This window comes from Telmatherina bonti, assembly GCF_933228915.1.
Source record: "Telmatherina bonti genome assembly, chromosome: 18".
Lineage (NCBI taxonomy): Eukaryota > Metazoa > Chordata > Actinopteri > Atheriniformes > Telmatherinidae > Telmatherina > Telmatherina bonti.
The window spans coordinates 14,751,238-14,895,416 of NC_136616.1; the positions used below are offsets into that span (position 1 = coordinate 14,751,238).

At 39.4% G+C, this 144,179-nt stretch overlaps 1 protein-coding gene across 1 annotated transcript; it reads right to left on the reverse strand.

Moving 5' to 3' along the window:
* Positions 1-51,489: 51,489 nt before the first annotated feature.
* On the reverse strand, positions 51,490-116,391 carry pea15 (proliferation and apoptosis adaptor protein 15). Its single transcript, XM_079257309.1, has 4 exons — positions 116,057-116,391; positions 59,703-59,877; positions 59,432-59,587; positions 51,490-58,159 (listed from the first exon to the last, which is right to left on the reverse strand). Exons 2-4 carry the CDS (start codon positions 59,872-59,874, stop codon positions 58,095-58,097), a joined length of 393 nt encoding a protein of 130 aa, XP_079113435.1. The 5' UTR covers positions 59,875-59,877; positions 116,057-116,391; the 3' UTR covers positions 51,490-58,094.
* Between the last annotated feature and the right edge of the window lie 27,788 nt (positions 116,392-144,179).

The window sequence follows — 144,179 nt, forward strand, 5'->3', positions numbered from 1 at the left end:
ATGTCTTTGACAAAGCCAACACACTCAGGAAACTCGTCAATCGTCTCATATTTGCAAAAGTAGTTCAGGAAGTTTCTTGCTGTGTCACTTCTGGTCACTCCCTCTTTAGCCATGAGTTCGGTACAATGCTTTGCTATCAGTGGATGAGCCATGCGGACTTTTCTGTCAGATATTTCATCTTGTTGGAAGGTGATGATGAGATCACCATAAGGCTGCATCAGCTCCTCAACTGGCTTGTCTCCATGGAAAAAATCATCATGTTTGAGGAAGTCCAGGCATTGAGACTCCAGCAGATACGAACCTGGTACGTAGGCATTGAGCAGGGACAGATAGGCAGCCAGCTGGGTCTTCAGTGGTCTGTGTGCCTTTTTGACTGGGCTGAAAATTTTGCATTCTTGCTCGATGTAAGCTTGAGAGAAATTACTTTGCATTATGTTAAAGCCATGGAATTTTTGGGTTTTCCCGCGATACTTTGCAGTAAGCTCCTTCTTTTTCTCATTGAATTTCTTCTTTTCTTCATCTGACAGAACTCTCCGCAGGATAACGTGATCACTCTGCAGGAGGACATCCTTTCTCACACAGCTTAGTAAGATTGCCACAGGCATACGGGTAACCATGTTTTGTTCAGCAATAGCCATCATAATGCTGTCCTGCAGTTTGTCAAGAATCTGCTCATCATTTACTAACAGCAACACAGTGTTCTGGTGGCTTCGATCACCTGCTGTGTAAAGGTGAATCACTTCTTTTGCAACTTTTGTGATGTCTGAGATTGGGTCTGACAAAACAGCACATCGAAAAGTTTTCCTCATTTCCCACAAAACCTCCATTGCCATTGTTGTTCCTCCACTTCCTGGTTCATGAAACAGCTTAACAGCTGATATTGCAGGGAGTTTCCTTTTGTCCTGAATTTGTTTCTTGAGATTTTCAAATCCATCTCGTTGGATGAAACCAGTTCCGTCACCATTTAATTTAGCCTGCTCATTGATGTAGAAGTTTAACCAGTTAGGAGGGGCCCCTTTATAAAAGTTTTCTTCAATCTTCTCAGGGGGTTCTGAATATAAAAAGTCTTCTTCATACTGATCTGCATGGAGAACATCCAGGAGAGAGAGGGAATGTCTGATTTCACTCCCAACATAGATTTGTTGACCTTGAGCAGTGGACAGAGTTGATCCGCTTGACATGTCAGATGATCAGTTCTTCAAACCTTAATAAATGCTAAAAATCAAAACGGAAACATTGGTTACTTTTGATTACTTTGTTGGGTTAATAGACAATTACACAAAGTTCTTAAATTACACTCTTAACTTTAGTGAAGGAAATCTGCTGCTAAAAAATGAAAGACGTGTTGGTTTATTAGTTTTATACTATTGGTTGTATGGCATGGAATGGTATGGTATGGTATTGTATGATATGGTATGGTATGGTATGGTATGGAATGGTATGGTATGGTATGGTATTGTATGGTATGGTATGGTATTGTAATATTTGTGACTCTCAAGTTTCTTTGTCATTATTAAGTTCCTAAGCAGTTCTGACTTTTTTGGTTGAAACAATACTGTGTAACTTTTGCCCACTAGGGGTGGAAACTAATTTCCCACAGGCCACACAACACTGTAGCATAACCATAAACCTAAACCAGGCTAGCTGCTAATCATCCTGTTACTTTGATATTTACATGAGTTAAAGGGGAAATGCATTTATTGGCTGAAAACCAGACCAACTTGCATGAAAGGTGTGTAGCTGATTATCTTCAACTAGTTGAATTTAGCTGCATTAGGCAAGGCAAGGCAAGTTTATTTGTATAGCACCTTTCATGTACAAGTGCTTTACATGAAACATTAAAAGCATTACAGATGGTGTTAAAAACAAATAAAAAGAAGCATAAAAGAAAACACAAAATCACAATAAAAACACCCGTCCCTGTGCCGTCACCTTATCACGGTGGAGCGGTGTGTGTCCCGAAGATCCGAGCAGCTATGTTCTCTGGGGCTTTATGCACCCATGGCAAACAGGTGACAAGGGGAGGAACCATACCAAGCACGGCTCATGGACCTCTATAAGGATGACAAGCCTGGGCATAATGTTCCCTTGCCCGGACGCGGGTACTCTGGAGCCAGGCCTCAGGGTGAGGTATGAGAGGGAGCGTCTGGTGATTGGGAGGCATGGTCCCCCCACCTCCTGAACCCAAATGGTGTTTTGTTATTGGACTTCTGTGCTCCTCATGGATTGTCCATAACGAACACCATGTTACCAACATAAGAGTGTCCATATGTACACCTAGCATCAGGATTCCCTGGGCCACAGTTCGACGATCGATTTTGTAGTTGTATCGTCAGACCTGTGGCCACATGCCTTGGACACTCGGTTGAAAAGGGGGGCGGAGCTGTCGACTGATCACCACCTGGTGGTGAGTTGGCTCAGATGGTGGGGGAGGAAGCCGGTCAGATCTGGCAGGCCCAAACGTGTTGTGAGGGTCTGCTGAGAAACGTCTGGCAGAGTCCCCCGTCAGAGCAGGCTTCAACTCCCACCTTCAGCAGAGCTTCAAACATGTCCCGAGTGAGGCGGGGCACTTTGAGTCTGAATGGGCTATGTTCTGTGCCTCTATTTTTGAGGCGGCCTGTCAGAGCTGTGACTGTAAGGTCGTTGGTGCCTGTCGTGGCGGTAATCCCATGACTCGTTGGTGAACACCAGCAGTGAGGGATGCCATCAAGCTGAAGAAGGAGTCCTATCAGGCCTTCTTGGCCTGTGGGACTCTGGAGGCAGCTGATGGGTACCGACAGTCTAAACAGCATGCGGCTTTAGCTGTTCTCCAAGGCAAAAACTCGGGCATGGGAGCAGTACGGTGAGGCCATGGAAAAAGACTTCCGGATGGCTTCGAGGCAATTCTGGTCCACCATCTGGCGGCTCAGGAGGGGTCCCTGTACAACAGGTGTCAGAGCTTGGTCCGCATTGCCGGTAGTAAGTCGGATACGTTTCCAGTGAGGGTTGGACTCCGCCAAGGCTGCCCTTAATCATAGATTCTGTTCATAACTTATATGGACAGAATTTCTAGGCGCAGCCGAGGTGTTGAGGGGATCCAGCTTGGTGGCCTCAGGATTGGGTCCCTGCTTTTTGCAGATGACGTGGTCTGTTGGCTTCATCTGGTCGTGATCTCCAGCTCTCAGTTGAGCGGGCCGAGTGTGATGGGATGTAAAGCGGCTGGGATGAGAATCAGCACGTCCAAATATGAGACCACCTCAGGGTGGATTGCCCTCTCTGGGTCGGGAGTGAGGTCCTGCCTCAAGTGGAGGAGTTTAAATATCTCGGGGTCATGTTCACAAGTAAGGGAAGGATGGAGCGTGGGATCGACAGACGGATCGGTCTGCAGTAATGTAGACTCTGCGCCAGTCTGTCGTGGTGAAGAAGGAGCTGAGCCAGAAAGCGAAGCTCCCAATTTACCAGTTGATCTACGTTGCTACACTCACCTGTGGTCATAAGCTGTGGGTCGTGACTGAAAGAACGAGATCTCGTATACAGGTGGCTGAAATGAGTTTCCTCCACAGGGGTGGCCGGGCTCTCCCTTTGAGATAGGGTGAGGAGCTTGATCATCCGGGAGGGGCTCAGAGTAGAGTCGCTGTTCCTCCGCATCGAGAGGAACCGTTGAGGTGGCTAGGGCATCTGGTCAGGATACCTCCTGGACGCCTCCCTGGTGAGGTGTTCCGGGCACATCCCTCTGGGAGAAGACCTAGGACACGCTGGAGGGATTATATCCCTCAGCTGGCCTGGGAATGCCTCGGGATCCACCCTGCAGAGTTGGCAAATGTGGCTGGGGAGAGGGAGGCCTGTGCTTCCCTACTTAGGATGCTGCCCCCATGACCCGTGACCCGTGACCACTGGCAGTTTATTCCACTTGTTTGCAGCGTAACAGCTAAATGCTGTTTCTTCATGTTTAGTCTGGACTCTGGTCTGGACTAGTTGACCCGAGTCTTTGGATCAAAGAGTTCTGCTTGGTTTATGTTCTCTGCATTACAGGTAAAGTAGTGGGGAGACCAAGTAGCAAATTGGGAAACCCAGATGGAAAGAATAGGACTGATTTTCAGAGCAGGAACCATGGCAGGAAGCAGAATGGCAATCAGACAATCCTAGGGGAAATTAATCCACTAATTAACTCAGGCAAAGCGCAGAACATGACTTGGGTTTTAATTAACATAGGGGCATTTGCTTTACTTTTTTTATTTTACTTTAGTTTTTTATTGTTTAACTGTTTTCTTTGGCCAACAGTGCTGGTTTTAAAGTACTAAAATGAAGTGGGATTTTGTCATATTATTTCAATAAATAGAATAAATAAATGAATTACTTACAGAATAATGAATGTATTAAAAAATTAACACATTTAATTTCAGAATATTTGTCAGTACACAAATTTGTGGTATGCAGATTACACTGATGCACACAGAGCACCCTGGTACTAACAACTTTGCAACTTTGGTGCTGCATGCAGTGATTTTTCAGACCGCTCTAGTGAGTCTATTTAAACAGAAGTTGACTTTCAACAAGTCTAACATGTTTTTCTGATGATATTGGAGTGTTTTGGTGAGTAACATGAAAGAAAGTTTAGTTTCCTCTTGTCTAGTATCACCGGTTGTTGTGTAAGCCCCTCCCCTTCTCCAGAAGAACACACTCAGCTTTGTTCCCATGCAGCATTCAACTTTAAGCTTCAGTCAGAACAGGAGGTGATCACTTCTGTTGCACAGCCAGACTGAAGTTGCTACTGACTGATTCCATCTTGGTTTATTGTCAAATTTTAATGGCTATTAATAAAGAGTGTGGATGAAAACATGTACAAAGTTAAAAGTACTGTAACATTTTGTAGACCGGTAATCATGGAGCAGCTGGAGCTGATAGTTAATAACATTACACATTGGTCTGTTCTGTTTTGGCCAGGGATCTATTCCATTTCTGTTTTACTGTTTAAAATTAATTTCTCCAGAAATTAATAGAGTTTGAGTTTACATTATCATTTCCTGTGTATATTATTTTATTTATTTAACCATCCTTCTCCAATTAAATAAAGGAATAAACTTGCTTTTTTTGGGTGATGGCAAATTAACAGCTGCTGGGAAGATTTATTTTTAATTCACGAATTCAGTTTGAACTTACCTGAGTATAACAAGCGCGTCTTCTTATCACAGATGCCTTTCCAGGATTGGTGGACAGGAAACAGAGATTATTTCAGAGTGAGCTGAAATGAAAAGAGTGCTCACATGTGAGGAAGGGTACTTCATAAGAAACTCTTCAGCTTTTTGCTCCTGTTTTTTATTTTGTTTCTCATGAGACATCAGCTGATCGGGACTCTGCATTTGCACTTTCACTTTCATCTTCCGGTAAGTGTTGGTTCACCAGCTGGGAGGGACTCAAATGCACCAGCAGCTTTAATGGATACTAAAACACTGATACTCAAGTTACAGACACTTGATTTTCTGTCATAACTGACATGTGCTGATGTTTGCATCTGTAATTTTTGTAACATCCTAAAATGGGTACAATAAGAAGAAAAGCCGAGCCTACATGCATTCATTCATTCATTCATTCATTTTCCGAACCGCTTATTCCAATTCAGGGTCGCGGGGAAGCTGGAGCCTATCCCAGCCGGCTTTGGGCGACAGGCAGGGTACACCCTGGACAGCTCGCCAGTCCATCGCAGGGCTACATGCATTCAATACAAATATTAATAATATAATAATGAAATAAATACTGAAATAAAACGAGTAGAAGAGTTGCATTTGTAGTAATTTTCATCTCTTTGGCTGTCACTTTGAAATTTGATTTTAGAAATAAAATGTGTTATAAATAAAATGTATTTTGGTTTGGAGAGGGAGCCAAAGGACATATAAAAAAGGGTCCAGTTATCTTTCTGAAGTGGTCCCAACCAGATGCAAAATTGAGCTTACAAACACACCAGTATTTACAGAAAATGGATTATTAAATACACCAAATTATTTGCTTGTTTTTTCATACCTTCACCTTAAATTCAGCATCTTAACACATTGGAACATGGTGAAGAGCTGATCAGGATCTTTCTGATCAGGATCAGGCAGTTTCACAGACTGGGTTTAACACAACAGGATCCAGGTTGCCACGCTTTGTCATAGCCTTCACCGTGTTATAACGGACCATGGTTCAACTCTGACATTTTGTAGTTTTAGACGATTTAATGACTAAATAAGTGTTTGATGCAGAAGTTGTTAAAAATCCAAAAGACTAATTTCATCAAGAAGCTTTGAAATTTTTTAAATGATCTGTGTAAATTTAGATGGTGAAAAATTCACAGTAATCTGATTTCAAACTGCAGTTCGGACCCTGCAGCTTGTAAATGCCTTGCTAATTAGTAATACAAATGGAAATTTTGTTTTGATTTTTAGCTTGTTAGCTATTTGATGAAGATACTGTTTGGATTTTGGGTCAAGTAATAGGTTCTCGATTAGGCAAATGAAAATATTTTACCAGATTGCATTTTCTGCTAAATGACGGTAGAATAGAATAGAATAGAATAGAATAGAAAATGAGGGAAGCCCAGGAGAGGTTGGCAAAGGGATGACTGCATCAAAACAATGATCAGGCAGAGAGAGAGAGAGAGAGAGAGAGAGAGAGAGAGAGAGAGAGAGAAGAATGCATTGAAGAAGCACTGATGAAACAAGGTGCAGAGAGCAGGAAGTTTGGAAAGGTAATATCATTGTTTTTGGGAATGAGAACCACACTGTGAAAACCGAGACGAGATACTTTTGCCATGTTCACTTTGACATGAACATGTAAAACCATTAATCCAAACAGTTCATTCACATTAAGAGACGGTTCCAGTGATAATTCATCATTTTGATTTTAGATATGTTTGAATGATTCATCACAAAGTTTATGACTGATTAACTGAAACAATATGCATTTAATATTGTATTAAAAATGTCTAAACTTACTAAAACCACATATTGTTTTTCACAAAATAGTTCAAATAAGCCAAATATTACAACTTAAGTTAAACTTTTCTGGCTTTGCTGACGACTCCAATCACCCTCACCCATAAAGAACAAATTATATATCAAAACACATCCCACATACTTACAGTGATGCTCGTAGATGTTCTCTTTCAGCTCCAGCAGGTGTGTGTGTGTGTTGCTGAAGAGCCAAACAGGCTTATTTATGAAGCGCTTAAACCACACCTGTTTCATACTATAAATTCTTTCCACTTTGTGTCACTGCTTCACCTGCATGACAAAACATTTACTGTTGTGTCTAAAATACCTTTCATAGATCAGGATTGCAGCATAAGATACCGCCTATATAAGTTTTGTTTCTTCCAAAATGATTTTTTAAGTTTCTTTCCTGTAAACCAGAGTTTTCCAGTAAAGGTTCTTTTAAGTCGGCCTTGTTTGTTTTAGATGTAGTGTATGATTAAATTCATTACACTACGAGCTGACGCTGATTTAAGAGAATAATATGATACCTGTTCATTCATTTTCTATCATTTTAATTAATTCTTCTAATTTCAATGTCTTTTTTATTTATTTATTGCAGGGATGCAGGAGCCTAATGGTACATAAATTACCAGTTGATGTAACCATATGTGCACATTTTAACTGAAAGAATTTGTTTCTAAATATAGATTTTACTCAACTCTAAAATTTTTTCAGTTTGCAATTTGCAATCATTCTTGATTGGGTTTAATGGTCGACAACTTTTGGGAAGGTGTTTATTTACCTAATTTTCATCTGCAGGAGGAAAATATCATAGCAGATCCAAAGACTCGGGTCAACTAGTCCAGACCAGAGTCCAGACTAAACATGGAGAAGCAGCATTTAGCTGTTTTACAGCAAACAAGTGGAACAAACTGCCTGTGGAGATGAAACTCTCACCAAATGTAGAAACTTTTAAATCCAGGTTAAAAACATTTCTTTTTTCATGCACCTATGCATGACATCTGCACAGCAACTTTTAATTAATTCTGCTTTTAATTATTTTGATATAATTTAGGATTTTATTGTGATTTTTGCTATTTTTATTTTCTTTTATGCTTTTTTGTAATGTTTTTAATGTTTATGTGAAGCACTTTGAATTGTCTTGTACATGAAAGATGCTGTACAAATCAACTTGCCTTGCCGAGCAGAAGATAAAAACGGTGCATACCTTACCCTATGACAAACACTGCAGGTCGCTAATGTATATTTGTTTAGATTAAAATGATAAAGTCTTGTTTTTCTCCATTTTAAACAAGCAAAAATCCCAGAATCTGGGTTAGTCTTTAGATATAGTTCATTTCCAGTAAATTCCAGCATATGGTGAGGGTAAAATATTGTTTTGCTCTGAAAAATGCTTTTTAACAAAAACCACCAACACCATTATGTTGTGAAGTTTATTGTGAAGTAACTCCTACACTGCAAAAACTCAGCCTTAAAAAACAAGAAGAAATATACAAAAAATAGGTAAATGTTGCTTAAAATAAGATAAATTATCTGCCAACAGAACAAGAAAATTTGGCTTGTCAAGACTTCCCAAAACAAATAAATAAAATACTCTTTAAACAAGAGGAATTCTCTGGCATAAAAACTAAGAACAATCTTACCTTTAAAAAAAAAAAAAAAAGCATATGTGTACTCAACATAAGATTTTTAATCTTACTTAGATTTCAGTTTTTGCAGTGTATTTCAAACATTTCCAGCAAACAGTCCAGCTTTTTGTTACTTGATCTTCCTTCTACAAGCTTATAGAACGATAAACAGCCTCTGATGTACGAGGAATGATGCAGGTCAACATGACAGTGACTGCGACACACATTTATTACAACAAGCCACAAACCCACAGTTAATCCTGAAAGTTTTCCCAAATCAGCTCACTTCTATGAAGCCATTCGGCATCTTTCAGCTCATGGATGCAGTTTTACAACCTACAGAGCAGCTCTGCAAAGTCCCAACCATGATAAAGGGAAAACAATAAAAATGAATACAAAACGAAACCATTTCCATTAAAAGTTCATCCTCATTGCAACAAAAACAGTTTTTAAGGAGATTTAGGTTTCAGAACAAGCCTGTATGTGAAGCCAGAGCACATATTGACCTTTTTTCTACTTCTGCTCATGTAACCTAACAAAGAGCCGGAGAGGGTTAATAAAATAAACTACAGCAGAAGTTATTGGCTGAGTACTCACTCTGACTAAAGGAGAACAAACGGGATTTTATTTTGGTTTATTGGTTTTCATTACATTTTGTACATTTTTTAGGAGGAAGAAGGAGATTTTGGTGTTGCTATCAGCCTGGCTTCTACCTCTCCCATGCACGTGTTATTTGCATTCTATTATACAACCATTTAAAGGCTAGTTATGATTTGATTCTTTATTATATATTTGATTTGACCTTAATTGATATTTTATGGTGCAAATAAAGGAAAAGAAGAACACCATGGTGTTTATACACACAGGTGACTAAACAGGAAGCAGGAGAAACCAATGAGCGAGTCAAACCAGGCGTGCTAATGAACTGGAAGCAGAAAGTAAAACAGGATAAACAAGGGTAAAAAATATCAAATCAAACAGGAAACCAGACGGGACTATAAACCAAAACTGCAGATCATGACAATAAGTTCGTCCATGTTAGAATTTAACTAAACCTAATAAACTATATGCTTCACACATAAACACCACAAACCAACGTGTCTCAGTCTATACAGATGACAGTGTGTGATGGTGTTTCAGCTGCTTCTCCACAACCTCCCCGAGCATCCTCAGATGGCTCCTCCTCCAGCCAACACCCCGCTCTGAAAGGAAAACTCAAGAAGAAACCGTACATTCCTACATGAACACTGTAAAACTGGTAAAAGATGATTGGATTTCCAGTAAAACAAAGGCACCTCATAAAGAAACCAGCGCAACTGGTTTATTGTGTCGTTGAACAAGATTTAAACCCTACACACCTGCGTGTAACTTTCGTTATTATTATTCTAAGTTGTGGTGGAAGACCTGGTTGTCAGGTCAGCGGATTTTGACGTCAGTCAAACCTTTATTCTCCAGATGGACCTGCAACTGCAAGAAAACATGAACACGTGAGAAGCGGTTCGGTTTTCTATGTCAGTGTGTTTGTTTGTTTTTTTCCCACCAGCTGTAGGAGTGAGCGAAATCAAATTCCTCCAACTTGGAGCCACTTAGTGCTTCACAGCTCCTGTCCATGGCTTTGACCTGGACGTAACATGAGGAGCTGGTACACAGAATAACCTCGAGATGGCATGCATTGCATTTGTCTTTATTGAGGTGGAGCTGGACATAGTTTGCTCAATAAATGGATTCCATACTGGTCCCATAAAGCCTCCCAGCTCAGTTATAACAGTCACTGCACTTTGTAGAAACATGTTTGCTTTGCAGGTTGGATCTCCTTTGTCTGTAAAGTTCATCCACAATGAATGTGAGGTGCAGGACCGTTTCTGTCCCCCACAATTTTTCATGTCAGTTTTTACAGTAAAAAGAAAAACAGACTGGGATCCAAACAGAGTTAAAACAAGTATCTTTATTTGTCTTTTATCACATCATCTGTATCAGTAATGCAAAACTGAAGTAGTCAAAGAACGATAAAAACAGTTTGACAGTTGGAAATAAATCACATGTTAAGATTAAATAAGGAAAATATTTTTTCAAAAGTATTTCAATGTAAGTATTTGTATTAAAATCTATTTTTTCCTTGTCAGCACACAGAGGCAGAGTTCCTGTCCCGCTTCAAGGCACGTCCAGAGATGGAGGGACTCATCGCTCAGATCAACCAATAGGACCTTCTGCAGCTTCACCTTCCTCGTTTCCAAATCAGCTTTTTAACAATGTTGCACAGGATGTGTCTGGATGTATTTATACCAGACGAATGCAGTTCAACACTGCTCACACTTATATCAAACATTTTCTCTGTGATGCAGAAAATAAATACCTGCCTTCACAATTCATTACTTTGTTTTATTTACAGTTTTAGATTTTCAGGTGAGCATTAGTCAAAGAGGCTTTAATTAAAAACAATTTCTGCTCAAAGATGATTTTTTCCCCCCGATTTGTTAGGATCTCATACAGCCCCCTGATTACATGCTCAGGTTTTGAAATAGAAACTCAAAAACTACAACATGATAATTGATTCTAATCCTTGATGTTAAATCAGCAGAAATCTTGAATGAGCATTGGTTGCATCAAAACAAAAACAAACAAAAGAAAAAGCACAATCTTCACTTTTACACACATAGCAGGAGTACAGCGGGTTTATTCTATTTACAATTATTTTTACAAATGCATCCCAATATTTGCTGCATATTACAATATTCCCTTTGCTCCACCAGAGGTCACAAGAGTTTCATCTTCTACTGATGCGCATCAAGATCATACGCATAAGAAACCTCAAACACGTTGTCCCTCTGAAAATCTTGAGGAAATCATCTTCATCGCCTGCTTCTGTCACAACTTGGAGAAATTTCCTCATCTGTTCATGTCTGGGTTGTAATCCTCTTATCCTACTATAGCACTCTGGTGAGATCCACTGGAATCCTGTTTCAGGGTGAAAACTTTTTCATCAGTACTGTAGTCAGAATCTGCTAAATCAGCTACAGAAAAAACATCATCTAAAGAAACCTTACCTTTTCCATGGCAGAAGCCTCAAGAGATCCTGCAGAAGGCCCTGGTTAAAGAAAATATTAAAGGTTAAAAATCTATTGCACCAAATTAATGAGTAGGTCATTATAAAAAAAGTTGATAAGTAGTGTTTTCTTACCTTTGTCTTCAGTTTTTGTCTGGATACCAAAGGCCACAGGACCTTTGATGGTGAATCCGAGGTAAAAGGAAACTTGCCGTGATTTCCACAGGCTTCTTTGCAGATTTGCTGCCACTTCAATCTCTTTGCCACAGACAGATGCGTACACTCTGTACTTTCGTACCACCCCTTCAAGTTTGTGAAGACGATCTTGGACGGCAGAATTTTTGAAAATGTTCTCGTTCCTCCAATCAATGCTCCAGTCTGGCTTAGTTTCCTGACTTGTCTCATAAAACAACATCTCGAGAACTTTTCTGTGAACAATCCTGTTCAGAGCTTGTCCTTTTCCAAGGAAAAACAGGGGGCGAAGGTACCTTGACCGAAAGTGCTTCTTGTATACATTTTCATAAGAACAGCACATTAGCTGGATTAATTGACTGAGATCGAAAATACATTTATCTTCATTCCCTGAAGGCCAGGACAAGAGAAGGGCTAGCATGTGCTGCTCAGGTGGATCATTTAGGGTCAGGGGTATTTTCTCTCTGAATGTTGTGAATGGTTTGCTTTTTGGGCGAGAGTTCACTCCTTTGTTTATTAACATGATGTGAGCAAATATGTAGTTGACAACAGCTGTTTCTGGAGCTTTACTGGAGCAAATTTCCTCCCACCATGTAGTTATTTCTTTAAGATCTGCTTCAGTATGCTCAAGGTCAAGACATGCCAGTACTCCTACCGAGGTATCAGCAAGCTTTTGTTTCAGCTTCTGCTTGCGCTCTGCTATCTTTTGTTTGATATGTTTCGGGGGGGACTCTCCAACATACTTTCTGCGGCAGTCTAAGGTGCCCCTAGATATGTATTCAGGATCATCTTTTTCTATGCTAAGCTTTGAGTATGTCAGATATTTGTCAAAAAAAATCACATTTTCTCTCAACTTCAGCTCTGAGTGTGTTTAGGAGATTCATGAATCTAAAGATTTTGTTGTCTCCAAGTTTTTCCCGGACAGAACTCAAGGTCACAGTTTGTGTTAGAACATCTCTCCAGATTTTGTTTTGACAGACCAGTATGTCATATAAAATATTGCAGACCTGCAAGAAACCAAAGAGCCCCCTGGAATTAAAGACATTTGACACTTTAGTCTGGCCATCATCTTTCATGTCTTTCTCTTGTTCAGCTTCAGCAAGTTCTTCTTCATGCTTGAAAGCATCAATGGCCTTTTTGGCCAGCTGCAAAATTTCTCTTGGTTCAGCACAAATACCTTTGCTCTTCAGGTGGTTCTTATGGACTTGACCCAAAGTATCAGCAACAAACGAATTTTGGGGATCTCTCTGCTTTGCTGTCTTTGCCCAGATTTCTGCCTGATTGTAGTCTTTTAGTTCGATGTAATAAAAACGAGCAAGGGCTTGAGGAAAAAATGGATTTTGATCAAATTTCTTTGATGCCACTTTTAAAACTGAGGCACTTTGTTTGAGGCCCTCCACATTTTGAATATCTAGAATGAGTCTTGAAAACTTTTCTTGCTCCTCTTTACTACCTGAACCATTGTTTGGGTTCTCCTCTGTTCTTGCTTCTCTTTTGGTTAGCATGTCTTTGACAAACCCAAGTACACACTGAGGAAACTCGTCAATCGTCTCATATTTGCAAAAGTAGTTCAGGAAGTTTCTTGCTGTATCACTTCTGGTCACTCCCTCTTTAGCCATGAGTTCGGTACAATGCTTTGCTATCAGTGGATGAGCCATGCGGACTTTTCTGTCAGATATTTCATCTTGTTGGAAGGTGATGATGAGATCACCATAAGGCTGCATCAGCTCCTCAACTGGCTTGTCTCCATGGAAAAAATCATCATGTTTGAGGAAGTCCAGGCATTGAGACTCCAGCAGATATGAACCTGGTACGTAGGCATTGAGCAGGGACAGGTAGGCAGCCAGCTGGGTCTTCAGTGGTCTGTGTGCCTTTTTGACTGGGCTGAAAATGGTGCATGCTTGCTTGATGTAAACTTGAGAGAAATTACTTTGCATTATATTAAAACCATAGAATTTTTGGGTTTTCCCGCGATACTTTGCAATAAGCTCCTTCTTTTTCTCATTGAATTTCTTCTTTTCTTCATCTGACAGAACTCTCCGCAGGATAACGTGATCACTCTGCAGGAGGACATCCTTTCTCAAACAGCTTAGTAAGATTGCCACAGGCATACTGGTAACCATGTTTTGTTCAGCAATAGCCATCATAATGCTGTCCTGCAGTTTGTCAAGAATCTGCTCATCATTTACTAACAGCAACACAGTGTTCTGGCGGCTTTGATCACCTGCTGTGTAAAGGTGAATCACTTCTTTTGCAACTTTTGTGATGTCTGAGATTGGGTCTGACAAAACAGCACATCGAAAAGTTTTCCTCATTTCCCACAAAACCTGCATTGCCATTGTTGTTCCTCCACTTCCTGGTTCATGAAACAGCTTAACAGCTGATATTGCAGGGAGTTTCCTTTTGTCCTGAATTTGTTTCTTGAGATTTTCAAATCCATCTCGTTGGATGAAACCAGTTCCGTCACCATTTAATTTAGCCTGCTCATTGATGTAGAAGTTTAACCAGTTAGGAGGGGCCCCTTTATAAAAGTTTTCTTCAATCTTCTCAGGGGGTTCTGAATATAAAAAGTCTTCATACTGATCTGCATGGAGAACATCCAGGAGAGAGAGGGAATCTCTGATTTCACTCCCAACATGTATCTGTTTACCTCTGGAAATGGACAGGGCTGATCCGCTTGACATGTCAGATGATCAGTTCTTCAAACCTTAATAAATGCTAAAAATCAAAACAGAAACATTGGTTACTTTTGATTACTTTGTTGGGTTAATAGACAATTACACAAAGTTCTTAAATTACACTCTTAACTTTAGTGAAGGAAATCTGCTGCTAAAAAATGAAAGACATGTTGGTTTATTAGTTTTATACTATTGGTTGTATGGCATGGAATGGTATGGTATGGTATGGTATGGTATGGTATGGTATGGTATGGTATGGTATGGTATGGTATTGTATGGTATGGTATGGTATTGTAATATTTGTGACTCTCAAGTTTCTTTGTCATTATTAAGTTCCTAAGCAGTTCTGACTTTTTTGGTTGAAACAATACTGTGTAACTTTTGCCCACTAGGGGTGGAAACTAATTTCCCACAGGCCACACAACACTGTAGCATAACCATAAACCTAAACCAGGCTAGCTGCTAATCATCCTGTTACTTTGATATTTACATGAGTTAAAGGGGAAATGCATTTATTGGCTGAAAACCAGACCAACTTGCATGAAAGGTGTGTAGCTGATTATCTTCAACTAGTTGAATTTAGCTGCATTAGGCAAGGCAAGGCAAGTTTATTTGTATAGCACCTTTCATGTACAAGTGCTTTACATGAAACATTAAAAGCATTACAGATGGTGTTAAAAACAAATAAAAAGAAGCATAAAAGAAAACACAAAATCACAATAAAAACACCCGTCCCTGTGCCGTCACCTTATCACGGTGGAGCGGTGTGTGTCCCGAAGATCCGAGCAGCTATGTTCTCTGGGGCTTTATGCACCCATGGCAAACAGGTGACAAGGGGAGGAACCATACCAAGCACGGCTCATGGACCTCTATAAGGATGACAAGCCTGGGCATAATGTTCCCTTGCCCGGACGCGGGTACTCTGGAGCCAGGCCTCAGGGTGAGGTATGAGAGGGAGCGTCTGGTGATTGGGAGGCATGGTCCCCCCACCTCCTGAACCCAAATGGTGTTTTGTTATTGGACTTCTGTGCTCGTCATGGATTGTCTATAACGAACACCATGTTCCAACACAAGAGTGTCCATATGTACACCTGGCATCAGGATTCCCTGGGCCACAGTTCGACGATCGATTTTGTAGTTGTATCGTCAGACCTGTGGCCACATGCCTTGGACACTCGGTTGAAAAGGGGGGCGGAGCTGTCGACTGATCACCACCTGGTGGTGAGTTGGCTCAGATGGTGGGGGAGGAAGCCGGTCAGATCTGGCAGGCCCAAACGTGTTGTGAGGGTCTGCTGAGAAACGTCTGGCAGAGTCCCCCGTCAGAGCAGGCTTCAACTCCCACCTTCAGCAGAGCTTCAAACATGTCCCGAGTGAGGCGGGGCACTTTGAGTCTGAATGGGCTATGTTCTGTGCCTCTATTTTTGAGGCGGCCTGTCAGAGCTGTGACTGTAAGGTCGTTGGTGCCTGTCGTGGCGGTAATCCCATGACTCGTTGGTGAACACCAGCAGTGAGGGATGCCATCAAGCTGAAGAAGGAGTCCTATCAGGCCTTCTTGGCCTGTGGGACTCTGGAGGCAGCTGATGGGTACCGACAGGCTAAGCAGCATGCAGCTTTAGCTGTTTGCCAAGGCAAAAACTCGGGCATGGGAGCAGTACGGTGAGGCCATGGAAAAAGACTTCCGGACGGCTTCGAGGCAATTCTGGTCCACCATCTGGCGGCTCAGGAGGGGTCCCTGTACGACAGGTGTCAGAGCTTGGTCCGCATTGCCGGTAGTAAGTCGGATACGTTTCCAGTGAGGGTTGGACTCCGCCAAGGCTGCCCTTAATCATAGATTCTGTTCATAACTTATATGGACAGAATTTCTAGGCGCAGCCGAGGTGTTGAGGGGATCCAGCTTGGTGGCCTCAGGATTGGGTCCCTGCTTTTTGCAGATGACGTGGTCTGTTGGCTTCATCTGGTCGTGATCTCCAGCTCTCAGTTGAGCGGGCCGAGTGTGATGGGATGTAAAGCGGCTGGGATGAGAATCAGCACGTCCAAATATGAGACCACCTCAGGGTGGATTGCCCTCTCTGGGTCGGGAGTGAGGTCCTGCCTCAAGTGGAGGAGTTTAAATATCTCGGGGTCATGTTCACAAGTAAGGGAAGGATGGAGCGTGGGATCGACAGACGGATCGGTCTGCAGTAATGTAGACTCTGTGCCAGTCTGTCGTGGTGAAGAAGGAGCTGAGCCAGAAAGCGAAGCTCCCAATTTACCAGTTGATCTACGTTGCTACACTCACCTGTGGTCATAAGCTGTGGGTCGTGACTGAAAGAACGAGATCTCGTATACAGGTGGCTGAAATGAGTTTCCTCCACAGGGTGGCCGGGCTCTCCCTTTGAGATAGGGTGAGGAGCTTGATCATCCGGGAGGGGCTCAGAGTAGAGTCGCTGTTCCTCCGCATCGAGAGGAACCGTTGAGGTGGCTAGGGCATCTGGTCAGGATACCTCCTGGACGCCTCCCTGGTGAGGTGTTCCGGGCACATCCCTCTGGGAGGAGACCCTGAGTACTCACTCTGACTAAAGGAGAACAAACGGGATTTTATTTTGGTTTATTGGTTTTCATTACATTTTGTACATTTTTTAGGAGGAAGAAGGAGATTTTGGTGTTGCTATCAGCCTGGCTTCCACCTCTCCCATGCACGTGTTATTTGCATTCTATTATACAACCATTTAAAGGCTAGTTATGATTTGATTCTTTATTATATATTTGATTTGACCTTAATTGATATTTTATGGTGCAAATAAAGGAAAAGAAGAACACCATGGTGTTTATACACACAGGTGACTAAACAGGAAGCAGGAGAAACCAATGAGCGAGTCAAACCAGGCGTGCTAATGAACTGGAAGCAGAAAGTAAAACAGGATAAACAAGGGTAAAAAATATCAAATCAAACAGGAAACCTGGAAACGGGACTATAAACCAAAACTGCAGATCATGACAATAAGTTCGTCCATGTTAGAATTTAACTAAACCTAATAAACTATATGCTTCACACATAAACACCACAAACCAACGTGTCTCAGTCTATACAGATGACAGTGTGTGATGGTGTTTCAGCTGCTTCTCCACAACCTCCCCGAGCATCCTCAGATGGCTCCTCCTCCAGCCAACACCCCGCTCTGAAAGGAAAACTCAAGAAGAAACCGTACATTCCTACATGAACACTGTAAAACTGGTAAAAGATGATTGGATTTCCAGTAAAACAAAGGCACCTCATAAAGAAACCAGCGCAACTGGTTTATTGTGTCGTTGAACAAGATTTAAACCCTACACACCTGCGTGTAACTTTCGTTATTATTATTCTAAGTTGTGGTGGAAGACCTGGTCCTGGTTGTCAGGTCGCCAGCGGATTTTGACGTCAGTCAAACCTTTATTCTCCAGCTGGACGTGCAACTGCAAGAAAACATGAACATGTGAGAAGCGGATCGGTTTTCTTTGTCACTGTGTGTTTGTTTTTCTCACCTGCTGCAGGAGTGAGTTTTTCTCAGTAGGAAGATTCAGATTCTCACCAGAGCTGACTTTCACTTTCACCACAAAGATCTTTTTTTTCAGTTTCGGATCTAAAGTCCAAAAGAAAAACAAAACTTCATTTCAAATGCATATTAAATATTGCTAAAAAGATTTTTTTTTTCTCATGAGGTGTTTTTTTTTCATACGTTTTGATGAAGAAATTAGTCGCAAAAAATGTCATGGAAAAACATTTTTTGAATTTACATGTCCCAGACGTGACGTCGGGGGTCATGTGACCACTTTATTCCCAGGAAAGATGGAACAAACAGCAGCGAGTTTAACTATAAATTGAAAAAGACAATGAGGGAAAAAGACTTTGAAAAGCAAAGTCTCCGCCAAAAGAAAAAAAAAAAAAACGCTCTATGGCTAGCTTGAAAAGCCATAATTCTCAGGCCTATCTGCTAAACACTGTTTAAATCGCAGTTGTAGTTTGTCTACATAACTAATATTGCTTTCACTTTTCAAAAAACTGTAATAGAAACGCAGCTACTGACTTTTTTAGAAGGATTAAGAGCAATAAAATCTCTGGCAAATTGTGCCAGATGAACTTACTTACCAAAGTTACAAACGAAGGGACGTTTGATTTCACAGTCATCATCATCCCACTGGTGCTGGAAGGCCTTACTGGTCATAACACAGTTCTGATGGCCTCCATAATTATCAGGTTTAGTTTGATACCAGTTCCTGAAAGAGCCAGTGCCTCCGTCAGACCACTTCCAGGAGTCCCTGAACAGCCCGAACCAGGCTGTGTTTTGGTTGTATGCCTGTGCAATCTGATAGATTCAGGTATGCTGCTCTCCGGTTTTCAGCGTGGCCAGGTCAACGTAATGGGTCCTGCAGAAACTTTGAGCATCTCGCCATGTCTTGTCATTGTCGTATAAAATGTACATTGCTTTCCCAGCGCTGCTATCTGGAGGATAAAAACACAAGTTAATATGGATGATCAGGTTTCTGTTTGTGTTGATATTAATGTCTCTTGTTATGGATCCTTTAAAGCAATCAACCCTTCGGTCTTTAAAATTTGACCGATAATTATCCGCATCCTCTCTGTTCACCTCTGAAGATCACTGCCAGATCTTTATTTTATGTCTCTGACAAAGCGTGTTGTTGTGATGTCCTCTGCTGTTGCCATGTTTGCTGTTGTCTGAACTCTGCACTGCAACCTAGTGGATATATTTCCCAGAAACCATGCCAACATAAAGCGGACATTGTCGTATGTGTTCAATGATATCTGACAGTGTTTGGGACGCATGTACTTTTTTATGTACAAAACGGCAGCATGAAGTTTTAAAATTGTCTAAATGGGGCTATTAATTATATGATTGGGCCCGATTAAAAGTGAACAGGCCCCTGAGCCCAGAGTGTTCCAGGGACCCCCTTTTCCACCTCAACATCGTGAAAATTGTGAGTGTTACATTGTGAAACAACATTTCTAACATTTCCCAGCCAATGGTACCAATAGCAGTACACTAGACACTGTGGTGTAACTATCTGGTTTTTATGTACATTTTATTTCATGTCTAAACCACTGGTGTTTGCCCTACATGGGTCCCACATGGGCCTCAAGTGGGTCCAAAGTGGGCATGGGCCCCTGGGTTTCTGCCAATAATGCCCATTGGTCAATCCGGCCTTATTTAAAATGTTAAATGCAGGTATTTGCCTCTGATTGTCTCTGATCTACATTTATACACCAAGTTCTTTGGTGTTTAAATGTTGGTTTGTGGAATCCAGCACACTGAAGAATATTATTTCAAGATGAAGAAAAACAGGCCTTTCGAGAGTTCGAAAGGCCTGTTGTACGAGGAATGATGCAGGTCAACATGACAGTGACTGCGACACACATTTATTACAACAAGCCACAAACCCACAGTTAATCCTGAAAGTTTTCCCAAATCAGCTCACTTCTATGAAGCCATTCGGCATCTTTCAGCTCATGGATGCAGTTTTACAACCTACAGAGCAGCTCTGCAAAGTCCCAACCATGATAAAGGGAAAACAATAAAAATGAATACAAAACGAAACCATTTCCATTAAAAGTTCATCCTCATTGCAACAAAAACAGTTTTTAAGGAGATTTAGGTTTCAGAACAAGCCTGTATGTGAAGCCAGAGCACATATTGACCTTTTTTCTACTTCTGCTCATGTAACCTAACAAAGAGCCGGAGAGGGTTAATAAAATAAACTACAACAGAAGTTATTGGCTGAGTACTCACTCTGACTAAAGGAGAACAAACGGGATTTTATTTTGGTTTATTGGTTTTCATTACATTTTGTACATTTTTTAGGAGGAAGAAGGAGATTTTGGTGTTGCTATCAGCCTGGCTTCTACCTCTCCCATGCACGTGTTATTTGCATTCTATTATACAACCATTTAAAGGCTAGTTATGATTTGATTCTTTATTATATATTTGATTTGACCTTAATTGATATTTTATGGTGCAAATAAAGGAAAAGAAGAACACCATGGTGTTTATACACACAGGTGACTAAACAGGAAGCAGGAGAAACCAATGAGCGAGTCAAACCAGGCGTGCTAATGAACTGGAAGCAGAAAGTAAAACAGGATAAACAAGGGTAAAAAATATCAAATCAAACAGGAAACCTGGAAACGGGACTATAAACCAAAACTGCAGATCATGACAATAAGTTCGTCCATGTTAGAATTTAACTAAACCTAATAAACTATATGCTTCACACATAAACACCACAAACCAACGTGTCTCAGTCTATACAGATGACAGTGTGTGATGGTGTTTCAGCTGCTTCTCCACAACCTCCCCGAGCATCCTCAGATGGCTCCTCCTCCAGCCAACACCCCGCTCTGAAAGGAAAACTCAAGAAGAAACCGTACATTCCTACATGAACACTGTAAAACTGGTAAAAGATGATTGGATTTCCAGTAAAACAAAGGCACCTCATAAAGAAACCAGCGCAACTGGTTTATTGTGTCGTTGAACAAGATTTAAACCCTACACACCTGCGTGTAACTTTCGTTATTATTATTCTAAGTTGTGGTGGAAGACCTGGTTGTCAGGTCAGCGGATTTTGACGTCAGTCAAACCTTTATTCTCCAGATGGACCTGCAACTGCAAGAAAACATGAACACGTGAGAAGCGGTTCGGTTTTCTTTGTCACTGTGTGTTTGTTTGTTTTTTTCCCACCAGCTGTAGGAGTGAGCGAAATCAAATTCCTCCAACTTGGAGCCACTTAGTGCTTCACAGCTCCTGTCCATGGCTTTGACCTGGACGTAACATGAGGAGCTGGTACACAGAATAACCTCGAGATGGCATGCATCGCATTTGTCTTTATTGAGGTGGAGCTGGACATAGTTTGCTCAATAAATGGATTCCATACTGGTCCCATAAAGCCTCCCAGCTCAGTTATAACAGTCACTGCACTTTGTAGAAACATGTTTGCTTTGCAGGTTGGATCTCCTTTGTCTGTAAAGTTCATCCACAATGAATGTGAGGTGCAGGACCGTTTCTGTCCCCCACAATTTTTCATGTCAGTTTTTACAGTAAAAAGAAAAACAGACTGGGATCCAAACAGAGTTAAAACAAGTATCTTTATTTGTCTTTTATCACATCATCTGTATCAGTAATGCAAAACTGAAGTAGTCAAAGAACGATAAAAACAGTTTGACAGTTGGAAATAAATCACATGTTAAGATTAAATAAGGAAAATATTTTTTCAAAAGTATTTCAATGTAAGTATTTGTATTAAAATCTATTTTTTCCTTGTCAGCACACAAGAGGCAGAGTTCCTGTCCCGCTTCAAGGCACGTCCAGAGATGGAGGGACTCATCGCTCAGATCAACCAATAGGACCTTCTGCAGCTTCACCTTCCTCGTTTCCAAATCAGCTTTTTAACAATGTTGCACAGGATGTGTCTGGATGTATTTATACCAGACGAATGCAGTTCAACACTGCTCACACTTATATCAAACATTTTCTCTGTGATGCAGAAAATAAATACCTGCTTTCACAATTCATTACTTTGTTTTATTTACAGTTTTAGATTTTCAGGTGAGCATTAGTCAAAGAGGCTTTAATTAAAAACAATTTCTGCTCAAAGATGATTTTTTCCCCCCGATTTGTTAGGATCTCATACAGCCCCCTGATTACATGCTCAGGTTTTGAAATAGAAACTCAAAAACTACAACATGACATTTAATTGATTCTAATCCTTGATGTTAAATCAGCAGAAATCTTGAATGAGCATTGGTTGCATCAAAACAAAAACAAACAAAAGAAAAAGCACAATCTTCACTTTTACACACATAGCAGGAGTACAGCGGGTTTATTCTATTTACAATTATTTTTACAAATGCATCCCAATATTTGCTGCATATTACAATATTCCCTTTGCTCCACCAGAGGTCACAAGAGTTTCATCTTCTACTGATGCGCATCAAGATCATACGCATAAGAAACCTCAAACACGTTGTCCCTCTGAAAATCTTGAGGAAATCATCTTCATCGCCTGCTTCTGTCACAACTTGGAGAAATTTCCTCATCTGTTCATGTCTGGGTTGTAATAGCACTCTGGTGAGATCCACTGGAATCCTGTTTCAGGGTGAAAACTTTTTCATCAGTACTGAAGTCAGATGCTGCTAAATCAGCTACAGAAAAAACATCATCTAAAGAAACCTTACCCTTTCCATGGCAGAAGCCTCAAGAGATCCTGCAGAAGGCCCTGGTTAAAGAAAATATTAAAGGTTAAAAATCTATTGCACCAAATTAATGAGCAGGTCATTATAAAGAAGTTGATAACTAATGTTTTCTTACCTTTGTCTTCAGTTTTTGTCTGGATACCAAAGGCCACAGGACCTTTGATGGTGAATCCGAGGTAAAAGGAAACTTGCCGTGATTTCCACAGGCTTCTTTGCAGATTTGCTGCCACTTCAATCTCTGTGCCACAGACAGATGCGTACACTCTGTACTTTCGTACCACCCCTTCAAGTTTGTGAAGACGATCTTGGACGGCAGAATTTTTGAAAATGTTCTCGTTCCTCCAATCAATGCTCCAGTCTGGCTTAGTTTCCTGACTTGTCTCTTTAAACAACGTCTCGAGAACTTTTCTGTGAACAATCCTGTTCAGAGCTTGTCCTTTTCCAAGGAAAAACAGGGGGCGAAGGTACCTTGACCGAAAGTGCTTCTTGTATACATTTTCATAAGAACAGCACATTAGCTGGATTAATTGACTGAGATCGAAAATACATTCATCTTCATTCCCTGAAGGCCAGAACAAGAGAAGGGCTAGCATGTGCTGCTCAGGTGGATCGTTTAGGGTCAGGGGTATTTTCTCTCTGAATGTTGTGAATGGTTTGCATTTTGGGCGAGAGTTCACTCCTTTGTTTATTAACATGATGTGAGCAAATATGTAGTTGACCACAGCTGTTTCTGGAGCTTTACTGGAGCAAATTTCCTCCCACCATGTAGTTATTTCTTTAAGATCTGCTTCAGTATGCTCACGGTCAAGACATGCCAGTACTCCTACCGAGGTATCAGCAAGCTTTTGTTTCAGCTTCTCCATGTGTTCTGCTATCTTTTGTTTGATATGTTTCGGGGGGGACTCTCCAACATACTTTCTGCGGCAGTCTAAGGTGTCCCTAGATATGTATTCAGGATCATCTGTCTCTATGCTAAGCTTTGAGTACGTCAGATATTTGTCAAAAAAAATCACATTTCCTCTCAACTTCGGCTCTGAGGCTGTTTAGAAGATCCATGAATCTTAGGATTTTGTTGTCTCCAAGTTTTTCCCAGACAGAACTCAAGGTCACAGTTTGTGTTAGAACATCTCTCCAGATTTTGTTTTGACAGACCAGTGGCTTATATAAAATATTGCAGACCTGCAGGAAACCAAAGAGCCCTCTGGAATTAAAGACAGTTGACACTTTAGTCTTGCCATCATCTTTCATGTCTTTCTCTTGTTCAGCTTCAGCAAGTTCTTCTTCATGCTTGAAAGCCTCGATGGCCTTTTTGGCCAGCTGCAAAATTTTTCTTGGTTCAGCATCAGTCAGGCTCTTCAGGTGGTTCTTATGGACTTGACCCAGTGTATCAGCAACAAACGAATTTTGGGGATCTCTCTGCTTTGCTCTCTTTGCCCAGATTTCTGCCTGATTGTAGTCTTTTAGTTCGATGTAATAAAAACGAGCAAGGGCTTGAGGAAAAAATGGATTTTGATCAAATTTCTTTGATGCCACTTTTAAAACTGAGGCACTTTGCTGCTCTCCGTCTTTTTAATATCTAGAATCAGTCTTGAAAACTTTTCTTGCTCCTCTTTACTACCTGAACCATTGTTTGGGTTCTTCTCTGTTTTTGCTTCTCTTTTGGTTAGCATGTCTTTGACAAACCCAAGTACACACTCAGGAAACTCGTCAATCGTCTCATATTTGCAAAAGTAGTTCAGGAAGTTTCTTGCTGTGTCACTTCTGGTCACTCCCTCTTTAGCCATGAGTTCGGTACAATGCTTTGCTATCAGTGGATGAGCCATGCGGACTTTTCTGTCAGATATTTCATCTTGTTGGAAGGTGATGATGAGATCACCATAAGGCTGCATCAGCTCCTCAACTGGCTTGTCTCCATGGAAAAAATCATCATGTTTGAGGAAGTCCAGGCATTGAGACTCCAGCAGATATGAACCTGGTACGTAGGCATTGAGCAGGGACAGATAGGCAGCCAGCTGGGTCTTCAGTGGTCTGTGTGCCTTTTTGACTGGGCTGAAAATGGTGCATGCTTGCTTGATGTAAACTTGAGAGAAATTACTTTGCATTATATTAAAACCATAGAATTTTTGGGTTTTCCCGCGATACTTTGCAATAAGCTCCTTCTTTTTCTCATTGAATTTCTTCTTTTCTTCATCTGACAGAACTCTCCGCAGGATAACGTGATCACTCTGCAGGAGGACATCCTTTCTCACACAGCTTAGTAAGATTGCCACAGGCATACGGGTAACCATGTTTTGTTCAGCAATAGCCATCATAATGCTGTCCTGCAGTTTGTCAAGAATCTGCTCATCATTTACTAACAGCAACACAGTGTTCTGGTGGCTTCGATCACCTGCTGTGTAAAGGTAAATCACTTCTTTTGCAACTTTTGTGATGTCTGAGGTTGGGTCTGACAAAACAGCACATCGAAAAGTTTTCCTCATTTCCCACAAAACCTGCATTGCCATTGTTGTTCCTCCACTTCCTGGTTCATGAAACAGCTTAACAGCTGATATTGCAGGGAGTTTCCTTTTGTCCTGAATTTGTTTCTTGAGATTTTCAAATCCATCTCGTTGGATGAAACCAGTTCCGTCACCATTTAATTTAGCCTGCTCATTGATGTAGAAGTTTAACCAGTTAGGAGGGGCCCCTTTATAAAAGTTTTCTTCAATCTTCTCAGGGGGTTCTGAATATAAAAAGTCTTCTTCATACTGATCTGCATGGAGAACATCCAGGAGAGAGAGGGAATCTCTGATTTCACTCCCAACATAGATTTGTTGACCTTGAGCAGTGGACAGAGTTGATCCGCTTGACATATCAGATGTTCAGTTCTATAAACCTTAATCACTGCCAAAAATAAAAACAGAAACATTGGTTACTTTTGATAGCTTTATTTGGCTAAAAGACAAGGTCTATGTCTGACTAGCAATTGACAAAACAGCATATTTACCGCGAGAGAAATCCGTTTTTCGATCTCAGCGTGTAATAGAGTGTGCATTTGTGAAGAAGAAGAAGAAGAAGAAATTTTATTTATATAGCACCTTTCACAGAAATAAAATCACAAAGTGCTTCACAGAGTGCAAAGGGGAACAGCAACAACACAAAAATAAACAAATGTACATTTGAAAAATCTGTATCTGTAGAAGACAGTCAACTAAAAGCTTGTCTAAATAAATACGTCTTCAGCTGCTTTTTGAAAGAATCAACAGTTTCAATCTCACGGAGGGAAAAAGGCAGGGCATTCCACAGTTTTGGAGCAACTGCCTGAAAGGACAAATCACCTCTGGTTTTAAAGCGGGTCTTTGGGACCATGAGGAGGTTTTGGCCCGAGGACCGAAGGGACCGACTGGAGCTGTAGGGTTGCAGCAACTCAGAGATGTACGAGGGGGCCTGGCCATGCAAAGCTCTGAACGTCAAGACCAAAATTTTAAAATCAATTCGGAATTTAATGGGGAGCCAGTGCAGAGAGTATAAAATTGGAGTAATGTGTGCGCGCCTACAAGATCCTGTTAAAAGCCTCGCAGCAGCATTTAGAACCAACTGAAGACGATTTAAAGCAGATTTGTTAAAACAAGTAAAAAGGGAATTACAATAGTCCAAGCGTGACGAAATAAAAGCATGAATCACCAATTCAACAACAGACCTTGATAAAATTGGCCTCAGCTTTGCGATGTTTCTCAAATGATAAAAACAGTTTTTTACCAAGAGTCTAGAATGGCTGTCAAGGGACAATGATTGATCAAACCAAACTCCAAGATTTCTTATGCTTGGCTGAACTGATGAAGCAAGAGAACCAAGATGGCCAGCAATAAAACAGATTGCGTGCATTTCTAAATTTATAATAAAGTGTGCATCAAAATTATATTTGTGAGTCAGAGCATGTTAATTTGTGAAGCAAAAAGTGTGCGTTTCCGAGTCTGATCTGGCCCCATACGGATTGGACATTGAAAAAATTCAGCTCGGCGATTGGTCGTTTTTTACATAATGAGCTGAAAATAGCTTCAACGGAGGTTCAGAGCTCCAGATCAGTTTGCAGTATCCGGTTCGTCTCGGTTCTGGTCTCCATTGTCTTTCCTGCAAACTGTTTAAAACACTACTTGTCCTACACCTTTTGTCTTACTTAAACCATTCAAGTATCAAACTATTTAGCCTGTTCAGGAGATATGTACTATGACTTTTGGTCTTTGTAACATTTAAACTTTTGAAGTTATACAAGTTTTTGTCAATGTTTTTCAAATCTGTTCCTGTGATTGGACAAAACAGAATTCAGCTCAGCAATTGGTCCATTTTCTGCACTGTACCAGGTACTCCTTGGTATACAAGGCAAGGGTTCAAATCCAGTGTTGGACATTGCTCGCCATGATTATATATCAACTGTTGCATACAAAAGGCTGCATACCATTCCGTTGGGAGGGCTCAGCTTCAGCTGCAAGCTGTGCAGTTATTGTGTGGAATATCTGCACAAAAAGTTAACATCTATGCAATATTTGTCTTCAGAAATTGTACAATGACTACAGAGTATGTATTTCAAGTTAAAATACAAACTGTGGAGATACGACAGTAAAAGTAAAATTTTTGTTGTCACAGTGCTTCAAATGAAACCAAGTTGTCTTTCCTGCAAAATGTTTGAAACGCCACTCCAACACCTTTTGCCTCACTTCAACTATTCAAATGTCAAACTGTTCAGCTCATTCAGGAGATATGTACTATGACTTTTGGTCTCAGTAACATGTAAACTTTTCAAGTTCAGGTTTTTGTCAAATGGGGGAGGAGTACCAGGCTGAGGCTGTTCTGCAGTATGGAAGAATGTCTAAAGAAGACAAAGTTGATGACAATGAAAAGGAATCAATCCTGGATCCCTTCAAGTTTGAATTTTACAGCACTGAGGACATGTGGAAGTTCTGTGAGGAAATTATGGACTAAACAAATTGTTTGGCCTGTTGTGAATGTCTCACAGATGAGTGAGTTTGTGTTCAGAAATAAAGGGCTACAGAACATTTGAGCTTGTTGTAACTTGTTTTTTTTTAAATGTTTTTCTCATTGATGGATTAATAATTCAATTAGATTGTACTGTGGACATAAAAAAATAGGGTTGTATGTAGTGGTACATAAGTGTTTGAGTAGCACAAGAACATAATTAAAATTAGCTTTTACATGGAACCAAGAATAAAATTTATAGTGGTAAAGAAGAAAAATATAACTGAAAAAACTAATTTGAAAAAATGTAGCAAAGGACCAGTGCAATAAAGTCTAAGTAAATCTTTTATGGAAAGACAGTAAATTACTGTATATATTGTATACAAATAAATATTAGATTGATTATATAAATGGGAATAAAAAAAAAAAAACTAAAAAAAAAACTTGCTGCCTTTAGCACTACAGGAGAACACCTGTGTCCAACCAGACTTGCAGCAGTCTGTCACTTATCTATGCTGCCCCCTGTTTGATTTCTTGCTTGTGTTCTTACTCTGATGTATGTCCCTTTGGAGAAAAGCGTCTGCTAAATGACAGTAGAATAGAAAAGAAGAGATGATAGGCAGGCAGAGAAAAGAGCAGAAGACAAAACACCGCCCTGTGGCACTCCTGTGTTTAAAACTGATGCTTGAGATTCAAAAGCATCATAACTTTGAGGCCTGTCCTTTGAAAAGTTCCCAATCCATGAAATCAGTTTGGGGTGGACTTGCAAGTCTAAATGGCAACGAAGCAAGGTGTATGTCACAATGTTGAAAGCAGAGGTCCATGAATAAAATCCTGATGTGTGGATGTGCAGAATCCAGATGTTTGGTGTATCTAATAGTGTGAGGCAAACTGAAATGTTTCAGTTTTGTCCGACAGGATATTTGAAAGTTGATATTTCAAAGCTTTCAAAAACAGTTTCTGCACAAACCAATGTCTTTCTTTACTGTTCATTTTTTTCATTGATTATTGACCCCTTTTCAAGATCCTAAGCTTCATGGTAGGCTATAAAGATAACTGAGCTCTGAGTCATATCAACTACAGTTTGATTTTCAAGTTCTAAAGTTAACCAGTGCAGTAGATATTACTCAATGGCAATCATTAATGAAAAATGTTTTTTTTTAAAAAGTAAGGCTAATGCTTCAGTTGGAGAAATCTAAAGCTTTATTTTATTTCTTAGAATGAACACAGGATATAAGTGGCTTTTTGATCGAGATTTGGACAGAAAAAATCAAAATAGCCATGTTGTGTGCAACATAGAGGGAAAACAGAAAAAAAGGAAAATAGAAAAGCACTCACAGAGCGCAGACCTTGGCCAAGCCACACAGTCCCCCCAGCTTATTGGGACTTACAACCCAAAATACTATTCGAATCACCACCAAATTTAATAATCTGTTCCTGGTCTCAGAACGGAGATATCCTAAAAATTTAATGGAAATCTGTCCATATCCTTTTGAGTTATGTTGCAAACAAACAAACCCACACCAGCAAAAACAACCTCCTATTGGAGGTAATAAACATTTACAATATAAATAAATAAATCAAAACGATATATTCAATAGAAAAGGAATAACTTGATTTACACAAAATTGTGTACTTACCAATCCATTTGAGAGGCAAGTGATTAAACTAAAGTGCATTTGCGATTAGATTTTATCAACCAGAAGTACTGGAAATTTATTTGCGATTTTATTTTGAATTGTTTCCTGTTCTGACCATCCTGACAGTGGCGCCTGCACCGGAAGCGACCTCACAGAAGATGTCTGCAGGCAGGACCCCTTGGAGGGTTGTACTTCTTCTCCTAAAGGTTAGGCTTATGCGGACAAAAGCAAGCTAATAAATCTTGTGTGCTACTTCACCCATTCAAATCTTAAGCTCTTCTGCAGATTACACGCTTCAGGAAGTTTCAAAAAAAGCATTCCCATCCCAATGGCAAAAAATCTTTAACGATTCTGCCAGGGTGCACCTGAGAGCTGTGTTGGTGTAGTGGTTAAATGAACGGGCTCTTGTTCAGATGTTTGTGGGTTCAAATTGTAGCCCTATTAATACTGAAAACTTCCTTTTTGTCTCACTTTGGCAGTGTTTCATAACAGGCATGTACTTACAGAGATGCTGCTATATGTAATTCTGACCTGTGCTGTTTGAAAATTATTGAGTTTTACATACATTTATGGTGGAAATTGACTTTTTTATTGAAGCTGCTTCCATTCATACTGTCAAGTTACTTGATTTCACACATTGCTCCCAGCTGTGTTCTTCAACCAGCGTCTGTTTTTTACTAACTAAATCAGCATAGTATCAGCTAAGACTATCTGTAATTTATTTTTTTTAAAAAGAAAAGGAGGGCCTTGGTATATCAAGTCAGCTCAGTACTTCTTAATAGTACCTAAGAATAGCACCCAAAAATAAAAGTGTTCCTTTTATGGCCACTAGATGGCACTCTAAGACCAGAAATTAAAAGAAACTCCATGCTTTTCAGTCTAAGGTGCTTTTCAGTTGACCAACAGGTCAATGGCAAAAAAACAAAACAAAACGCTATTGCAAAGATGCTGCTGAGTCTTCTGGTCTTGTAGTGGTTTAATGAAAGGGTTGTGGCTCGGAAGTTCACAGATTCAAATCCTAATACAGCATCATGTAAAATAACTGCTGCTTCTCCTAATGGCTACACTTATGCTAAGAAAACCATGGTTTCAACCTTTTACATCTGTTGAGCTACTTCAAGAAACTGTGTGCTTTTCGGTGTGTGGTGCTTTTTAGTTGACCAATAGGTCAATGGTACAAAAAAAAGTGCTGCTAAGCCTTCTGGTGGTGAAGTGGTTTAATGATGGGGGCTATGGTTCGGAGGGTCACAAGTTTAAATTCTGGTACTGCATCATGGAAAATACCAGTTTTTCTTCTCTTAATGGTTACACTTATGCTCAGAAAACCATGGTTTCAACCTTCTACATCTGTTGTGCTACTTCACCCATTAAAATATTAAAATCTGCAGCTCATTCTGAAATATGTTCACAGCAGTTTAGTTCAACCTTTCCCTTTTAGCAATCCTTCTGATTACACGCTGATGGAAGTTCTAAAAAGGCATTTCCATGCCAATAGCAAAACGCTTCAATAGCTCTGCTAGTACCTTGAATTTCCTCTTTTCACACATGTATATGGGCCTTCATGCTGGATGTTGTAGGTTCAAATCCAACAGATAACATTTCACTGAATGCTTCTGCACAATACAACTTTTCACCTCCGTTCACATTTTATTCCTCAAGGACTTATTCCCCTCTCACTCTCTCTCTCTCTCTCTCTCTGTAGTTTTCATGATTTACAAAAATTTCTTTGGGTTTCTTTTATACTTAATTGGATTGGGAAAATTACTGCACACCTGCTAGCTGCTGAAATGTAAAATTTTTGTGACGTCTTTAGCTTTTTTGCATTATATATCAGTAATTACACATTATTGTCATTGTTTAAAAGGTTTGTGTTTTGAAACTATACATGAAACATTATGTGGACACACCTAGATAAATTGGATATCCAATCTATGTAAATAAATTTAAATATAGTAGGCTAAAAGGATGCTTTTGAAGAATGTGTTTTTATACTTTATTCATATAATAGTTTGCCTTAATTTATAATATATACAAAAGATTAAATAGGCAATGAGGTTATGTCCCTGTATAAAATTATGTTTGTGTGTCTGACTTCATGATGACATCAGTCTGTTAATTTCTTTAATAGTTGATAGGTGAAATATTAAAATAAATTAAGAAACTAATATATTATTTACATAAGAATGTAAATAATAAAATATTTTACAAATGTAATATATCTTTTTAAATATTTTTTAAAACACATTATTTAACCGTGGGCATGTTTTAGCTCTGTATATGCAGGTTTCTGTAGGTTTACTCTTTAGCTGGGAGAGGCTTCATGCCATTTTCTTTGACACAGCAGTACAGTGATTAGCTGAACTACATCATCACCTGGGGGGGGGGGGGGGGGGGGGGGGGTACTGTCTCCTATGGCTTTTGTTGGGCCAGGCCATGCCCATCTGCCCTTGGGTTGTTGCCCGGGTGAGGCAACCCAAGGCGATGATGGCTAGGACCCCAGTGTGGTGATTCCTGTTCCCTGGTGGGCGTGGTCAGCTGGGAACTGGAGGCACAGCTGATCCACATTTCAGCAATCAACGCACCACCTATTTAAGACCAGCTCTGCCTGCTATCCAGCGCCAGATTGTTGATTGCCCTGCGGTAAAACAGCTCTCGGCCTCAGCTTACGTTGCTTGTGCTTGACCTTGATTTGTAACCTGTCCTGTCTTCCTCCTGCCAGTGAAAGCCTGCCTGCCTGCTCGTTCGCTTGCTCCCCTGCCTGCCTGCCTCCTGATGCTCGCCAGTCTGCCAGTCTCTGAAAGTTCCGCTGGAAGAATTCACAGGAATCTGTGGGAAATCAATAAACCTCTCTCTGTACTCAGACAGTGTCTGCTCTTTGGATCCTACTAGCCCCTCACCCACAACAGAACAATCTGGCCACTGAATGGATCTGACGGACGCGAACCCGGAAGCCACCGCTGACAGCCTTCAGCACACCATTTCAGGTCAGAATGCACGTCTCGCTCGACATGAGCAAATGATGCTAACTCTGGATCAGAACTATCATGTGATCCTCTCTCAGCTAACCCAGCTTACAACACAAGTCGCCGGCTTGGGCCGTCCCGCACCGTCTCAGCTGCCTGCTCCCGATCCACCCGTTTCCCAACCTGACTCAGCACACCCCGTAAGAGAGACGCATATTCCAGATCCCAAGCCGTATACTGGCGATTTAGGCAAATGTAGAGGATTCTTGCTTCAATGTTCACTGGTATTCGATCAGAAACCATTCACCTACGCCACGGATCGCTCAAAGATTTCTTTTGTGATCGGACTCCTTGAAGGGAGAGCTCTGGATTGGGCTGAAGCAGCCTACGAACAACAGGGTTTCAGGCAGCAGTCATTTTCATCTTTTGTCCAAGAGATGAAAAAGGTTTTTGACCATCCTGTAAGAGGCAGAGAGTCTGCTACACGTCTCCTCAGCCTCCGTCAAGGAAGTATGAGTGTGGCTAACTTTGCTGTTTTCAGGACAGCCGCCGCAGATTCTGGGTGGAATGATGACGCTCTCTGTGACGTTTTTGCTAATGGTCTGAGCAGCCGGTTGAAGGATGAACTAGCAACCCGTGACACGCCTGAGTCCCTGGAGGGACTAATTTCCCTCGCCATCCAGGTGGACAACCGACTGCGGGAGAGGGACCGGGAACGGAGATCCCAATCTAGTGACAAGCAGGAGTATTCCTCTGGAGCAGTACCATCCTTCCCTCACACAGCCACTCCCACAGAGGAGCCTATGCAGCTGGGAAGAGCGCACGTTTCCCCGGAGGAGCGGCAGAGAAGGACCTCGGGTGACTGTTACTACTGTGGACTACCTGGACATCGTATTTCTTTCTGTCCCAACCGATCAAAAGACCAGGGTCGTCAGCAGCAGTGGGGGTACTGACGACCACATCCTCTGAGGTACTTCCCCACACTAAAACTCTCATCCCAGCAGTCCTGTTCAGCGATAATGTCCCCCATTCTGTTGATGCCTTGGTTGACTCTGGTGCAGAGGCCAATTTTTTGGATAGATCCTTAGCTAGCTCGCTACATATTGGCTTGAAGACCCTCTCATCCCCCATATCTGCGCAGGCCCTGGATGGCAGTCTTCTTTACACCATCACACTGCAATCCCTTCCTATAAAGATGATTGTTTCGGGTAATCATCAAGAACTTATCTCTTTTTACATTGTTGACTCACCTAAATCCCCTCTGGTTTTAGGCCACCCTTGGCTGGCTCAGCACAACCCCCACCTGGACTGGCAGAGTGGGAGGATTATTAACTGGAGTTCCTTCTGTCATGCCACCTGCCTTCATTCAGCTGTTCCTGCTACCCTTGTTTCCAGCCGCCAACCTGTTCCCCTTGACCTGTCCACCGTTCCCCCAGTCTATCATGACTTAAGGGAGGTCTTTAGCAAGGACAACGCCTCAGCTCTTCCCCCACATAGACCTTATGACTGTTCCATTGATCTGCTCCCGGGAGCGCCATTACCCACCAGCCGTCTATATAACATCTCCCGACCAGAGACTGAGGCTATGGAGAAATATATCTCAGATTCTCTCGCTGCAGGACTAATCAGGCCCTCTTCGTCACCCGTAGGGGCTGGATTTTTCTTCGTCTCGAAGAAGGATGGTTCACTCAGGCCTTGTATAGATTATCGTGGCTTAAACGCTATCACTGTGAAGAATAAGTACCCTTTACCTCTGCTTGACTCTGTATTCAACTCCCTTCATGGCGCCACAATCTTCACTAAATTGGACCTCCGCAATGCATATCATTTGGTGAGAATAAAGGAAGGTGATGAATGGAAGACTGCTTTCAGAACCCCTCTCGGCCACTTCGAATATCTGGTCATGCCTTTTGGGTTGTGTAACGCTCCTGCAGTATTTCAGACCATGGTTAACGATGTGCTGAGAGACCTCATTAACCGTTTTGTGTTTGTTTATTTGGATGAGATCCTCATTTTCTCCCGGACTCACTCGGAACATGAGCAACATGTCAAATAGGTACTTCAGAGACTGTTGGAAAACCGCTTATTTGTAAAGGCAGAAAAGTGTGACTTTCATAGAGATACCATCTCATTTCTGGGCTATATCTTTGAGCGTGGACAGGTCAGAGCTGACCCTGATAAGATCAAGGCTGTTGTGGAGTGGCCGACTCCTACCTCTGTAAAACAACTGCAGCGCTTTCTGGGTTTTGCAAACTTTTATCGACGCTTTATCCGCAACTTCAGCCGTACAGCTCTCCCCCTAACACGTCTCACTTCCCCATCAGTTCCCTTTTTCTGGTCAGACGCAGCAGCCCAAGCTTTCAACAAGCTTAAGGAACTGTTCACCTCAGCTCCAGTTCTTCTCCATCCGGACCTGAACCGCCAATTTGTAGTGGAGGTGGATGCCTCGGACACCGGGGTAGGAGCCGTGTTGTCCCAGAGATCTCCTGAGACCCAGAAATTACACCCCTGTGCCTACTTTTCCCGACGTCTTACCCCTGCGGAACGCAATTATCATGTTGGGGACCGAGAACTCCTTGCCATCAAACTGGCTCTAGAGCACTGGCGGCACTGGCTGGAAGGATCCAGAGTTCCATTCCTCATTTGGACAGATCACAGAAACCTGGAGTATTTGCAGTCGGCTAAACAATTGAATCCCCGTCAAGCCCGTTGGTCTCTATTTTTCAACCGGTTCCATTTCACACTGTCGCACAGACCAGGCTCCAAGAACCAGAAACCTGACTCACTGTCCCGTCAGTTTGCCCCTGAAGCCACCACCTCCGTGGTGGAAACCATCCTGCCAGCCTCCTGCATCGTGGCTGCGGTCTCATGGGAGGTCGAAAACCAAGTCATAGCAGATCAGCAACATCAGCCTGACCCGGGTACTGGTCCCCCGGATCGACTGTTTGTCCCCGACACCGCCCGATCCCTGGTCCTCCAGTGGGGTCACTCCTCCCGTTTGGCTTGTCATCCTGGTTCCTCACGCACTCTCTCCCTTATCAGACGCAGGTTTTGGTGGCCTACCTGTTTCCAAAGGTAAAGACACCATCCTGACTATTGTGGACTGTTTTTCCAAGGCTGTGCATTTCGTCGCTCTCCCCAAACTTCCCTCGGCCAAGGAGACTGCCGACCTGTTGGTGCACCATGTCTTCCGACTCCATGGATTGCCCACTGACATAGTATCTGACCGAGGACCCCAGTTCACTTCACAGGTGTGGAAAGCCTTTTGTCTATCCATCTGTGCCACGGTCAGTTTGTCCTCCGGTTTCCACCCCCAGACTAACGGTCAAGCCGAGAGAGCAAACCAGGACCTGGAGACCGTCCTTTGTTGTGTGGCTGAATCCAACCCGTCATCATGGAGCGACCATCTGGACTGGGTTGAGTACTCACACAACTCCCTCACATCCTCAGCTTTTGGTTTATCTCCTTTTGAATGCTCTCTTGGGTACCAGCCACCCCTGTTCCCTGTCCAAGAGGTTGAAGTAGCTGTTCCATCGGTTCAGCACCACATCCGCCGTTGTCGTCGGGCCTGGAGGACGGCTCAGACTGCTCTGCTTCGGGCTGGGGAACGGAGTCGACACCAGGCCGATCGCCATCGCACAACTGGGCCCAGATACGCTCCTGGTCAGAAGGTCTGGTTGTCTTCGAAGAACATTCCCTTGCGAACTGACGCCAAGAAGTTGGCTCCCCGCTACCTGGGACCTTTTGAAGTCCAGCGGGTCATCAATCCCACGGTGGTTCGCCTGCAGCTCCCCCGATCTATGCGGATTCATCCCTCCCATGTCTCCCAGTTGAAGCCTGTGTCTTCCAGTCCTCTGGTCCCTCCTTCCAGGCCCCCTCCTCCCGCCCGGCTTGTGGCTGGTCGCCCGGCGTACACCGTCCGACGTCTTCTGGATGTGCGCCGTCGCGGCCGGGGCTTCCAGTTTCTGGTTGACTGGGAGGGTTATGGCCCTGAGGAGCGGGCCTGGGTCCCCCGCTCTTTCATCCTTGATCCTTCCCTGGTCAGGGATTTCCGTCGGGCCCATCCCGAGAAGTTCCGGTCGCCAGGTGGCTCCCGTTGAGGGGGGGGGGGGGTACTGTGGTGATTCCTGTTCCCTGGTGGGCGTGGTCAGCTGGGAACTGGAGGCACAGCTGATCCACATTTCAGCAATCAACGCACCACCTATTTAAGACCAGCTCTGCCTGCTATCCAGCGCCAGATTGTTGATTGCCCTGCGGTAAAACAGCTCTCGGCCTCAGCTTACGTTGCTTGTGCTTGTGCTTGACCTTGATTTGTAACCTGTCCTGTCTTCCTCCTGCCAGTGAAAGCCTGCCTGCCTGCTCGTTCGCTTGCTCCCCTGCCTGCCTGCCTCCTGATGCTCGCCAGTCTGCCAGTCTCTGAAAGTTCCGCTGGAAGAATTCACAGGAATCTGTGGGAAATCAATAAACCTCTCTCTGTACTCAGACAGTGTCTGCTCTTTGGATCCTACTAGCCCCTCACCCACAACACCCAGAGGGGAGATCTCCTGTTGAGTCCCGTGACTGCCTGCCCCACTAAATTTTTTTTAAATTGCAACATTGACACCAATATACACTTAGGGTTTTGTGGGGACAGGCACACTGGCCGTGGGTGGTTGGATACCGCATTCCCTCCCATTGAGGCCTTTCTTTCCCTGATTTTACTCACAACTTAGACTCTACTACATTTACACTAACAGCACACACACTTAGCACAAGCACACACACTCACATAACCATAGGAGCTCTGAGGAAGGCCCAGCTGTCTGGCAATAGTTGGTCGCACTGCCTCATGGCAGCCCTCTTTTATTTTTACTTACACTACAATCATGACTCACTTATACACACACTACACAGGCAGGCGGGTAGGACCTAAGCTCCTGTTTCTTTGGGGGGCTAGGGTTGGGGTAGCGCGGTTGGTATCTGGCCGGGAGTTGGAGACGGGGTGCAATCGGGAGCTTTTTTTTTTTTTTTTTTGCGTATTGTTATCACTCTATTAAATATGTTGTTGAACTGTAGTAGTTTTTATTGTTTTTGCAAATACTGTGTTTACTGTTTTTAAGAATCCTGTGTTTTTAACAGCTTAGACGTGCTCATTTCTGTTCTTCTTTTTTTCTTTCCACTCATTTTCTTTTTCTTTTCTCTTTTCCCCTGCCAGGTCCAGTGCTGCCATATTAAGTCCGATGATGATTTAAATAACAATAATAAAAATGTTCAGAATATCAAGGGTAGCCAAATACATGACATGTCTCCCTTGACAGAGCAAATCTGTTTGGCAAAAATATGGGACACAGATTGCCGTATTGTATGCTGTGATACTGCACAGGACAGATTAAAAAAAAAAAGAGAAATTATATTGTTTTTTCTCTATCCTGGTTTGGCTGTTTAAAACATGACTTGCCATTCTTTTACTCCTCCTGTGGGAGTAAGCTCACACTCATTGGCCTCACTGTGCTTAAAGACACAGGCTCCAATTTAACTTTTGTTAAAAAAAAAAAAAGAAAAAAAAAAAAGTACTAGTTGTTTTTAAATGCTGGTATAGGAGCGTTTTTAAAGCTCTGGTGTTGCGGTGCTATACCGGTACCGGTATACCATGCAACCCTACTCACTTTCCTTTAAAGACACATTTTGTAACTTCCTGACCTAAAACACTGGCTCCTGGACTTGATTGACAACTGTCATGGGCAAATAGAGCCATTTCTACCCAGCAGCATCCTGAGGCGGAGATACCGCACTAAATCAAATTAACTCAAATCAAACTTTATTTCTTGAGCACTTTTCATGCCTCAGGCAACACAAAGTGCTTTACAGGATAAAATGAAGTCATAAGGATTAAAACAAACAGTGGATAAAAAGGCATTTAAAAATAATCACACAAGCTCTTTCCACACACTCACACACACACACAAGGACAAAGAGCAAAGAACCCTCCCCCCACACCCACCCACACACACCCACCCACATTCCCCGAAAAACATCATTCCCTGAATACTGTCTCTTTAACTGAATTCTGGTTAATAAAACAACTAAAAACATTCAGTGATAAAAATTCTGACTTGGTGCTGATGTGAGGAGACAATACCTCGGGATCCATCCACACCAGGAGCCAGTCCCCCGCATGCTCACAGGGGCCGCTGCCACAGCAACCGCACAACTCCCAGGCAGCAACGGGGCCACCCCACAGCTGTGAAGCTGCAGTGCTGGACCCCGCGCCACCCAAACAGCAGCGGTCGCCATGACAACAGCCCCCAGAACAAACAGGCAGGGCCCCCAGCGTGCAGGATCCCCATAAGGAAAACACTGGAGTTAAAACCAGAAGTTAAATAACCTTAAGAAGCAGTAAAAAATAAGAGCAACAATAAAAGAAAATATACATATATATATATATATATATATATATATATATATATATATATATATATATATATATATATATAAGGACTTTACAATAATGTATTAAAAATAAGAAATCTAATAAAACAATTTAAAAATAAATAAATTAATAAATGAAATAAATTAAGATAAGTAAATAAAATAAAATAAAATTCAGTTAAATGCTAAGCTAAAAAGGTGTGTCTTGAGCCTCTTCTTAAAAACATCAACAGTCTCCGCGGCCCTGAGGCTCTCTGGCAGGCTGTTCCACAGTCGAGGACCAAGACAATGGAAAGAGGTCTCACCGTATGTCTTAGTTCTGACTTTAGGAACCACTAAAAGACCAGTACCAGAGGACCTCAGGGTCCGCGAAGGCTCATAATTAAAAAGAAGGTCGGATAAATAAGAAGGCCCAGGACCATTAAGACATTTATAGTAAAAGAATCTTAAAATCAATCCTGAAGCGCACAGGAAGCCAATGCAGCGATTTTAAAACTGGTGTAACGTGTTCTCGCCCTCTGGTCCTCGTCAGAACTCGTGCCGCTGAATTCTGTAGTAATTGTAGGCTGGAAAGAGACTTTTTAGGAAGACCAGAGAGCAGGGCGTTACAGTATTCTAATCTACTGGATATAAAAGCATGCATCAGCACCTCTGTGCTGGCAAGAGAGAGAAATGGGTGGACTCTGGCAATATTTTTTAGACGATAAAAACCTGTTTTTGTTACATTTTTTATGTGTGGAATAAAATCCAGCTCAGAGTCAAGAAGAACACCCAAATTTGTCACACACTGGGAGGGGTTAAAATGTTGCAATTTTGACAAAAGGATCTCTCTCTTGCCTTCAGGACCGATAATTAAAACTTCAGTTTTGTCCTGGTTGAGCTGTAAAAAGTTTGCTGCCATCCATGACTTTATATCTGAAATACAGTTTAAAAGAATATTAAGTGGCTCTAAGTCATCAGGGGACACGGCGATGTAAAGCTGTGTATATATACAATATATATATATATATATACAACTATACAACTTTTACATCAGGGACACAATGCGATGTTGTGGTGGACTTTTACTTAATGGTATAAGTAACTGGCTGCTTTGAACACACAACGTCACTGATTCAGCAAAAAAAGACAAGAAGATTAAAAGGGAGATAACAAAATCATGGTAAAATTGTCCTGTGCTGGTTAGAGAGAGGTAGCAGGTCAGGTAGAATGCAAGACGGATGCTGAATTAGCCATTGATAGGGTGTGCATGATGGGAAAAATGGCAAAAGTTCTGTGGTGTGTCTTTAAAAGCCTACAGCAGTGCAGAAGAACAGGAAGTCATCTTGCCTCTGATTGGGCAGTTTGATTGAGTTTAGTCACAGTCCAATTAGAAATGTTGAGACAGGGACAAAACTCTCAACTGTAACTATGGAGTTTTTTTGCATGCAGTTTAGATCTTTGCTGTTTGCAGCCTGCAACTAAATGCAGATTTTTTTTTTACAGCCATGCAAATCTTTTTCTGCACATTTACAAACTTGAATGTTTTAGGCAGATTTTTTTTCAGGATAACAAAATTTGATTTACAAATAGAAACTCTCCAATTATTTGCAAACATCCATTTACAACTGCAAAGTGTTTTGAACTGTATATAGAGCCCATAGTTCCTGCTCTTCTTCAGTGAAAATATACTCTGTCAGTTTGGCGACCTTTCTAAACTGAATCTCTATTTCTAGATCTGTTAAGACCTGTTCTCCAGCTCACCCTGTACACACCCTGCTAGCTCAATTCATTGTCTTATTAAAACATTTTCCTTCAGTCTATTGTTGCTGGCCCTTTTGTGAGCCAAAGACACAAAACACAACAACTTTTCTAATTTCTATATCCAGTCACTTCAACGTGTTTGCATTCAAACATTTTGTCTGTCCTTGTTCTGTATAATGCTGATGTAAACAGAATGTTTGAAGTATGTAAACACTCCTGCTCAGTATTTGTGGCTTGTTAATCTGTAATTTTCCCTTTTACATGCCACACCCAGATTTCTGCAGTGATGGAAACTATCATGTTAAAAGTGTTTAAAAGTCTTTTAAAACCATATTTACTTACCTGTGAGGAGAGTGTGATCACTGTCGTCCCACAAACGGACTGGGCAGATTTATTCTGAGGACAAATTGTTCAACATACAATTTAATCAGTGCAGCAACTTCATGTGATTACACAAACACCTTCAGCAAGACGGGACAAAAAAAAACCCAAAAAACAAAAAGCAATTCTAAAACTAAAGCTCATGGTATAACCACACAGTAGAAGACATGAGACTGAAGTGAAAAAAACAAACAAACAAACACATGTCCAGACTAGAAATGCTTCCCAGACTCGCCTGTTCTCTGCAGAGCTACAGGCAAAAGGAATGTATGCCAATTCACAGGAAGTGACATCATAAAAGCAACAGCTCATTTTTAGAAAATAAATGTCTTTTGACAAAATACGTACATTCTATACTATGAAAGATGCTTCCGAAGAGTTAAATGTTTGGGCAAAATGATTCCTACTGCTGAATGATCTGAAACACACCTGGAAATCTATAAAAAATACCAAGAGGATGTCATGTACTTTGATCGATGTACAAAAGCAGCCATGCTCTAACATACTTTGAAATAATAATTTTCCCCAGATTAATAGGGTGTTGATTTATAATAAAATATTACCAGAAGTAAAGGGAGGACTGCAAGAAAAGTCAAGAGGTCCTGCCTATAGGCCTCCACTGTCAGTAAGCCCATAGACATCATAAATATGTAGATGCCCCATTGAGCGCTGGAGAATGAAACAGTGTCGCCGCCATATTGGATGGGTATCCACTGTCGAGTCTTGTTGCAGAGTCAACGTAGTTTCCAGACATGACTGTTTTCTGTGGAACAACACGTTTATATTACACACAAACAAAACACTTTTTTTTTTACACAATTAGTTAATAAATAATGTTAATACAATGAATAATCTAAAAAATGCAAATGATAAATTTTACTCCTATGAGGTGTTTATGGAAAAATATATTAATGCCTAACAAAGAGAGTTTTACATGGTAGCATATTAACCTCCGCCAAGGAGGTTATGTGTTTACCGGCTTTATCTGTCTGTCTGTTTGTTTTCAAGACAACTTAAAAAGTTATGGACGCATTTTCATGAAATTTTCAGGACTTGTTGGAAACGTGAAAAGGAAAAACTAATTTAATTTTGGTGGTGATCCAGATCACTGTTTGGATCCAGGAAGGTTTTAGTTTTTTTCTGGATAATTTTTGAATTGATGCGTTGCAGGTGCGTGGGAAACCCATGTATATATGTATATATATGATCTCTATGATCATGTATACATCAACGCTGCATTATATCACACTGCCTATATGAGCTGACGTCTCATTGCGCCGCCATCTTGCATGGGTCTCCCATGCGCCTCCAATGCATTTATTTGTAAGGTGCAGGCCCAACTAAAATAACTTCACCAATTTTCACCTGATTTTTCTGACAGTTTGGTTTGTTATAAATGGCAGAGATATTGTTATGATACAGTTTAATATAAAACATTAAAAACAATGTACTTTTATGTAAAATATTTTATGCTAAAATATTTTCTTTTTATAATGCTATTTCACTATGACATAAGATAGCTACAATATAAATAAATGTATAAATGAATTTGATACTAACATGTTTGATTGTTTATTGATGCATATGAATTTATCTATTTTTATCTGGTCAAATTAATTATTAATCAACATTGTGAAATGTAACTCCATACGATCTGCTCTCAATATTTCGCCGGTTATTGCAACTGTATGCTGAACAAATTACAGGAATAGCTGCTGGCTTTGTCTTAACTACGGTTGACTCTTTCTTTTTATTTACATTTACTAATTTATCAATATAGAGATACAGTTGTATCATTCATACAAGTTAATACAATTCAATGTGTACTATGTACACGAAATACACATGTCTGTGAGTGTGTGCAGTCACTCAATCCGTGTGTATGTCTGTGTGTGTGTGTGTGTTCCAATGTCCAATCTGTGTGTGTTTTTTCCTGTAAGCAGTTTTGATAAAAATCAGATGTTGGCAGCCCACGATGTCCTCTTACAGGGACATTGTACTCTCCTGTTATTTGAATATCTTTCAAGCACACACTAATACTCACTCACTTACAGAGGAAAACTTTTTAACTTGTACATAAAGATTAATAAAGATTATAATAATATGAAATTAATAAAAGATGATCATAATATGAGCTGAAAATTATACAAACATAAACTTAAAAACCCCAACAATTATTTATCAACCAGTTATTTAGAAAAGTGTTTCGTTTGTGTGTAATATATACGCGTTGTTCCACAGAGAACAGTTATGTGGGGAAACTACGTTGACTCTGCAGCAAGACTCGAAAGCAGAGACCCATCCAATATGGTGGCAAAGCTGGTTCACTCTCCAGTGCACAACAAAGCATGTATGTATATATAATGGCTGTGTCTCAATCAGCGCACTAACACTACTTCGTGCACTATGTTTCAGTGCGTAGTGCGTTTACACTGACTTTTGTGCAAAAAACTCAGTGCACTGAAAGTACCCGGATGCTGCCCTAAACCCGCCCATAAATGCAGTGTGGAACGATGGACACTTCGTGCACTAAATCGACGCCATTTTGCTGACGTAGCGGAAGAGGATGGACTTTCCATCAGTTTACCAGGTAAATAATGGCGGAGTTTAACGCCGGTCCAGGCGGGGATTCATTTGTATAAATGTAAGTATTAAATTATTCCGTTATGATTGTGATGTATACTGCAACCTGCTAATCTATCCCTGACGACAGTTATGGATAGATTAGCACACTGTTAGCAGTTTATATCCGCTGTAGTGGACGTATACAGGTTATATGTGTTATAAATGATGAATGTTATAGGTTCTTTATGTTCATTTATCCCTGTTGAATGTCCAGATGAAGCATTGTGGTGTTTATAACGCAAACTATTAATACCGATATAGCGCCAGTTTTTAGAGCGCGGTCCGTTACTATGGTTACCACTGATGCCATAAATCTGCAGTGTATCGTCAGATCTGAACTGCTGAGACTGAACGAGAAAATATAGATATAAAATAAATGTAGTAGTGAATTTAGTTGGTATGATTATTAGAGTGCAAAGTGTGAGGTTTGTAACTTTCTTCTACATGGCTCCACCTCGTCTGTCCCTGACTGAAAATCGATCGAGTGTGTGTGTGTGTGTGTGTGTGTTTAGTTTACGTTGTAGTTGTTGTCATGTAATATTTACTGAATGTTTCGTGTGGTTTGTGTATGGTAATAAATTAATCATTACAAAACAAATAATTATATTAGAAGAATGTAAAGAGAAGTTCATTGTAGATCTTCATTATATAGAGACACACAATTTGTTTCCCATTCGCCAAATTATTTATTGTTTAGATCTAAATGCAATCATGATCTGGGGAGTAACACGTCATTGCCATCATGTGCCTCTCATCAGCCTCACAGACAGTTCCTGGAGATGCTGCTGGTTCTCCTTCTGGTTGTTCACCAGCTGCCCACCTGACATCTTCATCATCATCTGGCTCCAGAAGGTCACCGCTGCTCATGCAGATGTTGTTGGGGACGGTGGACGTACTGCACCTCCTTCCAGAGCCTTTAGGAAGACGGACCTCCACCTGGTCTCTAGGATCCTGACAGACGGACCTCCACCTGGTCTCTAGGATCCTGAAAGACGGACCTCCACCTGGTCTCTAGGGTCCTGAAAGACAGACCTCCACCTGGTCTCTAGGATCCTGAAAGACGGACCTCCACCTGGTCTCTAGGATCCTGAAAGACGGACCTCCACCTGGTCTCTAGGGTCCTGAAAGACGGACCTCCACCTGGTCTCTAGGGTCCTGAAAGACGGACCTCCACCTGGTCTCTAGGGTCCTGAAAGACGGACCTCCACCTGGTCTCTAGGATCCTGAAAGACGGACCTCCACCTGGTCTCTAGGATCCTGAAAGACGGACCTCCACCTGGTCACTAGGATCCTGAAAGACCTCTCCACACACACCTGGCTTCTGACAGGCAGCATATGAAGCGAGCTTGCAGGTGGATTCAGACAGGCTGCCTGAGCAGCATCATGAGGAAGATGGACTGCTACAAGCAGGGGGAGATTCAATAAAGGATTCAATAAAATGTTTCTATAACAACTTTGCTGTGTCCCTGTGTCTGAGCATCTTCTTTACAGCATTACATTCCCTACATTATCATTTATAATCCGTTTCCTGTTGCCAAATGTGCACAGCATCAGAGTAAACACCAGTTAAAATAGATGTGCTTAATGTAAAGGACATTTTTTCCACTGACAATATCTTTGCATATTTAAAAGCTGTTTTATTAAGGTTTTGATTTGCACTTTATTATATTAATAAGCCTGTGGGAGACATGCAAAGACACATGACAGTCTGATGTTGCTTTGTATTAACAACTGATATAGATCACTCTAGTGTAGGCCATAATATATGATGATATGATACATAAAGTTATGTTTGCTGGATTTGTTCATTTCTTTATTACAACTTCCTATAAAGAATTTAGTGGGACGAACTGTCCCTGAAACGATAAGCCAACAATGATGCGAGACTGGCAACAGGTACGCACTCTGGGTACGTATGCAGGCGGGTCATACACGTTAGAAATAAATAAATATACGTACCAACTCATGTTCAGCCAATCGGAGGAGGATCCTTTGTCATCTTTAATGCGATGTAGTTTCATGAGAGAAGCAAATTCATTCTCCTAATTTAGCGCTTTGTTTTACTTTTGGTGGCAGAAGAATTGTGGACAAATGTGAGTTTGTCACTACCGGTTAGTGCTCTACGTCCAGTGTTCCATTTGTGACAGCACTTACCCACCGTAGTGCGCACTACAGAGAAAAGTGCGTAGTGCACACTATGCACTAACGAATTGAGACACAGCCAATGTCTATGTACTGAAAGTGGAGCCTGCACCGGAAGCAACCTCACAGTGGAGGTCTGCAGGCAGGTATGTCTTGGAAAAGTTAGAAAACAGCTCCAGCAGAACAATTTCAGAGATGTGCGTGTGGTCAAAAATGAAAAATATCACAGTTAAAGGGGGATCAGAGCTAATAAATCGAACACCATTAGGTTAAGTCAGACCTGGTTGCTGAAACAAATTAGAGGGAGGCGTACACAGTGGCTCTGTGGTAAGGTGAGCAGATTTAAGTTTCTGAAAAAAAGGACACTGACAATATCAAAATGCTACAGATTTTAAAAATATATAGCTATAAATAAAGTTGTGGCCTAAATACTTGATAAATACAACAAAAAACAAAAAAAACCCCAAAACATTGGTATTAAGTCTACTTTCAGAAAAGTGAACATTTTTGTTGCTTTATGAAGCAATGACCAGTAACTATACACACAAGAAAGAAGGCTGTCTTTACACTGGGCTGAGGTGAGCTTCCAGCTCCTTGGTTTGAGTGTCCTTGCACTAACCTCAAGATGTTAATTGCATCAAATATGGGCCTACATCACAACAGGCAAACGCATCATAGATTTCTTAGTCTATTTTTTTCTGCACACTTCCGCAGAAGCGTTATCTGATCACTATGAGGCGTTGCTGATAAAGCTGCTTTTCATTGCAGGCAAGGTAAACCAGCTTTATGCTAAAGCCACTGAAGAAGAGACAGACATACACAAAAGGTGACTCAAGAGAGAGTCAGGGTAGAAATCAGAAAGCATGACAAGAACACCACTAACAGGGATGAAAAGGTTTTTATTCTCTCACGTAGAGACCCCCCAAGCTGGGGGCTGATGAGAATGCCCACACCTGCTCGGCGCCTCTCACCATGAGCAACTCCAGAGTGGAAGAAAGTCCAGCCCCTTTCGAGGGTACTGGTTCCAGAGCCCAAGCCATGCGTTGAGGTGAGTCCAACTATATCTAGCTGGAACCGCTCAACCTTGCGCACAAGCTCAGGCTCCTTCCCCACCAGAGAGTTGACGTTCCACGTCCCTAGAGCCAGCTTCTGCAGCCGGGGATCGGACCGCCAGGGTCCCCGCCCCTTGCTGCCGCCCAGCTCACACTGCACCCGACCCCTACGGCTCCTCCCGCAGATGGTGAGCCCACGGGAGGTGGGGCCCATTTAACCCTTTCAGGCTGAGCCCGACCGGGCCCCATGGGCGAAGGCCCGGCCACCAGACGCTCGCTCTCGTACCCCGCCTCCAGGCCTGGCTCCAGAGGGGGGTCCCGGTAACCCGCGTCCGGGCAAGGGAACATTCATGCCCAGGTTGGTCGTCATCATAGAGGTCGATGAGCCGTGCTTGGTCTGGTCCCTCCCCTAGACATCTGTTTGCCATGGGTGACCCTACCAGGGGCATAAAGCCCCCGACAACATAGCTGCTAGGATCTTTGGGACACACAAACCCCTCCACCACGATAAGGTGACGGCTCAGGGATGGATGGATGGATGAATGGATGGATGGATGGACGTAGAGACCATCAGGTGGCGAGGCCAACCTGACAAATATATTAGGTCATATGAATGACACATCAGAGCAGTCAGATTATGCTCCTGATGAAGAGTCCAGCGATCGTGTGAGATAAGCAATCTCTCAATTCTCCATGATAAAATGCACATGATCAGAAGCATAACATGTTGTATGGAGTGTAAATTACAGTGTATTATTACTACTAATAAACATGAATATACCGAGTTATTTCCACAAATATACAAGAAAGGCAAGTAAAGGAGCAGACTGGAGAGAGCAGGAACAAGCCATGCAGTTCCACTTCTTCATGAAATGTAAGCACCGAAGTCAACATTCGTACTGAAGTTAATCATGCTAACAGGCTTAGCTAACAGCTACGGCAGCTAGAGGACACGTAGAGCCGCACCAAGCAGCAATACATACGCCAAGTCAAATAAACGTTGTTTCACTTGCAGCAGAAGGGCCACACTGCCTTGTTGTGCTCCTTGTTCTCCCTCACTGCAAAAGTTACCCGTCCTAGCACGAGTGTTTCCTCCAGTGGTCCGTTTAACAACTATAAAGCCCCGAGGCGACACGGGGGATTTTTTTCCTTTTGTGTTACCTCGCAAAACTTTTTTTGTGTCCTGGCAATACTTTTGTGTTACCATGCAAAAGGTTTTGCATTACCACGATATTCACAATAAAACATTACCAACAAGGATGAGGAACATTTTATTCTCTCACACAGAGACCATCAGGTTTTGCAAGGTAATACAAAAAGGCAAAAAAAATCCACCGTGTCTGTTGTGAGTTCCGTACATCCACACTCTTCATTAATTGGCATTAACAACTGGCAGTGCAACGAGGCAGGATAGAAACCACACACTTGATGATAACAAAAGACAACTACAAGATCTCACACTTCTAATCTTATACTGTGTGATGTGCACTACAGAACACACCACACACTAACAGATATCCTTCATCAGAGAATCAACTTCCACAATATTCTAAGTCTGGTGGTGTTATTGGTAATTATGTGACTTATGAAAATATATGAAATGGGTCATCCTCTAAATGTAAGGTGAGAAATTTGTCCATATCTCGCTAAAGAAGGAGTAATGTTCCTTTTGATGGTGGTAGTGGCTCAAGCGGTAGAGCAGCCTGTCACCTGACAACACATCCTCTGTGGGCTGTTACCAAGCTTGGATTAATGAAGAGGGTTGCCTCAGGAAGGGCATCTGGTGTAAAACATGGCAAAAGTTCTCCTGTGCCACTATTAGCTGTGGTGACCCCTTCAGCTGGACAAGCTGAAAGGTTAACAACAAAATTATTTTTGATGGATAAATTTCATAGCTTTGAAAAGCACCAACATGCTGAATACCTGATGAGTAAAAAAAAAAAAAAGAAAAACAAAAAAAACCGGTGGTGCTCCGAGGAATCTACTTAATTAGGTTGTAATGTGTTGATGATACAGTAGTAACTAAGTCATCGTCATACTGGTGGAACCATGAAAAATTGTCTTTATCTCACATAGAGTGCATTTGACTTTGTTGTCCAATGCTTTCCATGCTTCCCTTTGTTTTGCTGCCATTGCTTGTGACTGCTCTGGTCTTTGTATCCATGGGTGCAAACTCCAATAGAAACTGTGCTGTAAACATTGGTTCCAAATCTCTGAGGGGAAACTAACTCTCCTTTTTCCATAATAAAAAAAAAAAAAATCCTAACTTTTAAAACTGTCAACTATATGCACTGCTCCAACTAAAGGACTTATCAGTTAGTTGTGTGCATACCTGGAGAGATCTACGTTTTCTTCTTCTTTTCTTTTTCTTCCACAGTCGTTGTGATGGGCCGAGCAGTGAAGCAGTCAGGCACAGGTTTAAAGTAAAAAAAAAAAGGTTTTTTTATTTTGACCCAAAACAAAGAAAAAGCTGTTTTAACACAAATGAATAAATCAGGCCAATGAATAAAAGAGGTCAACTTAACAAAACTATAATCAAAGAATTTGTAACAGAAGTAGCTCAAACAAAATGTAACAAACTGACCTAACAAACAAAACAAGGGTAAACTTAAATAGTGGCTGATCAGCACAAACAAAACAGACAAAGGGGATGACACACAAAAACCTAACTAAATGAAAAGAAGAAAACCCTAAACTCCCCCTCCTATTTCTGCCACTGGTTCGGTCCAATTAGCTGGCTCCACCCCGAGGCCACCTGCTGGTTCACAGCCAAGGGACTGGAGCTACTGAAACTCAAGGAAAAAACAAATGAAAACCATACCATCACAACAAACTAAAATGCGCGCTTTTTCAGAATATTTGTGATGCTGTATGAAATGGATGTCTGATAAAAATATTGGTCTGCAAATTAAATCTAGGTTAAACAAAAATAAATCTAAGTGTATGTGTAATGCATTTGATCACCCATGTGTGGCTGTAGACGCAGCCATCACAGTCATACTGTATGTAAAATAAAGCACAGTCGAAGTCACAATGTTGCTCACTCACTTCAGGTGATCAAGTTGAAAACAGTGTGTGGGAAGGAGCACCACAAACCTCTTTAAACGTCCCAAAAATCAATAATAATCCCGCATGAAATGAGTTTATGTTTAGATAATCTGACGAAGAGGAGAAAATAACAGATGCTACTTGCACGAAAGAGACATAACTTTTATAATCATCAGGTACTATCCAGGCACAGATGGAGAAAATGCGGAGCTGGTAACATGTAGTACCATTATGACGCTATAATCTGATATACACTACTTTTTCAATATGTTTGGCTTTATAATAATAAAAACAGTGATTCTCTTCAAAGTTCATGTTGTGCATGGATCATTATTTCAGTATGTACATATCAGGCAGGCTGACAGATTTCTGTTTAATACAAAAACAGAAATCTGTTTTTGTATTAAACAGATTTCTGTTTTTGCTTTATTTTTTATTGTCCTTATTTTTTTGTTTTAATTTGCATTTTACTTTTGTCTTTGGCCAACAGTGTTGGTTTTAAAGTGTTCAATTAAAGTGGGATCATATATTATTTTAACACATAATAAATAAACATTTAATTAACTTTATTTGCATTTACAAGTCAAAACAAAAACTTTGTACAATCGCTGCAGCAAAATCAGACATTTTGGGTTGCAACAATTCTGAAAAAAAAAAAAAGTAAATCATAGAGAGACTGGATCTTAGTTTTGAACTAACTATTGCAGTTTTCTGTTATGTGTATGTGCTTTTATGTCTGACTCACATCATAATGTTACAATATGCCAGCTGTAATATCCAGGGGCAGCTATGAGGATTGCAATGTATAATTCCACTTATGCTGAATGTCCTTGATTAAAACCTTTACATTACTTGTTCATGGATTTAAAAAAAAAAAGACACTTTTTAAAAATCCATCTTGAAATAATGCTGAAGAGTTTGCCTGCTTGTGGTCCTGCTATTTAAATAGAAAACAGGCCATCAGTGGCACAGTTCAACTAGAGTGGGTGTATCTGCAATTCAATATGCTAACAACTGGGACAGTATGTAATCATCCCATGGGTCGCACCAGGATTTTTTTCAGCCATAACTTAGTAGTTGCTTGGTGACTACCACAATGAAGATCCAGCTATCCATCTATCTATCTGGGCTTGCTGAAGGAAGGAGATTATGGTGCCATCAACCCCAAATCCAAGAAGGTCAGACAACTGCAAAAATTCTGAGATGAAAATAAATTTAATCATTGCAGGTTTTTGCTGATTTCTTACTGTCGTTTTCTATGTTAGCCATTATGTGATTATTGGTAACTCGAGGCTGTGCTAATGAATTCCAATGTAGACAAATCAAGAGTTAAAATGGCTCATAACATCTTGAATTTTAATAAACCATTTTCATTCTCATAAGTATGTACTAGTTAACTACCCATTAGTTCCTGATTAATTTCTTTTTGTTTCCTTGGTAACTAACCAGTAGTCCCTCTATAAGATTGGACTGTATGTTCACCTGTAAGTACTGGCTAATTAACTATCACTGGTTCATTCCTGAACTGTTCCCGTGTAACTAAGCAAATTTTGTGTCCCTTGTGCCCAAAAAAAAAGAAAAAAAGAAAACAGGACCATATGGTTCCTACCAGGTCTTGAAATGAGGTAAATTTGACCTCAGATGAACAAGAATACTATGTCCTTTAAATCTCAGGATAATACCTTCAGACCCTGTAATTGCTCATCCATCTTCCAAAAAATAAACAAACACAAAAGTGTTGGTTAGCAAATATATTTTAATATATAATATTTATATTCATTTTAGCACAATGACAAAATGGCATAATTTCAGTTCAGTCTCTTAAATCATGACAAAAAACACATTTATGCTTCTGCCTTATATTCTGTTGCAGTCACTGCAAAACCATTCAGAAGTATGTCTTGCTCAGTGAGAGGGAAACCTCAGGAAAAGTCTCTAACAGCATTGAGCCTGTGGCAACCAGCAGGGTTATCATGGGAGCTGAATGTGAAAATACAGTAGATGTAATAACACTCATCACTCCATCATTAGGCTTAATGTCACACTTTCCAAAACTACACCTTTTTTATTGTCACAAGGACAGAACTGTATCACTTTATTGTCTCAAACCAAACTCAAATGTGTGGATGATACCAAACGTGCACATCTACATGAACACATCACACATCACTTTAAGACTGTTAAATATCAACGATTATGACCAACTGGATTGCCTCTACCTGCCACTCGTGACACCATATGAGAACTTTGTACTTTTTAACATAAAGGGAGAAGCAGATTAAGCGGAAAAAAAACAACCAAAAAAAAAACCACCCAATTGATTGACTCAAATCGGTGACGCACAGTGCAACTCAGATTCAACTGTTAGTAGATCAGTAAGCAAAATACAGAATATCAATCTAAAACCACACTGTGTTTTGGAACAGTCTGATGGAGTATCATTTCTTTATTTCTTTACTTTTCAAGTTCCATCTCTGCAAAAACTCTTCTAACCCACATGTCCTTCAATCCTACCTGAAAATAATAGATAGCTAGACACTTTAAATCATGCCAGAGTAATGTTTACAGCTTTAAAAGAACTCCAGTGCAGGTCACACCACTAGTCTCTTCAGAACAACTTCTGCACCTCAGAAAATCTCAGATCTAGCCACAAACATTACTCACAAATAAAATGTTCACATCACAGTTTACAACCATGCAAAGGCTTTTCACCCCACCTGTCTGCAGCTGACTCCAGTTGGCACTTTTACCTATGATGAAGATCTTGCTTTTCTTGTGCATGAAATGTAAACTTCACTCCTTACAATGAAAAAGAAACTTTAAACTTCTGCTGTGCACCTCAATAAAAATGTAAGCAACTTGGCTAAAAGGCTTGAGCACAAACAGGTTAGCCCAAACGTCACACTTTATCACTACTATTGAAAAGAAAAGTTAATGTTGCTGCACATCATCATTTCAAGTGATTGACCGGACATTCAGCATTCCAAACAACATATTTACCGTCCCACTACAGCATTCTTGTGCAAAGCCTGCCACATTCAAAGCAATACTCTGAAACTGGATGCAATCAAATTTAGTTTACGTATGTACAGCGGCAGCTGCAGACTTCACATCAGTATACACGACACGTGTCCCTCCCTAAAGCATAAACCTAGAAATTTTGCTCTGTTCACACTTTTTATTTCCTTTTAGGAGCTCCAAACCCCCAAACTATTCTTCACTACGTATGCTATCCAGCACTCATTTACTTTCTATTACTTCGTCCATGGATCCTTTAAGTGCTCATTAACACTTGTCCCAAAACATAAGCACAACAAATGGCAGAAACCCATCACAGCTCTTTGAGAAACTAAAAGATGCACAGAACTATCTGTAAATATATTCAAAAGATTATTACAATGGCCACGTCATTTGTACATGTAATGTTTGAGCAAAGAAATTTTTTAAAATGCCTGGCCAGCTAGCTAGTGAGCTAGTGTTAGCTCACTGGCTAGCTTGGTAGCTAGCTAGTGAGCTAACAAAAAAGGGGTAAATGTAGCTTCGTGCTCAATTACATGAAAAATCATTATCCTCATTTCAAGTTTACCGTTTTAGTTCTGACATTTCATTAGAATAGCTCTGCATTATTTATGGTGTTAAAGAAAATTGTACGACATATTGATCTAGTTTGGGTCCTTTATGCTTTTACAAGCTAACAAGAGCTAGCTAAATTTACTAGCATCTTGTTTACAGTTGCTTAACTTAATAGTTTACACACACCATTAATGTGGCTTATTGTTCTATATGATTTATTTACACATAAAATCGCGTTATGATTCTTTAAAATTCAAAATAAATGTTTTTTGTTCAGAATATTGATCAAATTGCTTTTTTCTTGGTGCAAGCACAACATGCTTTACACAAACAAAATGTCAAACAAGGAAATCTGTGACTGCTCTCATCTTTTGTCATGATTTGGAAACTCTATAAAAACAGCTTTACAAGCAGTGAACACGAAACCTCTGATCAAACACACCACAACATGTAATATGTTTCATATCATTTAAATACAATTAAATGAATATCTTTTTTTTCCCCCCTGTAAAAACCATCACCCAAAAATTAAAGAGAAAAACATAAATGAAAAGACATGAATAAGAACATTGTCGATACATGGTTTTTAACCCCTTGATTTGTTTCCAGTTAGTAAAACAAAATAATGACATGTAAAAACAACAATATATATAGGCATTAAATAAATTAATCAATTTAAAAACAAACACAGCAACATATATCCAAAATACATATCTACAACCAAATTCAATAAAAAAAGAAAAAAAAAGGAATAGAAGTAAACACAGTTTTACTAATAAGGGAAAATACTGAAGTTAATTTAGTTGACTGTTAGCATTCACATGCTAAAAATTTCCATGCCATGTCCCTTCGTAACATACTTCTACTCATGTATTTTCAAATTTTCACCATAAATATATTTGGTTGAAATTTCTGCAGCATTTATTAAGTTGATATGTTCTTTCCGAATATCCAAATTTGACATCACTTGTGGCTGATATGTTGATATATTATGTGCCAATGGCTACAGACCAAAAAGCTAGCGATGTCAAAAATAAGATATGCCCTGCGATGAAGTCAAATGGGCTGGACTAATCATGGGACTTGAATATAAATGAATAGGAAACACCAACTGAATATAAAGAAAGGTAGAAGAGGGAAATGGGTTCAGCTCAGCCGTATATTAATGCGGACAATGAATATACGCCCAAAACTTGACAACCTAAACCTTTACCAAGACAACATTTGGCAGCTAAAATTTTGCCAAAACTATTTTCAAGCTACTTATAAACTTCCACAGAGTTGCTAATGAAGAGTTTGAGTGAAAAAAAAATGATAATAAAAAAAAGGTCACATGTTCATACATATTTAAAATCACAAGCCACTATTTAAGAAGCATTTCAAATAAAAGAAAACAATACAATTTGCCGGCCCTTGCTGTTACTTTGTATGATAGTGGAAACACATGCAAAAATCTGCGCAGAATTGGTTTGTGTATTTGTTTAGTTAAAATAACAAAGCTCTTCACAGGAACTGGTAAGTACAAGTTCCTCTTTTAGGTCTGATCACATGTACACATTGGGAAAGACCATTACCCACAGGTCATAGCAGTAAGTACAACTGCCTCCCTCTGCGATAGATGCATTGGTCCCACTCTGCATTGAACTGGCTAAAGTTGTAGGAGGGCAGCCACCGCTTCACTTGGGGTCTGGCTTAGAGTGGACCAGTCTAACCACTACGTATGGAAAAAAAAAAACTGAAATATTTTGAAACTGTTACATTTAAAACGTATCAAACACATAAATTTTCTTTATTCACTAAATGACTCTGATAGACCCAACACAAATTTGTACCAAGGTAACTAGGAGGTTAAAGTAAGCGCAATGTCAAGGTCTGCTTCTAAGTAAAGCTCCTCCACATGATATTAGGAACCAAAAGGTGCTGTGCTCAAAACTAAACTGCCAAATTTACCCTGCCCAAATATTACGCATATGATATATAACAGTTTCAAAGTATTTACAGGGAAAATATTTCCAGTAAAACTCTAAAAAGCTTGATTTGGTCTTGATAAACTGGATGCTTTTGTTTGCAAAAGAGCAGAACAAGAAGTGTGCAGTAGAGCTGGTCTATAAAGTTTTCTTTCCCAATTTCGAGCACATCTATTTCCATTTTTGTTTGTTATTCCATCCAGCAAGCACATCATGCAAAATTCAAAGCAAGTACATCAGGATCTTCTCAAACACCCCTGTCACATTAAAAGAGCTCTGTTTTGGAAATCGGTGGTTTCTTGGGGGGAATCATTACTGTGCAGATTCTTCCTACAGAGGTAAATGCATAGGATACAAATCAGTCCAACATTACAATACATATTAAGCAAAATAAGGGGAACAAAAGATAGAAAAAAAGAAATGAAAGTATTAGTCATTGGCACTAGGGTGGGTGTGGAGCATAGTGGCAAAGAAGAAAAGACACAGGAAATGGCAGAGCGTGGGTCAATAACTAGTCATATACTAAAAGATTTTGATATAGTTGTCTTAGTTTTTAAATCCTACAGCTTTGAGGAGAACAAAGATAGGTGCAGAAACAAACCAGACATTCTGTACACACCGACACTGAAGTCCTTAGCAAATCTCAAGATGAAAGTAGCACCACTCACTTTAAAACAATATAAGTGAGAGCCGCTTTGATTGACTTGATGTGTGTGCTGGCACTTGTATCCGTTTCACACACCATCTCTCACAGTTGTGAACAATTTTTGGGGTTAACGCAAATTCTGCTAAGGCTTCGTTGCGGGGTGTAAAGATACACAGTGTTCAATAGAGCAGGTATAGTTTAGTTTCAACAGTCTTGCTAGCGTTTGCGTTGGTACATGGCAGGAATGGCATAGTCAGTTTATGAGCCGTTGTGTGCAATAGTGATCATTGTCACAATTATGTACAGTTGTTAAACAATGCAGTTATATATCACATGCACTTTGACTTTTTCTTTTTTTTTCTTCTAACCAGAGGCCATAGTTTTTTTTTCATTACATTGGTCAGTTTTTTCTGTGCAACAAATGAAATGGCAACAAAACTGTTGAATTCTGTCTTTTGTTATTTTATGTATCACACAATAACGATAGTAAATATGATATGCAATACACTCTCTCAAAATAGACTTCTGTATTCTCTAGGGCAGTCTAATCTGCCTTCTCACAGATACTAAATCTCTTGAAATGAGCTAAAACTTTGTTTCCAATACTGCACATACAGTGGAAATTGTCTGCTAGAGCTAGTTTTCTCAGAGTATAAACTGCAGGCAATTATTATATTTTTGCTGTATTTTTTGTAATATATTATTTGTATATTTACATCTCTGACTAGCTCCTACAAATAACTTTCCAGAACTGGTCCCCACGATGAAAACAACCCACAAATCTGGAATTTCCTCAGAAGACAAATAAATGCTGTAAGCTTTTCAAAGTAAATATTGTATTTAAATTCTTGCAATATGCTGAAGGCAAATATTGGCTTTTATGGTCTTTTTGGGATGAAAATCATCTTTAAATACAGTATATTCCTTTAAAATACCAGACTTTTTTTTGCTCTTGAAATATTACATAATAATCTCTGTAAGAGTAAAGGGAACACACACAAAACTTCTGAGGAACAGACACATTGTTTAAATTTGATCTTAAAGTTGAGCTTTGAATACAGTGACTTTGTGAGAATCTGTATTTTTATTGAATGATTGGTGTACTGTTTTCTTTGTTTGAAGAGAAGACTACTGCTAGCAGAGGTTATGTTTGCTTAACTAGCCCCTGTTAGCAGGGGCTTATTTTGCTTAGCTAACTGCTGTTAGCAGAGGGTTAGTATTAGCGTAGCTAACTGCTGTTAGCTAAGCAAAATAAGCCCCTGCTTCCTGCCAGATGTGAATTTATCATTAAAACTTCCAGTCACATTACAAACACAAAGCTGGATATTTAAAGTTAGCCGCACATTAAAACACACCCTCACAGAAATTACACAATACATTAAAAGTAAGATTTAATTTCTTTTTTTTTTTTTTTTTTTATCAGATTCTAACTTTAGATGTACCTTTTTTTTTTTTTTTTTTTCAACTGTTTTGGTCAGATTTACTTACTTACATATTTTAGATTCGGTTTATGGTCAGAAAGTAGTTTAATAATCTTTTGAACACTAGTTTTGAGATTTTGGCTATTTTGCACAAATAGATAAATTAAAATAACAAAATAAGACAAAACTAAACCAAAGACCAACAAACTTTTTGACTTTTGTTTGTCACAGTTACATGTCGTTGCTCATACAGTGTGTATACAACTAAATGACATCTATTGTCTATCAGTTTTTTCCGAAAATATGCTATTCCATTTTGTTTTGCTTGGAGACAGGGTATATAGTTTCTGCTTCTTCATGGGTAGATGTAGCCTTGCATTAACTTAATCTTGAATGACTCAGAAACGCATAATAGATAAACTTATCCTGAACTGACCCACTCAGTGTCTGATTCGGGGGGGTAGACTTTGGCTCTTTTAATCACGCACATACTTTGTTGGTCCATCTCCAGATTTATAATGTCCTTTCTTGTCCCCTGTAGCTCTTCATTTCCCTTGAGCTTGGGAAGAAGCCATGTCGTTATGATCGTATTGGTTGATGGTGGCTGGCTGCATGGTCCTCTGGCAGGGTGTGTGATACCTGCGGAGTGAAGTTGGTAAGGTAGGGGAGGTGGGGCAGTTAGATGTGTTTGTCTGTGTGAGGGTGCAGTGTGGTTGTGGTATGGAGACTGACAAGGTTGGTTGGGAATGGTTGGTTGGTGGATTTGAGTGCCAGAAGTGGTGAAATCAAGGTGCAACAATCGGGGCAGGGGGTATTGACCTCACACTTTTTTAGGGGGAGGGGCCAACTTAATGATCTCATCTTCCGAGGGCTGGCGGATGATGTCTTTTGATTTCCACGTGAAATGCGTTGGGGAAGTGGAGAGGAAGAGAAAGAGAAATGTAATGAGAAACCAGTAACAATATTTAATATACATTTATAAGACAGCATACAACATCCATTTCTAGCATTTTTGCCTTCCACTCTGTGATTCTGGTACCATACCACTCTTGCATTAGACGGTTGTTTTTGTTTCTTTACCAAGCTTGCTTCTTTTCCCTTTGTCAGCATGTAACAAAAGCTGTGAGGAATGAGTTTATTGTTTAAATGTAAATATATATATGTATATATATATATATATATATATGTGTGTGTGTGTGTGTGTGTGTGTGTGTGTGCTGGTATTAAAAGGCAATCACTTTAAATATAGAAAAAAACAAGACCAGCTGATTTGGAATCATTTGCTGATTTATGTACAGCCTGGAATTAAACAAATTCAACTGAGTCAATTAGCTTATTTATCTATTTAATACTACCTTCTAATCAGCCTTGTTCTGTATATATAGACCATCTGTTAAATGTGGACATAATGCAAATGGCACTTGTGTAGCTGGATCTTAGTGCAGGATCTGGCATCCAGATTTTGGACAGAAACTGCCCTCTTGGCATGCTGTCCTTTTTGTTGGTGTCATTTTTAAAAACACAATAGATCCCAGGACAAATATGGTCTGCAATCTGATAAATTAAGGCCTAGGTTGTAACAAATAGACCCAAAATGGGTAACTGCATGAATGGTAAACCACAGAATACACTTGTATACAGCTATACAGGTGAACTCAACGCTTATCTGAAGAGAATGTCTTTCTTTAGCCACAAGAGGACAGCAAATTACCACATTTGCTAGACCAGTCCCTTATCCTGTTACCCAACTCCTCTCCTTGTGCCTTAACCTCTTCCACTAAAGTAGAATCCATCAGAGCCACCATTTTTTAACAATCACAAGTTAAATGTTTGAGACAATTGCAGCATCCAGCCACTGTTTTATTGGACCGACTGCCTTTTTTCTGCCATATAAGCTTAAAAAGATGTTTGCAATAACATGTATATCTGATGTTGAATTCAATTCACAATTCTTCGCCAATGGAAAATAAAATACCCTAACAGATCGGTCTGTTTCTGGATTACAGGCAGCAGGACAAAGAAGAGAGGAGCAGAGGAGGCATAACTAGATAAATCAAGTGAGATTAGGTGAGCCAATTAAAGTTAGGTACTAGCAGCATCTCTTTGACTTGAATTAACCTTTGTGCATGTTGGGCATAAAAACTCAGACTTTGTTACCTTTATATTTCTTAGCAGAGGGGATGCGTGTGAGCTTGGTGTCAATCTCGTCGTCCTCAGAGATTTTGAGCACAGTGGTGCGATACTCGATCACCCTCGTCAGCAGGTCCGGTCGTCGTGAGATTTCGAAGATATGCTCGATGTACGACAGGTTGTCTGCACCATAAGAGAGATAGACTTACAGGCTGAACTAGAATAGGATATGTCATGTTTCGGGAAAATAAAGCTTAAACTAAAACTTAAACTATGTGATTTAATTTGTGCCTCCTACCTTGTGCCAGCTTGTCGTTCTTCTCCAGGTAGCTGAACCACTCCTTGGAGGAGGTGATGTTGTTGCTCTGGTCCTCGGGGATATCTTCCTTGCAGGCCGATTTGAGCTGCTCCAAATCCTCGTTGGTGATGTTTTCAGACAAGTCGCTGAGCAGAGAGCTGTACTCCGCCATGGTCTGATAAAAAACAGAGACGCAAGAGTGGATTTTAGTAATAATGATGTTTAAATTGATGGGATAAAGAAAAGTCCAGTGACTGAAAACATCCCGATGTTGCTGAGCTGCTCAGTGAGCCACAGCCCACCTACTTCCCAGACTCCACAGTGGAAAACTGTGGGCAAGCTTAGCTAATGACAATAGCATACTGAGAATGTGGGATGGAAAAGCACAGAGTCACAGAAATTTCTTCTTTTTCTGAGCTCACTTGATGATGCTTTCTTTTATTAAATAAAGCCAATGGAGTGAGTCTGAAACTGGTGTTATACATCATGCGATGTCAGTGGTCTCTTTTAAACACATCAGCATCCATGGACATTAACAAGCATCTTCAAAATAGACTTAAACCAAGAACAACATGAGCCAATAAACAGGAATAACAGACAATTAAAATGGCTTTTTAATCATATCTATATACCTTTGTGGCTCTCCGTCTCCCTCTGGTGGATTAATTGAATTTCTGCACAGCATTGAACAATTCCTCGGCCTTTGAAAAGCCTTTTGCGATGAACTGTTGCACGAAGTACAACGTCAGCAGTGTTATGTCTGCATCCTCAAGCCACATAAAGTCATCTTGTCATAACTTAAAAAAAAAAAAGACTCTTTCTAGTAAGTTATGTTAGAGCTCTCAAATCTTTAATTTTTCTCCATATCTGCTTGAATAATTGACTTTAGAAAGAACAATTTAACCTCTTTATCACCAGCAGATGGTGAAGTGTACAACTGGATCGCAGGTGACCAGGTGGTAATAAAGAGGTTAAACCACTTTAACTGTCTGTAAAAGTGTGTGGCAGATGTGTTCATGCAAAGCGACCTCAAGTGATAAGTGATCAACTAACCATAGCAACTAACCTAACACATTATGCATGCCTTGTGGGTGGGAGGAAGCTGGAGCACCCAGAGAGAACCTACGCATATACGAGGAGAACATGCAAACTCCATACAGAAAGGCCATTGCTTAAACCTCCACTCCCAGCCTGGACTCGAACCAGCAACCTTCTTTGCTGTGAGGCTGCAGTGCTAAGCACTATGCCGATCTGACCTGAACTATCAGCATTTGTTCAAAGTGTCAGCAGCACGCAGTGGTTAGAAATCAGGCTATCATTAAGCAACGATTCTTTACAAGCTTGAAAGGTGAAGGTTCTCTTCATCACCACTGAGTATTTTTCTGTGTGGTTTGAAAGTAGCTTTTCAGAAGCAGGCAGCTGGTGAAAAGAGAAAAACAAAAAGCCCACAGTGGATTGGAGCAAGAAAAACAGAGTGATTCAGACGTGTTGTGAAGCTGTCTGCTCTGTTCAGCTGTGTCAGTTTGGAAGAAGCAAAGAAAGTACATCACGAGGTAAAGTGAGTTTTTACAGTTCAAATCATAGCTCATTTCATGCTTACGAACACATCTGAATCAAGCTATTCACACAAATCATGATTGCCTAACTGTAGACGAGATGTTATGAACAGTGTGAAGCAAAGTTTGAGCACAAATCTGAGCTGATTCATGACAGGATGCTTTTGACGTTTGGTCTCTGGATTAGACAAAATAAATCAAATTACTACCAATTTTAGAATTAAATGACATATTCCCAGTGAATATCAGTATAGAGACCAGGTTTTAGGAGTCTGGAGCTGGAGGATTTATACCGTAGCTTCTTCTTTTGTTTAATGTCTAGTCGTTTCAGATTGGAAGAAATTAATTTCAAAGCTTAGATCAGTATAAAAAAAAATAAAGCATTTGACATATTTTTACAGCTTAATTAAACACCCCCCCAAATACCAAACCAAATACCAAATACCAAAGGAAAATTAAGGGCTTATGTGATAAAAGGACAAGGGAGGCATGTAAGTTTTAAATCAGGATATTACGTTTTTTCAAATGAGACCTTCTGCTTACTGAATTCACAATTTTACCATGGTTCTTTATATTGCAAAGGTTTCGAGAGTAAACCTGTAAACCTCATCATCTTCACATAGATGTCTCTTGTATTTGATGTCATAGATGAGTTTGCACTTTAAAAAAAACTCAGGTACCTTTTAGTCAAGATGCAATTTTATATTTTTAATCTTTTTTCTCAGTCTGTTGCCTAAAGACTTGTCTTTATAAAGGACTAAAAAAATAATTGGTTTCCAACTATTTCAGCCTTTTAATTAAGGATGACATGTGCTGCAAATGCAACATCTGTTCACTGTTTATTTACAATGATTTGTTAGATGAGGACTGAAGATGTTAGCACCGTTATAGTTTGTCACAGGTGCTCATTTCTGTCATTTGTCACCTTAGAATTGGACGAGGATTTAATTTCGGTCACCATGAACCTGTACGTAGGGGTCAGAAAACAAATAAGACAAAAAAAAAAAAAAGGCATTTTTTCCCTCCACATCTGGATGGAAACAAATCAACTAATCAAAGGGTTTTCTGTGGTGTTTACCAAAGTACCGATAGGGTACCTCTATCCTCAGATCTTCACGAGGTATCGCGCTAACTTCATGGAAACAGTTGCATTTGAACTGGAAAGGGTCTCGTTGAGAAAAACTTCAACAACACCGGAGATTGATACAAGCTGCAGCCTGAACACATCTCAGTTATTTACTCTCCATCAGCTTCTTGATTTGAATAAGCATTTTGAACACACATCAACCCCAACCGTCCCCACCCCCTTCCCGATTCCCTGGCATGCATGCAGCTGGCGAGTGGCTGCCGCTGTTTGCCATGCATCATGGGCACTGGCACAGTACTCTGTCTGCCTCTGATCCCCTCAGTCTCGTCACAGATAAACACGGTGTACAGAAAGCCCAGAAGAGCACTGTGGTGAGTGCTGTGACCTATATAACAGAGCTGTGTGTGTTACCTGCTCTGGCCACCAGGGGGCCCCCTTTGCTGCAAAGCATTAGACATTTATTTTTCAAATAAAGTATTAACTCCTCTTTTTGTGGCTGTAGTATCTTTACTAAATTATTTTCTCCCAGACATAAAGATCCACTCATTCATAAAAAAAAGTGTTTTTTTTTGATGCAGTAATACAAAAGAAATCAGCTGCTAACATTCACTAAATGCTGTTCAGACTGCCCAAGTCGCTGATTTAGAGTCAGATTTGTTTGGCTTTTCTTTAGTGGCTAATGATAACATTTGGTTTGGTCCAGACAACCTCAGCCTCAGGGCGAAAGCACAATGATGATGGAGCACTTTTACTATCTGTGTGTGTGTGTGTGTGAGAGAGAGAGAGAGAGTGAGAGAGAGAGAGAGAGAGAGAGAGCGCGAAAGAATGAATGTGTGTTATTTCAGTCTTAAATGTCACTTTCATGTCCTCTGTAACAAAATCAACTTGGTCAATCAACACAAAGGTCTGCTTTGCACAGAACAACAACTTGCACCTCAGTTCTGCCCCATGTATGTGTGTGTGTGTGTGTGTGAGTGTGTGTGTGTGTGTGTCCTTTGGATTGTGCATGTGCTAGTGCACTGTAGCGGTCTTGGTAAGAGCCTGACAGAAAGAATGATTGTGTGTGTGTGTGTGTGTGTGTTGGTCCCTAAACCTCTTCTCTTGACCCAGGTTGCTCTGACTGCTCTCTGCTTTGCACCACAATGGACTGGCACTGCTTTGGTGTACTTTTAAGAGAGAAGGAAAAAAACCAACAACAATAGATGGAGTGGCTACGTTTAGTGTTTTTATCCTCCAGCATCCTTCACATTCCTTAGTCTCTCCTCTAACTCTTTCTCAACCATGCACTTATTAGGGTGCATTCACATCAGGATAGTCTGCTAGACCCGGTCCGATTGGGGACTCGGCTCAGTTGTAGGGAGGTGTATCCATTCAGACAGAGATTACGTTCACGCTGCACTTTGGTCAAACGGGCCAAACCTTTACAATAAGATATCCCTATTCCAACCAAAGGTGGCGCTGCACTAGTACTAAGCAAAAGAGAGACAAAGACCCGCATGAAGAAGAAAACTCTGTTGCGAGTTAAACATGGAGACGAAACTATTGCTGTTTTGGGATTTTTATTTTGTTTTATGCAAGTATATAGAACAACTAAGTAAGTATATGAACAACAGATGAGACAGAGGACCCTTAACGCCATCGCTATGTATTTACCCACAGTGCAATGTTATGTCAAATGCAGTGACTTTTTTTTGTAGTCCGCTTGAAATGGGCCGAGACCTCAATTTGTAGCGGACCGAGTCGGCTTCTTTGGTCTAAATCAAAATTCTTTTGGCGCATTCACATTTCCCCAAACAAAGCGGACTTTCCCAGCAAATGGACTCGGATTCTAATAAAAAAGGCTGAACTTTAAACATACTTTAGTTGGGAAGCAAGCAGCTTCATCTTTATCTGGTTCTTCCCTAAATTGTCTTTTTTTGCTTTCAACTATAACCCTATGAAGAATTTCCCAGAAGCTTGTTATTACTCATCTGTTTTGCTTGAAGTTCCTTGAAAAATATTCTGTTTTGAGTAACATTACTTATTCATTTGAGATGTTCTCTTCATAAATTTTCTACACAAAAAATAGATTTGGATCATAAGTGAGACCTGGTTTGGTGAGTAATAAGATGCATCTTAACAGATGAAAATGACCAATGCAGAAATTTAAAAGAAAATTGTGATCCATTACGGATAAAAGAGGAATAAAAGAAGGGTAAAAGTAAAACAAATAAATTATGGAGACAAATAAAGATACCAGTGATGATAAAAAGGGTTATATCTGATCATGTTTTCAGTATCACACTAAGATGCCGAATGAAAAACTAGATTTAGCCATGTTTCCACTGACAGCAACACGGCTTGACTAATCAACAAATTTCATCCCACCACCACTACGGTGGGCAATGGTTTAATGGTTTACAAGGAGATATAAACCTTGTTTTACATTGATTCTCTTCCTTAAACTTAAATCACTTCTCAGCTTGTCAATCCAATCAATGTTTATTTGACAGTCAGTAAACCACCAGAGAGTGCTCTGCCAATGTCAAGCTAATCTTGTCGATGGTGAGGGTCTGTTACCAGTTCTATTACACTATTAAAATAAAGTCCACTTTTTTTGTTTTTAAATATTATGACATATTTAAAAGTGTAAAGGTTTGGCCATGATAAATAGCTACACATCTGGTGAAAATCAAGCACACAAGATCAACACAAAATACTCATTCTAACTGTCAAGCACAATGGTGGAGGAATGATGATGTGGGCTCGAAACAGGACCTCGATATTTAAAGTTAATAAGTGAATCATAAACTCCTCTGTATACCAAAGTATTCTAAAGTATACTGCTTGACAGCCAATGCGTGGCTGAAATTGGGGAAATGCAGCTAGAAAATTATGCCAAACACAGCAGTAATTATACACCAGAATGACTTATAAATACAAGAATCCAAGTGCTGAAATAAATTCAAAGTCTGGACTTTAACCCGACCGAAATGATGTAGTGTGACTTTCAGAAAGCTGTGAATAAATCGAAACCCACAAACCTCAATGAGCTGAAATAACACGGCAAAGATAAATATCCAAAAAATCCATTTTTAATTATTTTCATAGCCCCAATTCATGACAAACTATTCTCAATTCCCCTTTAAAGATTAATCAAATTCAGTCCAAATATATATCACAATAAATCATATTCATCGTTATTCATATTAGTCCACTTCATTAAAATTATGATCATGAAACCATTTTGATAAAACACTGCCTTGCTGAGGATTCAAAGCATAATCCAGTTTTCTCAATACAATTTCCTATTCTCAACATGCATGAGGCGACAGTGGAGAGGAAAAACTCTTTTTTAACACACAGAAACTTCCAGCAGGACCAGACTCAGGATGTTTGGACATCTGCCTCAACAACAGAGGACATGAAAGAGGATTAGCAAGCACCATAACACAGCAACAAGCCCAAATACTGAAACATGAGGCATATTTAGTTTTTCCTACATTTCTCAAGAAAAACAAGAAAAAAGTATTACATGTTTTTTTAAATCATCCATCTGAGGTGTTATTTACAACTTTAGACCTCATAAGGGCCAAACGATTATTTAAATTTACTGCACATGCAGTTACAAGGAAGCTACAAGGACAATAACAACTTACACAACAATTTTAAAACTATTTTTAATTTCACAGTTGATTTTAAGAAGCCCTAAGTCTCATAAAATGAGCTAAATAAGAAACTAAAGTGCAACAATTATGAGAAAGGCAAACATTTTGAAAAAAATATAGTGCCATACAAAAGGGTACCAGTACCTCCTTGGCAACACTCAGGCTTGCTGTTGCCTGACAACAGATTTTAATAATAATACATGTCTATATATAGAGTACTTTTTCAGGCTACATTACGTGATGTTTTTTAAAGCAGTCATTACAGTAAAACTTTCACGACTTAACACATCCATGCAAAGCTGGAATATTTGTGAATTATAATAACGTGGATGTCTAAGTAATGTTTGATAGAGATGAGATGGTAAATAATGAAACCAACATTGTTAAGCTGAGACTTTTTCTCTACATGGAGGGACGACTTCAGCAATAAAATGAAATAACTCTGGAAGAAATGTTCATATTTAAAATGATCTGCATAATTGTGGTCACATACTAAGGAAAAGTGTCTGTGAAATCCCCTCAAAGTAAACTCCCCCATCCTCCCTGGTCTCTTTGGGACGAGCCTGACACTGCTCCCATACATAGAGACCCACTGTGCTTCACATTCTCATGAACACAAACATGCTTTTGTCTGCTTGCTCCTCTGTCTCGGCTGCCTGTGTGTGTGTGTGTGTGTGTGTGTGTGTGTGTGTCAGAGTGTGTGTGTGTGAAAGAGACACAGCAAAAGAAAGACTTGTCACTCAAATTATCGTTGCTGACTGAAACAGTCGACTCAGCTTACTCACTTTATAAGACTTCATTTGAAAAAAATGTGAGGTAGCTTAAAGTGAAAGGTTTCTGTTTTTGTTTTAAAGTATAAAATGAACAGTGAGACTGATAAAAAAAAGCGGGTGGAGAGAAATATTTTCTTTGTATGCAGGCTGTTTGACAATATCCACATATTATATTTATAATGAAAGTCTCAGTTCTATAAATAAAACCCTGTTGTATTCAATATCGAGAGAATAAATATGGAAGTTTCTTAGTGCCAAAACATTTCAGATGACAAAAAAGTTTTTTTTTTTTTTAAATCAATCTCTAATTTGTGAAACAGTCACCAATCCATCTCTTTTTGTGTTTTTTTTCTCCGGGAGGAGTGTAAAATAACATGTTCCAATGACGTGGATTTTAAAGCTTTACAGCTTATGTGCTCAGCAAGATCTGGCACACAACTAAGAGACCAGTTCAGTCAATGCCAGTAGTAGATGTGTGACTCCATACTACTTTTTATTTATCTCCTTTATTTCACAAGGAAAGTCCCATTGAGATTTAAAACCTCTTTTCCAAGGGAGTCCTAGCCAAGAGGCAGCAAAAAGTACTTACAAAAAGTTTGGGATATTCAGCTTTTTGTACATCAGAACCTAAGTTGTATTGTTTCCTTTTTCAGGTAAATTTTCTTAAATTTTCTCTAAACTTTTGAATTCACATGTACAACTGTTCAGTATTTCAGAAGAAATGCCCAACACACTTTTCTCTAACAAGGTGATGAACTGTAAACGGAACAAAGGAAGTATCTGAATCATTAACCAACCACTAAATATTCTGCTTCGGTGACAACTTGCATTTAAAAAGTCCTCTTTATCATATTGTTACATGGAGCAGGTGATGTAAGCGCCAATTGTGTTGTGTTCGATTTGTACTTAGAAGTCGGATTTTCCGAGTCCCCAGTCAGAAAAAAACGTAAAATCCCTCTATAGTTGGAAATCCGACTGGGGAGGTGGAAGCAGACCCACCTAAACCTTGTAAATATTGCAGCCCAATAAAACATGTCTGAATGAAACAAGAGTAAACATACATTTATGTCTAAATGTAGTGGTTTAACTGTACATAAGTCAGAGTTAAAGGTAGTGCTTTGTAACTTCCATGCAGAGATTAAGTTTACAAAACCCATGCATGTACAAAACAACATATAAAAGTATAGGATGTCATCTCTCTGCTGATATCGGGAACTGTTGCTAACATGTTAGTCTTTGGAGTCTCAAGCAAAACAAAAGGGATCCTGACGGCGTCCATGTTGGTTTTCCATCTTTGTCAATGTAAACGATCTTGATTATGACATCATTCCCATTTCTGCCATCCAACCTTCAAGTCAAATCGAACGCAGAATTGTTTTCTCCCTCTGTCACTGTAGGCCATTGCTTGCAACCAAGCAAAATGTTGTGATTGCTGTAGCAAGACAGGGTCAAACCAACCTTCTATTCATTGCTTTCCACCAGTAGACTACATTCCCAGAAACCTATCCTCAAGACATTTGTCCCAGTCTGCCTTTAGGGACCATTGACTCTGCTTTCCATTGATGGGATGTATGAGATATGGTGGGACTGCCTGTGTGGGGGAGGGGGAATTGAGCATAGTGGGAAAACAATGCTTTTAGTCGCTGGTGACACAGTGTGATTGCAAGTTTAACTTGGGTGGTGGCTTTTATGTGACTGTCTGTTGCCTACTTCTAGGAACCCAACTATCCTTCTTTCAGTGGTTGCACAGAGGGGGTCATACTCAGAGTAACCATATCCTGTCTTAAGGTTTTTTTTTTTCCAGTATTGTACTTTGCATTTAGGTTTGTGTGTCTGCATTCACCCAAATGGTGCTGCACACTGAAATAAATTAATAAAGCCAGACAGTTCAGTGATGATAAGGTCACAGTCCTTCTTATCCCACATGCAGACATTCAAGGCTGAAGGACGATGCAAAGCCACTAAATTCAGCTGAGCTTTCAAAGTCTGCCTGTTTTGTTTGAATGTGTATGTGTGTGGTGATTAGCTTGCCACATTGCTGTAACTTAACAATAAAGATAAAATAAATACACAGTTCTATTTTAAGCTACAAAGAAGGTCAAAGTAGTCAAGCTTCACATTACAAATTGACTTTTTCTTTGGTTTTAATAAAAAAAAAGAAGTATTTATCTCATGAAAACTCTCTTCTTGGTGTTTGCAGTTTTAATACTTTTCACCAATTCAGTAATTTGGTTGTTATTACACTCCCACAAATCTCTGCGTAAGTAAAAGCCAAATGGTCTTTTCTACTCAATGACAAAAACTGTTATCACCCCCACTCCCATTACCCCCCATGCTCTACTGCTTTACACTATGCAATCAGGTCACAGCCCTCTGTTCTCTCTCCATTTTCATGTCTTTTTCTTCTCATTTCCTCTGTATCCATCTCAATGTCGGACTGCAAGCCGATTAACAAATGTGCAACAAAAAGCAAACAATGAGAGTACAGGCAGCGTGGTATTCATGATCAGTGTAAACATAGAAACAGTGGATCTATATTTTCAAAAAAATAAAAACAGTCCTTAAGGCAGATATGGGGAACAGATGGAGGCGACCTTGGTCACAGAACTGTGACGAGCTCCGCTGAGCAGTTGTGCACTCACACAAATCAAATATACAATTTCATTTTCCAAAATTTGCCTCATATTTCACTCTTTTTCTTTCAATTCTCACTTGCGGCAAAACTAAACCTGCTGAGTGTTTTTTGTTATTGAGGCACAAAGGCACATGCACGCTCACTTGTGTATGTACACCACAACCAAAACTCCATTCACACTCCACTCTAATAATGTTGCCATGGAGACCAGGCCTGGCTTTGCCTTAAGGCCTAGAGATTGTTACCTAGCAACAGGGCAGAGACCCCCCCCCACCACCCAATTTATCTCACTTTCCACCTTTCCACTAATATATATATATATATATATATATATATATATATATATATATATATATATATATGTATATATATATATATATATATATATATATATATATATATATATATATATATATGTATATATATATATGTATATATATATATATATATATATATATATATATATATATATGAACTTAGATGACTGACATATGAAAAACACAACTGTTTACAAAGTCATAAGTTATATGATTGGTTTTGTGTGTGGATGTGAGTGTGTGTTTTTGTGTGGGGGGTGGGAGACCACATGATCTCCTGATTTTCATGTGATCAATAAAAATGCTCCCATACAACTTGAGCACACTGTTCATCTTCGTTTTTAATCAAAAGATGCATAAATAACTAAATATTCTTCTTCAACCCCCGTCACTCTGGCAAACAACACTGGAGAAGTCTTTACATTTTACCATAGCAACCAAAACCACCAGCATAGCTGCTCAAAAATCTCCTCTACTGGAATGAGACAGACTCTTCTCTACTGTTCTTTACCCAATACATCCAAACTGTGTGTCTGGCTTTCCTTTGCCATCTCTTTGTTTCCTTTGTTTCCCATTCTCTGCCCCCTCACACATGATTTGCCTTTCCGCTGTTAGTCTTCACTCATCTTTCTCAAGCTGCTCAATTTTGTAGCTGCTTGAATTTATATCTGTTGCAGCTTGAACTGCTTCTAAAGGACTGATACTTCTCATATTTTAAAAATACTTTTCATATGCAAAGACATAAAACAGATGTGTATATGGACCTATTTAATTGTAAAAAAAAAAAAAAAAAAAAAAATTCTACTGAAAAAGATGGCTGGAAATTTTCCATGTACAGAAAAAACATGTAGGCATGTAGCTCTGAGATGAAAACAGCCTCACTAATGATTTGTGTTTGTACAGATTCACTGCCAGCGGAGACAATAATTAGATTTCACATCATTCACCTGAATGATGTTGCTGAAATAGCTACCACTAGGCTAGTAGCTGTGTTGCTAAGCGATAGGCTGTATGCTAGCTACTAAGGATGCTAGTATGGGTGTAGCTAGCTAACATCAGCACATTACTATCTAGATGTTATGGCATAAAAAAGAAAGAAGGAAAAAAATGTCAACTTTTGAAAGACATTTGAAAAAAAAAACTCAAAAGTCTTTATTTTCACCAAAATTTACCAATAAAAGTGGAGGCCAACAATCTTTAGAATGCTTAGCACTAGCTTAATACAAACTAAAATCTCCTATGAGTTTTACTCGGTTAGGCAAGAAGCTTAATCTTGTTCATTGACTCTTTAATGCATAGTGATCATTAATGTGAACACTTAGCCAAAAAGCTGTTCTTGTATTTTCATAGACGAAAATCGGACATGTGTGAAGTAGCCATGTCATGAGACATTAGTGAATCATCCATTAACCTGTCCCTCACTATAGAATAAATAAATAAATAAATGTGTTACAGAAAATGATCACTGTCATTACAAAGTTTTGGTCAGCAGTAAAAAGAAACAAAAATAATACAGCGGCTGTAGCTGAGGAGGAAGAGCAGTCGTCTTTCAATCTGAAAATAAGGAGATTGATTCCAGGCTTCCCCTGACTATGTGTCAAAGTGTCTTTGGGCAAGTCGCTGAACCCCTAAGTTGCCCCCTGATGTGCCTATCGGAGTATGAGTGTTTAAGTTGCTTTTGATAAAAGCATCTGCTAGATGACTGTAAAAGAAAATAGATCTTTTATAACATTTATATCAAGCAAATTTATAAAGCACTTTACAACAGCAGCTACTGAGCAAAGTGCTGGTGTCATAAACAGGATGACATATTATTCTATTGATATTTTTATAGGATAGATGAAAGTAAATAAGTTACATCACAAAAATCTGCATTGATTTCTACCTATCGCGTTATCTGTCCTAAAACATCCCAGCTTTTGTTCCAAAAATTAAGTATGTGATGTAATCATTTTCTAATTGTAGGGATGTTACTTAAAAGCTGTGTGAGTGGTCTGAAATTTCTTTTGGTTTGTCTTATTCTCTTCTTTCTTACTTTCTTAGTGCATTGCTGAACCGCCACCCTCTCAGTGTATATCTTGCAGGAGCAGCAGGAGGTGTGGGATGATGGAGTGGGAGGCAGAGGAGTTCATAGTTTCAAGTTGCACTAAATGTCCGCCTTCAAAATCTACCTCTCAGGTCAGAAAGTCTTTCCCTTCCATATATTACAGATAGAAATTTGCATCGCTGAGCAAAATTAATTGTGTTTTCTTTCAGCTGTTTCACTTCAGCCCACATAATGAGCTGTTTTTCTCCACATTTGTGCTCACTAATTCAAAAACCCACTACAAAAATATAAATAAATAAGAGAAGATTTAAGCTAAATGAATGTAGGACTGATTGTGAAATAATCTTCAAAGAGCTTCAACTGCTGTTGGCTGTTAAAATCTTGCTATTTTACTGCTGTTGAATGAAGCAGAGCTTCATCTACTGAAGGATGCTGTGAACTACTGACCACAGTTTAAACAGTTGCTGAAAACATCTTAAAGATAACTGCTTTTAATCTGACTCAGTCCAACATGACTACATTTCATTAAAATTTAGCTAAAAGAAGAAAGACGACAGACAGTCTAGTTCTGCCTCATTTGTCTTCCTTTTGTTCTTTTCTTTTAATCATTCCTTCCCTGTTTAGCTCCTAGTTTGGTGCTATACTAATAAAGGCCTTTGTCAGAACTGTCCATAATGTTACACTTCAGTACTAAAGTGACCAGGCCATTTTGTTTATCAATAACAGTAGAGGTCAACCCTCTTTAGTATGCTTAGCACTAGCCCACACTCCATAACAGTCCACCCTACATCTAGTCCAACTGGTACTAAAGGTTGAGGTCTCTTTATGATTGTAGGTGTGTGTAAGGTTGCCATTGTTAAGTCCACTCTGAGTTTCCATAAAACTTTAAGCTTGTTCGGCTCTCATAAAGGGCTACTATAAAGTTTAGATCCTAATTAATTTCAGTTCAAACAATGTTTAGAAAGGATTTTGTTGCTGGAGTAAAGAGAACCCAGTGAATTCAGTGTTACCGTTATTACTTTTTACTACCGAAGCTGCCGGATTGTGTGTTGACAGAAGGTTGAAGTACATTTAGAATTTAGGTAGTAGCTGCAAAATAATGCAACATCATTGAAAACTGCACCTTTCATGAGTATTTCTTTGTGCAAATCCGAGCAGAATCTGACCGACTCTTGAGCAGCATTCAGACATTGATTAGCACCGCAGTGCCAAAGTCAACCGGTCTGGTCAACCGGCTCCCTGCAGGTTTCCAGTAAAATATCAGACAACAAACAGACGACCCCCTGCAAACAGAAACCGATGTGAGGGAAGCAGAGTCCAGTCACCACAGGGATTGACTAACTGTCACCACACATTGTCGTGTAACAGCCTTGTCCTCTGTTGCTACATCCCAGCATCCTCCTGTGCTAGAGAATGACACCATGCTGTTAGCATGCAGCTGTGCCTCCCTTTTCATTTTTACTGACCAAGTTGGGAGGAAGTTCTCTGTCTGTGCTTATCTTGGCTCTGTTCAGCCTCTGGATGTCATACAGTTGTTGCGAACCACCCCCTGCAATGAGATTATCTCAAAAAACAGCCAAAATCAAACTCAATAATGCCATAGAATCTGTTGCCCTGACTAAGTGGATCTTATATAAACCATTATTAATATGGGTATTTTTGTGTTTTCCATGTAACATCATAGTTTCTTTCACTTCTTATCTATATGATTCCTAAATAGAAAGTGTCGGAAATGACTGAAGTTGGTGTCGATTTGAATGGACAAAGTATGTTTTTCTAGAAACTCCAACTATGGTAAATGCCAGTTCAGTTGAAACAGCAAGGCGTGTCTTTTGAGTCTGGTTTCACTTTGCAATGCACGGCAAGCTACCTAAAACACAAGTTACCATGACTACACACACCTTTTTTTTTTCTTATAAATCAATTTGGTTCCAAGGAAATTTTTGATAATTGGAACATTACATTGTGCCAAGCTCAAAGCTGTTTGTTTATAGCAGAAACACTTAAATCCAGACATTTAAATGTCCCACTGAAAGCCACAGGTGGGTTTTATGTCTGACCACAATCGATCATTGTGTTTATTGACTGATTTTCTGGTTTCACTCCCATTGTCTGGCATGGACTGGCAACCTGTCCAGGGTGTACACTGCATCTCACTGAATGATTGCTGGGATAGGCTACAGTTTCCTACGGCTAAATTGGATGGATGGACTTCCACTGCTTGATTGCTTATGTCCAAACTGTTTCCACAGAAAATTTTCCAGATATTTGAACCAAGCCACATCTAAGACTTCCGAGATCTTGTAATGGATTATCGGGATTTTGTGTCCATGTACACCATATTTTCAGATGTCTTTGCTTATCCGCAGAAGTGTATAAAGTAGAAGTAGATAGTAGAACTCCTGTCCGGCCACTCTTTCCAACCAGTCACTAAAACAGGTGAACTTAATTAGCTCAGCTCCACTGCAAGATAGATGAGCCTATTAGTGAAAACACCAGTTCTGAATGCATCGGTAGATCCAAAAACATGGCAGGACTTCTTTATTTTTACTTCTACTTTATACAACTCTTCTCAGCTGCCTTTACATGCATATGAGCTTAAGTGACATCCCATCCATAGGGTTTAATATGATGTTGAACAACTCTTTGAAGTTACAACAGCTTCCACTTTTCTGGCAAAGCTTTCTACAAGGTTTAGCAGAGTGTTTTTCTTTTTATCATTCTTCAGGAAACATACTGGTGAGGTCAGACACTGATGTTGAACAAGAAGACCTGGCTCGCAGGCTCCACTTTAATTCACCTAATGGTGTTCTGTTGAGATCAGAGGTCACAGGACCCTGTACAGGCCAGCCCAGTTCTTCTACAACAAACTCTCTCGTCCATATCTTTATGGACTTGTTTTGTGTCCTGGTGTGCAGCCATGTTGTTGCAATGAAGGAACTGCCCCCAAACGGTTCCTGTAAAAGGTAGGAATATGGAATTGTCCAAAATCTTGAACTCAGGGTACAATCCTACCTCCTAAAGAATAACCCCACAACATAAGTCCCACTTCATTGGCACAATGCAGTTTGCCAGATGGAGATTTGTCACTTCAGAGAACACGTTCCCACTGCTCTAGAGTCCAGTGGTGATGGGTTTCACACTACAGCATCTGAAGCAGCCATTGAAACCCAACCAAAAAGCTTTCTAAGCACCGTTGAGGAGCTAATCTGAAGACAAAATGAAGTTCAAAAGGTCTGTAGCGATTGAAAGTTGGCATCATCAGCATCTGCTGACTCTGCTCTGTCATTTTACATGGCTACATAATAATAAACCAATAAGCTGCTGTTCTCAGTTGCTTCAGGTTTGTTATAATACCTCTTACAGTTGACGGTGGAGTGTGTAGTGGCAAGGAAATTTCCTTGGGTTTAATGCATTGATAGCATTATATCACGGTACAACTGTGGACTTCAGAGCTCCTCAGAGCAACCCCTCTTTCACAAATGTTTGTAGAGGCGATCTGCATGCCTAGGTGCTTGGTTTTATATAACTGTGGCTCTGGAGGTGACCACAACACCAAGATTTGGATGGATCAGTGAATCATTATGGCAAAATAATGTAACGGATGGGTTTTCTTTTTCACAGAATCTAGTGGAAGGACAATTAAAAGTGATTTCACACGAATACCCTGCAGGATGCTGGATGAATCAACTTCCTCCTTCTCACTAAATCTTAATTCAACACTCACTTGTTCAATCTGCTGTATTTCAACTGAATTTAATGGTTTCATCTGACTCCTGTATTAGTTTATCTTCAGTTTTAAACCATTACTGAGACTGATTTGTTACTTTAAGCTACAATGACAATAAACTAAAGTGGAAATTTCATAATAAAGCATAACTACAGGACTCAATTCAGTTGGGGGTTGCAACATTTACCCAAAGTTTGTTTTCACACTGCGCTTTGTCAAACAAATCAAACCTTTGAAATAAAGAATTGAAGAAAACAAGAGAAAAACAAGAAGAAGAAAAACTCGCCCACCTTTTGATTTATTTAAGAATCTAAAAACGTACAACAACGAACAGTATTAAACTGGTCCCGCATCATTTCCAGTTGTGTTTATGCAATTTCATGTCCAGCAAATGTTTTAAATGTGTTGATAGGTCTCTTAAAACATTTTTATGAATATGAAATGGATTCAGTAATGGGCATAAAATTTCTTTGCCCAACCGATGAGTCCACTAATGGTGAAGCACTTTTTCTTGATAAAGATGTCCGGTGTTAAAAGCAAGCTTCCATGATGTGAATTTAAATGAAGAATGCATTTCTGATGCATGTGCCATTTTTCATGTTTTAGTGTAGTGCTGTTATCTGCTACATTCATTCACACACAAATGAAAATTCAAGCCATTAAAAGGGCGAACAAAAGGCTCAGAGTTAACATGTCTCTTAACATCCACGTCATTCTTTCACTTTTTGTAGGGGTGTCTAAAGTCTAATGGTGGAAAATCGATTCAAAAAATTGAAAATCTGGATTTTTTTGCTTCCCAATTTTAAAATAGATTTTTTAACAAAAAAACCCAACGTTTTTTTTTTTCTTTTCAAATAAATAAAAATAATCCATTATTAAATTTTTGTCATTGTTATTGTTTTTATTGATCTTTTTACTTGTCTTCTTGGGCATTATAGCAGCATGATCTGGCTACTGTGTTGTTTTTCCCTAGTTTAAATCAAGAAAAATTACGAGGAAAAAAAAAAGTTTTATACATTTTTTTTGTTTTTAATTTACAACAATCAGCAATATTGAAGAATTGTGAGAATCGAAATTTAAATCAAATTGGCACTTCAAAAAAAATCGGAATTGAATCGGGAGAAAAGCATATTGTCACAGTGGTCGACCAGGGACATTGTTCTGCAGTTCTTGGGTGTATTCTGCACGACACCTGAATCAGATTTATTGGTCAACATGACAACATAATTTGACATCACGCTGTTGAGGAGAGTTATTTAATTTGGATCAGGTGTGTTGGCCCAAAGAGACAACTAAAACCTCTGGGATTTTCAGGTGGTTCCATTGAACAGTGGAGCATAAGCCTGATTTCTTGTTAAATCTCGTCAACCGCACGAGATTTTACTTTTACTTTGGGATTTTTTACTTGCTGCAGAAAATTTGCTATGGCTTTTCAAAGCTTTTTTCCCTAATTTTCATTTCTAAAACTATGAAATTTGTTGATGTTTGTTCCACAATGTGCCCTCTTTACCAGAAATGAGCTGCTCATGAACACCATGTCACTTTTGCGATTAATTGCGATATGGGAATGTCTGAAAAACCACCTCATGAAAGCCTAAGGACATTTTAGAGATATTTCAGTCTTTTTTCAAAGTGGAGGTGTTTCCATTAGTTTATTTTATTTAGTTATTTATTTTTTTATTGTAATTACTCATTTTTGTGCATTTCTAAGTGTAATGGAAACACACCTCGTGTCGTTCTCAGATGTCCCTGCTGCTTTTGCATGCTTTGGAAAGAGATTCATTTTTCCATTGTGCACTTTTCTACAAGGTTAACTCCAACCTGGTCGCTCCTATTCACGCACTACAACCCTACTCCTTTACACCAAAGGTCTGGACGGTGAACAGACAGATGTTAAGGTGGAGAGAAAGAGTGAAAAGACTGATATTGAGTACATGATTATGGGATGAGAGGGTAAAAAAAGAAAAGAATCTAAAAAAAGGAGGAGACTTTGTGCTTTTCTTTACATACGGCCGCATCTCCAATGAGGCAGCAAGGACTGCCTGCACTTATCAGTTCAAAAGCCCAGAGCGAGAGCGCGGGAGCAAGGGAGGGAGAGAAACAGAGGGAAGGAGGAAGCGCTAATCTGAGGAGAAGCAGCGAAGCACCAGAGAATATAGGCCACTGGCCCATTTTTCACTGAGCGGAAAAGAAGATTGGCTGTGTGTAAAAATAGAGCATTTGATTCAAATAGTTTCATTTTTCGTCTAAACAAGCTCACTTTTGATTCTTTCAAACACTTTTTCCTCCTTCATTTGCAGCGGGTTCTCATGTCAGCAGCACGTAGAAGCATTTTTAAAACATTTAAATACTATTTGTCTCCATTTTTAATCGAGAAATGATCATGTTTGCAGTCTTAGACTGATCATCCATTAACTCTTGTAAGCTTGATTGAAGTATAAACAAAAGACACGAGGAGTTAACAGAAGCTGAAAATGGAAAAAAAAGCCATTATTGGAAAAAGAAGTTGTAAGAACTAAAGTCTACAGCCACGGATGCAAACGTTAGCATGACGGTCTTCACACCTTTCCATGGAAACAGTAGGCTAGTCTGCACCAACGCCAAATGCCAGACTGGATAATGTATCATGACAAGCTGACCTGTCAGGATCATCATCATCTAATCGTTACGCACAGCTAGTATTAATGTTTCCATTCACTTGTATACAAACAGCAAGATTCAATTAAAAAACACATTTTATCCATCCCTATTTACATGATGTCTGTCTTTGTTTAGCTCTTATCACAGTTGATGAAAATCTGTTGACAGCCTGACGGTTAATCATCTGAACGTAACGTAACACCAGGTTTTTATTATTATTAATATCTGTAAACTGAATCAAAGATGAAACCTAAACATTAGTTATACCTTCCAACACTTATTTTTCCTTTTATATATTTATATAAAAATATAATTCTAAAATTTCCTTTCCAACGTCACTTAAAGTGTCGCTCAAATATTTTCAACCATATAAATGACTACAAAGATGTTAACTTTAATATTGTGTAAAATGACAAACTTTTAGGATTTTAGACTGAATTATGCTCAGTGTTAATGCATTTAAATTGAGCCTTTTTGTTCATCTTGGGTCTATTTCAGTCAATGATACAAACAGAAAAAGACTGCCAAAAATTTGCGGTTGTGCAGCTCAAACAAGTGAAACAAAGAAAATGCTTTGTACTTAACAACCACACAGATCACAACTGTCTACTGCCTGTTGTTGTTTTTTTTTTTTTTTTACATTAAATTAAATTTTATTTACATAGCACTTTTCATACGACACAAAGTGCTTTCCACAGCACTCCATGTCCCTTTTCACAGTGTCCACCAACACCTCGGTGGCTTTTTCGTCGTATCGCTGAACTCTGCACTGCTCTTTGACTTAAAACAGATAATACTTATTTATGTATGTAAAGTGGGCATAAATGGGTCTGAACATGTATAATTCAGCCTCTGTGTAGCATGTAAAATACTGAATGTTCTGTAAAATCACCACTTATGACAAACATATAAGTGCTTGGACTCTTAAGACTAAATAAATGTTTTTTTTTCTATTTGACTATTACATGAAGAAATGTCCCAATCAGGTCTTTTGCCCTTGAGTCAGTCATTTGATTTTGAGTATCGACCGATACCGAATCCCAATCAGATACTTATACATCAAATTTTTTTCATTTAACAATTTAGGCAACTTGAACAATATCATACAATAAAACATAAAATAAATTCTATAATTCAATACATTAACTTTCTTATAATTAACAAAAATAAATCCTTTTTGGTATTTAGTGCAAACAGGATATTAAAAAAACTGTCTTTAAAATTTTTTTTAAAAATTGCATCTCAACCTAAAGCCCAGCAGGCATGTAAACAAATAAACAAAATAAAGTGCCATCTTGTTGTAATGTGTTCCGAAACTGCACTTGTAACGCTCTCCTGCGGCTTACTCTGCTTCGATTTACGGCATTTAACCAATGTGATGTCTTTTTATGCCGCATGTGTCGCTGTCTGACTCCACGTATGCAAAGATGTTTTTTCTACATTTTTTTTTTCAAATATTTGAGATCTGTAGATCTATTGTGAGAATAAATACATTTATATTTGATCCCTGATCAGGATGTAACAGCCGATTGTGATCGACCCTGATCCCAAATAACTGATTAAAAAAAATAAATCTTCACTGACTGTAAGAAAATATAGGCAGGTCTCAAATTTTAGGGAAAATTTGAATAATTATTTTAATTGCTGTACAAGATCTGACATGCCAACATCAATTTCACCCCGCCAGCAAAATAAAGATAAATATCAGACTCGTTAGTAATTGCTGTTAAACCCCGGCTCCCTCCTCTCAGAATGATTTTCGACCAACACTGACTCTAATGCACGAAGAGGGAAAAGTCTTTCATCTCAAGCATTCTTCAAAGAATACGCTTGATTAAGTGACTCGACCACTCGAACCATAAAATGATCCCAAATTCACAAGAATGAAACTTGGTGAGCTGAATGTGATGCTGATTAAAGCTTTCCAAAGATGGCTAAAGACTGGAACTGCTCTCTGATAAAGCAACAAGACAGTTTGGAGTCTTTTCTTCTCATCTTCCTTCTTTTACAACAAAAGCAAAGTTGGAACGAAGGCAACTTAAGTCTGATTGGAGTTTGCTGGTCTAAAAGGTTAGGAACACGTACAGTAATCTAACCTTCACTTTCGGTGGCAAATCAAGCCAGATTTGAGTTTTATTGGTTCAGGTTGGGAGACATTCACAGCTCTGAGCAAATACAAATGAGCTGAGCTGAATTGTGTTTGCGCGTTAGCCATGTCTTCTTCTACAAATATATCCCTGTTTACTCGGATAATCCAGAGGTCTCACTGTGAGCAGCTTTCACTGGAATCTGCAGAAGTCTGTAAAATGTGGGTGAACTGATCCTTTAATCCTCCAGCTGCCACCGCAGAAAGAATCTGATTTTGCTGTCACAGTTTCATAATCTATTCCTTCGTGGCGCTGATTTACCGACGCTCACGTGCGCAAGAATCCTTAATTACCCAAATATTTCTACTCATACGCTGAAACAGTTTTTGTCTTACATACATGTACAAGTGCGTTTCAGGATTTAGGTGTTGCCATGAATACTTGGATTTTTTTCTCCTCAGCTGTAGAAGAGCGACATCGCTGAGGAGTTTGAGTAGGCAGAGCCAACAATCAATCCTCCCAAGTGGCACAAAAACACATGAACACTGTGGGCATCGTGTGGATGTGTCCTGCATACAGATATCCCTCCGTTTTTGGCTCAAGCTTTGGACAAGCCAGAGGCCAAAAGGTTGGTACAAACCAGCAAAGGGAGATTTTCGAAATGTTCTGGTAAATGAAAGCTTCATGATATCATAACAACTTGGTAGTCAAATAAGCACAAATACACACATCCACACACACAGCTTCATGTTACCTAGTAAAATCTGAACAATGCAGTTAAAATAGCCTTAAAGGTCCTTAACTTGTCTGCAAATCTAATAAAATAGAAGATGAGAGATTTTGTTGCCAGTTTTGAGACAGACACGTCAGAGCTGTCAGAGATACTGTCTTTTGAGAGCTTAGATGGATGAGAAAACAAGATTTTCATGGCGCTCCAGCCAGAGTGTGCTGTGTGCCGTGGAGACCTGGCCGTCAGTGAACGGCCGAGGCTTTACTTCCTGCCGTTGCCATAGACACACTTCCTGGCCTCAGGTTTAAGGCAGCGGAAAAAACAGCCAACACAGAGGGGAGGAAGACAGACAGAAAGGAATTAAGACAGAAAGACAGAGAGGACTCAGACTGGGAGAGCACAGAGGATGTCGGGAGGAAAAGAGGGGGAAAAAAAAACCAAAAAAACAACAGCTGGATTCGCCATCGGACTTGAAACTAGAGCTAATCCCTTCTGCTTTGTTCAGCACTGGCCGTTTCCTCTTCTTTCCCCGACTCTGCCCCTCCGGTTTCAGCTTCTTAAAGGGTCATTTTAAAGACTCGTTTGTCAAACTAAATATATTAAGAGACAATGTGTCAGACAATCCAAAAAAAGGTTCAGCTTTTTAAAACCCCAACCCCAACCCCAACCCCAACCCTAACCCCACAAGCATCAAATGAGTGATCATCTCTGTTCAGGTTGACAAAACATTTTTTATAAACTCTTATATCCTTTTCATGTTGAAGCTAATTTTGTCAATACTTTTGTAAATGCTTTAAAAGTTTTCCAACTCAGATTTAAGATATTTTTTCTTTTGGAAGAGTTGTTTACTAAATTATACAAAGAGGATCAGACCGAACAACTTCAAATTATTCAGTACATTTATGGGATTTAAAGCTGAAATTCAGAAATGTTTCATTATAATTCAGAAGGATAAATACAATGTGTTTAAAGTGTCTTAAAATGAGTCAAAATACAAAAGTTGCTTCTTTATTCAAATAATCCACAACTCAAAAGAAGAAGAAGAAGAAGAAAAAGACATCCAGCTATAACTTGTTTTTTTGGTTGTTTATCAGACTTTCGGTCTTCTTTTTATACACTGCAAAAACTGAAATCTAAGTAAGATTAAAAATCTTAAATTGAGTACTCGTTTGCTTTTTTTTTTTTTTTTTAAAGTAAGATAATTCTTAGTTTTTCTGCCAGAGAATTCCTCTTTTTTTTTAAAGAGTATTTTTACTTGTTTTGGGAAGTCTTGACAAGCCGGCAGATAATTTATCTTATTTTAAGTAACATTTACCTAATTTTTGTATATATTTTTTTGTTTTTAAGGCTGGGTTTTTGTAGTGTATCTGAGCTAATTTTGTTTAGATCAAATCCACATGACTTCCTCTGGTTAACAGCTATGATACAGCAGAAGAAATCAGTCCAAGTCTCCTTAACGTTTCTCATTTCATTACACAGCTAATTACTTGAACTAACTGCGAACACAGACTGTTATTAACTCAACAACCCACTTGCGCTCGTTGTTTCCCAGCTTTGTAAATCAGATGTAAAGGTGAATAAAAAGCAAAACATGAGCAACTAAACTCTTAAAAGACAAAATCAGAACATTCATATGATCCTGCTTTGCTTCAATAAAACAGCCACTCATCCGTATTAACCCTTTAAAGCCTGAACTAAGAAAAACTGGGGTGAAAAGTCCCATTTTTTACATTTGTCTTTTTTTTTTTTTTTTTTATCCCTAAACAAAAATATGGAAAAATTCTAACAATTTATTTTTTCACATTGTCACCATGTGACGTTTAAAAATATTGTAGTGTAATTTTATGCTTCCTGGCATCTAGGAATACGTGTTTCCTGGCAGGGAACATGTATCAGATTGATCTTTAATGCAAAAAAAAAAATCAGTTAAAAAACATCCTAAAGTGCAAATATTAGGGGAGGGAAATTTAAAAAAAAAAGAGAAGAAAAGATCGAATATTGGGATTCTTTGCTTCACAATTTTAAAATCAATTTTTTTGTTAAAATTTTTTTAATAAAAAAAAAAACAAAAAACAAAAAAAATCCAAAATAAAATTTTTGCCATTTCTATTTTCTTTTGTTTTATTGATCTTGTCTTCTTGGGCATTATAGGAGCAGAATGATGGTCTGGCTACTGTGTTGTTTTTTTCCTTATTGAAATTAAGAAAAATTACGAGTAGAAAGAATTTTTGTACATTTTTTTTTTGTTTTTAGTCTACAAAAATCATCAATATCAAAGAATCGTGAAAATTGCGATTTAAATTGAATCGACACCCAAAAAAATCTAAATCAAATCAAATTGGGACAAAAGCATATCACAGCCCTCGTCAATGGACCATATCATTTTTAATATTTCGTCAGCACCGTCTGACATCAGCTTTATTTGTAAATAGCTGTATGAATCTGAGCAGCTGCAGACGTGTGTGAGCGAAAGACAGAGAGGGAAATAATGAGAGTTGTTACTACAGATGCTGTCTCTATAATCTACATTCTAAAACACTTCATTACGGCGGCAGAAACAGGCCAGATGGCCATGACCAAAGCCAGAGGGAGAGGAAGAGAAAGTGCAGATGTGGTGTAGAGATGCTGAAACAGATACCAGCTGCAGGAATGCGGGAGAAATCAGAGTTTGTCAATGATTTCAGGGGCGAATTATTCAGTCCTCTAACACACACTTTCAGGAAGAGTCCATGTTAATCAAAGCAAAGCCCCATTTGCTTGGCACAACGACTCGGACTCCTCAGTGGTTTCAGTCAGAACAAACAAGGCTGCAACAGTCCCTAAACGCATCGCCACAGCCCTGAACCTTCCGCCATCAGGTCAAAATCTCTAATCCGCTCAAATCCTGCTTCCAGGCGGCTTAGCTAACACCCAGTAACCTTCAGCACCTGATAAGTTGAAGCAGTCAGCAGTCATTAAATAACATTTAGGACTACCATGTGCTTCAATGTAGTTCATAGCTTGGATGCGCATGGTGCCAAATGGAGCTTTTAGAGACGCTTTTCTCCACTGAGGTCCTGTACTCCCATTAGTTGTATTGATTGTACTTACATTAACGGAGTTTTAGCACTTAGTTGCTCTTTTTACAGCCTAAAGAAGTTCAAACAAAGTTTAGTGTAATGAGTAATGGCTAGTTACACCAGAATAACTAAACCCCTTTCCTCTTAAGAGGGATGTTGTTTAAATAAATAACATCCTGATCAAGACATCATGGAGGCAACTTCAACCTTGATTAGTGCCAAGACTTTTTTTTATTTATTCCGTCAACAATAACAGAGACAGACTGCCTTAATTCTACAATCTCTATCTACGATTCACTTATCAGCTGTCGAACTGCTGCTTGTTTAGTCTGCCAGTCGAAGTTGCCTGATTTAGCCACTAAGTTTAGCTCCTGCACGTCCATGTTGTAATTATTATACAATGCACTGATACAAAATATCCTCCCGTCTCCCCAAAGCCAAGATGAGATGGGAGGGGCTGATTTATATGAAAAGCAAGTAAAGTTGTTGCACTTCTTTGGAAAGATGGTGAATCTGTTTGGCAACAGTGTGACTCAATAAGCATTCCTCTGTAGTGTTTGGGGTTCCTCCACTGTATGACAACGCAGTGGTTTATTAATACACGTGTGTGTGTATAGTAATAATTGAAGCCACAAGCTGCTTCCATCAGGGTCGAATCTCGTGGCCAATGCCACCAGTCTCATACACCTATTTGGCTTAACTCAACACTGTGTAATGTGTTATGGACCGGGCAGATATGGATGCTGTTAATTTTGGTGCAAATCCCATGTATTTCAATGGTTTTATGAGTAAACCGTGTTTCTGAAGAAAATTTCTTTTCTCTGTAGGTTGCCATGGGAACACAATATGTACTATTGGAGAGATTTTAAGAGTTTTGTCCCCCAACTTATCACAAAGCTTCCTGCCGAATTTGGAGTCAGTCGCATGAATCCACTCAGACCAATTTGTTCAAATACAAAGCGTGTAAAGTAACATAATGGGGTGAAAAATGGGGGTAAACTCCAAGATGGTGTTTGAGTTACTTTTTTGCTTGTTTTGGGGTGTTACACGTCAAATTTGTGTGTACTTGTGTGCCAAAGTTTGTTGTCGTACATCGAAGTAAACTTCCGGGAACCAATTAATTTTTTGTTACCCTGGGGGCGCTGTAGAGCCAATTTTGCATCCAGGTCTATAGGGATGAAAGATAATCGAATTTTTCGCTGGGCTAATTGAATGTGCCAAGTTTTACAACTTTTCATGGGAGTTAAAGGGGGTTAAATTTGCACTTAAAGTGCTAACAATAATAAAAATTCGGAAAACAATTTGGTCCATTCCATTCTTCATATGGCTCAAACCCTAATTTAAAAGAAAAACATGCACACAGCAAATCTAAAAGCAACAGCTTCTTCCCTATTGCAACCACTGGTAAACCAGATGTTTGTCAGTTTCAGTTCACAACACTTTTACACATTCTATATCTTAAGACTGTTTTGACTTCGTTTTGACACTATCCGACATGTTTTCAGCGATATGCAGCCCAACAATAACAAAACGGGCATTTTGGGGACGTTATCATGGGATTTGTAAAGTCGAAGAATTCAAATAAATGAGTTATGTTTCACAGTGTACAAATGCTACAAAATTTAACATTTGGTCATATGTGTGTGTGTGTGTTTTGGGAATCCAGACCAATCAGAAAGACCCCACAAACAAACCCCACTTCAGATATTCAGTTCAGCTTTATGTGTATAGTGCTACTTCACAACAATGTTGTCATACACAAATCAACATACACATAATTTCAAGACAATTCATACATATCCTATAATAGAAACCAAGTGATTGCATCAAATCATGACTTCAATCCAATCCCCCATTCTAAGCATGCACGAGGCGACAGTGGGAAGGAAAAAACTCCCCTTTAACAGGAAGTAAACCTCTGGCAGAACCCGGGTCAGGGAGGGCAGCCATCTGCCTCGACTGGTTGGGATGGAGAGGACCAATGATATGAACCAGGAACCATCCTGGTCTTTAGAGAAAGTGCTGACCACCACGACACCATGCTGCCCGTTGGTTTGGCTGAATAACCAGAAAATTCCAATCTTCTAGATACAGGAATAGGTTACAGCCTGGAAAATTGGTGTGTTAACAAAAAATACCAAAAATCTGACCACTTTCTGATCATTTCTGGATTATATCTGGAACTGAAGATAATTCAAACTGTCACACTGTAATCTGGTACCCTTTATCAGATAATGACAGTGATCTAATGGTATGAAATCGGATTAATACAAGTAGATTTCTCTTTAATACTCTGATCTCTTTGTGCATGAAGACCCTTAAATAAAAAAATGTCTTTTTGATGGAAAAAGCTGAAAAGACGAGAGTCTCAGCATGTTCACAGGATGAAGTCGTAGTATCAACTCATGCATCATTCACATACCGTCTATTTTGCAGTCTTATTTAGCCTACATTTGCCGCTAACCCTAACACTATTTCCCCAGGCATGTCAAGCAAAGACTGGATGTTACTTAAGTTTGATGATCATATAAACCTACTCAGGTACAGTAAATTAGCATTAGACGACTGTAAAAGATGAAGGAACAAACGGCGAAACCCTGAACAGCATCAGCAACACAGACGGCGTAACTTCAGACAAATCAAACTATATTTATCTCAAACACTGCATTATACTCAAGTTCGTGGACAATTATTTGACATAAATCCTAATGTTGGAGGACAGGTTCATGACATCGCCTGAGCATTAACCTGACAGCACAGGAAGGCTAACGTGTGCTGCCAGGATGAAGGTAAATGGCAGCTATGTGGTCCGACCTCTTTATGTCATGCTCAGTGAAAGTCTATCACATCATGCTGAATGGAAACATATTCCTAGATGGCAACAATACTACAAAACATCCGAGCCTGCATGCATCAGGTGTCAGATTTCCCTTCTGATGACTCTGAATGTTGTGCAACAAATGAACTGTATTGAAATATTTCAAGTCGGAAATCTTCCCGTCATTTCCATTGCAAATGAAATCACTCTCCAAAGGGTTCTGTTAAAGTGCCCGATTATGTTGCAAAAGCTCTGGGTCTTATTTTGTGACATTGTCAAAACAAGCAAATGGAGTGGAAACGAGTGGAATTGTCTCACTTCACTACCTCTCTCTCCTAATGAGGTTTTAAGACCGAATGCATGATTAAAGGTTATTTTACACGAGCAGTTATTACTGGAACGTGTACGACTTGAGTGAATGCTCCTGCCTCGTGCAGCGTGACGTTTTATGTTTATGACAATGGCAGACAGGGAGGCTGCGACAGCCGTAGTGGTGGAAGCCAGATATGAAAAATCATGGGAATGTATTTGTGTCATCGATGCTTCATTAGCGTTTGGGCTTTATATGGGAGATAAAAATATCACTGCGCCTCTGGGAGGAGAGAGGATGAAGAGGGGAGGGGCACAGTGTGTGTGTGTGTGTGTGTGTGTGCAGAGATGATTTTTTTTTTTTTTATTTCTTCTGAATATGTGCATATTTTTCTGGTCTGTTCATGTTTGCAATGGGGAGAAATTGTCTTCAGCCAAACTTAAAGGCGAAATGTGACAAAAGCTGCAATCTACACTGTAAAAACTGAAATCTAAGTAAGATTAAAAATCTTAAATTGAGTACACACGTGCTTATTTTTTTATATGGTAAGATAATATTTAGTTTTTATTCCTCTTGTTTTAAGAGTATTTTTACTTGTTTTGGGAAATCTTGACAAGCCATATTTTCTTTTTCTGTTGGCAAATAGTTTATCTTATTTTAAGCAACATTTGCCTAATTTTTGTGAATTTTTTCTTGTTTTTTAAGGCTGAGTTTTTGCAGTGTACAAACTTCCTCAGATATCCGACTGTGAAGTCGTGTCAAAAGTATCTCTTCTTCGCATTCATTTCACCTTCACACCAATTCTGCTCAGGTTTTTTTCCCCTCTTTTCTGCTGCTTCAGCATCGTCATCCCGCAGGCTTTTTTTTTCTTCTACATCTTTGCATCTGCAGCGAACATGTCGGCAACCAGGAGAGCACCAAAAACAAAATGGCAAAAAAGAAAGCAGCATGTTTCACAGTGTGTTACTGGTAGAATTACCATCATAAATACACTGATACACCACAGAATGTGAAACCAAAGCCTGATGTGAACATACATCCACAGCTCTGGGCTGTTCAGGCCCATCTGAGTGATTTACTGTGCACAAATGACACAATGCTGTGCAACAAACACACCTCTGGACCTGCTTCTGACTGCACAAATGACTAAACTAAGTATCATTAAAGCAAACTGCACTTCTTTCAGATGCAATTATTGTGCTGTGGCCAGATAATGATGGCTTTTAAAGGAGGGACATGTCATGGGAAGAAAAAAAACACACTTGGTACTTGAAAACAACTGACTTCCTGTCCTGTTACTTCGTTCACTGACGTCTGATATGTCTTTCACAGAGCGTTTCAGGTCTACAGGGTGAGTTTACATCACTGTACCAGCTCAGAGTCGAAAAACACAAACTAACCTTAATGTTTCTATCAAACGTCACTCTAAAATCATCTTCTAATCTCCGTATCTCAGAACAGGAAAGTCAAAACTGTTTTGTTTTGCTATCAAGTGAACAGCAATTGTGTTGTTTCACAAACAAAATGAGCCGTAAATACCAGTAAATATTTTCACCGATTTTGTCCTGGAGAATCGTCTAAAATGTAAAGTTGGTGTTGGTGAAACCTTACTTAAACTCCTGGCTAGCTAACCTGTCTTCTGCTTTTTTTGGTCAGAACTTGAAAAGTCCAGATTCCAAATTTTACAACTGTTGCAACACAAGAAGTGTTTGTAACCCCAGATGACTAGACCATTAAAAACAAATACGTAAACATCATCAACATAGAAATTTATGCAACTTTTTTTATGTTCGCCTCTAAAAACCTAAGCAAAACACAGGGTATGAAATTCTAAACGCAATAAAAGAATAATTATACCCTTTTGTCTGGCTGTTACATTACTTCCATCTTGTTTTCCACAGTGAGGTATTTACTCAACACAGGGAAAATAATGCTAATGTAGCTAATTAGTCTTTGCTCCCTCACACAATAACATGCTTCAGGGGTTGGTACACATTCAAAATCTGGTAAAGCCATGTTTAAAATGATGTCTTCAAGGTTAAAGCCCTGAAAAGCAGAAGAACCAGTTAAATCTTAACAAGAACCCCACAAACACCAAAAGCATCGAGCAAAATAGAGGAGTTCATGTGACTGGGAGACCATCTGAGCAGTTTCACAGTACAAAAACAATTGTAAAATCCTTTATATATTGAAAATTAATATTGCAGTGTTTCATTACTTACATCTTTTCTGCATTTTTCATTTTGTACATTATTTTAATCTTTCATTTTCTAACAACTTGTTTAAATATTTAAATGATTTAGTCTAAAAGGTAACCTTTGTAACTTGTCTTCTGTGACAAATCCATAAAAATCATGGTTCCAATATGATTTTTGGTCCCAGAATGCGCGGTTCTTGCCCAAACAAACAGGTGGCCAGGTAATCATGCAGGAAAACTAATTAACAACCACAAACACTCAGATACACAGTCGGCCTAAAGGGAGCTGCTGTCAGACTTTCTGATTGGTTGTCTAATAATCAAGAAAATCAGACAGAAGCCTGGCTGGTTTCTTATGATCATCCACTGATGCAGCCAGTGCCGTGCGTTTGTGTGTGAAGGACTGACTTATAAAGACAAGCAGGAAGAGGCCTGAGGAAGACGAGGAGGAAGAGTGATGTTGTCTTGCTTTCAGTGAGACGCGTTTACTGTGCCATCCTGGTGAGAAGATGAGATCCAGATGGCAGAACGGTCATTCCAACACCAGCTCATTTCCTCAAGGGTCAAAGTTCATCCATGAATTCATTACAAGAAGAGGAAATAGGTGAAGGTGAACTGGAGCTTCACAGACAAGACTCAGTCCCGAGTGTTTCCTCAGGACAACCTAAGTCAAGTATCACATGATAGCCAGATGATATCTGATACACGAAACAGGATCATCGGTATTATTACCTCCAGGTTTCCAAAGTGCTGCTGCAGCTTTATAGCAAGAAAAAGAGCTTTGATCATCTTGTCAACTGGTACTGCAGAATCACAATGAACTGGGTGAGATGGGTGAAGGATATGGAAAGACACACAACCATAACTAGCTTCTAATTGAGTGCTTTAATAATAGTTTAATCTTTTTTAAAGGGACTGTTGTTTACAGTCAGAATGAGACGCAAAGGATGGTGAGTTTCCATGGGAATGGCAAGCCTGCCAGACCTTCCCCTCAATGGAGGTTTTACTGCTTAAACAGTTCGAATGCTGGTTTTGAATTAGAGGCTAACTGGACGACCATTTTTTTCCCATTTCCACCGCCAAAAACAAAACAGGCCAACAACAATGATCCACTTAGGGTGCATTCCCATCAGGATAGTCTGCTAGACTCGGCCCGATCGGGGACTCGGCTCAGTTGTAGGGGGGTGTATTTGTGTGGACCGAGATCGTGTTCATGCTGCACTGTGGTCAAACGAGCCAAGGCATTTGAATAATATATCCCCATCTCACCAAAGGTGGCGCTGCACTAGTATTTAGCAAAAGAGAGGGGACAAGTATGGTATGAAGAAGAACTTCATTCATTCCTAACTGCTTAATCCAATTTAGGGTTGCGGGGAAGCTGGAGCCTATCCCAGCAGTCATTGGGCGAAAGGCAGGGTACACCCTTGACAGCTCGCCAGTCCATCCCAGGGCCACACAGAGACAAACAACCACTCACTCCAATGGGCAATTTAGAGTAACCAGTTAACCTTACATGCATCTCTTTGGACGGTGGGAGGAAGCCAAAGTACCTGGAGAGAACCCTCACATACATGGGGAGAACATGCAAACTCCACACAGAAAGGCCACTGTCCAAGCCTTGCCCCAGCCAAGGATCAAACCAGCAACCTTCTTGCTATGAGGCCATAGTGCTAACCACCATGCCACCGTCCAGCCCTGAAGAAGAACTTGCATGCTAAAAATGGAGATGAAACTATGGCTGTTAGGTTTTTTTATTTTGTCTTATGCAAGTGCTGCAGAAATACACTGCAATTATGGGCGTAGTATGAACAAGAGACGAGGTAGAGGACTCTTAACGCCATCGCTATGTATTTACCCACAATGCAAAGTTACGCCAAACACAGGAAGTGACTCTTTTTGTAGTCTTCTTCCTGTATTTGGTCTGCTTAAAACGGACAGAGACCTGCGTTTGTAGGGGAAACGAGTCTGCTTCTTTGATCCAAATCAGAATTCACATTTCTCAAAATGAAGCAGACTTTCCGAGAAATGGACTAGGATCTGAATCAAAAAGGCTGATATTAATATGCCCTAAGACCAACTCCAGTAGATAAAATGATTTGGCTGCCATGTCACCACAGTGCTGAATTCTAACAGAATAATAAATAAAACTGAGCTTCGGCACGGTAGGTGAAGGCGAAGCAGCAGTATGAAAACAGTTTTCTCAGTTTTCTTCACTTCTATTTGAATCACAGGTCCATGTGTTCACCATCTTTTAACAGAATTTATGAACAGCATTAGCAGATATGGTTCAGAAACCAAGGTTTCATATTAAATATATATCACAGCATACACAAATTCTGTTAATAAAGATTGGGAAATGTTACATGGGGTTGTTTCAGCAGTGGAAACGTTAAAACATTGGCTTGGATTAAAGAACCAAGACTGCATGTTGATAAGCTGCATGTTGATTTACATGCAACAGCTGCAAACATTAATTGGAAGTTATGATTTAAGTAGAATGATGGCATAGCGGTGTGGTTACCTTCTAATGGTATAAAAAAAAAAAAAAAACAGTTCTTAGCTGGTTGTCTATACAACCGGCTCTTTTGGCTGAAAAAAATGGTAATTGGCGGAAAAACTGTGCCAACTGAGCTTAGCAACATATAACGAGGTGTACGCACAATGATAAAAACAAGTGTTGGAAAGCACTTTGTGTTGCATTTTATTGTTGGGAAAGTGCTTTATAAATAACGTTTCATTTGATTTGATTTGAAAAACCTGTGGTGTCTATATGTTTCTAATTAAAACCTCTTTGCAACTTGCTAAATAGACGGTGGATTTCAATTCTAAATGTAAAAGTAATTGTCAGAAGGACAATGAGTAGAACCTGCAGCTCCGTTGCAGTATCAGTGGTGTTGCTTTGCCACTTGTGGTTCATGTGCCATTAGCTCAGAATTATGTAAACAATAAAAAAGGATTACCTAGCAACCTCTCATTTTCTTTTCTCACATTCTTCCCGTCTCGAACACCTCTTCTTCGCTGCCTCTCCTTCATTTCATTATTTTACCACCCCCTTTTATCCCCCTCGAAGAGCTCAAACACCTCCTCACCTTTTCCTCATTCGAGCCCAGCATCACATTTCTTTTGTTTGGTTCTGCTCCTGTAATCTCACACTTTCTCTTTCTCTCTCTCTCTCTCTCTGTGAGCCCTGACACCCTTCAAACATCTTCCAGTCTGTTTTTAGAGAATACAATTTTCAGTACTTCTGGCACTTCATCTTGTCGTTAGCTTTGTTTTTGTTGGTGCGACATACACACTATGTGGGACAGAAATGTGAATGAAATCAAGGTGTTACTGATTTATGCTTTTCTCAATGTTTGCATCTTCTCCATGAGAACATAAAAGATGTATAATATCTTTTTATTTCAACAAGTTTGGTTTGGTCTTATAACCCAAACAGCAATAAAAGAAGGCACTGCTCAGCATCTTAGTTGGTCATCTGATGATATGTAAACGCACACAGAAAAAATACCATTCACTGTTCTGTTTCAACAAAAGCTGACCTTTTGAAAGACCTAATGACAAATTTTAGGATCTAGCAGTTTTGGAAAAGAATAATCATTGACTTATTTGACAGTAGATGTTGGCAGGGCAGCAGTAACCTTCAGTCTGATGCATCAGTCAGGCCACATTACCAAGAAATTCAACTTTTCTTTCTGTAGCACATTTCTCAGCCTTATAAACACATATAATCACATACTTGACCATTTTTATTTTTAGAAAAGCCATGTTATTTCATCTGCTTCTGCAGATGAAGTGCTTCATACAAAGAAAACCAGAAAGCTAACTGGCTTAGTGCAGTTTTACAGAACACTACAAACCAGCGTTTTTCAACCTCTTTTTGAGCCAAGGTACACCTTTTTTTACTAGAAAAAAAATCACAAGGCACACCACAAACCAAAAATATAATTGTCTTTTTAAAAAAGCCTATATCAATAATATAAAGTCCATCTTGTCAACTTATCTTGAATAGAAATCAGATAAAGATATGAAAAAGACATTTAATGATCTTTCACTCTACCCTTTCGACCAATTAGGTGAAATTGGATTATTTCCCGTGGCACACCTGATGATTTTTCACGGCACACAAGTATGTCGCGGCACAGTGGCTGAAAAACACTGCTAAAAACTACCTGCGCTTCCATGCTCCAAATAAATAGCAGCGACTATTGTCTTGAAGTCAGAGCACTTGAGTTTTCAAGAGGTTACTTTTTACTTCCTATGAAAAAAAAAAAACCTTTTTTTTTTTTTTTTTTTTTGCTTGAGTTGACATATTTGGATGTGTAAAGTCAATACCAACTAAAAAATTCAGATAAAAAAAAAACACAACACAAACCTGACATTGTGTTTAAAAATGGGTTATACAGAGGCTCCTGAATTGGCAACTGACTTGATGCAAGCGTCTTCAGGGTGCGCACTAGGAGGGCATGCACAACATGTACAGTGCACACTGGGTGGGTGGGCATTTTGGAGATGTTTTGACACGCGCCCAGCCAAATCGCCTCTCCATATGTAGAAGCAGCAAGAGATGCCAAAAGATTTCTTTGGCAGCCAATGAGTTAAATTTAGGTGAAGACTGGATGAAGCAGGTGAAATAGACAGTAAGTCTATTCAACAAATAATGATGGTCATAAGTCCTTTAATATATGTGGTAACAAATTCTGTCAGCTGAATGAATAAATTAGTCACTTCAAACATTGTTTTATTAAACACCATCAAAAGGCTGCAGCCTGAGTGTAAATCATAGACTGTATATAAAGAGATGGACGTAGCCTCTGTGACGTCACTCATAGGTGTCTGAAGAGCTGAATTAAAGCTCGGTGGGCGGTTCCTACTGTTGCCATCTTGGCAGCATCATGCGCGTCGTCTCGCCCGGAAAATACAAATATGGGCAATGAGGTGGAGCTGAGAGGGGAGGCGTGAGCGTCATGGTGGATGATTGACATCGAGCGAACTCCAAGCTTTCTGTAGCTAAGTGCTAACCGAGCTAACCCAGAGATAACAGTAGCTAACCAGCTAACGGAGGTAAGCGGGCTAAAGCTATGTCACGTTGTTAACCAGCTAAAATCGCGGTTGTTCTACGTTCTTCTTACTTGAAGTCGGAGATTGGTACCTGTCAATCAAAAGGACACACCCCTAAATATGCCGAACTTCGAGGTTAAATTGCTTTTAAACGGGCGAGTTAGAGATAACAGTAGCTAACCAGCTAACGGAGGTAAGCGGGCTAAAGCTATGTCACGTTGTTAACCAGCTAAAATCGCGGTTGTTCTACGTTCTTCTTACTTGAAGTCGGAGATTGGTACCTGTCAATCAAAAGGACACGCCCCTAAATATGCCGAACTTCGAGGTTAAATTGCTTTTAAACGGGCGAGTTAGAAAAAAATTCACTCCCCCCACAGTTGTCATGAAGGTAAACCCGACCTATTAAACCTAAAATGGATTTTTGTACCAGGCTGTAAACATGTTTATTTCTGCTGTGAAGTTGGTCTTTTTAACATGGGAGTCTATGGGGATTTGTTCTGTTTTGCAGCCCCTAGTGGATGAAGGGGGAACTGCAGTTTTATGCACTTCCGTATAGGCTTCACTTTTAACCGCCAGAGGTTGCCGCTTGGTGAAAATACATGGCAAACTTTGGCAGTGCACTTTCTGCAATCCCATTACAATGTCAAATGAAAAATACCACACCATAAAGTGAACTTCTAAAGAAAACCTAAAGCCATGTCTTGAACTTTTATGAGAAAAAAAAAAGAGCAAAGGATGGTTCCCCACATGATCTCCCACAACAACTCAATTGAATTCTTGCCTTTGATTATAGCGGTGGAGGCCTTTTAAACAGCAGGAGACATTTTGACTGGCAAACAGAGCAGAGAGCAGTCTGGGCTATGATGAAAAACAGCACCTCCACCATTTGTGCACGATACTTCCTCCTCTTCTCTCAGCAATATGCAAACAAAGACAATGAGAGCAGCTCAGATCCCAGCCACACACAGGGTCAAAATCACTGAGGCAGACATGCAAAGCGATGCCAATAAAAGCCCCACACTGACTTTGATGGTGTAGGGTTTGCTTCCCACTTACTTTCCACACAGCACCTTTGCATAAATAACATGAAATGGCAGACAGAACAAAAAAAAAAGAGGGGGAAAGCACTTCCTGTTTGGCTCCTCCTCGATCCCAGATGGAGAAATGGAAATATGCTGCAGGAGCAAAATGGGAAAGACACTCAAAAAAATGGGAGAAAAGCTTTTCATTTGCCTGCTATGTCCATGAGTTTTATACTTTTGGATACACCAAAAAGACCTGCAGTGTTTCACAAGAGACTCTACTCTTCATACGACCGATCTGTCTGGGTTTACATTTTCAAGCCTGCATCTGGACTTGACAGACATCTTCCCGAACCCACATTCTCACCCGCTCCGAGATAATATCAGCGTGTGAATTCCGTGCCGTCGACATGTTTGCATGAGCGTGAAGCATATGTGAAGTGTTAGCATGGGTGTTAGCCTGCCATTCTGGGTTCATTCTGCCTGCGTACATGTCTTTACAGCAGCTGCTGTCAGGTCACAGATGGGAAATGGCTGAGGATAAAGAGACAGGCACAACCATGTGCATATTTACTGGAACTCAGGTGTGCCCAGCTTTGGTCCTTGAGGGCCACAATCCCGTATATTTTCCATGTATCCCTGCTCCAACACACCTGACTCAAACTAATCAGTCATTGTGCAAAAGTTTATTGGTGGTTGGGTTCAGGGACACATCAAAAACGTGCAGGGCAGCGGCCCTCGAGGACTGACTTTGGGCACCCCAGCTGTACCTAAAAGGATCCTTTTCTGAGCTACTTTTAGGACAAAGTAATGATTAAGGATACATCATCTACGGATAAACAGATTTTTTCCTCATGAATAAGACAAGACAGTCTTAAATCACACTTGTTATTCTGATCACCGTTAAATGTTTTTATAAGTTCGTCAATGCAAAAGTTCACACAATAGCATTTCCTGTCCCTATGCCACAACTTGACAGGAAAGTGCAAAGAGAAACTGATTTCCATAAAAAGTCATGACCCATGAGTCAGGCTGCCATGGTCTGACAGATATATGTGCAAAATCACACTATCCAAAAAGAGAATAAGAGATGTGAAACTTAAAGTTTGAGTTTAAAGACAGGTTGTATTAACACCTAATAGTCATCTAGACTTCACATGATTTGAGAATTAGTTTAATTCACACTGGAATTTAATTAACTGAACTGTGGGAATAATGTATTTCCCTCCTTGTCTGAGGTGGCGCTGCATGAAGGATTACTGATGAAGGCAGGACAAACTAGAAAACCTCCTGCTTCCACTACCCACTGTCCTCTTCCTGCATTTGGTCCACTTGAAGAAACAAAGACCAGGGCCGGATTAAAAGTACACAGGCCCCTGGGCCCAGAGTGTCCCACGGGCCCCCCTTCCCCAGCGCAACATTGTAAAAATTGTGAATGATACAGTGTGAAACGACTTTTCTAACATCTCTCAGCCAATGGTACCAATAGCAACACAGAAGACACTGTGGTGTAACTATCTGGCTTTTATATACATTTTGTTTTATGTTCAAACTGCTGGTGTATGGCCTACATGGACCCCACTAGTCTCAAGTGGGCATGGGCCCCTGGGCCCATGTCTGTAATGTCCATTGGATAATTCAGCCTTGACAAAGACCTTCAGTTTTAGGCAAAGCAGAGGATGCAACTTAGATGTGCATCAGATATCGATTGCTTACACATCCCCAAATGAACTGTACTTTAAGAGATTACAAAGAAAGATTCGATTCGGAAAGGTCTGGTGTGAGTGCAGAACTTATCCAGAAATTACAATTATTATCATTCAAATCATCATATTTGTGGTGGTTTCATGTTTTCCTCAGTCTCAGCCCTCAAGTCTACATAGATGACTTCTTTGTCTTGATGCAGTGGTCTGCTGTATAATAACCCCACCACAGGCAGGACAACATTAGTCTGATTCATAAAACTTGGTGATCGACAATAGATGTTGATTAACTAATTGAATAATCATTCAAATAATTACTTTTTTTTTCTTTGTTGAATCAAATAAAACAGCCTATAAAGATTTAGACATTTGGCCCTCAAACATAAATACAAAAGCAAATGTAAAACTGTGTTTGTTAATGAAAAGAAAGTGTTAAGTCCATGAACACACACACACACACACACACACACACACACACACACACACACACACACACAAACACACACAGTGTAACAGCAGGCCTTGGTCCGGATGCCGGCATTCTCCACAGTGATAATGGAGCTGTATCCAACTGTAAAGCACAGTTCACTGAGGAGTCTGGCTCTGCTCCAGATGGGGGAGGCAGCGAGGAAAAAGGAACAGGATGCCATAACCTCGCCTCAAACACGGGGCAGGAACCACAGCTGCAGCCGTGCACGTCCAAACACACACTCAGGGATAAACAAGCCAGATCACCCATGGCTGGATCAACTCTCGCATGTACAGAAAAACAGACGCGCAATATAGAGCTTTACATTTACATCAAAACAGAACCACAGACGCAACTTTCTGAAGCACAATAGCAAAACACACTAAATACAGCACACACTGACATCACACCTGCATACATCCTTACATAAGGTGCACCTCCTAAGGCATGCCAGCTGTAATCATGCAGCTTTGCTGTCAAACACAAGGTGAAGGAGGAGTTGGGAGCATCAGAGAAGACGGAGGAGGAGAAGCTGCCTGTGTCAGAATGAAAGTGTGAGAATGCTACTCAGACCCTATATGAGCACTTTAGATGAAGAAGTCACAAAGATTTCTGTACCAAAGCGAGAAAACAAAGATGTTCTCACAAGAGACTATGTAATATGATACTCTTACAATTCAGTCGATTTCAGATTTTATTTAAAAAGTAAATTTATCTTTTATAAAAATGCATTTTTACCATTTTAAGTTAGTTTGTGCCAGCACAGAGTCAGATCTATTCAAAGCAACTACTTTAAATTTATGGTCAATGTTTGTAATTTTTCCATTTAAATTCTCTTAAATGTGAGTTCAGCATTACCACCACTTAGTGTCCAGTCTTACTGGAACTTCCTTGTAGGTAACATCCGAGACACTTTTGCATTATTTCTGTCAAACAACGTTGCTTTGTCAATGTTTTCTTTAGGTTGTGGTGTTCCCCAGGGCTCAATCGTGGGCCCCTTTTTGTTTTGCACATCGCTATTAGAACATATCAATAACACAAATAAATAAATAAATTTAACTATATTGTTATGTAAATGGAAGGTTCACACAATGGCCTTTCTGTGTGGAGTTTGCATGTTTTCCCTGTGTATGCGTGGGTTCTTTCCGGGTACTCTGGCTTCCTCCCACTGTCCAAAGCAAGCATGTTAGGTTAATTGGTCACTTGAAGAAAACAAGTTGATTGTTGTTGTGTGTTCAGAGTTAGTTGTTTGTTTACACTTCAACAATGGGCACAGTATGAACAACAGAAGAGGCAGAGGACTCTACTCGATTACTATGTATTTACCCACAATGCAGTGCTACGCCAAATGCAGCAAGTGACTTTTTTTGTAGTCCACTTCCTGTATTTTGGTCTGCTTGAAATGGACCTAGACCTGCGTTTGTAGGCAGACTGTATGATTCTTTGATCCGAATCAGAATTTGTTGAAGCTATTATTTACCTACTGTGCTCACATAAACATCTCCAACTACAGTACAAGTCAAAAGTTTGGACACACTTTCCCATTAAATCCAATAGGAAAGTGTGTCTAAACTTCTGACTGGTAGCGTAAGCTTTTTGGTGTCATTGTTAATCAAAATGGCTTCTTCACTTTGTCCCAGTCCTAGAAAACCATGATCTTCGTTCTTTGCAGACAGATGTTTCACTTTCTGCTTACTTGTGGATGTTTAGTTGCTCCTGATTGGCCATTATAATCAGTTTAAGCTTAGTAATTGGTAGAAAGTTTGACAGAAATATACTTTTTAAAATTTCTGGTTGAAAAGAAGGTTTCCAAGCAACAGAGAATCTGTTCTTTTTATAAAAAAGTGCCCTTATTTTGGGGCTGGATTGTAAACTTGTAAAAATGGCATTTAAATCCCTAAAAAACTTACTTAAAGGAGGAACGCTCTACTGTCCCTGACAATTTATTCACAGCATAAGCAATGGTGCTCGGGGAAACTGCAGATTAGTGGAGTTTCATGTGTGAATGAATATTTTATGTAAAAACAACAGTTCTCTACGAATCTAAAAAAAATTTTACAATCTGGGAACTTATTTTCAAAAACATCTTGTGTGGAAATATAGCATTTAATTTAAAACAGAGACAAAACACACACACACACACACACACACAACACACCACGGTTTTTATACTGTACAACTATAATAATGGTAATTGAGCATTGGGAGCTAATTGAACATTTACAGGTGGTGAAACACCTTTGATGTGATGAACCTTTTTCTTGTGACACACTGTAAGACAAACAACTTTACATATGTGCTCCTAAATTTAATGATGGGTTCTTTTTTCTTCTAATATAAAGCCCTTTGTGCTACACTTTTATAGTATGAAAGGTGCTTAATAAATAAAGATTGATTGATTGAAGTAATACTGCAATCGTGCATGTTTTATTTTTCTTCTCTTTCCTGTCATTTCTGTCTTCGCAGGTCTGAAAAGGTTCAAAAACGTTTCTTCGTTATTTTCACGTGCTAAATTAATCGTTCCATTGAAAGCGTACGTCACACAGTGAAGGGGTTTGTGTCTGAAAAGTGTTTCAAATGAGGAATTAAGGATTACTGGAGCTTGAGTTGTCAGCGATTTAGACAAGATAAAAGGATGTGGGCGGAGGGTACATCTCCAACTTCCAGTGCGTCTTAATCTACAGCCACTGCCGCATAAAATGCAAAAGATGCTGCTGCTTTGAATATTTCAGAGAAAAGCAGGAGGAGGGAAAGGAAGAAGGAAGAGGAGGTGACAGAAAAATAAGAGAATGGAGTATGGGGTATGGGAAGGTGGAGGAAAGGAAAGGGAGGGAAAAGGAGCTGAGTGATAGCCTGAGTCATCTTCAGTTTGAGCCATCATCCCAGTTGAATGGAGTAACAGTCAAACACACACACCCACACACAAACGGAACAGATCTTTAACGGCAGCTTCACCCTTTTTTACACAAACGGGGACATGGAGTCAAATGGTCATGGACTGTAGGGGACGGCTACTGCTGGAGCCACTGATCCCTTTAACACAAACACACACAAATAAATGGACTTTAGTCCCCAAACAGTCCATTAGAGATGAAACAACTTGTACAGTCTGTTTCAGACTCCAGGCGTGACTCAAAATTTCAGATTACCCCGCCTCCCCCCCACTGCTCCCTGTCCTCCTCTATTACTCTCTCCATCTCCTTTTCTGACAGCTAGTCCTCCCTGTTGCTCCATTAGCGGATTGAACATGCTTGTACTGGGAGGGGTGGAAGGGTGCTGTGCAGAGAAAATGAAACTCAGTCCATCACCCCACACCAGGCAGACATCAGGCATCTAACTGCCTCACTTTACCTGCCTGCTTTTATCTCCTCCTCGCACTACGACTGTTTCATACCATTCGAAAATAACACAAGAGTAGCTTCACTCCAAGACTCGATGCAGTTTTTCTGCCGCATTTCCGAGACAATAACTCACTTTGAAGGAGTATTGTCCTTCCCAACCAATAAAAAAAAAAAAAGATGTCTCTATGATGACCCCTTTGAAAGCATTAAGCTACGTTTGTTAAATGTTAAATGATGTTACATAACGAAACAGGTTTACAGCCCAACCTTTGGTAAAGCACATTGTTGCCTTTTCTCTACATCATTTTGTACTGTGTCGTAGAAACTGCAATAAGCAGTTGTAGTAATAGTATGTCACATCCCTAATTAGCTCCTTGGTAACCAAACCACTTGCCTTAGCAACCAGTCAGCTCTGTTTCCTTGCAGTCATTATAATGCTGGTTGAAATGAAACTTTCATCACTACAATTGCACGAATTCAATTACTGCTTATGCAAGACGACTATTAAACTCCCATTTGCTCTGTTTCACATCCCGCTAATGTTCCTCTAGAGTCTGTGAGAGGTCTATAAAAAAAAGACATGGCAGGGTTATCTTTTATTTGCATGTCATTCAGATCGATCTTACAGCAGTGCTCTGAATGTGCTGTGCCTTTCCTGTTGATGCTTAAGTGAAACTGACGTAGCTGCTCGATACTTCCTCCAAAATCGCTCTTTACTATTTCAAGAGTGTGAGTATATAAGCAACAGTGCGAGGCTGTGATGACTAAAAGCTTTCTGTAATAATGGAGTTCGACATAGAGCAAAGCGGAGTTTGTTGACGGTCAGCTACAAGGTCGTTTCAGATTAGGAAACAGAAAATGTTAATTTCTGTTCCATTTCCATTAAAACACTTAATTACTCTGTCTGAGCTAGCAGTCTTATTGTTAATTAAATAACAAATACAATCAATCACAGATATGCCAATATGGTATTTACAAAACCATCAAATAAGCAAATGGCATTTATGGGGATCGAAGTTCATCAATTATTTATCCCCTGAAGTCAATATGAGGTTGACTTGAAAATAATCTCACTGGTTTCACAACCTTCTCCTGAGATCATTAAACACATGAAACATAATAATATCTCATTAAAATTCTGTTTTGAATATTTCTAAAATGTTGCATTAAAATAACCCAATGATGTCTCAGTCAATGGTCCTTTTTTTTAGCTGGACAACCATGTTGGATAGTAAATGTGCCTACAGGTCTGCATATCTGGCCGTTACTTTACTTAGTTTAACTTTATTATTATTATTATTATTATTATTATTATTATTTATTTAACTGGAATAAACATAAAAAAGATACAAGTTCTGAACTTATTTTTTTAATTTAGCTGAATTTAAAAACTTAAAATATTACAAAATGCCACCATCAATGTAAAAGTAAAGCCACCTAAATGAAGAAACTAATGACAACGTTAGGTTAGTTGGAAGTTGGGTTAGCGTAGGCACCTTACAGATTAGAATTACACTATTTCGTAGTCTTACATTATCATGCTTTGTAAAATGTTAAAAATAATTGTAAAATTATTGAAACAGATCTCAATAAGACTCCATTCTAAATGTTTGTATTTGTCATGATTTTGGGATCACATAATAACTGATCAATGGAATAAATTATTCTGATTGCCATCTTTTAAATTCTGTCTGCAGCAGTGTTCAGTACATCTGTATTTTACTGGTCAGAGGACATGCTGAGCAGAATAACGGTTTTAAAACCAACCTACCAAATAAATCAATTAATGTAGCTCTATTGTCGCCTATCACTAAAAAGGCTGGTCACTTAAGGTGCATTGTGTAATGACATCAATGGTTAGTGTCAGATAGATTGAATAGATCAATAAAAACTGTGTAATTTATTGTTATCTAATCTCTTTACCAATCAAATTCTTATGTGTTCCTTCTTTAAGAACCATCCATTTATATCGCCTTGTTGTGGGTCCATATAAATGGCATCTGCCATTTTTTGCGACAATTTTTACTACGGTGTCTCTGAATGGACAAACAACTCTGTGTGAAGTGAAAACCATCTGCTCTTTAAAACTAAAGTATCTACTTCTTTTAATTGCTACTAAAGCATCATTTGGGGTTGAGTGGTGCCATATATAGATGACAACAGTACACATTTACACAATTTCAAGGAGTTATCTATAATGCAGTTATCGCTGCACCTGAGGCCACTGGATCCACTTACAGATATAAACATGTTTATGTCTGGTAGAAATGTTGGCCGCTGACGGACATTAGGGCTGCATGACTTTGGAAAAACTGACTGCGATTTTTTCTAACCTTGCAATATAGATTTTCCACAGATGAATATTACTTAAAGTTATTCTGCATTCCTGCCATCTTGCTGACAGTTAACCAGCATTGATCATACCTCTTTTTGTGAATTTTACAAGTATTTTTTTTGTCTATATTTTTAGAGCTAGTCTCATTGTTAGCTTTTATTGCTTGCTTTTATAGCACTACATCAGGGACATCCTGCTCCTCAAGGGCCACAATCCTGCAGGTTTTCTAAGTATCCCTGTTCTTTACACATCTGACTTGAATCAGTCATTTGTTTGTTTGTCAAGTGCTTGAAAGTGATGAGAAGATGTTGACTTTCTTTGCTTCCTACCTTACAGGACTTGTGAAGTGACTATTGCACACTTGTACATTGCGAGGACAACGCTCAAACAACATATTGTACAGCTCTAATGCCATCCATCCATTCACTTTCTAAACTGCTTAGTCCAATCCAGGGTCCAATCCATTGGCTAAGTAGCAACTCTAATGGCCACCATTCATTCCCAACTCTTCTTGGCATTTGAATGCATTTGTATGCCCATTTTTCCCATAATATCAGTAATTCTTACACATTGTACCTTTAAACAGTGTCATAAAGGAGTATAATGTGAACACTGTAAACAATTTCTTGCATGCAAGATAAAATGTTGTTAACTTTAAAAGCATTAATCTTGATCCATTTTACCTCAGCTGAATTATTCCTGCTCAAGCATCAACAGCCCATATTACAGCAAACAACGCAAACTGACCGAGATAACAGGATTTATTTTCATTTCAATTGAATTAAAATATTGGAAAGATTTTTAATTAAGCCTGCTTGTGTAATTAAAGGGAAAGGCCATAGAGGTTTAATTCAAGTAAATGAGAAAGTGCTCCTTTTAATGAAGGAGAGGCTGTTTTATGACCATGTTTTTATATAATGAAAAATGATGCTGGCACCACACGACATATATCTACTCAATGAGAAGATATTTCTAAAATGGGACATTGTGAGACAGCACCAGTTAGAGAAAATGTAGTTCAAGGTGCTGCTTGTCGTTCACCTCGTGTTCAGCTTCTCCAAAAACTCTGTAAAGGTATTACATAAAAGCTTCCAGTTGGGTCTGCGTATAATGGTACAATGCATTAATGCAAGCTGCAATACCTCAAACACTATGTGGGAACGTAGATCCCCAGAGGGTTACATAAACAACGCAGAACAAGTTTGATGCCTGCATTGCATTTGAGTCAACGTGGAGAGAAATTTGGTGTGTATGTGTGGATGAATTTTTCATTCCAGTATCAAGTAAGTTAACCTGATTCCTGGGGCTTTTTAAATTTTTTTTTACCAACATACAAAGTACCGTACATGTGCACACAATCCTGAACACACAGATAAGACTAGACAAGGGGACGGAGGTGATAACATTAATTCATTCAAAGACAGGCTGATGGCTTTAAGCAACATATTCAGAAAGCAAATGGAACCAAGACAGGGCGCTACTTTCAAATCTTGCTAGCTTCACAACATTACCTACCCCACTTTTAACTTAGCACAAAGACAAAACCTAAAAAACGAGACAATTAAAGGAAAAAAAAAACACAAAGCAATAGATGTCTGCCTCCATTTAAAATCAAGTTAATTCTAAATATATTAAATAAGATAAAACACATTTTATTTAGATGAATCCAAACAAAATAGGTGTAATATTTTGGCATTGTAAGAGATCATTCCAGTCTATTTCAGTCAAGTTTAGGATGGTAACATAACCATGAGCCAGATTTATTCCAGCTAAATTCTGGCTATATGCTAGCTAAGCGATATGCTATCTATGCTTTAGATGGATTATGCTAGCTAAGCTAGCTAACATATAAAGCAAAAGATAGTGAAGAGACGACAGGCTGGCAACAAGCTAACTATCTACTACTGGTAGCTTCATTCTTTAGTCATTTTCACAAATGAAAACCAAGATACTTTCAGGAGAATGTGTAAATAAATTCCTTCACATCGTGTTTTCATACTACAGCTGGGGGAGACGGCAAAACATTTTGTCATATTATTAGCTGTAATATCAATCTTGATCACAAGATTTTCTTGATCTTGATCACAAGGTTTTCACAGCAGCTGATTGGTCGAGATGTGCTTTGATGAATCTGAAATCCAAGTGAGGAAGCTAGATGAAGAGGACAGAGGACAAAAAATTGTCCGCAAGAAGTATGTTTTTATTGATTTACTGTCATATGCTGCTCATTATACAGAGCATATCTGTGAAATTTTAGGGCTTAACCCTTTTCAGGACACTCAATGAAATACCTTGAAATTAAAAATTTTCACCTAAAATTGTCCTTCTGGTATGAACCAAAACCTCCATTCTGTTGTTAAATTAACAAAAAAAAAAAAAAAAAGTTTCATGCTGAATATGAAAGAAACAATGTAATCAAAAATAGTCACTTCCCCCATAAAGGGTTAAGTAATAACTCAATTTTAATTTCAATCACATAGTTTTGATCAGCCCTTCTAGGCTCTGTTAAACTTTAACAAAAATAAACTTTCAAAGTTAGTTTAAGTTTCAGCATATTTACTGTTCTTGGTGTGTCCTGCTTGACCACCATTATGTTGTACTCTGGTGCTGTTTTGGAGTGTTTGGATCAACACATTTATGCACATACTGACAGTAAAAGGTGAAACACACTTGGATACAGGGACTTTTTCACAGTCCATTTGATGATTAACACTCGTGTTAGAGAGGTTGATAGGCAGGAAGAAAAAGAGGCAACACGTTGAAGTGACCTCCTACAGAATATCCTCTAACACCTGAAAGACACACACACACACACACACGTACACAATTCAGAAATGTACTCGCTTTTTTCCCATCCTGCTTCAATCGAATCAATTCTTATCAAATCCAATCAGACCCACTGAGGCGTTTCATTCAGAGTAAGCGGCAGAGTAGATTATGCCCACAGACAAATGGGAGCATCTAAATCAAATTGTGCATGTGTGTGTGTGCATGTAAAATACAGTGAATGAGAGCATTTGTGCGTGACCACATGTTTGTGCTTCAGTCGACCTGCACGATTGCTATTTGTGTAGTTCTGCCAGTCTGTGTAGGCTTAGCTGCACTTCATATTTATTTGTGTGCATCATTTCGTCCACCATCGTAGCCACTGTGGTCAGACTGATTGCGTTTATGCTGGGTTAATGCAACAATGTGCAGAACACTCATCTTTTGACAACATCGCCACCTTGCCGACATGTTGCACCTCCACCACAAAAGATGATAAAAATCAATATATTAAGAGGAAAAAATTTCTTTTTTGTTTTCTTTTTCACTGGCAGGGAACCAACCAGCTGTACAACCAAGCAGTTGCTGGAGGGATTAAATATGTGGCAGGGTCTTTATCTCTGTGTGTGTTTGTGTGTACAGCTGGAGATGGAAAGGCTTAACCTCTGTGGTATTGGCAAATTTAAACCAAATAATTGCACATGCTTTAGATACACATTATACTGAGATGTATCCTTTGTGATAGATTTACTTTATGGCGATCTCAATGCCATTTTCCCAAGGTAAACATCAGCATATACAATGTGGGTAGATTCTGATGACAAAACCCACTTAATAGGATCATCCAGAGCATAAGACACCTGGGAAAAGCAATGAAAACAGATAACATGTGGTGATGTAATGTAGAGGCATCATTTCCTGTTTGCCCAAGAGCGGTGACCAGTATTCTGGGTAAATTTTAACACAATAAACAGTGTTTGTTGGAGACATTTTTATTTCAGTGGGGGCGGAAAGCTTGGCTCTCTGTGCTGGTTTCACTGTTGCCCACACATATTTCGTCCTGCTGGCATTATCACTTCCAATGACCCGATTGACAGAGACAGAGAATATGTACGAAATCACTAATTTGCCAATTTATATTTCACTATATACCAAATCAAACCATTTTGTTGTGATGTTTAATTGACTGTTAGATGTTATATACCTCATGATTTGGAGACAAAATATCCCTGTGAAATGTTAGGAAGAATCATGTGATGACCATTACTGTGAGTCCAGCAAATAGAGCATTCTGTCATGCACTGCACCAATGAAGTTGGCTAAACTTTGTCGTACAATTATATTCAACATTAAATTATATTCGTACAAATATATTTTAAAGTCGATTTTAGCAGCTTCTTTGTAATCTGTACTTTTGATACTACATTTATGTATAGGAAAGGAGAAGCTTGTATAAAACAACATATTTATTTTGCTTTTGTTTGGCTACAGGCGCAAGACAGGTACAATGGTTTTTGTGCAGAAAAAAATATCTGTAAACAGAAAAATCCCGACTGATATCTCAGGACCGTCATAATATTAGAATTTACTCAGTGGTGGACATTGAGTAACTCAGTATTGTGGTGTACAATATTATTGGATCTCAACGGTGTGATGGGTGGATAACAGCAGTGATGTTGCTAAGTACGCGTTCTGCATCCCTGATGCATTAAAATCTGAAAGGACACAATAAACTAGTAATGCATTCCAGGAACACGCATACGTTTTTCTATAAAAAACTAAACACTGATCTACAGCCTGTGTTTAAAATCACAGTAACTAGCAAAGGAAATTTTATTGAAAAGACTGAAAGACGCGCAGATGTGATCCCTGTACACAGTATCACAACATGCTAGTTTAGCTGCTACTAAAACAACTAGCCAGTCACGCAAATTTCATTTCAACAATTAGATATAAACTTGATGGTGAGCAAACATACATTTGAATTGTGCTATCACGTATTGACACATTGTCGATTAGTGGTTCTGAAAAATACTTTGAAAATCCTCTTTTTTTTTCCTGCACATCCATCCCACTTCCGACGAGATCCTGTTTTTCTCGATTAAGCAGGAAAAGGAGAAGGAAAAAATGGCAGGTTGAGCAGGACGTAAGCATGACTGAGGTACTCTCTTTTAGTGTTAAATTTAAGAAATAGAAGACTATAAGAAATAGAAACAAATACTTTACTTTTTTTTTTTTTTTTTACACTGGGGACACATTGCACTTTACAGGGACCCACTTAACTAGGCACCTGTGGGTACCGGGTACACTACATTGAAAACCTATCGACATTAGGTGTAGGAAAATCAAATCCAAAAATTGAAAATCGGGATTTTTTGCTTCACAATTTTTAAAATCTTTTTTTTTTTTTTTTTTTTTTTTTTTGTTAAAAACTCGATTTATTTTTGTAAATAAAAAAAATAAAAAAAATTGTTCATTTTAATTGTCTTCTTGGGCATTACAGCAGCAGAATGACGGTCTGGCTACCGTGTTGTTTTTTATCCTAATTTAAATCAAGGAAAATAACTGGCAAAAAAACGTTTTGTACATTTTTTTTTGTTTTTAGTCTCCAAAAATCAGTAATATGGAGGAATTGTGAGAATCATATTTAAATAGAATTTGCAGCCAGAAAAATCAGACTCGAATTGGTACGAAAGCATATCGTCACAGCCCGACATCACTGTAATAACACTCAATAATAAAGCTGTCATAATCAATTTTTTATTAAATAAATTTAGAAACTTCCAACAGAAACTAGGAGATCTGACTGCTGCCTATGCTTCTCGAGGTGGGAGAAGAAAGGAGAATCTGGGACAAGGAAGAATAAAAACATGTTTAGGGTTAGAATTCCAAGAGGAACTCGGGGAATGGGCTTCATGGGATGTGGACTGAAAAGGCAGCTCACAGTAGATCTCACAGCCTTAGTGCGTGGTTTGACTGTGTATATAATGGGTTATAGTAGCAACTGTCATCCTCTGCTGTGAAAGACCTTGCTTTATGGCACTGATACGCCAATCCTCAAGGCTTAAATTTATACTTATTCTAATAGTCTTAGACACCAGTGTTGACCTGGTGCTTTGCAACGAGGCATATAATTTACCGTGCTGAGAAAATTACTCAAGTCATGTCTGAAATCATTCTTTCATGATGAAAATAAGACCACTGTGTAGTCTTCTGCATTGTTTTGTCAAAGTAGTCCAAGGGATTAGAGAAAGAATGAGTCATTTTGAACCCAGAGAGACATCAGACCCTTAAAGTTGGCTCTAGTACAAGCTCCATTCAACTTCTCTGCTTTAGTTCATGTTGATCCTTTAGTTATTTCATTTCTCTTTAAAAAACTGGACACCTGAACATAATCATTCCTTTCACAATAACTTTCCTGAAAGATGGAAAGTTTAACATTAACCATGTTTTTTGAGTCAGTTGTGAGTCAAATGTTGATCATACTCAACAACAGAAGTTGCTTTAATGAGAGAAATGCAACAGATGTTGGTGAAAAATTGACTAAGTTACAGAAAAATGCAATGATTCAATTGAGTTTCCACTACAGGAACCTCAGGGATTGATTCAAATCACTAATATTCAGTGAGAAGCCTTTATAAATCCAGCCAGGCTTCATGGAAGCAAAATAATTCAAGCTAATCTGCCAATTAAACATCAATATTTCTGTATTGAACTGATATGTTGGGTAGCACAACCCATTGAAGGGTTATGAAGAAGGTTGACAACTTATTTGATAGGTTTTAAAGCACTGCTGTACAACTATACACCCATAATTTGACTATTTGCCAGAGACTAACGTTCCATGTTTTGGTAAATTCCTTTGCTGTTTATATGCCCAGCATGTGCTGTTTGTTTACTTTAAGAAACATTTCCTGCGGATTTAGAAAGTAGCGTCTGCTCCAACAGTTTAATCTGTAAATGGTTGCCTAGAACACAGCTGAGAAAAGTGGGCGGTAGGACGATGCCGGCGAGCAGCTGTGCTGCAGATTACAGGCAGTGATGTAACATGACATAGTGTAGCTGACCCCCTCTATCTCATAGTGTCCTGGTAGCCCAGTATGCACATGGTAGGGAAAAAAAACCAATGAAAAAAACAAATGCAGAAAGTGCAAGGGGGAGGGTGTGCAGGCACGGGAAACAAAAGTCGAAAAGCGATATAAGGTTTCCAGTGTATCGGGAGGCCTGTCAGAGCATCTGCGGTTGCAGGAGGTGGTCCTTTCAAAGTGACAGACAAGCTGTGTCACTAAACAACGGAAGTCATTTCCCCATGAAATCCTAGTCCACACTTTAAGACGACACAGATTTGTGTCGGTTTACAGCATCAATGTGATCTTAATAACCTAGCGCGTTGTGCTGACGTGCTTTGTTGTCAGATCAAGCTAATACCAGGTTTCATTGAATATTCAAAGCCATATCTGTCAGTGTTATCCCCAGCTGATGTAGCTGGGGGTTAGGATGGGTTTTCATTGGCTACAGCTTGAGGAGCTTAATTTGATTACGATATAAAACCAAACAGACAAAAGCTACCTGGATTTTTAGACAAACTGGTTTGATTTGGAGTCAAGATTTGATCGTGCTAACTCTCAGTGGCTGAAATGAACGTTAAAAAGCATAAACTCTCTAAAGCGGACGTTAAGCGGTTGATATATAAACAGACGTAGTCTTCTGTCAGTTTTTTGTCTGTCTTCTGTCCTTTATGTGCGTATTTCATAGCTGTCAAGTATCCCGTTTAGGCCAGGAAACTCACGTTTTTTACCCGTCTCTCCTGAATCTTTCCTGGGTTTTTTTTCCACATAAATCTCCTGTATTTTGAAATAGGGAGAAAATACACCGATATGAGGAGACAAACCCTTCATCATTGCGAAGAATAAACAAGCAGCAAACATATAACTTTCACTTCTCACATGGAAAAAACTGCTCCCCCCACAATGACCTCTAGGCGGTTGCCAGAGAATTTCCCCTACTTTAAAGTCCAGAACTTGACAGGTATGGCTCATTTCAGTCAGCTTTCGGAGAGCTCCTGGATGCGTACTCAGTTGTAGCAAACAGAGCTGTACCAGCAGAAACAGCAATGGCAGTGTTGCGCCACACAGCTCATGTATGACAAGTGAAAGGAACAAAGAAGCTGTGACATATTCAACGGCTGCTTATACACCATCAACATCTATGTCGCTCTATTTTTGTCTATCAGAGAATGTACATTATGATTTTCTGCACGTTGCCATGTTTGTAACTGTCTAAAACAGATGTAACTCGGAGGTATCCTCACAGCACCACTCTGCCACCATTTTAATCGACTCAACTTAACTTACTGAAGATAACTAGCATCATATTGCACTGAGACATGTTATGTTGCTGCTCAAGACAACATTATTTTTAATCAGATTGCTTTGCAGAAACAAAACATCCACTCTTACCAATTAAAGCCATGTTCTTCGTCCCCAAATGACAAAATTAGCTCGGAAACAAAAAATCCCAGTTCACGATACTTTGTATATTAGCCACATTTAAGAAAAAAATGCAACTCTCCAATCCACTGGGAAATTTCTGCTCTGTTTTATTTTATTTACAGAGCACATGCTGGTATCCGCGGGTAACCAACAAACAGCAGGATTATGGCTGTGAGTCAGAGAGTCTGCTAGCTGGATCTCGGTTTTGCACTTATTTATCATACTTACCAAACTTTGCCGCTTTAAGCACTGCGATTAGCAAACCTGAGCCCAAACCTGTAACTTGTAGGATGGCCTGGGAATATTAACTCCTACAACAGGAGGGGCTAGGTAGGAAAAGTTTGTAAAGCGCTGCTTCAGAATGATGCATCTGCAACTTTAAATGTCAGTTTAGTCAAAGAACAATGTTTAGGCATCATTTCTGCAAAAGCCAAGTTCGATAAAGTAATGCAGAACAAAATGATAGCGGGTTTAGCACCGATAGTTGAGGCGAGGTGTCCTAAGTGGACATTTTCACACAGACTGGCATTATATGTCAATTGAGGGACCTCAGATTGTAAAAGTTTAATAATCTTTTGATTATTTGATCTTGTTTTTCTTCTTTAAGGGGCAAACACAGACCGCGAAAGCATTTACTCTTTAGATTTTTCATTAAGGGTGTGTTCACATCAGGATCCTCCGATATATTTGGTCCGATTGGGGACTCGGCTCAGTTGTCGGGGGGTGTACCCATGCGGAGCGAGATCGTGTTCATGCTGCACTTTAGTCAAATGAGCTAAACCTTTACATTAATATATCCCCATTCTCACCGAAGGTGGCGCTGCACTGGTATTTAGCAAAATAGAGGACAAGACTCGCGTGAAGAAAACTCCACTTGCGAGCTAAACATGGAGATGAAATTATCGCGTTTTAGAGTTTTTTATTTTGTCTTAAGTTTGTTACATACTCCACGAGAAGCAAGGACTTTTTTCTTGTTCTCGAGGCCCGGAGAAGAAAATGACATCACTTTGTTCTCAGGCTGACAGAAGTTTCTTCTTGTGTGGTTCAAAGAAGTCTCTTGTGACTGATTGGACATTTGAGGTGGGCGTGGTTAACATGGAGAAAGCATGAAGCGGAGTTGCTGCTTCCGTATGTTTGCTGTTGCCGGCAAAACAGATTGTTTTGATAAAACAGCTGATCGAGGTGGTGAGAAAGTACGAACATTTTTACAACATGTGGCATTAAAACAATTGGACCTGGCCACGTCCACAAACCACCCTGCCACGGACGAAATTGCTTTTTAAATATGAAACCAGGTTCATTGCACATAGAATCAGTAATCGCCACCCGCAATGACCCCTCCCCGCGACAAACAAAGCTTCTCGAGGACGATGAATGGACCTGACAAAATTTATTTTTACTTGTTCTTACAGCCTCGAGAAACAAAAACTCACTTCTTGCTTCTCGTGGACGATGTAACAAGCTTTATGCAAGAATACCACAAGACACACTGCAACAATGATGGCAGTATGAACAACAGGCGAGGCAGAGGACCCTTAACGCCATTGCTATGTGTTTACCCACAATGCAATGCTACATCAAATGCAGGAAGTAACTAATTTTTTGTAGTCCCCTTCAGGTACTTGGTCCGCCTGAAATGGACCCAGAGCTGCGTTTGTAGGCGGACCGACTCAGTTTTTTGATCCAAATCAGAATTTGTTTGGCACATTCACATTTTCCCAAACGAAGCGGACTTTCCGAGCAAACGGACTCAGATTTGAATAAAAAAGGCGGATGTGCATCTGCCCCGAGGCTTCGTGTTACAGCAGGGGTGCCCAAGTCCGGTCCTGGAGGTCTACCATCCTGCTGTTTTTAGGTACAACCCTTCTCCAACACACCTCAATCCAATAAGTGGCTCGTTAGCAGGCCTCTGCAGAGCTGGATGGCATGTAGAAGAGGAATTCAGCTGTTTGACTCAGCTGTGCTGGACAGGGGTTGCATCTAAAGGTTGCAGGATGGTAGATCTCGAGGACTGGACTTGGGCACCCCTGTGTTACAGTATCGCTACTCTGTGGAGTGTTAACTAAAACACAAGGTGGTGGAGAAGAATCAGGTCAGACGCCAGCGAATCCCACTTTTAATTCCTCATTTCCTCTGTTTGGAAAAAAAAAGTATGGCCCTGCGATGGACTGGCGAGCTGTCCAGGGTGTGCCCTGCCTGTCGCCCAAAGCCAGCTGGGATAGGCTCCAGCTTCCCCGCGACCCTGAACTGGATTAAGCGGTTCAGAAAATGAATGAATGAATGAATGAAAAAAAAGTAACCATAATCAACTCTTAGCTTTCATCCTTGTCTAACATGCAGAGAGGCGAGTGGCGAGTAACTTCCTTCCTCTCACACTTAAAAGTAACACATTCTGTGGACATTTTGTGTGTTAGCCCGACAACAGAAGCAACAATTTGCTTCTGTCGATGACAACGAAGTGAGTAAAAGTCTGCTCTGTTGTTTGATTCTGGTTGGAATGTGAGACAGCGAACAGCCTGCAGACAAGACGGTGGTGAAAGTCCACGCAAAAGCCATAAGAAAAAATCACTGATATGTTTCCTCTTCTGTTTTGACTGTTCCACCAGTTTAATACTGATCTTCCCGAAAACTGTGGTTGACTCAGAGCCTGCAAACACTCAACCACAAATATTCCCCCAGTGGAAGTGGGGGGGAGGGGGGGGGGGGGACAACCGACACCACAGACATGCACACACACAAACACAAACACACACACACACAGAGGAAGTGGACCTGAGAGAGGAAGCAGATTTCTGCTGCGCTGCCCAGTTTTTCTCCCCTCTGTTCACAAAGACGGATCGATGCGCCTCACAGAGAGGCGACAAGCTCCCAAAAAGCTGAGTCACACACACAAGTTTGTATTTATACACCAGCGAGGACCTCACCTGTATGTGTTCAGACTGAAACCAAACCTTTCAAATGTCTTAGATGAGGAAGCATGAGAACCGGACTGTTTTAGCGCTTGAGTGAACGCCACAGGGGAAATAATACGAGCTGAATGCAGGGAACAGGAAATGATCTGACAGCTGTCATGCTGCACAAATGTCACACAGTTGTCCGTCCAATATTCATGTGTCACATAAATCCAGGACGCAGAGGACGGACAGTGAGTCAACAAACACGCATGAAGAAAGCGGTTCGCTTTGAGTAAATCTGTTTTCGGACCACTGATGGATCGCAGCTTGGACAAATATCAGTGTGTGTGGCTGAAGATTTAACCATCCGTAAACCTGTCCAGGTTTAAAAGGTTGAAAGAGCTTCTGGTTGGACGTTGGACAAACGGACGTGTTGGACCATTAGAGGTAGCGGTGACACGTCAGTGAAGTAAAACAGAAAGTGTGTGTTCAAGTACAATTTAAAAAGAAAACTGGAGTTTGTTGCAAAAAACACTGATTTTAGTAAAAAGTGACGACTTATCCTACAACTACGTGAAACTACTTAATAAAATGATTGCGTGTATATCGGGTACACCATGCTAAACAGTCTTGCAAAGGAAATTAAGTGAGGCTTTCACTGTATTATACTATAAATGGATTAAAGTAAGTAGGGGAAGACAATACTGGGATATTAGGTCATGCAAGCCGGCTTTTAGTGTGGGAGAAGCGTTCCTGCTGCCCACGCTGCCTATACACACACACACACACACACACACACACACACACACACACACACACACGCACACACTGCTGGCCATCTAGCCACATCCATTCATAAAAAAAAAAATCCACCCCCATCCGCTCACACCCAGCCATCCGGAGCAGTCACAGGTGGTAACCAGCAGTTTATCATCTCCTCTCTGCTCAGACTGAACATTTAGTGTCGCTTTAGCAGCAGAATATTCCAGATTCTCTGCTCCAAGAGAGCTTACCATTATGGGATGGTGTTATGTAACATGGTAACCTATTGTTATAGAGTGGGATAACTTGGAGGATGTGGTGGCAGTGCCATGGGGATACTGGGCAGAGAAAGGATACCAGATCCATGCGGGCAGGCGGCCACACTAATCCCAATCCAATTAGTTTAATCAATGGTGTGTTGAAAGCCCTCCTGGGAATGGTAAACTCAAGTTTGAGACTGACTTGTGTAAAGAAAACGAGGCATTTCACATTTTTAAGGTGACCCACGAAACCTTCTTTATCTACACATGTTCAATTTTTCCATTTTAACTTCCATTGGTGGAGATTTTTTTTTTTTGCAATGAAGTCAAGTGGACGTTTGAGACCATTTTCTAACTGATTTGATGCCCAAACTACATTTTTACAGACAAACTGTGAAGTAGCCTCTCTCTGGAGACTGTGTAACGGTATGCACGAGGAGAACTGATCCGTATCCATGAATGGGGGAGTCAGATTGACTCCCAGCACTGTCAGATGAATGGGCTACACTCCAGGGATTTGCGTGTAAATGTAAGAACCCCCCATGGAGAGAGGTTTGCATGTCTGAAATGTTGAAATGATGAATAAAAAGGGGAATAAAAGCAGAGATGTACTCACCCCGGGCGCAGCAAAATGAGTCAGCTACAGGCAGGGCGAGATGCGGGGGTGCGAGCAGATAATTTCCTCTAAATCTCACAGTGAACACCTCTGGGTCTCTGATGTGGGCCAGAGAGAGGACAAACGTGGTGCAGGAAAAAAAACAAACAAAAAACAGAAAAAGTCCAGCCCGTTAGTATTTTTGCGGTTTCAAGTCGTTCAGGGATAAATGTGAGCCGGTTTTCATCAGCGTGGGAAACGCAGCGGCCGTGAAGGGGACACGCGTTAGGTTCACTGTCAGTCAGAGTTTGGGGAGGTGAGAAAACAGAAATTCAATGTTCAGGGTGGTCGTGACTCGTCTGTGTGTCTGCTCCGCTCTCCGCTGCTCTATAACCGGCTGATGAAACGTGGAAACGCCTTTTCCTCCCTCCCTCTCTCTCGCTCTCTCTCTCTCGGTCACGGTGAAGCACGTTGTCTGATTCACCCAGAGATCATCTATTCAACACGATGTCTCACTCCTAGTTAAAATCGTCAATTCTTATTCATGATTCGATAAAACGACCATTTCTAACAAATCCCCAAATTCTGACACGTCATGTCAACAAAATTGGTTAAAATAATATTACATATAACTAAATAAATAAGTAATTACAATAATGAAAACAATTTTGAATAAATAATTTACTGATTTCATCTTTGTTTTCTTTTATTCCTAATAATAATAATAATAATAATAATAATAATAATAATAATAATAATAATAATAATAATAATAATAAAAATGACAACAACAAAAATATTTCTGCAGTAGAAAGCCTGGAAAAAAACAGAATTTGTGACTACAAACTAAGAATATGTTTAATCTTTTTATTCTTGATTTTTTTTTTACTTATTCTTTTGTAGTCAGAATGAGTAACAGGGAATGTAATAACATGGAACGAGGATACATGGTAATAATCGATGAAAATGTGATAAAACATAGTAATACATTGTGTGGGAATCTGTTTACTTTATTTCATTTTTTTAATTTATTTATTTTTCCTGGACGGTATTTATTTAAGTTCCTGCACAGTAATAACACTCAAAGCATTGATTAATCTTATTTAATCTTATAGATTGCTGTGAATTATAATTGGATTTTGTTAAACAGTTAAGGTTAGGGTGATTGATTTTAGGTAACATGGTGATTTCTTGTAATCCTTACATCGATGGATCAAACATCATCTTTAATGCATCAAGTATAAAAACTGCATTTTAGGACCCTGTAAAAGCTCTTCAAAACAGACACCTAAATGCAGTTTAATTTTAAGACAGGAGGTATGTCTATCATAAATGAAGCCATGATAACTCATTCCTGTGACTTTGAGCAGCACTCATTGCAAAGTATTACAGTGGAGTTGCATTGCATAGTGAAAATTATATAAAATCTAATACTGGTGCCAATCTGTGATGCCAAAATACAAAATTAGATGAGCAATTTTACTGCCACTCTAAACCCTGGTTCAGATGCAGGAATTTCTGACCGTTTACCATTTGTGCTTTAGCCCATTTTTGGGGGTGCCGTAGACTCAAGCAAAGCACCCCTAAAATCTGAACTGTTTTTTTCTTTAGTGTGTGCGTTATTTTTTTTTAAATAAAAAAAAAGAGAACTATAAAAGTGAAACTATACACTATACTTCATTTTAAGTCCACACACACACACACACACACACACACATGTGTGTGTGTGTATATAAATACATACATACATATATATATATATATATATATATATATATATATATATACATATATATATATATATATATATATATATATATATATATATGTATATATATATATATATATATATATATATATATATATATATATATATATATATATATATATATATATATATATATCAGCTCTCTGGATGCTCAGCACCCCTAAGCCTCTGATCCTCTCAATTGCCCCTGCCATTTACAGTATGACTTTAAACTGTAGAGACTAAAGGGTTAACTGGATTTTTATTGGGATAAAGTGAAATTGAACTGATTATGTCCTCAAAAATCCCTTAAGATGACTTTTTCAGCATGCAAAATGAATCGGGCATCATGGGAGAGTCTTTGTAAGTCTGAATGGATTCAGATGGATTTGGGATTCAGGACACGTGGATTCAGGGTCCACACACAGCTACTGTAGACAGTGTTAAAATCAGTCTACAGTACAAATCAGAACTGTGGATTGCAGCGATTTTCCTGTAAATTCCTGACTCAAAGGGCCTGTCCCTGCTCTTCTCTTGTTCATCATATTCTGACATGTTGTTTTTGTAAATGAAGACTGATCATTGCACTCTGGTTGGCAGGAGCCCAATGGCTGTTGTCCCCCATTCCCCAAGGACCCTGCTGGACACTTTAGTCATTCTGCTGTTTTCTGGTAGATACACGATCGCCCCTGTGGATACTGCCATGTGTAATGGGTTTAATCACCAATAGTTGCAGTTATATTTTGTTTTTGTGTTCAATTGTTGCGTGTGTTGCTGATTTTTTGGTTGTTGGTGTGATCAATGTCTTCTTCAGTGTGTAGTTCTAATAGGTGCTCCTGATGATTGTCTGCTTTGTTTTTCTTGCAGACGACATAGAATGTTTTGAATATCAAAAAATCAATATGTGCATGAAAATAAGATCAATGAACAAGAATTTTATTCAACAAAATATTTTATGAAAATATTGTTTAGTTGTGTTTTATCCTTTGTATGGGAGACAGTGATATCTGGTTTATTTTCATCAGTAAAACATATTAATAACACACCATCCAAGGGATGAATTGTTTGCATTACACTGGTTGCTACACTTAGTAATGTTTTAGAAACTCTGGGAGTCTTTTTTTAGAACCAGCAGCTTTCACAGAGTTTCATAATCAAGGACTTTTCTGATGTGAGTCCTCAATAAAAGAAGCAGAGTGAGCGGTCTTTCCGTCAATCTCTCTCATTCCACGTACACACAACACTTGCAAACACACATTTTTCAAAGCTGATGTCACCACACCATCCAGCCTGCAAATCCCTCCTCCTGTTTCTCCCTCTCCATCACCGCTCCATCTAAAACACCAACTCCATTCTTTTAAGAGTGAGCGCGAGCCAGCAGGAGCTGTGCTGCTGGATGCTGATGCCTCAGACAGGGCTAAATCATTCATTAGCTTCTCTCCCCTGGCCTCTTGGAGGAAAGGTCACCATGTACCACAATGAAAACGATCACTTGTGGGAAAACAAGATTATACTGGTTTACTAAAAAAGCAATTCACCTTTTATATTACATTTAAGAGAAGTGCAATCACAAAACACAGCCTTTGATGAAAAAAAAAAAAAGGCCTTAAAATAACTAGAAGATACAGTTTCCAAGCTAATGAGGGTACTGTTTGAAATACATTATTCTAAGTTTGCGACACTAACAGTCAGGTTAAAAAGATCATAAATGTCATCTTTTCATTTTTTTTATGGTTTCGTGTTTTTCTTATTCCTTTCAAATTTCATAATTTTTTTCTCTCCCAAAAACAACGAGTAAAACATGATTTCTGGCACATTCACTGCAGCCTTTATGATTCAAATCTGAGTCCATTTTCTGGGAAAGTCCGCTTCTTTTGGGGGAAACATGAAGTACCAAACAAGTTCTGTTTTGGCTCACTGATCCGGTGGACCCGGTCTGACAAAAAACACAGGTCTCGGTGAGCTACAAGTGGACCAAATAAAGGAAGTGGAGTACAAAAAAAGTCACTTTCCGCATTTGGCGAAGTATTGCATTGTGGGTAAATGCAAAATAATCGCGTTAAGGCTCCTCTGCCTTGCCTGTTGTTCATACTGTGTCCATAGTTGCAGTGTATTTCTGCAGTATACTTTCTTGCATAAGACAAGATAAAAAAGACAAAAAACAGCCATAGTTTCATGAACCATGTTTATGGAGGAAACAGTTTCTTCTTCTCCGGGTCTTGTCCTCTCTTTTGCTAAATACTAGTGCAGCGCCATCTTTGGTGGGAATGGGGATATATTATTCTCATGGTTTGGCTCATTTGACCAAAGTGCAGCGTGAATACAATTTCGGTTCGCATTAATACACCCCCCTAAAACTGAGCCGAGTCCCCAATCGGACCGAGTTTAGCGGAAAATCTCGATGTGAATACACCCTTAGTGTTATGACCTGTGTTGTTGTTTCGTGGTTTTTGGCTTATTGTTCTTTGTTGTGTTGTCTGGTTTCCTGTTTTATTTTGTAGTTTTTCTCCTTTGTGTATTCTATGTAGTTTCTCACTTCCTCGTAATTTGTTCACCCGGTTTAATTTTGCTCAGTCATTTCACTTGTGTCTTGTCAGTGCTCTGTATTTCAATCCTGTATGTATGTATGTATGTATGTACATTTGCCAGTTCATTGTCATGTCTTGTCTGTGTTAAGTTTTTATGTGATTACAACCTTGATCCTGCAACAATCTTTCTCCTGCCTTGTCAGTCTGTGCCGCCCTGTGACACCTGGACCTGACCTGCTGCAGCAACCCCAGATCATAGACCCCCCCCCCCCCCCCAGTGGTTACTATGCATGACGCGATCGCTGCATCACTTCATCTACTTTTCTTCTTACTCTGATGCTCCCATTAGTCTAAATCAGTGCTTTAAGTGGAGCAAAATAAGTGCTGGTACTCCCTTAATGACTTGCTGTCAGTTTGTCATTAAAATGTGGGACAAAACATGGCTGATACTTATATGTAGATCTATAAATTTATCTATGGATTAATAGTTTTATTGCACAGAAATGACAAAAAATAAACACAACAAGTTCTAAATCAAATCCACATTTGCCAAATTCAAAGAGCCATGGAGACACTTTTATGAACTTCCAGCCTCATTACATGGACATTAAAAATAACACTGAAAAGTAAATACATAAACTTAAAGTTCACTATGCATGAAATGGTTAAAAACATAAAAAGTTCTACATTTAGACATATTTAGCTTATTACCAGACTAATTTAACAGTGTATTACTATTACACTTTTCCTCTGTGAAATATGTTTTTCACAGCATTAGGCCTGGTCCATGCCACAATATTATCTTTAATCTAGAAATAATCTTCAAAAACTCAAACTACTGACCAGACATACACTTAGTTTGCAGCATCTGACCTTCATTGTCTGGTGTTGTAAATGACTGTTAAGTAGTGCTGCTGTCATCACTCAACTCTGCTACAGCAAGCGTTGTGCGTCTAAACCGGTCTTAACAATACATTTCTTTTGAGGCAAATTTTTAGAATTTTTTTTTTTGTTAAAATCAACAAATATAAGTTGTAATATGTGGTTAAGTCGTAGGAGGGTATACTGATTGCTGAAGAAAGCCGGTAAAAGTCCCGGTATGCACTATACCAGGGGTGCCCAAGTCCGGTCCTTGAGGTCTACCATCCTGCTGTTTTTAGGTGCAACCCATCTCCAACACACCTGAATCAAATAAGTGGCTCGTTAGCAGGCCTCTGCAGAGCTGAATGACATGCAGAAGAAGAATTCAGCTGTTTGACTCAGCTTTGCTGGACAGGGGCTGCATCTAAAGGTTGCAGGATGGTAGATCTCGAGGACTGGACTTGGGCACCCCTGCACTATACGCTGTAAAAAAAAAAAACCCGGTACACAAAGGGATGGAATTTAAAAATGCCAGTACTGCATACCGCTGCATACTGGCCAACATAAAGCACTGTTCTAAATAAGTGTAAATCTCATCAGACCACATGACCTTCTCGCATTGCTCCAGAGTCCAATCATTATGTCCCCTAACATAAGCCTTTTTCTCTGATTTGCCTCACTCGTAAGAGATTTTCTCATGGCCACACATCGGTTTAGCCCCAGTCCCTTGAGTTTCCTTCACATGTGCATGGAGAAATGTTCTTACTTTCACTACTAAACAAGACTCAGAGTTCTACTGTTTTTCTTAGATTAAATTTTCTCCAAAAAGGTAGGTGATTGTGATCATTCAGGATATGTTTCCCTCCACATTTCCTCCTGGATAACGATGGTTCCCCATTATCCTTCCAGTTGTAAAGTGTTTGATAGTTCTTCGCCCAGTTTTAATAGTTTCTTCAATCTCCTTAGATGCGTCATCTGCTTGATTAGACCATTTTAAAACAGATTAACATATTTTCCACAATTACAAGATGTGTCTTTTCACATGGTTGTTTGAAAAATGAGAAGCTGCTCGTTGCATCAGTTGGGGTCGCAGCTGAAAGAAAAACTTGTCCACCCAGTTATAATCTGATTGAAACCTAGTACTCATTCGCTCAGTTAAATCCAGGTGGCAGTTTTTTTTCCCCCCTTTCTCTTCTCTGGTCAGGCAGTGTATTTGTAGGGGAAATTAACTGTCATTTTGGCCCTGACGGAGGGTGACTTAAATCGAATGTTAATGTCATGGATGCCAAACATTGTTAGAGGCAATAATCACAGTTTTCTTCCAGGGGTTAAATATTTTCTTTAATTTCTCCATTTCAGGCACACATGAGATACTGATGGACATAACTTTATTTACAGCTATGTCTAATGACTTCTTATGGTTCAAATACAGCGTGTGTGTCTGTGTAACAGAGAGAAAGGTTGAAAATAACACACACAAGTACACAACAAGTTGATTGAGTATTTCTGACTGTAAACAACTTTTCTTCTCTTCCTGTCTTCATTTCTTGGTTGTTTTGAAGCGATTCACTGAAATTTCTTAAAATATATTTAAGCATCTCATGACCCTCAGCCTGTCAAACTGGGCATTATTCATCCTCCAAAAAAAAAAACGTAAGAAAAAAAGAGCCATGACGACGCTTTTGGTTGGTAACTCATGATCAAGCGGATCTTCAAGCTTTGAATGAAACTTCTGTTGTTAAATCTTTGACCCAGAGGCGACCATAAAGTCCCCCTTTTTAAAAACTCAAATACACAAGCATGTTTACATAAGAAAATATGAAGCCATATTTCATTATGTTTCCAACATCTGTTCTAATGTTAAAGATTACAGGCTACTTTTGGTTAAAAATCTAGTTTTTACTTTTGTTTTGTTCATTCCTGTGGTTATTTCTTTTATACTAAAGGAAATCTGAGACAAATGACAAGAAGACATTACTTTGCTGAGTCTTTGCTCCTTGGAAGTGCAGTTCACCACAGTCTTGACAAATTTAAACAACCCAGGTTTCATATATGAAGAAAAGAAACGCAAAACTGATCACATCGTCTTGTATGGTGAAGCTAACAACTAGCAGCAGAGAACAAGGTTACTCAGGTTAGCATTTAGCAACAGAGCAAACCTAGCCAAATAGAAGGCTAAAAAAATCTCTCTGAACTTGTTTTGAAGCAAAAACCAGAGAGGAATCTATCATACTCTGTCCTAACTGGCTGAGAGCCTTTTGTCTTTTTATTGCTTTGTATTCATTTCATGTCACATCTTCCTCATTAGAGATGTGTTAGCAAAACCTAGCTTATTGTAGACCAGTCTCTAGCATGTTCTTAATAGCTAGAAATGCCTCATATTTGACCTGTTCTTGGTTGTTGTAATTATTCTAATAGTGAAACTGATCCAAGTTACTACAGGATTCATTTCAGGACTCATAAAAGTGAAGAAGTTCAGACTTTAACACAGATGTGAATAAATATGTCTTTGTTAATTGAGATATATATATATATATAAAAAAAAAAGAGCTGAGTCATGGCATACCAGAGTTTGCAGTGATTAAGTTTGTAAATCACCTTACTTCAGTAGGTTGGGGTGCTCCTCTGTTAGCGTTTGGCATAAATTAACGTTCAAGAGGAGATAAAAGCAGGGGCTGCTTTTTTGTTTTACTTGCAAAAGCTGCTGAACAAAAGGCTGATATCTTCATGTGAGTTGAGCTCATCTTAACTATTTGTTTCAGTCACAAGGATATCCAAGCCACCTTCATTCTGAAGACAACAGAAACTGCTGCTCAAAAGAAACAAAAACATAAGAGTGAAACATTCAGTTGCAGTTTGTTTACACCAAACATGTCAGAAAAATACTATAAAACACCAAAATGTCATCTTGGAGGAGCAGAAATGATGTGTTGGATTAATTCCAAGTCATGTCCACACCTGAAGATTTCAGAGGCTTCCAAGCTTTCCCTGTTTCATTCTGCTTGGCCATACAGAAGCTTGTCTGAAGGATCATATCTCTTCAATTCAACTTTATTTGTATCGCGCCACTTCACAACAATGTTGTCACAGGGCACTTTACATACACAAATCAACATACACATCATTTCAAGCCGATTTATACATATCCTATAATAGAAACCAACTGATTGCATCGAGTCATGACTTCGATCCAATCCCCCATCCTGAGCTGCACGAGGCGACAGTGGGAAGGAAAAAACTCCCCTTTGAAAGGAAGAAAACCTCCAGCAGAACCTGGCTCAGGCAGGGCAGCCATCTGCCTCCACTGGTTGGGATGGAGAGGACAGGAAAGACAGAACAACATGTACAACTGCACTTAATCAGGAAGACCTGCGGAAAAAAGGAGAAAGAAGTTAGAGACGGCAATACTGGCATATATTTATACATTAATATATTAGAGGAACAGAGTGAGGTACTTCTCAGTGCATCAGGTAACATCCCCATTGGTACATAAGTAATGGTTGGCTAGACTACCCATAACTATAAGAGCAATGAGCATAACCTGGACAGTTGGGTCCCGTACATGCAGACTCCAACTCAGGAGATGCTCATATAAGAATCATGGAAAAGGAAAGTTTTCAGCTCGATCTTAAAGGTGTGGAGGGAGTCTGCCTCCTGAACCCACGGTGGGAGCTGGTTCCATAAGAGAGGAGCCTGATAGCTAAAGGCTCTTCCTCCCATAGTACTCTTTGAGACTCTGGGAACCACCAGTAAACCTGCAGTCTGAGTGCAGTGCTCTATTTGGAATATATGGAATATAGTTGGGTTGAAACTATATCTGGGAAGGTATCTTGCGCATGAACTCACATCCTAAGTTTGAAGATCCTCAGACAACATCTTGCATCTTTGTTCAGCAGCATCTGCCATTTTGGTTTGTTTGACCACCACTTTGTTCACCAGAAGGTTGTAGACCTACAAAAGTCACATGATTAAATACAAGCAGTTATATTCCTGATCTGCATCCTGTGGATTATCCAGCTAAAATATATTTGTCTAAAGTAATTTTCTAAAGCTCTTAATAAAGTACCTCTAAGATATTTTGGACAAAATGTCACAAAGATACTAGTTGACTCTTCTCAATCACGTCCTTGTACCTCTGTTTATAGCAGCCTGTTTTAGTTGGGTTGACTGAGTCACTTGACTCCACTTCATTCCTCTCTTACATGGAGTGTGTCTCCTCTAAAATCAGTTTTTATCATGTGCACATGACCCAAAATGTGGTTGAAGGTAGCAGCACACATAGGGATTTCATAGGCTGAGAAAGGCCATGAAATAACTGAGGCCGAAAATGATAAATAGTGAGAGTAATTTTCTTTAGCTTAATAAACAACTACGCTTCTTGGTTTCTCTGCATATAACTAAAATAAATTCAGATTTAAATGACAATATGAACAAGCAAATATTACGTCCCTTCCAACTTTAAGTTTCAGGTCCACTTTTGTTTGTTTGTTTGATTTAGTTAAACTGTGATCATCACTAGTCTTAAACGGAAGTCCTCATTAGAGGCATGGCATACAGTTCAGTTAAGGTCACACATGACAGTTGTTGTACTGACCATCATAAAGAGGAAGAAGAAAAGAAAATTAATGCCATCATGTTGACAGATGAGGTACCAAAAGTTGAAGAGCAAAGCTGAGATAATAATGAACCCATTCAGCTACGGGTCTGTTTTGACCCCAAGGCCAAAAGGAAGTTAAGTGCTTGAACTAATTGCTGTTCTGATGTCGATCTTTATCCCATCAGATAAAGGTCACATTTCTGTTTCCTCAAACGGATTTCAACATTTTAAAGATAAATACTTCATTTATCTTTAAATTACTAATTACTTTGCTGAACACAGTTGTTTTTTTCTACCTGCCTGCAGCTGAGTGAAACACAGTCCTCCCAGTGTCTGCTTACTCCGGACAATAGCCTTACTGTTGTTAGCTAATAGAAATAAACACAGAGTCATCGTTGGGGCTGCAGCAGAAAAAACTAGGAAAGATGCAAATAAACAACATTCATTCAACATTTCATGCAAATGTTTTGTTTACTCTTTGTGGCACAGATACAATTTCAGAAAGTAATGAAGTCATTTTTAAAATCATGTATGATCAGACAGCTTATAGCATAAAAATAACTGAGCATAAAGTTACTTAGTCAGAAGAATAACAAGTAGAAAAAAACAACAGCCTGTGTTTCTAACTGGTATCACGTGTCAGACATCCAAATAGCTCTCAGTGGGGAGGAGATGAGGCAGCTGATGATCTTTGGTTGCCCGGGAGGCCATATGTTGATTATCACGCTGCGATTTATGGAGATTTTTCTCAGCATGGCTGAAAATAACTTCCCAACTTTGTTTTTGTCACACAGGAAAAAAATAGTCTTAAAAAATCAATTCTAAATATTTTTATATTACTATAACTGAACGACTTCTCTGAATATTTCCTACCAATAGTTTGTATAAGACACACAGGGATGGAAAAAGTACAGAAAAATTGTAATTAAGTAAAAGTATTTTTACTTTGCTTGAATTCTACATTTGTAATTTTTTAAAAACTACTTTAAAAATGACAAAAGTCTCACAAAACCTTCTCATTTACAGTTGTATGAGTAAATGTAATTTGTTACTTTCCACCTCTGAGGACATAACTGGCTAAAAATATTCAACAGGTAAAGTCTACGAGTTAAAATAATAGGTATTAACATACTTTAAGTAAGTTTGTTAAGTTATACAATAAACAAATAAATAAATAAATAATAGAATTTGTGAGGAAAAAAACCCCCAATCTATTTTCAAGACATATTGTTTGACCAAAACAAAACCTTTTAAAATGCATGGAAGCTAGTTGTTGCAAACGCACGTCTCTCACTCCATCTTATATCCATGTTTTTGTGTATTTGTAAAAGCAGTGAGGTATTTACCTATTTTGAAACATATTCTGAAACGCATCATTTAAGCAACTAAAATTATGATTCAGACAGAAGCTTTATTCGTACTTCATGCTTTCAAATGATTTACAGTAAATGAAGGATTAAATTGAGGGGAGCCCGGGGGATCCATGGGATGTAAAAGCCATTAAACAACTGTACAAAATTAAAAAGTCACAAATACTGAAGAAACACTAAAAAAAAAAACCTAAAAAAAAAAAAAAAAAAAAAAAAAAATTTCTTGCAGCAGTGAAAAAGCCTTGCAATGCAGGATCAGTCCAAGTAAACAGCTGCTGACTTAAGAAGAATTACCAGTTGTTTAGTTGTTTACTTTGACAAATTTAACTTTTTTTTTTTATTTATTTATTTTTTTTACAGTAGATAACCCCTTTTTTCTAAACCTCTAGACCCCCCCCCTTTTTATAAAATTTTTTTTTATAAACATCTCATTTCCATGTCCCACCCTTTTCCACATCTTGCCCCTCCATTAAAGATGATGCAGATCTAAACTTGTTAACATTAAAAGTTAGTAAGTTAAATAGTAAATGATTTATTTTGATTTCGTCATAAGTACAAATTATACATATATACATATATTTTAACCCAATACTATAAGCAGTCATTTTTTATCATTTGTTTTTCTTTTAAAACAAGAATTAGACATCTATCTATTTTACTGCATTTAACATTTGGATTAACTGTGTTGTTTAATGGCATTTTGATCAATTTACTTAATAAATTTACTTTACTATTTACTATTTACTTTACTTTATTTACCTTACTACTATAAATTTACTTCCTCATTCACACCCTTTTATGCATATATATATATACATATATATATATATGTATATATATATATATATATATATATATATATATATATATATATATATATATATATATATATATATATATATGTATATGTGTGTGTGTGTATGTGTATGTGTGTGTGTGTGTGTGTGTGTATGTATATATATGTATATATATATATATATATATATATATATATATATATATATATATATATATATATATATATATATATATATATATATTAATTCATTCATTCATTCATTCATTCATTTTCTGAACCGCTTAATCCAATTCCGGGTCGCGGGGAAGCTGGAGCCTATCCCAGCTGACTTTGGACGACAGGCAGGGTACACCCTGGACAGCTCGCCAGTCCATCGCAGTATATATATATATATATATATATATATATATATATATATATATATATATATATATATGTATATATATATATGTATATATATATATATATATATATATATATATATATATATATATATATATATATATACTAGGTATGTTATTATTGAATTGCTTGTTCTTGAGTGTAGTCGTTTGTGTTGCATCCCATGAGTGTAGCAGAAGCTCTGCTATAAAATCTAAAAAAAAAGTAATAAAAAACTAGCATCTTTGTGTGAAAATGTGAGGTTGTGTCCATGTGTTGTTGAGCGTGCAGAGATGTGTGTCAGTGCCTGACTACGCTTGTGTTTTCCCCAGGGCAAACTAAAATAGGGAACTTCTTGTTTCCCATCACAAGACCAGCTCATTTATTAGAGGGAGAAGAAAGAAAGACAGAGAGAGAGGAAGTCCCCCAAACAAAACAACTCTGAAGATTCAGCTGCCGAGAAAGGAAGGAAGGAGGGAGAAAAGGAAGAGAAAGGCAAAAATAAAGAGAGAATAAACCACAAAAGGAAGATAAAAAAGAAGGGCGAGGGAATGATCGAGAAATCAGCAGAGAGAGCAACAGTGACTGTTGTGTCACTGTGTGAATGTTCCCATTCAAAGAGATGAGTCTGTGGAAAAAGAAACAATGAAAACGCAGAGTCACAGAGCCTTTTCATGTCATACTTCTTCTGTTGATGCTTTTGCTTCCTTTAATTGAAATTTCCTGCTTTTTTCCTCCTTTTTATATTCTCACTGTAGCAAAATGATTCCTCAGTTCGATCTTTATAAACCAGAACCTGGTAGTAATGGTAAAGATGTTTGTTTTAACCTTTTTAATTGTCATTATCAGGCATGACTACGTTAAGGTAGCATGACATGCATTCTTTTTTCATTAATGTCTGCAGATCTGGACAGACTTTTACAATCTCTCATCATAAACATTAATGATGTGGCCACTATTTGGAGTGCAAGGCCTCTGTAGAGATGTTTTCATAGTTCTCATAGCACATAATTTCAGCAATACAGTTTGTACTGGTTTGTTTATGTTGTCTCTAATGTTTAGTTTCAGTTTTGTTCTTGCAGTTCTCAAATGTTTAATCTTTTTTAAGGTGTGCTGAGCCACGGTTGAGAGGAGAAGGTGAAGAAGGACCCAAAAATGGGGCAACAAGGCAGGAGGCAGGCAGATGTAGGAACAAAGATTTTTTTAAAAGAATAAACTAAAAGTGCTGCAACAGCGGGATTAACACATCTCAACCTAAGACTAAATAACTGACCACTGACAAGGTAAAGCTCTGATGGAAAACCAGGCCTAGATAGATGAAGGTGTCGGAATAAACTAAGGAGACCGAGGAATATTTATATTGAGGAAGGTAATGACTGCACACAGACTAACAGGAATACACACAACACATACTTATGATACTCCATAGTGACACCAAAAACTAAGAAGCCAAAAAAATTCCACTCTAAATCCTACGGACCATGACAGATGGCTTTTCTGTTGTGTTGTTGAGGTTTCTAATTGATGTACCATTTCAGTTTAGATGTTGTGTTTCGTCTTTCTTACTTTGTTTTGTACCTCAGGGTGAACATAACAAGGCCACTAAACTTCCTCTTGTTCGTCGGTCCTGACTGCAGCTGGTAGAGCCTCTGCACCAGTATAAAAATAGCTTCTTTGACACCAGTCACTGGACTGATCAAACACAGTATGACTGGGAAATGAGGAAGTAAATCTGAAGCCAAAAAAGCAACTGCATATTCAAATCATCACGTCAAACAAGTCAATGTGGGAGTACTTGGTCACAGTTTGGAAAGAGAGACAAGCCTTGCTACTAAAATTTAATACTGTTAAGCTATGATGAAGTTAGTGGTTAACCAGTTAAACCAGCTTTTATTTGTTCAATGAATCAAGGAGGACTATGTTGAAGTAATGGAAAACACTGCATGAGAACACTATCAGTGGCTATGCATGGTTGCGGTAGCATCATGAGATGGGACTGCTTTGTTGTACATTGAGAGTAAAAGCCGGTTTATACTCACGTAACATCTGGGTCAGGTTGGGTACATTGTAAAATGTAATTACTGACCATACCATATGTAATGAAACACTTTTATTTATCTTGCAGGATCGTAGGAAGTCGGCAAATAATGAACACACGCAAACTCTTTGCCCCAATGATTAAATCAGCGTTTTATTAATCAGGCACCACAAGAGCAAGCAATACATCATTGGTTAAAGCACTTGCAGTTTCCAGCTCTTACCGTAACGCGATCGGTTGGGGAGCCCACAACCCCGGTAGAGAGTGCCAAAACCAGCTGGGCGTCCTGATCAGATAGACCCGCAGCAGACTCCACCGAAGTCCGGGACTTCCCTGCTTTAATACCCCTCATTCTGCCACATAACGTGGGAGCGCTAGGGAGGTGGTAAAACAGTCAACCATTCCCACACGCACACACACCATGAGACCATAACTTCTGTTGCTTCACACGCAGATAAGCAAGCAGCTCTGATTCCCTTCCCACAACACCATCGAATGAGGGCACACAACATCACCATTAAAGTTTATACTTCATTCCACTCTTGATGTTTTGCGACATCATTCAATTTATTCCCATATTCCCTTCATCATCGAATGAGGGCACACAACATCACCATTAAAGTTTATACTTCATTCCACTCTTGATGTTTTGTGACATCATTCAATTTATTCCCATATTCCCTTCATCATTGAATGAGGGCACACAACATCACCATTGAAGTTTATACTTCCCCATACCATACCATACCATACCATACCATACCATACCATACCATACCATACCATACCATACCATACCATACCATACCATACTATACACCATACCATACCATACCATACCATACCATACCATACCATACCATACCCTACCATACTATACACCATACCATACCATACCATACCATACCATACCATACCATACCATACCCTACCATACCATACCCTACCATACCATACCATACCATACCATACCATACCATACCATACAATACACCATACCATACCATACACCATACCATACACCATACCATACCATACCATACCATACCATACCATACCATACCATACCATACCATACCATACTATACACCATACCATACCATACCATACCATACCATACCATACCATACCCTACCATATCATACCATACCATACCATACCATACCATACCATACCATACCATACCATACCATACCATACAATACACCATACCATACCATACACCATACCATACACCATACCATACCATACCATACCATACCATACCATACCATACCATACCATACCATACTATACACCATACCATACCATACCATACCATACCCTACCATATCATACCATACCATACCATACCATACCATACCATACCATACCATACCATACAATACACCATACCATACCATACACCATACCATACACCATACCATACCATACCATACCATACCATACCATACCATACCATACCATACTATACACCATACCATACCATACCATACCATACCATACCATACCATACCATACTATACACCATACCATACCATACAATACACCATACCATACACCATACCATACCATACTATACACCATACCATACCATACAATACACCATACCATACACCATACCATACCATACCATACTATACTATACACCATACCATACCATACTATACACCATACCATACCATACTATACCATACCATACCATACCATACCATTTCGAAAGCACTTTAAAAACAACAAACAGCTGACCAAAGTGCTGTACAGTAACAGCAAGTGAATTAAAACAGCACAAGTAAAAAAAAAAAAAAAAAAGGTAAACAAGAAAAACACTCAGATAACGCAAACCTCCGCCAAGGCCATTCCGCCAAGGTTCCTGGATCCTAACGGATCACCACTAAAGTTGAAGCAGTTCTTCCTTTTCACATTTCCAACAACTCCTGAAAATTTCATGAAAATCCGTCCATAACTTTTTGAGTTATCTTGAACACAAAAAAGACTAACAAACAACCAGACAAACAGATAAACGCCGTGTAAAACATAAAATAAAGAGGAATACTTAAAACAGAAAAGATAAAAATACATACAAGAACACAGATGACAACCCATGCTTGATTAAATGCCAAGAATAAAAATGAGTTTTTAAACAACTTTTAAAAACAGCAAGGGAGTTAACCAGTCTAACCTGCAGAAAGAGACCCATTCCAGACTTTTCTACTAGAAATGAAAAGACTCTGTCTCCTCTGGATTTACACGTCTCAGGGACAGTTGAAAGGATCTGGTCTGCTGATCTTAGAGCACATTTTGGTGTGTAGGGATGAAGCCCGTTGGTCAGATAAAAAGGGGCAAGACCGTTAAAACACTTAAAAACCCAATAAAAGAATCTTAAAATCGATCCTAAAATGAACAGGAAGCCAGTGAAGGGACGTTAAAACTGGAGATATGTGCTCACGTTTTCTTGTGCCAGTTAAACTTCTTGCAGCAGCACACTGCACCAGCTGCGGACAAGAGACTATATCTTGGTTGAGTTATAGTAATCCAGTCGCGAGGTAGTAAGAGCATGGATCAATGTCTCCAGATGACGTCTCAATAAAACAATTTTAATATAATCTGAACCTCAAATTCACTTTAAATGTCTTTTGATTTAGAAAGGCAAATGAACTGTCTGTAAATATCAACCCACAAACAAAAGATATTATCAAAACAACAACTTCATCAATTTAATATTGCAAGCTGTGATGCTGAGCGCATAGTTGACTGAAGTTAATCTTCCAATGCTGGTAACTGTAGCCTCAAGCAGGGAAGTACAGTTTATAAAAGTCTGGTTTCATCTCAATCAAACCACAACCGAGTAAAGTTTTTCCTGTTTTTAAGCTTGTCATCTTCAGGCCCAACTTGTACCAATTCCAGTTGGGTTTACAACCTGCATAAAGGCCCCCAAATAAATATTTAATGGCATTTTGTTTCTTTTAATTATACATGCTTTAACAAACAGGCACAAACAATGACTCTTGCATAAAACCACACGCTAATGAAGAGAGGATAAAACCTTTGATACTCAACATCAACATCTGCAAAGACTGTTCCCCATAACATCAGCTCAGGATGTTAAAATTTTTACTCAATCACCAATGTACCAACAGAAGCTAATTATCATGTATTTATTTGAAAGTCTGTCATAGTTTTTTTGTATTTCTGCTCACCAAAGCTTCTCCTTTGAAGAAAACCTTTCATAACTTTGCAAAGAGACGTTTGATGCTGGATATAGTTAAAGTGTGTATCGAAAGAAGTGGTGTGTTTTGGAAAAACTTGCAACATTATCAGTTTGGAACTCACTGTATGGCTGTTTTGTCTTCCAACTGGGATCTTCTTAGCCATTTATCATTCTGCCATCTCCCCCAGTGTGCATTTATAACTCACTGTCTTGCTACACTATAAAAATTCTCCAGTTAAACATTTTCCCCTTCCTGTAGTAAAAGTTTAAATGGTCTCCATATTTTGTTCCCCGTTTTCATTCCCATCTTCTTTTTTTCTTCCCCATCTTCTCGCTGTTTCACATGACAATGACTCACTAGCCCAAATTATACCAAGCTCTAATCACCGACAACAGTGCAGAACAGCAGCTCCAGGAATCAGACCCCATTATAAACATAGGGCCAGGCAGCTCAGAGTGCAAAATGATAAATGGCACTGAGCAGGTGGCTGATTACACTCATCCCTGCAATACCTTCCTAAACACAGCTTTCTGCTGGCTTTAGTGTTATTAAATAATAGCACTAAGAGCACTATTTCTATTTTAACACAGAATACAAAATGATAGTAATTATTGTGCCCTTTAAAATAGTTGCAGCAATTTATAATAACTATCAGACAAGAGGTGGAAACATTAGAACACGGTTCAGAGCAAAAAGGACCATTGAATTTGTTTCAACCAAGTCTCTTGGCAAAAGGCGCTCAGACTCCCCTTTCCCCAGCCAGGGGAGGTGTCCAGGAGGCATTCAAACCAGATGCCCGAGCCATCTCATCTTCTCGATGTGGAGGAGCAGCGGCCCCAAGATACCTGAATTCCTCCACTTGGGGAAGGACCTCATTCCTGACCCGGAGATGACACTCCACCCTTTTCTGGCTGAGGACCATGGTCTTAGATTTGGAGGAATTTGGAAAATGTGGAATAGCCTTTAGAGAAAATGGACTACTGACTTTTTTTTTTTTTTCTTGGGCTGCACGGTGGCGCAGTGGTTAGCACTGTGGCCTCACAGCAAGAAGGTCGCTGGTTCAATCCTTGGCTGGTTTGGTCAGTGGCCTTTCTGTGTGGAGTTTGCATGTTCTCCCCGTGTATGCGTGGGTTCTCTCCAGGTACTCCAGCTTCCTCCCACCATCCAAAGACATGCATGATAGGTTAATTGGTTACTCTAAATTGCCCCTAGGAGTGAGTGTGAGCGTGAGTGTGGTTGTTCATCTCTCTGTGTGTGGCCCTGCGATGGACTGGCAAGCTGTCCAGGGTGTACCCTGCCTGTCGCCCAAAGCTGGCTGGGACAGGCTCCAGCTTCCCTGCGACCCTGAATTGGCATAAGCGGTTCGGAAAATGAATGAATGTTTTTTTTTTTTTTTTGCAATGTTACCCTTTGACTGTGTTTTAGTGTGAGGTTTGCTGTGTATTGCATGTTTTTTCTGGACATCGCTTCTCAGCAATCCAGAAAAAGATATTTTGACACTCTATTCTACAGTCATTTAGCAGACGCTTTTATTCAAAGTGACTTACATACACACGCATACCCCGATAGGGACATCAGGGGGAACTTCGGGTTTATTGTCTTGCCCATAGACACTTCAGCACATAGTCAGAGCTACAGCCTGACTATGTTGTCAGTTTTGGAGTTTTAATAACCTTTACAAAGTAGTTTCTCATGCTGGATCCTCCCTAAAAGTGGTGAAAGTTAAATGTGCACTTTGATACCTAACTGGTTAAAATGTTCAGTGCTGTCCAAGGCCAAGTTTCTCTACATACTGTAAGAGGTTGTTGATGATGCCAGTTGCTTTTATTAGGTTGCATGGCCCATGAAAAGCACTCCAAAGATTGTTCTACCACCACCATGCTTGACTGTGAAGACAGTACTCTTGAGGTTGAGAGATGCTCTTTTATAACACCAAAAGAAGGCAATGTCATTGTGGCCAGATAAGTCTTTTTTGTTTCATCCAACCACAAAACAAAACTCCAGAAGTCTTCTTTCTTGTCAAGATAAGAAGTCAAGCAGGCCTGTATTTTCCTTATTGGGAGAAATGGCATCCTTCTTTGTTTGTGTCCATGGAATCCAGCAGTATGTCTGGCTTGAGATGTTGTCACCAGCATGGCCCAGAGTCCTCAGGATGGCCTTGGAAGTGATTTTTAGATTCTTTTTCCACAGGGTTAAACACCTTGTATGTTTTAATAATACTTTGTACTGTGGCTCTGGAATTTAAAGACATTTAGATGTGGCCTTGAAGCCCTTTCCTAAGTTGTGAGCAGTCACAATATGCCGTTGCAGAGCTCATCTGTTTTAGCTATGTTTGGCACAAAACACCTGCAGAGAGCCGCTGCTTTTCACCTGTTAATATGATGAAAATGGTCGTTCCACATTAATCAGTGTAATCAGAATGCTTTAGGATAGCATGGAATTTCTGGAATGGTATCGAACCTTGAATTTTTAGACTGTCACAATTTACAATGAATATGAATTGTTTTGAACATGTAATTTCTTAAAAAAAAAAAAAAAAAAAAATGGAAGTCAGGCATAGAAATAGTTAAACTATCTACAACACACTGTAGTGTAATATTTTCACACACATCCATCTCCTTTCCAGTGGGAAATGTTGGTAGATTTAATAATTTAGATGCATTATGTAACTTTCTGACCTTAGAACTCTGTTATGGACTTGTTCAATGACACAGTGACACATCTGCCATGTGTATTTCTAGAGCTGCTACCCAGCAGCGTCTGAGGCTGAGAAACTGCATGATACAACTTTTACATCCGGGATGCTGCATGACGTTGCAACAGAGTTTTGCTTTATGCTAGAAAATACACCGGCTAACCCTAGAAACTCTTTCTTTATGCAGCTTCATTTAATTTTTACATTTACATTTCTTTCTTGACTTTAATTAGAAATTGATTATTATTAATCTGTTTTTATTGTTTTTTGTCATGTGACTGCTGTTGTTGTAATGTGCTTTGGCCAGTGGCAGCTGTTTATTAACTGTGCTTTATAAATAAATTTGTGGCTTTGTTTATGCGCTGTAAATGTTTCTTTGTGGTGTCGGACCTGTCTGTCTCCCTGGATGTTTGTAGACTAATGACACTGATAAATCAGAAATTAGAAATGACAAATAACAGAACACAAATGTGACACACATGAGATTTAATTACCAAAGTTGTGCAGAGTTAGACATCAAATTGTGCAAGTTTTCGAATTAGCCATTGATTTGAGTCAGGTGTGTTGGAGCAGGGAAACACTTGCAAGACTGCAGGTCTTGAGGACTGGAGTTGGCCATCCCTGCTTTAAATGATCATGATATTTATGAGACATTGATAACTGCATTTCTGCTGGTAGAAAAAAAAAGCAAAATGCTCTAAAAGCAGCCATGAAACTGCATTGTGTGATTTTTATTATTTCACATGAAGACTTTTTCACACACACTTCAATGTCAGGTTACACATCTCTTACAGTCCAAAGGTGGGACCCTGTTTATAAAGATTATAAACATTGCACATATATACTTTTTCCACAACTTAACCCTTAAAACTCCAAACCATTTTTTAATGTGAAAATGCGGTGAAGGTGTGGACCCAAAAGCAGGAGCAGTGAGCCAGAGTTGCAGAACTCAAAGGTTATAATACAGGAAGTGAGGAAACTGAACTAACAGGGGGAACAGAAATAGTTCTAGCTAAGGCAAGAGACTACAGGTAAACTAACACAATGATCCAGTAACAGGAAACAGAAACCACGTGTATGTCGATTTGTGTATGTAAAGTGCCCTGTGACAACATTGTTGTGAAGTGGTGCGATACAAATAAAGTTGAATTGAGTTGAAACCAAGGAGTGTATACACACACACACACACACACACACACACAAACATTACAAGACACAGGTGGAATGGTTTAACTAATGAGACCAGGTGAGCTCATGAACAGGAATGAAAAATGGGAAACTAGACATAAAGGAACTAGGAAAACTTCAAAATAAAGCAAGAAACTAGAACTAAGAAACAAAACAAGAAACTAAGACCAAAAACACAGAACACAGAACATGACACTCATCATGTTTAATCCCAGTCGGCATGCAGGCACAATGCTTTCAGCTTCAGCTTCCAGATTAAAAGGCTAAAATGATCTGAAATAAATGTATCAATAGATATAGCAGCATAAAAACCAACCAGAAGAAGAAATTATTCATTAACACAAAGCTCAGCAATGACCAAACCTTTTCTGCATCATAGGAATATGGAGCATCACCAATTCAGAGAAGTTTTAAGGGTTAAACTAACTGCAAACAGTTTTTTTTTCTTTAGATTTTCCGACTATGCTGTGGTAAACAAAAAGGAAGTCAATGCAAATTCTGATAGGAGGCACAATCTGACATTGCAAGTGGAAACTCCATTTTCCAGTCCATGCATAAACATTACTGTCTGACTCGGGTACAGTCTTCATCCTAGGATGTGTTCCTAAAAAAAGTTCTGGTTTGGTGCCTAAAACTACGTTTGCACGAAGACAACAGAGGTACGAGGCCCGAGGCATTGGTTGGATCTCCGTGAGCCTCTCAGCATGAGCTCAGAGCTTTATTCTTGCAAGTGAAGTTTGTGGATTTGAAAATGAGTCAAGCTCCAGACTTCCAGTGGGAGACTTGAGTCATTCGTGGCTTTTGTTTGCCCCGCTCCAGAAATACTTCAGCCTTGTCTAAATGTGCCCTGATGTTACAGATGGCCGTGGTTCAGAAGTGTGGTCTGTTAATGGCATTCTCACGTTAACTGTCTCTCTCTGAGTAATGATTGAGTAAAATAATGGACTATGGCTTTTGTCACAAATAACTTTACTGCTGCGTACTTATGGCACTTTATTAATATGAAAATGAGAATTGTCTTTATAAGATACTATCAGCAGCAACATCAGACAACATCTAATGAGCTGACTTAGTAAATGTTGATGAAACCTGCAGAATCCATTACAAAGCATTAAGAACAGTACAAGGTGCTCAGTTACAGAACAATTCTTCACTATGAATCTTGTTTGGCAGCGTTGACTTGGTATGATGGTGGCAGTAAAAAGGGAGAGCAAAGAATCTTAAAGAGACACCACAGAACTTTTGCCATTTTCCCCGTCATTCACCCCCCTATCCGAGGCTAATTCTGCATCCATCTTGCATCCTACCTGACCTGTTAGCTCTCTTCAGCCAGCATAAGATGAACTTAGGACGACTCTTGTTTTTTCTCTTTCTTTCCATTTCTCTTCTTGCGTTTCTTTGCTGAATCAACAACGTTGCATGTTCAAAACAGCAAGTGCTTTTTCTAGTGTGAAGCAAAACTCTGCTACATTCTACCTTATTTTTAACACAGAGTTGATACTAGGGATGTAATAATACATCGATGGACATATCAAACATTGGATCAATAAGCTTATGACAAGTCAACACAATACCCATTTATCAAATGCAATTTTATCTTCAAAATGGCTTTATTTTGAGTTTCCATGCTGGATTGTTTTCTTATTATTACTGGACTGTCTTTGTTATATGAACCTTTTTTTATTCAAGTTGTTTTATTTCAATTCTTGTGATCGGGATTAAAAATGTTTAGTGATATTCTAGTTGCTTTTTGTAATTTTGATATAAATAAAAAAGGCTATGTTTAATTACCTGTGATATCGGTTTCCATCTTTCACATTTTGTATAATCACACTTTTTTTTTTCCAGACTCCCTAAGTTTTTCATCAACATTACATGTTGAAAGGTCAAATTTGTTTCTAATATTTAGAAAATCCATTTGTAACATATTGACAATTGTGACTGAGTTTGACATGAAGTGGTAAGCAACAGTTCACTGTTTGGTGGATCGTCCTTTTATATCCAATGCTGACACCCTCACCAATTGATCCGCTGATGTAAAAGCAATATTAGAGCAATATTACTTGCATGCTCAAAAAATATTTATCTTTGGATGCTCCTAACTTTTTGGGGGGTTGTTGCTGTCATCAGATTTAAGACGTGTTTATGTTTTGTCATGTTTTTGCCACCCTGATCTCCTGGCGCTCATCATTGATTACTCGATCCACCTGCTGGCTTCCTAATTGCCTCTGCTACCTCATTCAGTTCACCTGGTTTCCTTTTCTCTCACTGCCTACTTAAGCTCCCTCCAATCCCTCCTTTTCTGCCAGATAATAATCAGACCTATGTCTAGTTTTGTTCCAGCGTTCTACGGATTGTTCCTCAGTTGCCGACCCTCTGCTTCATGCCCCTGGATTACCCTCCTTGCCTTGCCCTCGACGGATACCGCTACCTTTCGGATCTTCTGGTTACCGACCCTGCCTGTCTTTGGATCTCTGAGCCTTGTCGTTGCCTGGATGAGTATTTTGCCATCCTGTTTACCTCCCAGCTGTTGCCTGGTTTCTTCTGCAGACCATTCCCCCGGACTGATCTTCTGTTCATACTCCTTCACCAATAAACTGGTCATTTGTCCAGAACTCCCTGTGTGTGGCTGAATTACGGATCCTCAGGGTAACTCATTACAATGTTTTATAAATATGAAAGTTTGATGAATGCAGACACTGAAAATCATTTATTTGAATCAAGATTTAAAGGAAGCAATAAATTCGAACATCAAGGTTTTTAAGCATCAAGTACTATAAAAGAACTGTCCTGAACAGGAATGAAAAATAAATTTCTTTGTTTTTCATTTAATGTCGTCACGATAGCCATCTTGTGTCCTTCGGAGTCTCAAGCATGTTGATTCTTAAAGGTCAAACATTAAATGACCATCTGCTTCTGGTTTGTGATTGCCGGCATTCAGCCTGAAAACAGTTTAAATCCAGTGATCCTGAATATAATTTTCCCTGCTTCACAGATTTACACAACTTACACACATTCACACGCAACGTGAACACTTACTATAGCCTTCATTCCCATCCTACATGCACCAACTGTTCGGTCTGCAGTTTGATCCCTCAGTCTGTCAGGATCTCGGTTACTTAGCAACCTCTCATCCTCTAGTCATCAGCCAACTGTTAGTCTCATCATTTTGACATTTCTTGATGGGGGATAAATGATCTCGAAGCACTGAGATCAACATGTACACAACAGTGGGAAAAAAAAGCATCTGCTCCTGGGATAGGTGCCCTTCAACACAGAATTTAACTGTTATGTGTCTCTAATGGTTTGCAGACTTTTTTTTTTATGTGTTTAACTGCAAATTTACAAGTGAATAAAAATGCTGCCTGCAATCCCCCCAATGCTTTTGGTTAAAAAAATCAAGGGTGGAACCTAAAGAAATTGGAAACATTTACAGCAAACACTGAGCAGTGCACCAATTTTGGGTGGAGGATAAGGCATATCATTGGTTCAGCCTGGTGTTCATTAAGAACAGAATCATTCATTCATTCTCCTAACTGCTTAATCCAATTCAGGGTCGCGGGGAAGCTGGAGCCTATCCCAGCAGTCTTTGGACGAAAGGCCGGGTACACCCTGGACAGCTCGCAGGTCCATCGCAGGGCCACACAGAGACACACAACCACTCACACTCACTCCTATGGGCAATTTAGAGTGACCAATTAACCTAACATGCATGTTTTTGGACGGTGGGAGGAAGCCGGAATACCCGGAGAGAACCCATGCATACACGGGGGCAAACTCCACACAGAAAGGCACTGACCAAACCCCTCCCCAGCCAAGGAGTGAACCAGCAACCTTCTTGCTGTGAGGCCATAGTGCTAACCACCATGTCCCCATGCAGCCCCAAGAACAGAATCAGTGGGCTGCAAATCAAGGTGTTTCATGGGCAGGTGGTCCAGAAAAAAGGAATTACACAGGCCCAAGGAGCACAGCAAAAGGAGGAGATATATACAAAAAACAGTCAGGCCAATACACAACATGTTGGCCTTAAAAGCATATCAGTACATGTGAAGATGCTAGTTACACAAGCCTGCCAGTCTGTGCCTGCTCCCTCTGTGCTTGGGCCTCTACTCTATACTTTACTTCATATTTGCTCCCCCTTGGAAAGATTATCCATCACCATGGACTCCATTTCACTGCTGTGCTGACAACATTCATCTTTACTTAACTAAATTTGTAAACCCCGCTAACTTTTTCCACCTTAAAGATGCACTACCTAGACCTGGACTTGTTCAATGACACAGTGACATCTATCATGGTTATTTCTCGAGGCTCAGAAACCGCACTGTAAACTTTTATATCCAGGACGCGACGTGACGTTGCAGCAGAGTTTTTCTTTGCGGTAACAGAAGAAACTTTTGAATATGCAATGTTGATAATTCACCAAGAAATGCAAGAAGAGCTATCATAAGATCATCTTATGGTGGCTGGAGAGAGCTAACAGGTCAGGTAAGATGCAAGATAGATGCTGAAGTAGCCGCTGATAAGGGGTGCTTTACGGGGAAAATGGCAAAAGTTCGGTAGTGTCTTTAACAAGTTGGTTCACTGAAATGAAATCCTGGCTGCAAGACAACTAGCTCAAGCTCAACTGTGATAAAACTGACAAGAATATCCGTCTTTGGCTCGGATCTACTAAAGGTTTCCTTATACTAAAACGTGTCCAACCTCATTGCACACATGACAAAAAATTACAAACTGATTTACTAACAATTTACACTAAGTGTAGTGTCTTTCAAAGGTGAAGTATAAGCATGTCTGCATCCAGTTAGTACATCTGCCACAATGAACATGCAATAGAGGACGTTCACACAGTATTTTGCGTGTGTTGGGAGGAAAACATTTAAATATATGGGATTTATAAAACCTGAGAGCAACAGCGCCCATATGTAACAAACGGATGTGCAAACAGTCCGTGTGTGTAATTATACGCATGGCTGTGGCTGTTGTCACAAGAAGGAGACATCAAAACAAACCAAGGGGATGCAGAGAATGCATTTTTCACCCCCGTGTGAATATTTTTGGGAAGAACGAGGAAACACTCATGAAAGCATAATGCTTATCCAGCATGTTGGAGCTGTTGGAAAAAATCAGGATAGATTTGGAGAGGAGCCACGCATACCTGCAAATTACAGGTATTGCGTGTCACAGTTGGGATCCCCCAAAACCTTTTTTTCAGATGTTCCAAGTTTTCTTTTCTTATATTTGCGAGCTGGTGTGTTTTACGTGCTTGTAGGTGGGTCAATTTATGAAATTCTTCGTGAAAACAAACGAGGCTAACATTTGAAACAAGAGATTGTATCATATACATTCATGTTGTATGACACACACCCTACACTCCAACCTGTTTTATTAACCTTTTATCACATGCCAGTAGCTTATTTCTTTTATTCATTTTCAAATGTCTTTATACCATCTTTTTACTTCATCCACTGTTGGCGTCGTTTTACCAACAGCGTTAACTTTTTTATAAATTAGCTCCCATACTGTTTCTTTGTGTGTCAGTCAGATTTCTTTGCTGTTGGTCATGTTTTCTCTCCAACCTCACAGTGCTACAAACCACAAAATGCACAAAACCTTTATTTAAATAGAGAGTTTCCAACACATTTGCAACTACCGCCGATTTATGCAATCACTCTCAGTAAATCACCTGCAAACCGTGGTTCAGTCTCATCTAGACTGCATAAGCAAATTACTGCTCACAAAGTGGGATCTTAGTAGCTCCCTCGTGTCTATTGGTCGAATAGATGGTGGCAGCCTCTGTGGACATGGGTGTGCTGGCTCTTGGTATGATCGGATCCCAAAGACATTGTTTCCTCACAGCAACAACAAGCCAGTTATTTATTATTTTTTAATATTTTTATACAAAGAGACAGAAATTAGGGAGTTCATGTTTGTGTAAAGTGGAGGGGGTTGGCAGCTGCTCTGTTTGTGCATGTGTTTGAATGTCTGTGTGACTGAGAGACAAAAATGAGTGTGGGTTTTTTTTGTGTTGCTTTCTTTGGTGTGTGAAGGCTTGCTTTACTTTAATATCATAGACAGTATATAGAAATATGGACGTAGCTTCCGTGACGTCATCCATAGGTTTCTGAAGACCTGAATTGAAGCTCAGTGGGTGGTTCCTACCATCGCCATCTTGGCAGAGGCATGTGTGTCGTCTCGCCCAGAAATACATATTTGGGCAAAGAGGTAGAGCTGAGAGGGGGGGCTGTGAACGTTATGGTGGATGATTGACATCAAGTATGAAAGCTAACCGAGCTAACCCGGAGATAACAGGTGCTAACCAGCTAACGGGGATAAGCGGGCTAAAGTCATGTTGTTAACCGGCTATAAACCTCGGTTGTTTTACATTCTTCTTACTTGAAGCGGGAGCTCGGGTACCTGTCAATCCAAAGGACACGCCCCTAAATATGCAGAACTTCGAGATTAAATTACTTTTAAATGGGCGACTTCGAAAAAAATTTACTCCCCCCACAGTTGTCATGAAGGTAAACCTGACCTATTAAACCTAAAATGGATTTTTGAACCAGACTGTAAACAATGCTTATTTCTGCTGTGAAGTTGGTCTTTTTAACATGGGATTCTATGGGGATTTGCTCTGTTTTGTGGATGAAGGGGGAACTGCAGTTTTATGAACTTCTGCATAGGCCTCACTTTGAACCGCCGGAGGCTCAGTCCATCATTCATAAATG

What these genes read in the sequence shown, in the direction of transcription:
- pea15 (XM_079257309.1), bottom strand. Translation starts at nt 59,874, where the DNA reads ATGGCGGAGTACAGCTCTCTGCTCAGCGACTTGTCTGAAAACATCACC. An exon ending in GAACGACAAGCTGGCACAAG is followed by an intron (nt 59,588 to 59,702) that starts GTAGGAGGCACA and finishes CTTATGGTGCAG; the next exon opens with ACAACCTGTCGTACATCGAG. An exon ending in CTCTGCTAAGAAATATAAAG is followed by an intron (nt 58,160 to 59,431) that starts GTAACAAAGTCT and finishes GGAAATCAAAAG; the next exon opens with ACATCATCCGCCAGCCCTCG.